This window comes from Erythranthe guttata, chromosome 10, assembly GCF_056151865.1.
Source record: "Erythranthe guttata isolate IM_541 chromosome 10, IM_541, whole genome shotgun sequence".
Classification (NCBI taxonomy): Eukaryota; Viridiplantae; Streptophyta; class Magnoliopsida; order Lamiales; family Phrymaceae; genus Erythranthe; species Erythranthe guttata.
In genome coordinates, this window is record NC_142542.1 from 3,254,168 (window position 1) to 3,375,671 (window position 121,504).

The 121,504-nt window shown below is 34.7% G+C and overlaps 13 protein-coding genes and 3 long non-coding RNA genes across 25 annotated transcripts; 8 read left to right on the forward strand and 8 right to left on the reverse strand.

Annotated features, from left to right (window-relative positions):
* Positions 1–4,193: 4,193 nt before the first annotated feature.
* On the reverse strand, positions 4,194–13,578 carry SBE2.2 (starch branching enzyme 2.2). 3 transcript variants are annotated; one of them, XM_012984666.2, is made up of 22 exons: positions 12,900–13,578; positions 12,266–12,414; positions 11,187–11,476; positions 10,822–10,920; positions 10,564–10,606; positions 10,301–10,360; positions 10,049–10,129; positions 9,795–9,911; positions 9,575–9,658; positions 8,928–9,049; positions 8,653–8,772; positions 7,854–7,983; positions 7,644–7,754; positions 7,383–7,511; positions 7,189–7,292; positions 6,749–6,893; positions 6,502–6,649; positions 5,817–5,917; positions 5,364–5,441; positions 5,010–5,165; positions 4,849–4,923; positions 4,194–4,745 (listed from the first exon to the last, which is right to left on the reverse strand). In XM_012984666.2, the coding sequence occupies exons 1-22, from the start codon at positions 13,036–13,038 to the stop codon at positions 4,620–4,622; spliced, it is 2,607 nt and encodes an 868-aa protein (XP_012840120.2). In that variant the 5' UTR covers positions 13,039–13,578; the 3' UTR covers positions 4,194–4,619. The 3 variants fall into 3 exon arrangements, with proteins under 3 accessions (XP_012840120.2, XP_088681054.1, XP_088681055.1); XM_088824928.1 differs by having other exon boundaries at positions 11,187–11,469; positions 12,262–12,414; positions 12,900–13,344; XM_088824929.1 differs by having other exon boundaries at positions 11,187–11,469; positions 12,900–13,220.
* A 13,928-nt stretch (positions 13,579–27,506) lies between these two features.
* LOC105960484 (dnaJ protein ERDJ2) lies at positions 27,507–32,090 on the forward strand. The gene is made up of 11 exons (XM_012984670.2): positions 27,507–27,665; positions 27,981–28,193; positions 28,302–28,397; positions 28,695–28,815; positions 28,937–29,043; positions 29,145–29,362; positions 29,786–29,963; positions 30,043–30,162; positions 30,675–30,761; positions 30,864–30,974; positions 31,213–32,090. The coding sequence occupies exons 2-11, from the start codon at positions 28,005–28,007 to the stop codon at positions 32,053–32,055; spliced, it is 2,070 nt and encodes a 689-aa protein (XP_012840124.1). The 5' UTR covers positions 27,507–27,665; positions 27,981–28,004; the 3' UTR covers positions 32,056–32,090.
* A 484-nt stretch (positions 32,091–32,574) lies between these two features.
* Positions 32,575–34,751, reverse strand: LOC105960485 (hypothetical protein). Its single transcript, XM_012984671.2, has 4 exons — positions 33,921–34,751; positions 33,298–33,365; positions 32,999–33,178; positions 32,575–32,892 (listed from the first exon to the last, which is right to left on the reverse strand). Exons 1-4 carry the CDS (start codon positions 34,654–34,656, stop codon positions 32,722–32,724), a joined length of 1,155 nt encoding a protein of 384 aa, XP_012840125.2. The 5' UTR covers positions 34,657–34,751; the 3' UTR covers positions 32,575–32,721.
* A 2,797-nt stretch (positions 34,752–37,548) lies between these two features.
* LOC148767291 (uncharacterized) lies at positions 37,549–40,542 on the reverse strand. The gene is made up of 3 exons (XM_088823925.1): positions 38,482–40,542; positions 38,354–38,373; positions 37,549–38,230 (listed from the first exon to the last, which is right to left on the reverse strand). The coding sequence occupies exons 1-3, from the start codon at positions 40,540–40,542 to the stop codon at positions 37,549–37,551; spliced, it is 2,763 nt and encodes a 920-aa protein (XP_088680051.1).
* A 940-nt stretch (positions 40,543–41,482) lies between these two features.
* On the reverse strand, positions 41,483–48,606 carry MRE11 (DNA repair and meiosis protein (Mre11)). Of its 2 annotated transcripts, none has more exons than XM_012984673.2 (23): positions 48,334–48,606; positions 48,068–48,110; positions 47,739–47,874; positions 47,284–47,441; positions 46,936–47,026; positions 46,415–46,534; positions 46,256–46,324; positions 46,086–46,177; positions 45,833–45,935; positions 45,647–45,754; positions 45,450–45,512; positions 45,313–45,384; positions 45,132–45,209; positions 44,951–45,013; positions 44,789–44,849; positions 44,604–44,686; positions 44,134–44,247; positions 43,893–43,970; positions 43,476–43,547; positions 43,113–43,369; positions 42,413–42,530; positions 42,114–42,317; positions 41,483–41,759 (listed from the first exon to the last, which is right to left on the reverse strand). In XM_012984673.2, exons 2-23 carry the CDS (start codon positions 48,076–48,078, stop codon positions 41,727–41,729), a joined length of 2,184 nt encoding a protein of 727 aa, XP_012840127.1. In that variant the 5' UTR covers positions 48,079–48,110; positions 48,334–48,606; the 3' UTR covers positions 41,483–41,726. The 2 variants fall into 2 exon arrangements, with proteins under 2 accessions (XP_012840127.1, XP_012840126.1); XM_012984672.2 differs by having other exon boundaries at positions 46,922–47,026; positions 48,334–48,474.
* A 2,326-nt stretch (positions 48,607–50,932) lies between these two features.
* On the reverse strand, positions 50,933–54,856 carry LOC105960487 (serine/threonine-protein kinase D6PKL1). Of its 4 annotated transcripts, XM_088823644.1 has the most exons (5): positions 54,581–54,816; positions 54,052–54,153; positions 53,807–53,861; positions 52,087–53,728; positions 50,933–51,887 (listed from the first exon to the last, which is right to left on the reverse strand). In XM_088823644.1, exons 4-5 carry the CDS (start codon positions 53,715–53,717, stop codon positions 51,047–51,049), a joined length of 2,472 nt encoding a protein of 823 aa, XP_088679770.1. In that variant the 5' UTR covers positions 53,718–53,728; positions 53,807–53,861; positions 54,052–54,153; positions 54,581–54,816; the 3' UTR covers positions 50,933–51,046. The 4 variants fall into 4 exon arrangements, with proteins under 4 accessions (XP_088679770.1, XP_088679769.1, XP_012840129.2 ...); XM_088823643.1 differs by having other exon boundaries at positions 52,087–53,861; positions 54,581–54,854; XM_012984675.2 differs by lacking the exon at positions 54,052–54,153.
* Positions 54,857–55,526: 670 nt separating this feature from the next.
* On the forward strand, positions 55,527–56,309 carry LOC148767292 (uncharacterized). The gene is made up of 2 exons (XR_016034004.1): positions 55,527–55,740; positions 56,054–56,309. It is a non-coding gene; the product is annotated as an uncharacterized LOC148767292 (long non-coding RNA).
* An 8,657-nt stretch (positions 56,310–64,966) lies between these two features.
* Positions 64,967–69,514, forward strand: LOC105960488 (monodehydroascorbate reductase). The gene is made up of 10 exons (XM_088824914.1): positions 64,967–65,379; positions 66,030–66,101; positions 66,971–67,022; positions 67,156–67,236; positions 67,374–67,492; positions 67,593–67,812; positions 67,928–68,046; positions 68,159–68,284; positions 68,714–68,854; positions 68,987–69,514. The coding sequence occupies exons 1-10, from the start codon at positions 65,329–65,331 to the stop codon at positions 69,308–69,310; spliced, it is 1,305 nt and encodes a 434-aa protein (XP_088681040.1). The 5' UTR covers positions 64,967–65,328; the 3' UTR covers positions 69,311–69,514.
* Positions 69,515–71,152: 1,638 nt separating this feature from the next.
* On the forward strand, positions 71,153–71,854 carry LOC148767293 (uncharacterized). Its single transcript, XM_088823928.1, has one exon. The coding sequence runs from the start codon at positions 71,153–71,155 to the stop codon at positions 71,852–71,854; it is 702 nt and encodes a 233-aa protein (XP_088680054.1).
* A 776-nt stretch (positions 71,855–72,630) lies between these two features.
* Positions 72,631–74,849, forward strand: LOC105960465 (large ribosomal subunit protein P2). 2 transcript variants are annotated; one of them, XM_012984640.2, is made up of 4 exons: positions 72,631–72,735; positions 72,874–72,966; positions 74,057–74,280; positions 74,549–74,849. In XM_012984640.2, exons 2-4 carry the CDS (start codon positions 72,879–72,881, stop codon positions 74,573–74,575), a joined length of 339 nt encoding a protein of 112 aa, XP_012840094.2. In that variant the 5' UTR covers positions 72,631–72,735; positions 72,874–72,878; the 3' UTR covers positions 74,576–74,849. The 2 variants fall into 2 exon arrangements, with proteins under 2 accessions (XP_012840094.2, XP_012840095.2); XM_012984641.2 differs by having other exon boundaries at positions 72,877–72,966.
* Positions 74,850–82,904: 8,055 nt separating this feature from the next.
* LOC148767294 (uncharacterized) lies at positions 82,905–84,642 on the reverse strand. 2 transcript variants are annotated; one of them, XR_016033824.1, is made up of 3 exons: positions 84,370–84,642; positions 83,884–83,980; positions 82,905–83,237 (listed from the first exon to the last, which is right to left on the reverse strand). It is a non-coding gene; the product is annotated as an uncharacterized LOC148767294 (long non-coding RNA). The 2 variants fall into 2 exon arrangements; XR_016033823.1 differs by lacking the exon at positions 84,370–84,642 and having other exon boundaries at positions 83,884–84,331.
* A 4,419-nt stretch (positions 84,643–89,061) lies between these two features.
* On the forward strand, positions 89,062–92,573 carry LOC105960489 (IQ domain-containing protein IQM3). The gene is made up of 9 exons (XM_012984677.2): positions 89,062–89,532; positions 89,754–89,868; positions 89,988–90,053; positions 90,200–90,288; positions 90,664–90,751; positions 90,856–91,002; positions 91,132–91,224; positions 91,353–91,454; positions 91,893–92,573. The coding sequence occupies exons 1-9, from the start codon at positions 89,264–89,266 to the stop codon at positions 92,388–92,390; spliced, it is 1,467 nt and encodes a 488-aa protein (XP_012840131.1). The 5' UTR covers positions 89,062–89,263; the 3' UTR covers positions 92,391–92,573.
* A 4,571-nt stretch (positions 92,574–97,144) lies between these two features.
* LOC148767295 (uncharacterized) lies at positions 97,145–98,486 on the forward strand. Its single transcript, XR_016033836.1, has 2 exons — positions 97,145–97,490; positions 98,177–98,486. It is a non-coding gene; the product is annotated as an uncharacterized LOC148767295 (long non-coding RNA).
* A 2,228-nt stretch (positions 98,487–100,714) lies between these two features.
* LOC105960458 (Basic-leucine zipper (bZIP) transcription factor family protein) lies at positions 100,715–103,060 on the forward strand. The gene is made up of 6 exons (XM_088824989.1): positions 100,715–100,975; positions 101,207–101,368; positions 101,455–101,532; positions 101,774–101,839; positions 101,937–102,002; positions 102,085–103,060. Exons 1-6 carry the CDS (start codon positions 100,763–100,765, stop codon positions 102,676–102,678), a joined length of 1,179 nt encoding a protein of 392 aa, XP_088681115.1. The 5' UTR covers positions 100,715–100,762; the 3' UTR covers positions 102,679–103,060.
* A 4,959-nt stretch (positions 103,061–108,019) lies between these two features.
* Positions 108,020–113,631, reverse strand: LOC105960491 (Transducin/WD40 repeat-like superfamily protein). Of its 2 annotated transcripts, XM_088824988.1 has the most exons (17): positions 113,315–113,459; positions 112,653–112,969; positions 112,459–112,582; positions 112,307–112,347; positions 112,110–112,203; positions 111,207–111,979; positions 110,721–110,798; positions 110,493–110,621; positions 110,108–110,180; positions 109,914–109,953; positions 109,709–109,781; positions 109,525–109,590; positions 109,333–109,407; positions 109,081–109,253; positions 108,937–108,983; positions 108,571–108,781; positions 108,020–108,472 (listed from the first exon to the last, which is right to left on the reverse strand). In XM_088824988.1, exons 2-17 carry the CDS (start codon positions 112,925–112,927, stop codon positions 108,240–108,242), a joined length of 2,505 nt encoding a protein of 834 aa, XP_088681114.1. In that variant the 5' UTR covers positions 112,928–112,969; positions 113,315–113,459; the 3' UTR covers positions 108,020–108,239. The 2 variants fall into 2 exon arrangements, with proteins under 2 accessions (XP_088681114.1, XP_012840132.2); XM_012984678.2 differs by lacking the exon at positions 110,721–110,798 and having other exon boundaries at positions 113,315–113,631.
* Positions 113,632–115,542: 1,911 nt separating this feature from the next.
* LOC105960492 (cytochrome P450 94C1) lies at positions 115,543–117,331 on the reverse strand. The gene has a single exon (XM_012984679.2). It carries the CDS (start codon positions 117,289–117,291, stop codon positions 115,774–115,776), a length of 1,518 nt encoding a protein of 505 aa, XP_012840133.2. The 5' UTR covers positions 117,292–117,331; the 3' UTR covers positions 115,543–115,773.
* Between the last annotated feature and the right edge of the window lie 4,173 nt (positions 117,332–121,504).

Consider the following 121,504-nt stretch of genomic DNA (forward strand, 5'->3'; position numbering starts at 1 on the left):
TATAAAAATCTGGCAGCAGCAAGATAGTGGCTTAGCTAAACTTTTGACAAAAAAAAAAAAAATTGAAAATAAAATAAAATAAGACAACCTTTACAATTTGGATTTCGAAGGAAGAATCTCCTTTTAACTAAGTTGATATATATACACTAATATAAATAAGTATTGTGACAGTATTTCTATACCACTTTTTCTTCTGTCTTTCCCTTTTTTCTCTATACTTTAATATTTAATTATACTAATATATTCGTTAGTTGGGATAGTTGGATCAACTTATACTTTATATATTCTAAAATGATATAATTATAAAGTTAATGGTGAGGCCCCCCATCTTATCACTTGAGTGCTCATCAATATTAAAAAAAATAATGCTGGCCAAAGGAATTCGCACTAACATATACAGATAGATTCGTCTCTTATATAATATCTTACAAACGACACGAAAAATTTAAATAATGTTAGGTTCAAGTAAGAAAATATTGACAAGAAAATCAAACTCATCGCGCAGAATTTGCCTAGTACATATTACACCTCCAGAATAATTTGAGGACAATTACCAAATAGTAGAATTAAGGGAAAATTATGGCAATCATTTGGGATAAGATTAAATTACGAAAAACTCCATTTTATTTGGATAATTACAACCATTCCCCTTAATTATATATTGTCTACCCCTCGTTCAGTAGATAAATGTGGCAGCATAAGGCTGATTGTGTAAGAGACAATACATAATTAATGAGGTGGTTGTAATTACCCAAACAAAATAAGTTTTTCGTAATATGATCTTATCTCAGGTGTGGTCGTATTTGCGGTACAATTAATTAGTGCACATATGACATATCAATATATTGTTTATTTTGTAGGAAAAATAAATAAATAATGGAAAGTGGAAGAATTTGAAATGTGAAATGAAATAGTAAAGGAAAATAATATCTGAAATGGTCAGTGCATTGGGATTGGTCCCTGCTTCCCCAAATGGAACCATCTTCTCTTCTCCATCCGGTTTTTGTTTTCTGTGTAATTAAAGTGACTATTCATCCACATATGTCCACAATCAATATTAACAATTTTTGTTTCTAGTTTCTACATTGAGTTGTACTATTCAACACATTAATGAAGCAAGAGATTCTAATTTTGTGCATGATTTTATATTTTTTTTTTATAAATTATTAATTAATTAACAAGTGTTTTCATCATTTTTTTTTAATAATGTAATTAAAATAATTTGTTACATGTGAGTTTTGTGTAAAGTCTTATTATATATAGGCCCAAAATATAAGGACCTACATTTAAGTAATGTGGTGCATAGTGAATCGGTTAGGTTTTGTTTCGGAGCCCCAATCTGCATTCATTTATGCCCGCTTGGTAATCGATAATATTCTTGTTGCTTACTAAACATGCGACGGTGAATTGATTGGAGATATTTGTCTCTAAATTTTCATATTGTGCATCTGGAGAGTTTAAATTCGTATCACGTACGTACCTATTCACATCAAGTTACATTACACGAATAAAATGCATAACAAGAGGGAAAATGGCTTTAAATTTGAGGCAACGTGGCTCAAAAATCCCTAGTGCGACAAAGTACGTAGTGGAGGAAAGTTGAAATAGGAGATGCGGTTTTATCGGTTGGGATTGAAACAATGGAGCTCATGTTCATTTGGAGAAGTAAAGAAGTGGGTTGAAAATATAAAGAAAAAGATTTTTATGCTCAAGAAAGGATGGAGATCCGAGTAAACGACAAGGAGACCATCGAGTTATTCCGGAAGCTTGATGATTTGTTCGACAAAGAGGAGATGATGTGGAGACAAATGGCCAAATTTCATTGGATTATATTAAAGTCATGCCAAAGCTTCGGCTAGGAAACAGAAAAAAAAAAAAAACACCATTGTGGGACTTAATAGATCATAAAATGAGTAAAAATAATTTATTAGATCATTATCCAAACACTTTACAGAAATAATTTTAAAAGTAAAACTTAATAACTTATCAATTTTTAAAATCAGTTATATATTAGATATAAGAGCTTATCAATTATTTAAAATAAACTTAGGTGGTGTTTGCAAATGCTTTTTGAAAGTGATTATGCGGTTTTTTTTTGCTCATAATCTGTTTTTAGGTGTTTGCAAAATCAACTTTTGCTTTTGCTTCTCTTAAAATAATCTGCTTTAAGCTATTTTTTTAAAAGCACCCATAACCCTGCTTTTTCAATTTTAGTTCATTTTACGAAATATTTGCAAACACCCCCAACTTTTAGAAATAAACACTTAAAACTAACTTAAATCACAATCACTAACTTCTGCTTTTAAATAATCATTTGCAAACACCACCTTAGCCAAACATGCTCATAATAGATGAATGAAGAAACTTCCACACAACAGTACAACAAAAGGTTGTTATTAATTTGATGACCAAATAACTAAGAATTAGGACCAATTCTATATCTAGACCAAGTAAACCTTAGACCAAGTAAACTTTAATCAGAGAAAAGGGGAGTACTGTAGTAGAACCTCGATAAATTCATATTTGATAAACTAATAACCTCGTTTAAATAATTTCTTCTGGTCCTGATTCGGTAAAAATCTATTAAATTATTAGTTCAATAATTTAATATTTCACTAAATTAATAAGATTTTGTTCGTCCAGACTCTATTAATTTATAGAGATTTATCTATAGATTATAAATGACATGAATATATTTGGCATTATATTTTCATCCACATGCATGTGGAATTATCCGAAAGATCCGAAGTAATTTTGATTAAGCTTTACTCAAAAAAAAAAAAAAAAATTGATTAAGCCACCAAAATTAATTAATTAATTAATTAATTAGTAATTAATTAGAAAAGCTGGTCAAAATATACAGCGGCCTGCATTATCCGACAATTATGATTCCTTAGTTCACCTATTTTAGGTTGTTTGTAGAAAACCATAATTAATTGGTTAAAGAGACATAAACAAAGTCCAAAGTCTATTATGATTTTGGATTATTTTTTTATTTGTCTTTTCCAATAAGACAATGGGATATTTACAATTATTTTTGGGCAAATTACAACCACCCTGAGGTATGGTCAATTTACGAAAAACCTCCTCTTGTTTGGATAATTATATCTACCCTTCTCAATTATGATTTTTTCTTACACCTCCACCCTTATGGTGTCAAATTCAACATAATCATCTAGATTTCGTGGAATGTGCTCTAGTTTGTACTCGTTTTGTGTACAATGTAATATTTAATGCACCAGAATCTGATATTTACAAGCCAAAAAACACATATCATGATCATCTTGCTTCAAAATGTGGAATTCGAATGGGATAAATCGGTTACAAAAGTGATAATATTCCATATAATCTAAAAGATTCCACTAAATTTGAAACCGCAAGGGTGGACGTGTAAACAAATTTATAGTTGAGGGAGGTGGTTATAATTACCCAAACAAAATGGGTGTTTTTGTAATTTGACCATACCTCAGGGGTGTGGTTGTAATTTACCCATTATTTTTACAAACATGGTACGTATTTCAAATGCCGGGGTCGGCGGTTGGTCAACTAGAAGACTAAATATACAATTTAAGGCAACACATTCGTATTCAATTCATTAAGAGCAACTCCAATGGGAGTATCAAATGGATTATCAAACCCATAAACTACCTTTTTGATATCCCAAAATTAAAAATTTCTACTCCAATGGGAGTATCAAAATGGGTAAGTATTTTGATAATCTACCTCTTCATAAGTAAAAATACATCCTGGAAATTGAGTTATCAAAAAATTAACCACCTAAACATCCAATCACAAAATGACACGTGGCAATTACAAATAAAATCAGTAAAAAACTTCCAATTGATTATTAATTTTGATAACAATGGTTGGAGTAGATGAATTGCAAATGAATATTAAAATATTATCTTAATTATCAAATGAATATTTGATATTTCAATTTTGATGTTTTGCATTGGAGTTGCTCTAATTAAGAAAATTCAAAATAGAGTCATAGAAATTTATCCAAAATAGGTTATGTAGAAATTCATCAATTTTTTAGTGTACTTCAATTCCATCCACAAACTAATTTAACTTCAATTTCCTGCCGGTCAATGTTCAAGGGGTGAAATGTAATTTAGCCGCATTTAAAATTACATTTCATCGGAGATTCAAACCCGGAACAAAGTGAACATGATGATGTATCCACAATAATGTTAAGGCCAAATAAGCAAAATCCATAATAAAAACGTCAGTGCAAAAACAATCCGGTCGGATTTAACATCGCACGTAACGAAGCAGTATATCTCCTGGATTAGTTATCTTATTTCAGAAAGAAAAAAAAAAATCCGTCACCAACCAGGATTAAGAGAATGTACACTAGGGAGAAAGAAAAAAAAAAAAAAAAAAAAAACGGGTCGTTCGACTTCCGTACACACAAGTATTGAAGCTTGCGGATATATTATAAACATGTACGGAATTTATGCTGATGCCATTAGCGATTCATATAACTACTTAACTGGTGGTTGCCTCCCTGCCTTTGCATCTTTTTTCGTCTCAGTTGCTTGCTTCTAGTAGGCTTTTTTGGTGGGGGCCACATAGGGCGGCGATAACTTGAATTGTGTCACCTAACATTAAACTTGTCAAACGTTAGGGCTAACTTGGACATCGATTGGTTCTGCTTCAACTTCTGCCAAGGCATAGACGACTGCTGTTCTAGAAGGTGCGTATATGTAAAACGAACGAGGCCTGTCGTCCTGCCACCCTTCCTGTTTTACATCATATTCAAGAAAATATCATATTTAATTTTTTTTAAATAATTTTGAAGTGTGACCAATAATTTATACTAAAATCGGAGGTAGATCATCTTACAGAGGTGAAATACTCGGCCTCGTGACTGATTCTACCGAAACCTCCGAATAATTTATCGTCCGAGTCCAAAGCAACCTGAAAAGTGTAGGATAGCATTGATTTTTCGACAAAGGAATACGTACAACCTTGAAAGAGGAAAAAATAACTTTTTCTCGACATACCTTGTATTTTCCGGGCTTTAAGCAGCCTACTCGATAATCTGAATAACTTTTACTCCAATGGAAATTGAAGACGAAGAGTAAGTTCCCCCTTTCAAATACGATCACCCTATCTGCTTCATCCTTCCTCGATATATACTGATGCTCTGATGTCATGAACTGCAAAAATATTTCCATTCTAGATTTTTTAACCGTAAAGCAGTAGAATAAAACAAGATCCTTCAACAATAATCTTAAAATAACATAGGAGGAACAATGCATATCAATAATCTTAAGCAATTATTAATGTTATTCCTGCGCTTAACGAAAAATAAATCACGTAATTAAGGCGAGAAATTGGTGCAAGAGAATACGTACGCCGTAGTTTTCTTCGAGATGTTGCATTGCTTGGTCAAATTCTTGCAGCCCGTGATATCTTAAATACTCTGCATCACCCTGGATATGCATCAAAACGTTAAATTGAAGACATTTGTATTTTCTTTTATCAATAATGTAATTTTTCGATTAGGATGCCGAAGCTACGAGCCAAAAACTAAAGCTAATAATTTCTTTTGAGAAATTATAACAAATTTTGTGAATGAAAGAAACAGATACGTAAAACCATTCTTGTAATATACAGTAAACAGTCTTCATTTTGTCTACAAACTCAAGTCCAATAAGAACTTTAAAAATAAGCCGAAGTGCCATTTCGTAATTTTTGAGGTGCTTAAAGAACTTTATCCAATCATCAGTTTCAAGCAAGGCAGGAAATTTGGCAAGGAATCTAAAAAACGTAAAATAATGATTTGCTTAATTGAGGGCATAACTTACCAAATCAAACCTACGCCTGCACTTGTCGTAACTGTTGCCATTTCCTGGAATGACTCTGCCATCGGGAAGATGTTGGTCGCCTCTCGGAAAATCTATCCACTCTGAAAGAAGAAAAAAAAAAAAAATTCCAAGGAAGGAGTTAATAAAAATTTCTTTGGATTTTAGAAAATAAAAAGGGTAAATTACAACCACTCCTGAGGTATGTTCAAATTACGAAAACCCCCTCATGTTTGGGTAATTACAACCACCCCTCAACTATAAATCTTCTTACATGTCCACCCTTGCGGTGTCAAATTTAGTGGAATCTTTTAGTTTATATGGAATATTCTCAACTGTATACCCATTTTATCCCATTCGAACTACACATTTTGAAGCACGATGATCATAAAGATGTGTTTTTTGGCTTGTATATATCAGATTGTGGTGTATCAGAAACTGCATTTTTACACAAAACAAGTACAAACTAGAAGATTATGTTGAATTTGACACAATAACGGTGGACGTGTAAGAAGATTTATAGTTGAGGGGAGTGATTGTAATTATCCTAACATGAGGGGGGTTTTTGGTAATTTGACTATACCTCAGGGGTGGTTGTAATTTACCCAAATAAAAATGATTTTCTCTCGTGTACACAAAATACGAATTCTTGCCAATAAAAAAAAAAGAAAAGGGTTCGTGTTTGTACCAGGATGTCCAAATTCATTTCCCATGAAATTCAGGTACCCTTCGCCACCTAATCCCATTGTAATAAGCCTAATCATCTTGTGTAACGCTATTCCACGGTCTATCAAAGGAGTCGATGGTCTATCCACAGCCATGAAGTCGTACATATCCTGAGAAAATAGATACAGACCATCTCATTTTCGAGAATTACTAATAGTACACGTATACTTTGTTCTGGCGTAATTTTTAAATAAAAAAGTATGTATCACCTTATCCATCAACCAGAATGCAATAGTTTTATCTCCAACGAGGGCTTGGTCATGACTTTCTGCATAGCAAACACATTTTTCCCGCCACCTTCTATTTGTAAGTGTGTGTATAATATCTCCCATGCTCCACTCTTCGTCCCTTTTCCTGCATTAAAATAATAATCCAGAAAAAAAGGAGATACCGAAATTTAAAATTTGATATTCTATAGTGAGTAATATCGTATTTGATCGAATCTAGAAGGCGAAGGGAGTTTGTATTGTATGTTTTTTCATGATTTTTGTTTCTCTGATCTCTGATTGTTTTATCCCAACTCCATGCGCAAAAAAAAAAGGAAATTAAGTAAAAGAAATATCCATTTTGTAGAATCGAAATCGCACTTTTTTTTCGTGATACTCTAATGAATAATAACTCGAAGAAGAATTTGAGAAGGGCAACATACTTGAGAGTTTCGATCCACTTATCAGCGATTGCCATGTGTAGACGGTAGTCGAATCCCATACCTCCATCTTGAAGAGGAATACAGAAAGCAGGCATACCACTGACCTGAAATTCAAAGAATAGAAACAAAGATTAAATGGAAATAAAATACGAAGCACGTAGTAAATTGTTTCGACATGATTCAGAGAAACTTACATCTTCCCCGATGGTTATGGCTTCGGGAAAGAGCCCGTGGATGAGATCATTAACCAGCATCAAATACGCTACAGCATCGACATCTGTCGCAAATCCAAAGTACTCGCTGTAGTTCCCTGTAAATGCCATCTTTTAAAAAAAGAAATATTTCTTAGTCGAGAATCAAGATCAATGAGTACAATGCATAGAAACAAAATATTCTTGAAAGTCAAAAATCAGAATAATCCTTATAAAAAGTGACGTCGTTTTTCCGTATAGTACCTGTAAACCGTGGTGAGTATACATCATTGACGTCACACCGTCAAATCTGAAACCGTCGAACTTGTACTCATCCAACCACCATCTCGCATTAGAGAGAAGAAACCTTAAAACCTAGAATTGAAGGCGTATGTTAGAAGCCGATTCTGGTGAGAAAATTGTAAGACATTCGCAACATATTCTTGTGACATTGTAAATCCAGACAGTACATACTTCCCACTGTCCGTAGTTGAAAAGACGAGAATCCCACATCCAGTGATAGCCCCGTGTGCCGGAGTGGAAGTAACAGCTATCAGTGCCATCAAACATGTTCAGTCCATCCAACGTATTGTTCGATGAATGGCTGCAGATATCGAGAGTTTCTCGATGTCAATGAAAGATAAAAGAATTTCTTGCAGAAGAACTATACAATGACGAAAAAAGCGAACACTAGTTTAATCAAGAACTATGACCTAAGATACATGACGGGTGCGGCCGTGCGGGTGCATTTGGACGGAAAGATTTGAGGGAGGAATTTCAAATTAATAATAAATCCGTAACAAACGAAGTTTTCTCTGAGATAAGCATAAATCTACTAAATATTATATAATCTATCAAATTATCTAACAAATGTAGTGTTGAAAAGATTTATGACCATGCATAACTTTATCCTTATGGTTGAAGAAAAAGATTTTCAACAAAATTTGCTAAGACAAATGCAGTAATGCACTGCATATCGAACCAAGAACGCAAAAACTCGGAACATGTGGAAACAAAATATTGTAAGAGAATATTTGCAGTTCAGCTAAATACAGGTTATTAGCGAGCGACAATGCTTGAAATTCACAGACCATTTACTGTTGCAAACCTAATTATGTTAGAATGTCAGAATCCAAGGTCCGTACAAAACTAAAAGATTCTGGAATTTAGAATTTGTATCGAAAATTAAAATGAGCTTCGTTGCTAATATACTAATGGAATAAAATGTTCGGATGTATAAATCATAAATACTGGTGTAAAAATCTTAATATACCTGTGCACGATATCCATGAGAACAACCAATCCCAACTCGTGAGCTTTATCTATTAAGGACTTGAGATCATCTGGAGTGCCAAAACGACTGCTTGGCGCAAAGAAATTTGTCACGTGGTAACTGACGCAAGCAAACAAAATATTTTGTCAAAAGCCAACATTTAAAAAAAAACATAAAAATCGGATAGGAGAAAGGACGGAATTCAGAGGACTTTGCAAGTACTAGTTTGACAATGACGAGGTAAACTAAGTATCGAATGGAGTGGGACCCGTTACCCGAAACTGGCATAGTATGAATGCTCCTGAATTGCCATTATTTGAACAGCATTATATCCAAGTTTCTTGATTCGAGGGAGCACTTCATCTCTGAAGTTGGCATATGTATTTATAACAGGCTCCTGCATCAAATGTCGGGAAAAAATATGACTCAGTTAAAAATACTGAATACCCAACATTTGGAACATCAGATCGAAATTTCTTTCTTTTTTCTTTTTTTTTTTTTTTTTTTTTTTGAGGAAAAAAATAAATTAGTTCGGAGATTGTCAGCAACTTCAGTTATATTGGCATGTGTTGATTTGAAGATCTTATTTTTTCCCTGCCAATTGAATTGACCAAATATCTATTTATACATAAAATAATAATTATATTTTCGGTTCATATTGTTCAATGTTGTTTTCCTATGCAAATTATTGGCATTTTCAGAATTTTTTTCACAAAATGAATCGAACATATCTAATTTATCCAGTTTTATCATCTGTTCAAGTTACGGCATTTTGTAGCTTTATTCAATATAGAGATTTACAAATTGAAACCACATGCATCAATGCTACATGAAATACAGGTAAAAATTATACATAAATGGTTTTGCATGTAAGAGAAACATAGAATTCCAATGTATTTCATAAGAGAGAATAGATACACACCGTGCTACTCATTCCAACGTGGCACTCATATATCCGGAGAGATTTCGGTTTGCTCGGACGAGGATGTTTAAAAACATATCTTTCCTGCAAATATATTACAAAAGAGTATCCTAAGCCAACATGAAGAGACGACAGGAAGTATACCTTGATAAATCTTCATCGTTTATCCAATAGTAATTAGTGGCCAGGCAAATACAACAAATAGAGAAAACTGCGGTACATCTACTGGAGGATCGTAATATATTCCATTATACGGAATTTCACCGGGAGCCTGCACAGAAAACTTGATCCAAGCTGGAATAGAGTCTTTGATACCAGATGGAGTATCCATACGAATCTACATTTAAAATATATAAGGAATTAATGATGGTGATTATTCGGTCATTATAAAAAAATTATAATATTTCTATACATTATAAGAAGTTATTCAATTTTTAACTAGTTACGAAAATTACTAGTTAAGAGAAATATTACCTTTACACGGGAACCATGGGGAATAGCTGGAGATCCGTCTGCATTGTTCGGTAGAAAGATCTCCCAAACACCAAATTCATTCTGTTAAAAAGCTCAGTGAGTTTAATTGTGTAACGGAAATAGATAGATAATATCGTAAACCAAAATGTAACGAGAAATAAAAAATAACAGGTTTAAGAAGAAAACGAATATTGCAAGATAAGGAAATTTTCTAGCAATACTAAGCATGAGGATAGAGAAAGAAAAGCTTACGCGAGTCATGACGTCAGCATTAGCATTCCAATTGTTGAAATCTCCAATAAGTGACGCCGACTGCGTTAGAATTGTAAAAAATAAAATTATTATAAAAACAACGAATTAAAGAAGAAAAAGGTGAAAAATATTATTAAAAAAAACAATTGTTTCGGAACAAATTAGAGTCGGCATGAGAACTATGTGCCTAAGATACTAATTTAGACGTCGTCTGCAGCATATATCCTTTTTATTAATATACGAAAACGATGAGCAGCAATAACCTTGGCTCCAGGTGCCCATTCCCTGTAAGTAATACCCGTTTCACTGCCAATACAAATTTAGAGAAACTTTTAGTATCGATATATCGTATGATTGATTTTCTTTAATCAAGAAATTCTATCGATAATCACATAATATGTGCTTCCTTTTTCAGAAAACAACTTCAAGAAAGATGTCACGTGAAATTTCATTTATGTGAGAGATGACTAAGAATCTTTAATGATGCTACGAAGATACCTACACAGAACCTAGATACATACCTGCGATTAAAACCAAGTTTCTCGTAACCACGAGAAAACACTTCCAATCCACCTTCATACTTGTCAATTGCGTCACGTAATTTTTTATACTGGCCGTACCTGTAAAAAAAAAACAAAAAGATGTCGTGATACAAACAAATAAATCAACTTCTAATTTATAAATGCAGCTCCAAAAATTGTTAAACACTGTCAGAAAGCTCGAACGACAAGTTCATAATTAGATTTAGGAGTGTCCTAACATGAATGGAGAAGAACACAGGGAAGCTTTAAGTTTCTAATAGTATATTATTATATGAACATAAAATTTCGAAAACCTAAAAATATATTCATTCATATTTCAGCAGAGTTGGTCCGGACAAGCTCACCGATAATCGAGATGTTCGCGGTAATTGGTCAAAAGTGTATCTATTTCGTATATTTTCTGACCGGCTCCAGGTGGAGGGATGACCCTTTCTTTGACCATTGAAGATTCGTCAGCTATTGTTTTAGATATCGAGTATGATTTTCCTTCAGTATTTAATCCAGCATCTTCATCTAGTAGTTGTACAGAGGCGGAATCTTTCCCTTTAATTGCTTCACCAGAAATTTGTTGCTCAATCAACTGTTCTTGTTCTTTAACGATCGGTCCATCTACACTTTCTAGATTACCTGATATCTAGGAAAAGAAATCACACGGGGAAAAGAAAATCAATGAAGAGAGAACAAACTGATGTTCTAAGTATTGGAGAATATAGACCAAATTGAAGTTAAGAATCCAGGTTATACGCATACAGTTAACACGTAAGGAGAATCCAAATAAAGCATAATAAATACTTGAATGGAATGGCTTCGCCTATCCTCCGTTAATATTCTTTATTAATGATCTTATATCATGTAAATGTTTATCACAGGAAAATGAAGTAAAATCATTCAACTTCGATGTACTAGATAATAAGTAGCAATGTCAGATTTACTTGAGCTCCGTTTTTTTTTTTTTTTTTTTTTTTTGCAGTATGTAGTATAATCTACACAGTCCATTTAGGCATCTACACTTAGTCTCAAACCTCAAGGTTAAAGAAGAAAATCACCTGCTACAAATCAATTATCAAAACCACCGACTCAAACCAATTTTCTCTCTTAAAGGTTATTTCTTGAATTACATATCTTTAAGTATGTTCTTGATAATTTGGAAATCTTGGTTTTCCAGGCTAAATAATGAAATCCCAGATTTCGAACAGGGGCAACGGGAAAATTAAATTATAGTAGCTCAAAGAAGCGCCTAAAAGTAAGTGCATACTTGAGTCAGTTTTTAGACCAAACCAACATTGCAAAACCGGAAATAGTGGTTGTGTTATTCTTTTCTATTCTCTTTTCCGAAAAAGAAAAAATCGGTTTACTAGTTTACTAGGCCCCAGTAGAATGCTATTGTATTCGGCTGGGGCAAAGGGATTTAAATCTGACATGCCTGTGAAGTGTCTGAAACTATCTCTAAATTCTCTGTCGGGGAAGAAGAGCCGTCACTCTCAGTGCCTGGAACAAGCACCTTCTCTGGTGCAGTTGCCATACTAGGTTGAAAGCCCGACTCGTAAGCCTTTCCACCTGAAAATATCATCCCTGCAAATAGCAAATAAGCACTAGATTTTAGCAAAATCTTTCTAAGAACAGTCAATTCGACAATCTAAATTTTCTGAATTGCATTTACTATTTTGAGAATCGCATTAGGCCCAATAATCTAGACACACACGGGCACCAACGCAGTGAGCTTCCCCCAAATTAAGTGAATGTTAGACCACATTTGACATTACTGAAGATCCTAAAATTGGGGGAAAAAATGACATGATCGAAGAAGATGATCCACCATAACACCATGAAGAAATTGAACTAAAATCGACGATCGACTGAATCATCCGCACTTGTATTCACTCCAGTCACTGTGTTATAAATACAATTTACCTCCAAAATCAAAACCCCCTAGCTTAATTTTCGATGCGAGAACAGATCAATTTCAACCCAAATTTCATTCAGGTAACAGAGTAATTGATGCCATTGAATAAAATGAAAAAAAAAAAAAAAAAACACACAATTTCGAATTCACTTACGCGAATGGAATTTGTTTTTGAGGAAAAAAGGAAGATGCGCGGCGCTCCTCCGATCGACATGGCCGAAACCGCAGCTTCCCACCTTGTACGCCGCCGATGGTACGGTGGGCAGCCGCACTCCAGATAGCGTATAAACCATTCCACTAAAAATAATTAAAATTTCCTGGCTTGTGAAAAGAAAGTGAAGAAGAAAAAAAAATAAAAAATTAATTGTTTGATTGTGACAGATCTGCGGCGAGCTCAAGGTGCCATGAAATCCGTGAAGAGGTTGGCGATAATGAGTGAGAGAGTGTGAGTGTCCAAGGAGAAGGAGCTACGTGTGATGGAATTGGAATTGGAATGGGTATTTTTGCATGGGAGATTGGGGTAGGTGGGGTCCACCAGTCGCACCATCATCGTCCGATCTTGGCGCGTGGGCCTCTCTCATCACATGGGCTTAAGCAATATCTCTTCCAAAATAACCCACACCCAAAATATATACGTGTGGTTGTTGATTCTTTGATTTTCTTTCTTTTTCTTGTGTTTTATCGTTTCCTTTTTAGTATCTCTCTGACCAAATCGCATATTCGTTTTTTTTAATCTTTTTTTTTTTAGTGGGAAATAAAATAAATACTTTTTTTTTTCTTGTTATTGGTTAAGCATTGAGATAAGATAATGTGGTTTGGTACAAAATTATATTATGTTGTATTAGGAGTGGTTTAAACAGGGATGATAATAGATAGGGTTTGTTGGGTCTTAGACCCGGAATCGAGCTGTTTTGGACGGGTTTGGTAAATTAAACGGTTCTTCTGGATTGGATAATGGGTTATATATATATTGATATGCCTAATTGGGTCAATCCAATGGGCTTACAATTTATTTACCTACGGGGTACGAGCCCAATATTGAAGACCACAATCACCGAAGCCCAATCACCTTCAAATAAGGTTCGGGCCCAACAATCTCATCTAAAGCTCTCATGTTTAGCTAATAACAAAGGTTTGAACTCATTACTCAAGGTACGTCCTATTAACGGAGTAATACTATCAACTGTATTCTCTGGACTATTTTCATTATCCGCACGTCTGACTTGAGCGTCGGAGGGGTTTCCGCCGGATCAACCCACGGCCTATTTCACGTGTTCTATGATCGCAGGTATCTCAAGGTCATCAAGCTCGTGAGCCAGTGATCCACTCTGCTCTTCCAGCTCATCCTACCTCAACTCACTAAGGTGGTCTAACTCTAGCATCATCATTTTGGCGCCGTCTGTGGGAAGGCAGACATAATCACGTAGCGCGCATGATGGCCTTAAGACATCTGCTCAGGGGAGTGTGACACTGCTAACAACCTCCCACCTCGTGGGGGCTCAGGTTTGCCACTTCCTCCTCCCCATGCTCGGGATCCACCACGAGACCCTCCTCGTGATGTCCCACTAGATCCTCAACTGGATCCACTTCTTCCCGCCCCTCGATCGGCTAGAGAACCAAATAGGCCATTCAACGTTAGCAAGAGTTATCGACTCCCTGGGGGTTTACAGTGCCCCCAAAATATTTCGTTCGCCAAGGGTTATCGACTCCCTAGGGGTTTACAGTGCCCCCGAAACATTTCGCTCGCCAAGGGTTATCGACTCCTTGGGGGCTTACCTCTGCCCCCAAATATTTCGTTCGCCAAGGTTTATCGACTCCCTGGGGGCTTACCTCTGCCCCCAAAATATTTCGTTCGCCAAGGGTTATCGACTCCCTGGGGGTTTACAGTGCCCCCAAAATATTTCGTTCGCCAAGCGTTATCGACTCCTTGGGGGTTTACAGTGCCCCCGAAACATTTCGTTCGCCAAGGGTTATCGACTCCCTGGAGGCCTACATCCACCCCCCTCAAACTGTTCAGATAACCAATGAGGACCTTCAGCGTATGATCGCCGAAACTTCAACAAAATCAACTTCTACTTGCTCCTCTAACGGTTCAGATAACCGATGAGGACCTTCAGCGTATGATCGCAGAAGTTTCAACAAAATCGACTTCTACTTGCATCTCTAACGGTTCAGATAACCGGTGAGGACCTTCAGCGTACGATCGCGGAAGCTTCAACTCGGGCCACTGAAGCAGTGGCACCATAAATCATCGCAAAGGAAGCGAACACTCCTATCGTGTGGCCCTACTTGGTCCTCAACATGATCAACTTCTCCTTGCTCCTCGAACGGTTCAAATAACCGAAGAGGACCTTCAGCGTATGATCGCAGAAGCTTCAACTCGTGCTGCCAGTGTCACTGAAGCAGTGGCACCATACATCGCTATAGTAGGAACCAACGCTTCTCCTCGCGAGGCCCCACTGGATCCTCAACAGGACCAACTTCTTGTTTCTCGAACGGTTCAGATAACCAAAAAGGACCTTCAGCGTATGATCACGGAAGATTCAACTCATGCTGCCACTGAAGCAGTGACACCATACATCGCCATAGCAGGAGTCAACGCCCCTCGTGCAGCTTCAGCCGTAACACAACCACCACTATAAGGTAACGCCCACCAAGCGAGTGTGTCGTATGCATCTACTTCGAACCTTCAAGTCCGAATACAACAACTCACTCATCGCGGAGAAGCGCGGACTGTGCAACATCGCCGAGAAGCACAAACTGCGCAACATCGCCCATGTTCACCTCGGAGAGCCAACGCCTCTCCCTTACGAGCTCCTCTTTCTAATGATGTCAAAGACACTTGGAGTTCTTCAAAACCATAATAGGGTTCGTGATCGCCTCACCTAAGATGAGAGCTATCCCACCTCAAGGTTTGACATCTCATCCAATTGGTTGGACATCTCATCTTAAGGGTGATACACCCTCTTACATTTCTACCCAAAAGAAACATTCCATCCTAAGAGTTTCGTATCTTCTCTCTACCCCAAGGATAAGAAATCTCCAAACGTGGTGGATATCAAAAAAAGAAAAAAAAAACGGGCACGATTCCCGAGGTAGCCACGGGCACGCTTCCCGAGGCAACCACGGGCACGCTTTCTGAGGCGCGCATCCAGCACGCTTCCCGAGGCGCGCACTCGACACTTTTTCCGAGGGGCGCGCGGGCACGCTTCCCGATGCAAAAAATTATGGGCACGTTTCACGAGGCGCACAGACAACACGTTTCCCGAGGCGCTAACATGCACGCTCCCCGAGGCAAAAATTCACGGGCACGCTTCCCGATGCGCGCACCCGGCACGTTTTTCGAGGCGCGTGCGGGCACGCTTCCCGAGACGCACGCCTGCACGCTTCTCGAGGCAAAAAAAAAGGGCACGATTCCTGAGGCAAAAAAATCGGGCACGATTTCCGAGGCAAAAAAGAAAATCACGGGCACGTTTCCCGCCCGAGGAAAAAAAAAAGAAGGAAAAGTTCAATAAAGCAACATGCTGCGTCACCATCACTCTCTCTCCATACATTAATACCGCACGCCTCCTGAGGAAGTCTCTATCAGCTCCTCACTCTCTCTCCCATGCATTCAATGCACGCACACCTCCCCATAAAATTCTTAACAGCTCCACACTCCCTCTCTCCGTGCACTACATGCGCGCGTGCCCCCATGTGCGCTAGTGCGCGCACGGACCCCAAGTGAGCGCGAACTCAGGCACATCTGCGTTCTACAATGCGTGCTGCCTCTCCTACCTCGTAGCGCGCGCATACCTGAGGTCGCACGCAACTCTCATTATTCTACCTCAAATCGCGTGAGGATTTTAACGCACTTTACTAAATCGCGCGAGAATTTCAGTGTGCTCCACCAAATCGCTTGATAATTTCACCTCGCTTAACCAAATTGCGCGAGCTCTTCAACGCGCCTACCAAATCGCGCTCGCTATCAAACTGATAAATAAAAAATATTATTTCTCCACGCCACGCCAACGATTAACGAAACACTACAGCACCGATCTACTCTCGACACGATCCGGTACCCTTTTCGACTTGGCTCCCACATCGTCTCGAGAGTGGGGGGCTTGCGAGACAACTCTCACGAGGAGCCAACTCGCTCGGAACTACAACCCGTAGCGAGAAAACTCCCACGAGGAGATAACTCGCTCCGTCATATAACCCGTTGCGAGGCAACTTCTACGAAACCACAGCGAAATAACTTCCACGAGGAGACCACTCGCTCCGTCCTATAACCCGTTGCGAGGCAACTCCCACGAGAAGCCAACTCCCTTGGGTCTACGAAACCACAGCGAGATAACTCCCACGAGGAGACCACTCGCTCCGTCCTATAACTCGTTGCGAGACAACTCCCTCGGTACTACTACCCACAGCCGAGACTACTCCCACGAGGAGCAAACTCGCTCGATCCTACAAACTCGTTGCGAGGCAAGTCCCACGAGGAGCCAACTCCCTCAGTACTACTACCTGTTGCGAGACAACTCCAACGAGGAGACAACTCGCTCAAATCAACCTCAATCCGCACGTTCCTCAGTCGCGCGTCATCCAATGCCCCAACAACTTCGCTGCCAGACAGTTCTCTCGAGGAGACAACTCGCTCACAATTCACTACACAATCACAAGCTCAAGTTAGCACGATTACAACCCTAGAAACACTTAGAGATATTATGGGAATCTATATAGCCTGGCCAGCTCGATTACTCAAATTTCCCTACTTTTCTTCGACGGGTCCTTCATTAAAACGTGGCCACGGTCCAAACATACTTACGACCCGCGAGGTCTAACAAGGGGCACGATCCCCATCAAAAAAAAAAAAAAATTCTTGAGAGCATGATCCACTCATCAAGTACATCACGCACAAGGCTATATGTAAACACATACAAGCAACGCGTCAAACCATTGACAACGTCAATAAATAACAACTCCCACGAGGAGATAACTCGATCCGCGCTACCACATCGTCGCGGGACAAAACCGACGACTCAAGTAACTTACATCGCGATAACTTGGTCGCGCTACGCGCCAACGCGCCTGCACGCCCCTCCGACACACGCTCCAATGCGTTTTCGCACACCATCAGGCCATACGCCAACAAGCGACTACTACAATTTTTACTCTCGGCACGATCTGTCATCCATTTCAACATGGCCCCCACATCGACTCGAGAGTAGGGGGCTTAATGATATACCTAATTGGGCCAACCCAATGGGCTTACAATTTATTTACCTACGGGGCTACGAGCCCAATATTGAAGACCACAATCACCGAGGCCCAATCACCTTCAAATAAGGTTTGGGCCCAACAATCTCATCTAAAGCTCTCATCTAAGCTATAAATAAATGTTTGAACTCATTCCTCAAGGTACGTCCTATTAACTGAGTAATACTATCAACTGTATTCTCTGGACTATTTCCACTATCTGCACGTCTGACTTGAGCGTTGGAGGGGTTTCCGCCGGATCAACCCCGGCCTAGTTCACGTGTTCTATGATCACAGGTATCTCAAGGTCATCAAGCTCGTGAGCCAGTGTTTCACTCTGCTCTTCCAGCTCATCTTGCCTCAACTCGCTAAGGTGATCTAACTCTAGCATCATATATATATATATATATATATATATATATATATATATATATATATATATATATATATATATTTATTAATTTCCGATTTAATTTATCAAAATTTTCAATTTACGTCGTGTCTATTCTCATTTACACCTTTTTCATTTCTTCAATTTTTTGAATCTAATTTCAAGATTCCTTAACAAGTCCTAGAATATATTTAAATTTATGATATTTTATTTCTTATTTTAATTTAAGTTTAAAGCATTTGCTTAAAATAGAATCACAGAACTTATACTATGACAATAATAATTTTGTTTAATATTTTAAAAGTAATTTTATTAATTTAGACTTTTTTTAACTTAGACAACATCTTCTTTGAAATTTATAATCTAAATTTGGAATCGGTCCTAATCACAAAAAAATAGTTTGCCATCTTTGAAATTTATAATCTAAATTTGGAATCGGCTCCAAATCACAAAAAAATAGTTTGCCATGTTGGGAAAATTGGTTAAAAATTGGGTCATGAACAATTTTTTATCAATGTTATTGTACGGTCTAATTAAGTATATAAATGAATTTTGGATTAGAACCAATTTTGTGGTGAATGAAAAATTACTAGTCCAAATATAAGGAAAGTGGGATTTTGAGTTATCCCATATTGGAAAAGTAGAGAAGTACTGAGCTGTATATATATATCAAAAATATTAGGTCATGGGCTTTTAACCCATTGGGCCCTTATTACTCGAAGCCCATCTCGATTCATCTGAATGGTCTGAATTGGTGCGGCCGAACCAATGCAAACCATTCGGCTCAACTCGAAATGGTGCAACCACTCCCAATTGGCTCAACTCGAAATGGTGCAACCATTCAAACAAAAGGTACCTTTGAAATGGTGCAACCATTCAAACAAATGTACCTTTTTGCTCCAAAGGACACTACTTTTCGAACCTTATAAATAGACCCTAACTTTCCCACAATTCCTCACTTCAATCCAAAAATAAGCCTACTGCATATTAAGCCTACCCTTCACAGATTCTCTCGAAAAGTTCTACACAAAGTACAGTTCGTCGTACTTGGGATTTGGAGTGCTCCTATTCCAAGCCTTGCCGTTGTATCTTGGGAGACGATTTCCATTTAATCTGTTAGCACCGTTGCGGGGAAATTTCGTCTTAAGGACAGAGTCAACTCGCCTCGGCAAATTTACGTTCATTGCAGATAATCTTTTCGTATTTTCACTAATTAATTTGTTCAACCAATTTACTAAATTCACTACCCGTTTTATGTATCGGGAACAACAATCTTAAGACGAAATTTTGTGATTTAGTAAATTGTGTTTTCTGCAGACGTTGGTAAACGGGATGGAGAAGAAGATAGTCTGTCAAAAATCAAGAAGTTACAAAATACAGTTGGAGAAAGTTCATTTTCGGACAGAACATGAAGTCCACAGTCCTGCCCCATTTCGAAGGTGTTAAAGTCCGAATATGGCAAATTAACATTTCACAAAAATTGTAGATAATCAAGTTAGATTTCCAGAACATGTTAAATCATCACAATCGGAGCTCGTACGAAGAAGTTATGACGAAAATACGAAAGGGTGGCAGAACTGCTGATGCACCTTTTCATATACAACCGTTCGTGACCAATGCGACTTGTCGCATATTAAATGCCTCACAAATGTCCAATGCACGAAATTTTGTTGAAAGAAGACTGAGTCGAAGAATAATGATTAGGTTTTATATTATTTTCGATCCATGAATATTATTTAATATTTTTTTTGTGGTTCCATTGTAGGTGCATTTTTACAGCACACCTATTCCGACTTCGAGGCTTATTTTGCTCATGATCTAATCCGAATCTCAGAAAACGTAAAACATAAAAGTTGTAGATAATTTTGTTGGCTATTCGGATCATATTGAATCAACATAATCAGACTTCAGACGAAAGAGATATGAATAAATCATTGAGCACTGCCATAATATTGACACGATTTGGTGCTACCCACAAAATCTTGAATTGACGAACATATAATTTATCGGGTACGCTTTTTAATTATAAGATATCTATTTGTGAAATGCTATATGATATAATGGTGGATTATTGCATGATAGTTTAATTTTCTATGTGGAAGCATGGTAAACCATATACAATATATATGCTTAATGGATATTCATTATGTTTGTGTATGTACATTTATAATAGAAATATTTTTATCCCAAATAAAATAAAGTGATAGCGTATGTGCTAATTATTTGAATAAGTTTATTATAAACCGCATGATAAGTGTTATACTAATGACATTTCTCATGAAAATGCAATATTTATCTGCATAAATTGCTTATAGTTTGATATGGGATTAACTTTCTCCCAATTTTCATTTGATATGGAACTGTCCGGTTGATTGATTTTCGAATATGTGAGTACGTGATCTTATTAACGTTTTTATTATTGTCATGATCGATTAGACTTGTCTCGTATATTAAGTATGAGTTACTTAGTAAGAGGAATATTATTATACATATTATTATTCGCGTAAGCCATACTAATTCCTTAGAATTGTGTTTTTGCATGGACATGCATTGATTACGTGCTATAGAATTTTTATCAATTCATTATGTTGGACATGAATTTATTTATGCCATGAAATATTATGTTCAAATTTGATGTTATTATATACTCGTGTGTATACTATGTATATGTTGATATAATATGCTTGATATATTGTTTCTTTCTATGATCAACTAGTATGAAAGACGTGCTCACATGTCAAATATTATGTTTATTATAATATTGATGTACATATGTTTTATATATATGAATCATACTACGGTTTAATTAAAAGCATGATTTGAAATAAAATAGAAAGAAAGAGAAGCTCAATTCATGAGAGCACATGAGTAGTTCATGTCTCAAGAACATAAAAGAAGATCGAGTCGTTGGGTTCGATTTGATTTGATATCACATTTGCAAAATAATGATCTACAATGTGAATGGATGAGATCGGATTTTGATTTTTCAAAGATCCGAAACAGTTGTTAACAACAATGGATGTTTTGTTGAAATAAAATTCGAGCAGTTTAATTAAGAGCTCGTTTTGTAGAATTAAATCGTTGGATTTGACTGAATTTTGAACAGCATGTTTAGGACATGCAATCCTAAATTATGAATGATTAAGATTAGAATTTATATATTCTAACTTTAATGTTGAATAGTGGAGATCAACCACCATTTGAAGAGATTAATATTCTCTTGTTTATTGACAAGATTTAAGTATCTTGACGAATTTTCTCTTTTGAGGAAAATGAAGAAATCTTACTATCTCATTTGTTGACAAGATTTAAGTATCTTGAGAAGATTTCTCTTTTTGTGATTTCTTGAAATACAATTTCTTTTGTAATTAAATCATATTGGTGATCCAATATATTTCTCTAATCAAAGAATAAATGTATTTTTCCTTATTGATAAATAAAAATAAGGATTTCAAAGCATTTAAATGCTATCTGAATGAAAGTTGGAAAATGCAACTTTGACAAATGAATTAAAAAATGAGTATTGAAACTCTTGAAAAATTTATGGATATCATAATGATAAATTCTAGAATACATACTCTAGAATTTGTGGGGAAAATTAGATATTCCGAGCTAACCACATTAATATTTAGAAATGTGGGGGTCTTTAGGCCCTAAACACATAAATTAGATACCCCGAGCTAACCACATTAATATTTAAAAAATGTGGGGGTCTTTAGGCCCTAACCAGTAATCACATTAATATTTAGAAATGTGGGGGTGTAAGGCCTAGTATAATTAAGTGGATAAATAATGATTGTGCACAAGATAGTCACTCTTGATGCAAATTGATTATATTGTGTTTTCTTGTAAAATAAGAAAATAAATAAGTTCGTAATAAAAGAACTTATAAATGTGTAAGTGGTAAATCATCAAAGTGATGAACAACCTAGTTAATATATGTGTGAGTGGTAAATCATCAAAGTGATGAACAACCAAGTTAATATATGTGTGAGTGGTAAATCATCAAAGTGATGAACAATCAAGATACAACAAGATGGCAAAGAATATCAATACGTTTGATTTTGATTTGATTTTATTAACTTATGAGTTATAAAATGAACGATGGACAATTGTCTTCTTTCAAGTAGTAAACTATTAAGGTTTAGATGGACTATTCAAAAGAAGAATTAAAATGGTGGTCCAATTAAGCTAAATTAAATAGCTATGGAAAATCTTGATTATTTATAACAAGATATTGAAACTCGTTAAGTGATTCTAAAGTAATATTTGATAAAATTGTGTTATCAAATAGTTCTCGTAATAACGAGTGTGACCAGTGTGTTTATATTAAAAGCACATGGAAGTGTATGTCCATAGACGACATTATAATCATGAGATAATGCTCATGATATTATTTTGAACGTTGAGAAAATATTGAAAATAAAAATAAAATTATGTTTGATGTCAAAAGACGAGGGTTTAGACGATGTAATCTTATAGGTTAAAGTCACTAAAACAAAGATAGTCTTATTGAAAGTCTCATGTTGAGACACTACTAGAAAATTGATCTAGTTGTCTAAAAAACCAAGTGTTTACCTTGCCAAAAATAATGATGAACAATGGTTCAATTACAAATATTTTTGGATAGCTTGGCAGCATAGAATTGCAAACTAGTAAATATGTAATTCCAAAATAAATAATCATTCAATGATATTATAAGGGTTCTTAGGTAATCTAAGTATCGCCTTTAAATGGATTACATTAAAGAAAATATCTTATTGTATTAGGAAAGTACATTGGATATTTGAGTCCACTAAGATTATGTATCTTGGAAATCCTCAAACAAAATTGAATAGCTCGATTCATGGACGAATTCGAATGTATAACTTGAGATAAGGTTAGAAAAGAAGTTGAATAAATTTCATAAAATTATTGGAGGATGTTCCGTGTTGGACTTAGTCGGTGTCTACAATTATGAATAAATTGTGATAACCAATCGGTTACGTTAAGGGCACAAACGACATGTATAATGGCAAGTATCGATACACTCGTACACATAAGACCATTAGGCAATTGATCTCAAAAGAAATAATATTGATTATGAAAATCAATGGTTTATAGCGGATCCGCGACTAAAAGTCAACTAAAGAGATCAAACATATTGCCTATCTAGGGGAATGGGATTAAAACCCATAAATTAAGGACAATCTTGGTGGTAACCCAACCATGCTGACTGGAGATCCCAAGAACTGGTTCAAAAGGGACAACTAAGCCAAGAAAGTTCAGTTGAGCACTAAGGAACTCATTCCCGCGAAAGATAATAGTGCTACCTGCAGAGAGGGTAAAGGATTAGCGAAAGCTTTTAATGATTCCAAAACCTTGTAACAAAAGGTGAGGTATTGGCAGGATACCTTTAATAGGAGATCACCTATGTAAGTGTATGAAGTGAGGGCCGCTTCAAAAGAATTGACAAACACTTATGAATCCAAGATGTGTGTCCATGGCCAAAACGGGCACAATCATGAGAACTAAGGAAATGTGAGAATAGTATTGTGTGGGTTGCATTGTCTTGGTTTACACGAACGACTGACAGTTCAAGACATCGCGTTCACTACTCAGCCTAGTAAATCCGATGTAACTCCACTACGGAAGGTTCAAAGCTATATGCTACCTATTCCGATGCAATACTATTCGTGGGAACTCTAGAGAGAATCGACACCCTCGTTTTCATTCATGTGGGGGATTGTTGGGAAAATTGGTTAAAAATTGAGTCATGAACAATTTTTTATCAATGTTATTGTACGGTCTAATTAAGTATATAAATGAATTTTGGATTAGAACCAATTTTGTGGTGAATGAAAAATTACTAGTCCAAATATAAGGAAAGTGGGATTTTGAGTTATCCCACATTGGAAAAGTAGAGAAGTACTGAGCTGTATATATATCAAAAACATTAGGTCATGGGCTTTTAACCCATTGGGCCCTTATTACTCGAAGCCCATCTCGATTCATCTGAATGGTCTGAATTGGTGCGGCCGAACCAATGCAAACCATTCGGCTCAACTCGAAATGGTGCAACCACTCCCAATTGGCTCAACTCGAAATAGTGCAACCATTCAAACAAAAGGTACCTTTGAAATGGTGCAACCATTCAAACAAATGTACCTTTTTGCTCCAAAGGACACTACTTTTCGAACCTTATAAATAGACCCTAACTTTCCCACAATTCCTCACTTCAATCCAAAAATAAGCCTACTGCATATTAAGCCTACCCTTCACAGATTCTCTCGAAAAGTTCTACACAAAGTACAGTTCGTCGTACTTGGGATTTGGAGTGCTCCTATTCCAAGCCTTGCCGTTGTATCTTGGGAGACGATTTCCATTTAATCCGTTAGCACCGTTGCGGGGAAATTTCGTCTTAAGGACAGAGTCAACTCGCCTCGGCAAATTTACGTTCATTGCAGATAATCTTTTCGTATTTTCACTAATTAATTTGTTCAACCAATTTACTAAATTCACTACCCGTTTTATGTATCGGGAACAACATGCCATCCCAGTTCACCTTATGTATCAAAGGTAATACTTGTATCGGCTCGTACAATTATTCACCTGGATAGTATTTAAGATCAGAATCGGAATAGAGAAATAGTAAACCTTCAACATGTCAAACTTAAATATGATAAGTAAATTAACCCATTACCATCAAAAATGGGAAGGAAGTGAAAGAATTCTTTATGTCCACTAGTTACACAACAAAGACGAGAAGGAAGTGAAAGAATTCTTTATGTCCACTAGTTAGACAACAAAGACGGGAAAGAAGTGAAAGAATTCTTTATGTCCGCTAGTTAGACATCGTCGTGAGTTTCATGATATTCACAACGTAAAATATTTGCATTTTTACCTCAAATGGATATACATTCATTTTTTTACATAGCATATTCTCTTCAATTAAATGTAATTTTGCGGGGCTTAATATTTGTACCGAGATCTCCCCGAGTGTTTGCAAGTGATCATAAGCTCAAAGCCGAAAGGAACGGTGAGACGTGCGAAAATCACACAAACAACAAAATATCGCTGCATGGAATTGATCTATCAAATAGCATGCGGCTCTTAGCCATGAGTTACGCTATTCGTTTACTCAAACTTCTTCCCTTGCAAATAACTTAAGTCAGTTAGATGAGTCAGAAATAAATAATATATCCATATTTATACAACTCCACCTCCGTAACAGACGGCATTGATCATCTTGATCTAATAACTAGGAGTTGTTTCTAGAACACTACAAAGATTTCCTATCAAACATATATAAAGGTGGATTCTAAAAATCCTTTTATAATTTTGTAAGGATTTCTACAAATCTATTATACACTTTAAAGTTTAATCTAATTTGGTCATCTTCCATTGAACTTGCTTGTTCGATCATACTTAGTCCCTTAGAACCATGGAAAAATGACAAATTGTTGGTCCAAAATAACTTGATGGTCGCACACATACTAGGAAAATAAGGCGCCGTTTGGTTGTCAAGATAAACCAAGATTAACTAAATAGTTGGACTTAATTTGATGTTTGGTATCCCAATAAATTGCCGGGTCGACCCACCAAAATTATGTAATTATGGTTTATCTTGCATTCTAGTGTGTTTTTTTTGTTGGACGTTGCAACCTCCAATAAAATAATTGGGTTTCATTAGACTATTTAATCTTATTTTGACTAATCTTATCTTACCAACCAAACGGAGCCTAAGAATACACATATATACAGTAATGGAGCCAACATATGATTACTGACGTCATGCTCCCACCAATTTTAAAGACATAATATTGTAAAATAGATTTTATGTTATCATTTGAATATTGTAATATTAACTCTCCTAAAAAGTATTAATAATTCAATTATCAATGAAATTTGAAATAAGTAATAGTAGAAACTATCAAATAATTTATTTTTTTACTATTTTGTTTTGTATCAAATAATTAATTTTCAAAAATGGAAAAGGTAAATTCGTGAATTGAACAAATGTGAGACCTTAGTATATAGTTTTAAATTCTTAGTACTAAATGTGATTTTTTAACAACATGATTAAGCATACTGATATTAATTGCATACTTATCTACGAAAAAGAAAATAGCATACTTCAACCTTTTCTTTTCTTCAAACCTGATTTACTTTGAATCTTGTCAATCTTAATTTACTATTTAGTTACATTGAATCTCTTGCCAACGGTAGCTAAGTTAAGTTTGTCACACATGATTAGCTTAATGTAGTTTACGGCGTATGGTTTGCAAGCTATTGTAAAAGAGTATAGGTATACATAGTGCACATATAAAGTTGATTGCGGCTTCCTTCATTGTAAAAAAAGGGGTGAGAACTTGTAGAAATAATATAATGTGTGGAGTGATTTTCAGCCAATTTTCCTTAAATAGTTAATATATTTCTACATGCTATATAATATATATAAATTTGTAATATGTTGCACATTATTTTAAGGGTAAAAAGTAATTTGCCCCCAAAACTTTGAGTCGTTAGAGCAATTCCAATAGGAGATATCAAAATTGAGCATTAAACATTCATTTGATGTTTGATATAATACTTTGATACTTTTTGAAAAAAAATTCACTACAACCACAAGTATCAAGTAGATTATCAAATTTTAAGTATATTAATAATTATATTTTTAAATGTCAAGTGTCAAATAGTGATAGGTTAATTTGGTGGTTATATTTCTGATACCTCATTTTCCCGGGAGTATTTTTGCATCTCGGGGTAGTTGAGTATCAAAATAATTCTCACTTTAATGCCTCCATTGGAGGAGGATTTTTTAATTTTAGAGTATCAAAGTGGTAATTTTTTAGTTTGATACTTCATTTAGTGCCTCTATTGGAGTTGCTCTTATGCACTCTGTCCCCTTAAAAATCAAAACAAAACAAAAAAAAAAAAACTTGCACGTTTTTATCTGAACCCCGTAATTCGCTGCACCGAAAAACAAATCGATTTCTTTCATAGGCCTATTGTCTTATGGCCTATTCTGCAATATGGGCCACGTGCTTGCTTTCAGTCCAATTTTCTATTCTGCAAGATGGGCCACGTGCTTTTGCTTTCAGTCCAATTTTCCTCTCCATCTTTTGAAATTTCTAAATATTGCAAATCCAATCCGTGTTGATATTTCTCAAATCAATTTCTTCATTCTTTCAAGATTCAGAAAAAAATAAAAATCTAGGGCTGATTATTTATTCAGCTTCACTCCGGTTTCCCCAATTTCTCCTGCAGCTCGGCTCAGTTTGCAGCACAACTCCGGCGAGTTTTTCCTGCCAGGTATCAATCACTCCGATTAACTGTTCATTTTTTCTTTCAATCAGGTAAATTGATCTGTTCTAATCCTCTATTCATTCCTTAATTGATCAATTCTTTGTCACCCGGTTCTGATTAATTTCATTTCCTTATCGATTTAGAAGCTATTATTTGATTGATGTGCCTGAAATGAGGAAATAAATATGTGGAAATGCGAACAGTTAATTTCATAAATTTCTGCTAAGAATCTAAAAAGTTTTGATTTTTTATTTTCATACTTTTGTTACTGATTTTAGAATGAAAATTAAATGAGATTTTCGGTGAATTCGACGATTGCAGCTTGAGAAGCTATAGAAGTTAGCTATGGCTGCATCATCTGAAGAGAACAGTGCGTTGTTTCCCATCTTTGTATTGACAATGATTTCACTGCCTCTAGTGCCGTATACTTTTGTCAATTTATACCTCACATTCAAAAAGAAGACCAAGAGTATATATTGTCATTGTTCGTCTTGCTTCCGCTCAGGGAAGTATCGGAAATCCATATTCAAACGAGTAAGTATCTATCTGTGTTTTTTGTAATCACGTTACTCGGTTCATTTTTTTGTATACTTTAGAGCTATAGCGCTCTCTAAATTCATCGGGTTTCTGTGAAAATTTCAGATTTCAAACTTTTCAACTTATAGTAACCTGACAGTAGTGTTGCTCTGGCTCGTCGTAGCGCTATTGGTTTTCTACATCAAGCATATCAACACTGAGGTATTTTCTCTTTTTATTATCTGTTCCATCGTCTGTGAGTTTGTAATTAATATATTTGGAATTAAAGTTCTTTTTGTAGCCAAAAAGTATGTCTCAATGTTTTCATACAATTTCTTTCATCTTCATGTTAATCATTTTAATTCCATATTACCTTTTGGTTCTGTTAGACGTTTTTATTGTCTTGGAAATTTTGTGTGCTATATTAGCTATGCCGAGATAAAATGTCAGTAATTCGTAAGCGAAGTTGTCAAGTATGACACAACGTGCAAAATCTAAATGTATATCATGATTTCGCAGGTTCAAATTTTTGAGCCATTCAGCATACTTGGATTAGAACCTGGAGTTTCAGATTCAGATATAAAGAAGGCATACAGGAGACTTTCCATTTTATACCATCCCGATAAAAATCCAGACCCAGGTTTGAAGGTGTTTGTTTAATGACTACATTTTGTTGCAATAGTTTTTCCTTCAAAACCAACATGACAACTGGTAGGGTTTTTGTTGCTGTTTCTTAATGATTCATAAATCTTTCTTTGCAGAGGCTCACAAGTACTTTATAGATTTTATCTCCAAGGCTTATCAGGCTCTAACCGATCCCGTATCACGTGAGAACTTTGAGAAATATGGCCATCCTGATGGCAGACAGGTAATTTTGATAAGGGATGATTTTCATTTAAATGCTCGTTTTTTTTACTGGTTTCAATGAAGAAAGTGAACCTATGTTTTTGTTTTTTCGAAATCGTGTAGGGCCTTCAAATGGGGATTGCTCTCCCTCAGTTCCTTCTGAACAGCGATGGAGCATCCGGTGGAATTATGCTACTTGGGATTGTAGGAGTTTGTATTCTTTTACCACTGACTATAGCTGTCATATACTTGTCAAGGTCGTCGAAATATACTGGCAATTATGTCATGCATCAGACGATGTATGCTTACTACCACTTTATGAAGCCTTCATTGGCTCCGAGGTATAGAAATGTTTTCTGCAGTCTGTATTCTGCCTATAATGTTTTCTATTCAAATTGCTTTCAATCTTGAGTTTTCATATCTTATTGTATTTGATAGAACATAGATATTAATATTGTACCATTTTGTTGAATGATAGAGAATATTATTTTCTTCTTCGTTATCAAGCAATTGATGCTCTATCGTATGGTCTGATATGGAACAAGGGCACTTTTGGAATATCCTTCCATGCTTCTGATGCAAAAAAAAATTAAAATTGCTATATAGTTGTCCACGAACATGCTCACTCACATTATTGATGCATCTTATATAATGTATTTTTCATTCCTTTACTTCGTCCTTTTTGTCTGTCGACTGGCTGTGACAATTCTGTACCAGACAATCTTCATTTGTGGTGTTATTAATATTGTTTTTTCATGGTACAGCAAGGTCATGGAAGTTTTCATTAGGGCGGCTGAATACATGGAAATTCCAGTTCGTCGAACTGATGAAGAATCTCTTCAGAAATTGTTTGTGTTGGTGAGGAGTGAGCTAAATTTGGACCTTAGAAACATCCGACAAGAACAAGCTAAGTTCTGGAAGCAGCATCCTGCTTTAGTAAAGGTGACCTATAATAGTTGTCGGGTTTGGGTGCTTCAATATACTTTTCCTTTTCTTAATTGTATCAGCTTTTCCTCTGCAGTCTGAATTATTGATGCAAGCACATCTCACCCGTGAAACCACAGCATTATCTCCAAATTTGCAGAGTGATTTCAAGAAAATGCTTGCCCTTGCACCCCGTCTTCTTGAAGAACTAATGAAGGTATTATTAGCTGGTCATATTTGTCGACTTTGATGCAGCTTTTTTTATGCCTCTATGTATGGTTATAATGAAGGAAGCAATCACTGGAATTTATAGTAAACTTAACTTTGTTTGGTACTTTATAAAGAAAACTATTTCAGATGGCTACCGCGGCCATAAAGGATTATAGAACAATCTCGCATTCGCTATTCTTAAATCATTTTGGTACTCATTTAATTGGTATCATGACCGTAAAGATTCCCGTGACCATGCTAATGTTTCATCCCTTTTCCGCTTATTACCATAAAATTTACTCGTCACCATTTTGAGTTATTCACGGAATAACTATTTATTCCACCGACAAATTTTCCTCAACTTTATAGTTGTACCGAGACAAGAAAAAACAGCTGGCCTTATGTAACGTTTATTGCTTTTTCACTGATGCTTCTTAACTTGCTGCTACAATTTCTTAATCAATTTTTGCATTGTATGGGGTTCTAGATGGTTATAAAGAAAATTTTCCTTCCATGCAGATGGCAATTATACCGCGCACCCAACAGGGGCACGGGTGGTTAAGACCTGCAATTGGAGTGATTGAGCTATCACAAAGTATAATCCAGGTATTCCAAGTTCCAAAGTAGTATAATTTATACTGACTGTGCATTGTGTTCCTACAGCTGTCATATAATATATACTGAAAGTAATGCTTGCTCTTAACGCAGGCTGTCCCCCTCAGTGCAAGAAAAGCAACTGGTGCATCAAGCGAAGGCTATGGTCCATTTCTCCAGCTGCCACACTTCAGTGAGTCGGTTGTCAAAAAGATTGCCAGAAAGGTTACTTTCTCTTTCCCTCTCCCCCTATATAAGTGTGTGTGTGTGTGTGTGTTCTGTGACAGCAATGTATTTGAAGTTGTTACCTAGGTTCAAATAGCAATTTACCTATCCATGGAGAGTATACTGCACATTCTGATTTACTTCACCAAGTGTTGATATCTTATTTTGAAATTAGTACAGGAATTATATCTATTTACGTTCATAAAATTCCCGACTCCTTATTTTTCTTTACGTACAGAAAGTGCGTTCATTCCAAGATCTCCGTGAAATGAACCAACAAGAGCGCGCGGAGCTATTAACCCAGGCCGCCGATTTTTCCGCCAACGAACTGCAAGATGTGGAGGTGGTTCTGGAGATGATGCCTTCAATTTCAATCGACATAACATGCGAAACGGAAGGTGAAGAGGGTATACAAGAGGGCGATATTGTAACAATGCAGGCTTGGATCACTCTCAACCGTCGAAACAACTTGATCCGCGCCCTCCCACACGCCCCCTTCTTCCCATACGAGAAGGAAGAGAATTTCTGGCTACTCCTTGCTGACTCATCATCGAACGATGTGTGGATGTCGCAAAAAGTCAACTTCATGGACGAGTCCACTGCCATAATCGCCGCCTCGAAAGCCATTCAAGAGCTTCTAGAAGGTTCCGGTGCTAGCCCGAAGGAGATTAACACAGCTGTCAAAGTAGCGGTGGATAAGGTGAAATCTGGTTCGAGGCTTGTGATGGGGAAATTTCAGGCCCCTAGTGAGGGAAATTACGGTCTGACCTCGTACTGCTTGTGCGATTCTTGGATCGGGTGCGATGCGAAGTCGAGTATTAAGTTTAAGGTTTTGAAACGAAGCAGGGCTGGTACGAGAAATATTACTGGTGTGGATGAAATCCCGTCTTTGGAGGAGGGAGGTGAAGAGGAGGATGATGAAGGTGGAGAAGAATACGATGATGATTACGAGAGTGAGTATAGTGAAGATGATGAGGATGTCAAGGGTAAAGATGTAAAATCAGCGGTTGCTAATGGATCTAATACGGGCCCTGCTGGAAATAGTTCGAGTTCTGATGGTTCGGAAAGTGATGAAAATTGATTTTTTTTCCTTTCTGTTGAAAGATGTAAAATCAGCGGTTGCTAATGGATCTAATACGGGCCCTGCTGGAAATAGTTCGAGTTCTGATGGTTCGGAAAGTGATGAAAATTGATTGTTATTTTTTTTTCTGTCGACTTTGGTTTACTCAGAAAAAAACTAGGTAAGAAAAGAGTTTATGTTTCTTGATATTTGCTGATTAGTTGGGAATATTCTCGGAGAGATTAAGTTGTATACTTGTTTAGGACCCGATTTGTTTCTGTCATACGAATTTTGTATGTTGTGGTTTAAAGGATTTTGGTAACTAATGTGGAAGGCAGAAAGTATTAGTAGCTGATAATTCAGTTGAGCTGTGAGATGTTGAAGCAGGTGATTATCGTTTGATTGCATCTTCGATTTATTGATTTTCATTTTCACATGTCGAATCGGGATATTTCAAGTTTCCTGTATAATCGGTTGTAAACAATTTTAAGCTTCTCAATTGATTCAAAATTAAGCTCGGATATATGGAACAACTCATGTGTCGAACTCGACTCCTGATTGATTTTAAAGTAGAACGCATTACCGCAGGCTTCAAAAAGTTTATTAGGCACAAACGAAAATGAACGAAAAAGGGAATTTCATTAGCTGATGTTGCAATAGCCTAAAGGTCTGGAAACACTTTCTAAACTAAGTTGCAAAATTATCAGTATCGAGCACCAATTTCTTCGATGGAAGAACAATAGCAGCCACCGGATTACTCTCAAGGCCACCGCCTCGATCGATTATCAATCTCAACTCTCCGACATGTACCTTTCCATGGTGACCACTCACCACAATCGTTGGAGTTTTAGCCAATTCCTATTAAAAAAAAAACAATTTTCACACAAACAAAAAAAATTGAAGAATTTTATTCAAAACCCCTTCGCCCGATTTTCAAGAAAAAAAAAGGCTAAAAAAGTGTCACCTCAGGTATGTTCCAAACGTTTTTTCTTCCGCTGAGAGGCTCGACCTTAGAAATCCTCGTGTCTTTGTTTTTAAGATAATTCAGTTGCTCTTCGACCCCTTTATCTTTCTCCAAACCAGCATGCACAGCAATCAGTTTACATTTTTGCAATCCATCTTTCGTTTCTATGCTGACCTCATCCTAGCAAATTTAAACAGTTCGGTTATTTTTCTTTTTTACCAGTCCATTGCATGCAAATGCCTCACAAACAAACGAGGGAAAATTTGAGAAAAGAACCGAGACAAGTAAGCTTAATTTACCTCTTCATGTACCCAAACCAAATCTCGGAGAAATTTCTTGTGCTCCTCAGGAACTGCTTTCATCAAATCTGTAAATATGTAGCAACTCGTCTCAGTACCATTTAGACCAACTCTTAACTCTAGCCAGGCTTTTAAACGAGATGGTCATCCAATATCATATCGAACAAACCCGAACAAAAAGGGTTGTGTGTTAAAATCAAACTACTACGTAATTTATCCAAAAGGTTCCACATACAATACAAGGCTTCGCTAAGATCAAACTACTACGTAAACTGAATAACGCTATTATACATAGATGACTCAATTAACAATTTTTAAACATCGCAGAGCCATGAATTTCAATCACTGAAAAGAAACTAATTTCAGCACAATCACTCGAAAAAAACAAGAAACCTACAACATGATCATAACCACCAACTCCAAGAACAAAAGAACTTCACACAACCTCAACCAAATCAAAGACTAAAAAACAATTCTTGAAAGAATATACACTAGAACCTCGATAAATTAATAACTTCGCTGTAATAATAATTTCTTATGCTCCCGACTCGGTAAAAACGTACTAAACTATTAGCTGCCCGAGGCTGAATTAATTAATTTATAGAGGTTTAACTATATATTACCGGGAGAGCCATGTGGGACCCCATAAGCTTCGAAAGTGGGACCGGCATCGTAAATCGAGCCCTTGTAATCGGTATTCTTGGCATGATTGAATCCACTCATTCTACCAGCCCACCTCCTCCCCTGCAAATGCATACCCTCATACCCCAAACCCTTATACCACCCTTCTCTCTCCTCATTCATCGCGTACTCCCTCCACGTGTCGGACAAATCTGAGCCGTCCGATGGTGTTGGTAGAACCCCCAAGAATGCGGCGAACGCCAGATCATGGTTGCCGCAGAGGAACACGTGAGATTGGTCGGGGTACTTCGAGGGCAGAGAGATCAAGAAGTCGATCACTTCGTCGGTGCGGGGCCCACGGTCGCAGTAATCGCCCAAGAAAACGACGAGGGCCGATCGGAAATCAGATGGGCCGACGGCGGTTTCGAGGTTGGCCCATAAATTTCGGAGCTTTGTGATGTAGCCGTGGATATCGCCGACGCAGATCACTAGCCTCGTGGGTTTTGCTTCGTCTTCTGCTTCCGCCATTTTTAGTTTCTTCTTGGTTTGTAGTGAGAGAAAGTGTGTGGGGTTTGGAGATTTGGTTGGTTTAATAAGTAGTAGTGATGAGTAGCGATCAGATGAAGAGGCGATGAAGATCAGTGGTCTGCAGTAGTCTGTTGGAATTATTATGGGATTTTTGTCTGAATCTGTGAGAAAGCTGTTGAAATTACATTTTGGAGCTAAAAAAACTCCCATTTCTATTCTTTTTTTACCGTTTCTAAAAAAGAATTAATAATAATAAATAAATAAATAAAAGAAGAAATCTTTTAATGAGTTAGTACTTCTCGAAACTTCAAGTTAATGAACAAGAATTGCAGCTTTCAAACTTCCAACTCCATGAAGAAATCTGGACCTACTACTTTTAAGTTTTAAGTAATCAAATTTTGTTATATTTATGTCGTGAAGATCGTTTTGATTCGTCGATTTTTTTTTTTTTTTTGGGAATTTAAAATAGGGCAAATTTCGCTTTGCATCCCTGAATTGTGGGTTGTGTCGTACCAAATACTCCCATACATTTTCTGGTCAAACCTACAGAACTGTAAAGATATTAGTTTTATAATATTTTTTTATGTAATTTAAATCTTACCCTCACCTTTAAATGTGAACTTTAGTTAGAAATATTTCGGTCTTAATAAAGAACACAAAGTCCCTACCTCCTTCGTTTTTTCCCAACATAACTCATGTTGTAAACAGTACTTGGATGACTATTTAAGCAATTGTATATCTTATTTTAATCTTTTATTAACTTGAGCATATTTTTTTTGTAAGTTTTAATGGCAGATATTTTTTGTTAATTAATTCATCATGGAGGTCTGTTTACGGAGTTTGAATGTGTTGGGGATTTGACTTACATTGATAGAGATGTTTATCATGATTTAATGTCCCATTTTGAGATATTTGGTTTAATTAAAAAAATTAAGTATCTAGTTACTAATGTGTTTTGGTTAGGATTGTCATATGAAATTGAACTCCTATGACAACTAGAGCCGGGCATTATAGGACAATTAAGAAGAAAAAATGAGCAAAAAATAACTAATTTCTAATGAAAAAATGAGGAAAAATAAAGGTAAAAAAAATGAGGCACATAAAAGCTTTGGACCCTTACACAATATATATAGCCAACATATGGTAAAAAGGTCAAAAAAATAAAGACAAATGCTATAATAACTGTTGGTAACAAGAAAGTCAACATGTGACATCAACATATTCAAACGGAATACTAACATGAGGGGATACTTGGTACATTTCGTAATTGAGGGGTGTATTTGCGACACACACCCCATAATTCAGGGGTGCAAAGTGAACTTTGCCCTTGAAAATATGTTAACGAATCACTCTCAATAAACAAATAAACTCTCGAATTAGTTACTGAATTTCGGCTGAAAGATTAATTCATTCAATATGCAAAATAGGGTTTACAGGTTGTGAAGGAAAATAAGAACAAACTTGGGGACAAAGGAACCAAAAACTCTACCTTATCTCTACTTTAACTAAGCTAGACTAGAGTACTGATAATGCTTGCCAACCCCTCAGGTTTGTCTGCCCATTTATAGCAATAAAACAACGGCTCTCTCTCCTTAGCTCAGAACACGCTGTGCATGTGATGTTGCCCATGCTGCTTCCCCGAAACGACGTCGTTTGACTCCCATCTCCTATTTAAAGAAAACGTAATAAAATTAAAAGCGTGGGCGCGTTTTAATAAGTTAAAACGACGCCGTTTTAAACATAATAAAAGAAAATTAAAAAACGGGTAATTCTGTTACACCACTCCTCCCTTTTCCCAAGCCATGACTCATGGCTTAAAATGAGGGAACTTCTTTCCTATCTCCGTAGCTTCTTCCCATGTAGCCTCAGCTTCTGGAAGATGTGCCCACTGAATCAACCACTGAACCACCGCTGTGTTGTTCCTCTTAATCATTCTTCTCCCCAGAATAGCTACTGGAACCAATAACATCTGACTATCTTCATCTAAAGGGGGCAAGTTTGTGGGGACTTGCCTGTGAGCTCCTACCTGTTTTTTTAACTGAGAAACGTGAAAAACAGGGTGTACCTTAGCTTCTGGTGGAAGTTGCAGTTCATAGGCTACTTCTCCAACTCTTCTGATAATAGGAAATGGACCACAATACTTCGGGGTCAGCTTCCACATGTGGCTTTTCCTAAGGCTTAGCTGCTTGAAGGGTTTCAACTTTAGGTAGACTGCATCTCCCACTTCAAAAGATCTCTCACCCCGGTTCTTGTTTGCATAGTATTTCATCCTCTCTTGAGCTTCCCTCAATAACTCCTTCAGTTTCTGTGATATCATCTGGTGTTCTTTCAACCAACTGTAAACTCCTTCTTTCTTTTTGATTAGATGGGGTCCATAACCCAGCTGTGGGGGAGGATATCCATAAAGAGCCTCAAATGGAGACATCTTAATTGTTGAATGAAAGGTAGTGTTGTACCTCCATTCTGCCAATGGAACCCAAGTACTCCATTTCTTTGGAAATTGTCCACACATGCATCTCAAATAGCTTTCTAGGCACTGATTTACCCTTTCTGTTTGCCCATCCGTCTGAGGGTGATGTGCAGTGCTAAGTTGCTGTTGTATCCCTAGAGATGACATCAACTCCTTCCAAAAGTTGCTAGTGAATATGGGTCTCTGTCTGACACTATGTAGCTAGGAAGCCCATGCAGTCTGTATACTTCTTCAATAAAGACTTGAGCTAGCTGTGAGGCACTAATGGGATGGCTTAGAGCTATAAAATGGCTGTATTTAGTGAACCTATCCACCACCACCCAAATCACTTCCTTTCCTTGAGACTTTGGTAATTTCACTATGAAATCCATGGTCACACAACTCCATGCTTGCTCAGGTATTGGAAGAGGCTGCAAATACCCTGGTATCTTCACATTTTCATGCTTACTGAGCTGACAGATGTGGCACTGCTTTGCCCAGTCTTTCACTTGTTGTTTGATCCCTGGCCACAGGAATGTAATTTGGATCTTCTGGTATGTGCTCTGGATTCCAGAATGCCCTCCCACACTAGAACTATGCATTTGTTCTATCAGTTTCTGCCTGATGTCAGTTGCTTTTCCTACAAAGATCTTTCATTTGTACCTGATCAACCCTTCCACATAGCTGTACTGTGACACATTCCATGGTCTGAGTGTGCTATTGACAATTATCTCTTGAGCCTCTGTGTCAGCATCATAGATTTGGATCACCTCTTGGACCCATAGGGGTTGGATTACAGTAAGCTGATTCAACTCCACTTCTCCTCCTCTTCTTGACAATGCATCTGCCACCCCATTCTCCTTCCCTTTCTTGTACTCAATAGTATAGTTGAAGCCTAATAGTTTGGCTAAGTATTTATGTTGTAGTGGAGTGGAAAGCTTTTGCTTCAGCAAGTACTTAAGACTCTTCTCATCTGTTCTTATTACAAAAGTGCCACAGATCAGGTAGGATTTCCATTTCTGCACAAATAGGAGTATTGCTAGGAACTCCTTCTCATAAATGGATAACTCTAAGCTCTTGGGACCTAGAGCTTTGCTTAAGTAAGCCAATGGATGTCCATTTTGCATCAAAACAGCCCCAATACCAGTATAGGAAGCATCAGTCTCTACTACAAACTTTTCCTTAAAGTTTGGCAGCTGTAGCACCGGAGTGGAAGTCATCACTTCCTTTAGTCTTTCAAAAGACAATTGAGCCTCTTTACTCCACTTGAATTGCCCCTTTTTAAGCAACTGAGTGAGTGGTTTGGCTATCTCTCCATACCCTCTCACAAACTTCCTATAATAACCAGTCAATCCCAAGAATCCCCTCAGTGCTTTAACTGATTGAGGATCTGGCCAATCTTTCACACTTTGTATTTTTGAGGGGTCAACTCATACTCCCTCCTCATTGATCACATACCCCAAGTACTCCACTTGTTTCTGCCCAAAGCTACATTTAGACAACTTTGCATATAAGTGGTGTTACTTCAGCAATTTACAAACCACTTTTAAATGCTCCAGATGTAACTCCATAGTTTTGTTGTATACCAGTATATCATCAAAGAAAACCAACACAAACTCCCTTAAGTGTTCTCTGAACACATCATTCATGAGTGATTGGAAGGTGGCAGGAGCATTGGTGAGCCCAAATGGCATTACCCTAAACTCATAGTGCCCAGAAGAAGTGACAAAAGCAGTCTTCTCAATATCATTTTCCTTCATTCTGATCTGGTGATATCCAGCTCTCAAATCTACTTTTGAGAATACTTTAGCTCCTCCTAGCTCATCCAACAAATCATCAATCAGTGGTATAGGATAACCATCCTTGATGGTCATAGCATTAAGCTTTCTATAATCCACACAAAACCTCCATGTTCCATCCTTCTTCTTCGCAAGTAGGACTGGTGATGCAAATGGACTGTTACTAGCTTGTATAATCCCAGTCCTCAGCATTTCTTTAATCATTTCCTCTATCTCTTTCCTTTGCATATAAGGGTATCTGTAAGGTTGTGATTTGAATGGGCTGGCTCCATCCTTGAGGGGTATGGTGTGTTCAGTTTTCCTCCAAGGTGGCAGTTCAGTGGGGGTCTGAAATATACCATCATACTGGCCCAGTAGCTTGGTTATTTCAGAAGGAGTTTCATCCTTGGGTAATGAGCCATCTCCTCCCTCTAAGATGAAGAAACACCCCATGTTCACTTCTTGATTCTGTAGCATTCCATCTAGTTCTTCTCCATTGATCATATTGAACTGGGATGTTAGAGCCATTCCTTGCAGTTTGATCTCCTTACCTCCTTGTCTCAAGGTGATACAATTCTCATTGTGATCAAATGAGACTGGCCCAAACTTCTTCATGAAATCCACCCCTAGAACTAGATCACATCCTCCTAATTCTAGTAAGGTGACCCCCAGACAGAAGTTGTAGCTCCCCATTTCCCACTGCAGATTGGGGCATACAGAGTCACATTCCACCTGTTGCTTACCAGCAACCTTCACTTTCATCCACTTAGTGTATACTCTTTCACAATTCATTTGAATGGCATATTTGGGGTCCAAGAAGCTATGAGATGCTCCTATATCTAACAGAATGGTGATTAACTTCCCTTTGCATTTTCCAACTACTTTAATGGTGGTGTGAGTTGATTGGCCAGTTATGGCTTGAAGGGATATTTGCATAATCTCCTCCACTACTTCTTCTAGTATTTCATCTTCTCCCTGCATCCCTTCCTCCGGATCTGCTTCATACTCAATGTAGAAGAACTTCTTACACTTGTGCCCAGGTGTAAATTTTTCATCACAATTGTAGCAAAGTCCTCTTCTCCTTCGTTCCTCCAGTTCCTGTTTATTCAACCTTTTTGGTAGCATTGCTCCTTTCTCAGGGTATTGAATCCTTAAGGGTTGTTCGGGCTGAGGTAACCTTGGAACCCTCTGATTGTTTGTTGCAATTCTCACTGAGCTTCTAATTTCCACCTTCAGCTGATCCACTATGTTCTCTTGCAGTTTGGCTTGAATGATGGCATGGGCAAGGGTCTGTGGTCTCATCATCTTGACCATATTCTTCAATTCTCCTTTTAATCCTTCTACGAAGCATTCCACATAATAGCTTTCTGGCAAGGTTCTATGCTTCCTTACCATAAAAGCCTTGAGTTGTTCAAACTTCAATCTGTACTCCTCTACATTAGTCTCCTGATGCAGTTTGTTAAACTCTGCCACCAGACTGACCCCTTCTTCCTCCATGAACCTCTCCAAAACCATGTTTGAGAAAGCTTCCCACCCTAGATACTCCATCCCTTCTATATAATCAGAGAACCAATCTTCCACTTTCCCTTCCAAATTCATCGATGCCAGATGCACCTTCTCCTCCTCACTCATAGGGTTTATCCTAAAATACCTGTGGCATCTCCTTAACCACGTTCTAGGGAACTGGCCATCAAACTTTGGAAAGTCGACCTTAACATTCCTCAAATCAGTATTTCTCAAAGGAATGTTAATATTACCTCCTTCCTGTGGCATTTGGTGAAATCCTGGTGGAACATTCTCTGGATTCCTCACTGGATTCTCTGAAGTGTTACCATGAGCCATAGGTTCCTTTCCTTTGCTCCCATTCATAGATCTGACCACTTCACTCATTAATTTCTGTATTATCTTCCATCCTCTGGCTGGTTTGAAGCCTATTTCTCTCCATCTCCTCCCTCAACCCTGCTAGATCTGCTTGCATCTTCATGTTGAAAGTCATTTGTTTATCCACGAACACCTCTGCTTCTGTCCTTGTATTATCACTTGATCCAGTTCTAACATGGCTCCTCGTCATCATGAATGAGAGGCAGATCCAGGAAAGACTGCTCTAGATACCAAATGTCACGAATCACTCTCAATAAACAAATAAACTCTCGAATTAGTTACTGAATTTCGGCTGAAAGATTAATTCATTCAATATGCAAAATAGGGTTTACAGGCTGTGAAGGAAAATAAGAACAAACTTGGGGACAAAGGAACCAAAAACTCTACCTTATCTCTACTTTAACTAAGCTAGACTAGAGTATTGATAATGTTTGCCAACCCCTCAGGTCTGTCTGCCCATTTATAGCAATAAAACAACGGCTCTCTCTCTTTAGCTCAGAACACGCTGTGCATGTGATGTTGCCCATGCTGCTTCCCCGAAACGACGTCGTTTGACTCCCCCCTCCCATTTAAAGAAAACGTAATAAAATTAAAAGCATGGGCGCGTTTTAATAAGTTAAAACGACGCCGTTTTAAACACAATAAAAGAAAATTAAAAAACGGGTAATTCTGTTACACCAGGCATAGAAACGATTCATATTCATCAAAAATGTTTTTCATCGATATTGTTTTTCTGTATTTGTAGGTCACATGATTTCGTTTATGCATCCATATTATACAGTTATATTCTCTTTTTCTACTTCTGAGTTTTTTCGTTAAATAGAATCAATTATAAGATGTTGATTTATTGTTGTTATTCATGTTCTTTTTTCTTTATTTATGTGTTTCATTACGAGTTATCGAAGTTTAATCTATGTAAAAGACGCTATAAAAACATATTTGTTCATTTGCAGGTTTCCGTGAATTTAAACTCGGATGAACTGTTTTGTCGAACCACAATACTTTTTTACTCGATTCCCGTAAACGTTTATCTAAATACGTTTAATTGCAATAAACCTTACCTAATTGATAGTAAACATAACCAAAATGTCAGTGAGCTTTCAAAAGCAACAGTTAACGAGCGCCCATTGTTGTATTACATAACCAAGGAGGAACGATACCTCAAACAGCACCTATTTTCTTAATGCTCCGTAATTTCTTGTCACCTACAAAGACATGTAATCACACTTCAAAACTTCAACATAAATGATGCACAATATATATATATATATATATATATATATATATATATATATATATATATATATATATATATATATACGAAATCGTTCAGATTCCTTGAGATGAGATGCTGCGCATATTTATATAAAAGATGCAATGGCGTAAAGAACTATGGGCAAAAAAAACAGGTGAAACTGAAAACGAATCCCTACTGTCGATTCTAAGATTAACAGGCAATGTAGATATACAGCATACTAGTTAGCTAAGAAACTTAAAAGTCGAAGTTAAATGATTAAAACAAAGGAGGGTAGTGCTATATTGAGAATAGAATCAATTACCCGAGGTTGAGATTTATTAAGTTTCTTCGCCATGTCATCATCTTCATCGTCATCATCTCTACTTGAGAGCAACCTATGAAGTGAAGAAGAAGAAGAACTATCTGTTTTCTTCCCCCTTTTAGAGGCTGTGGTAGAACCCCTACCCCTACCCCTTCCTCTTGGAGCAGCTCTTTTTCTGCTATTCCCGATAGTATCACCATCATCCTTGCGTACGAAACGTAAATAATGACTCAGCACATTTGTATAACAACAAATTACAGAGAGCAGAAAATGGCTTTGAATAAAAAATTAGTACATACTGAGCTCTCAGCAATGTCGTTAACGTCAAGTTTAGCAGTTTCGTCGTTTGAATCTGAATCCACTTCATCCTCGTCATCCAAACTCCGAAATGAAGCTGACGCAGCAGCTGACGCAGATCTACAGCGAGGAAAATAAAAAGTAAAGATATCAAATCAATGAGTGCTGAATGGTAATATAAGTTTTTCATGCTTCTCAGTGAACCCAGGAACTATATAATAGGGGGGAAAATGACAGCTAAATTCAAATACGGCAACAATATGAATTAGGCAAATAAGAGAATGAAAAAACAACATAAGCAAACATCCTAGCAAGATTCACATGTTATCAAGTAGCAAGAAAATCTTATTTTAAAATTATTTCCTATTAGATATCTTGAAATTCCTAAAGGAGTTCATTGTAAATTTTGGAATGTGTTTTCAGTATAAGTCGTGGCAATACAGTATGGGCTGCAGCAATTCCATTGAAGATTTTTTTTTACTAAACCTTCGTCTGAGATTTCTTTTCAAGCCCTATTCAGACGATGATATCTAAAAAAGATTCAAGGGAGCATTTCTGCCAAGAGAAGGGGCGGCACTAACAGAATAAGCATATAAAAAGAACGACACAGATTTGCCTGAATACCATCCAAAATAGATTTCTAATTGCATCAGCAAGAAATGTATTAAGAAGCAGCTTTGGTGAATTTACAATAAAGCCAACCTTTGTGAAGGGCGAAGACCCATAGTTGCTTCTAAAGTAGTCTGCTTTAATGTATCGGAACCCCTGCCTCTTCCTCTTCCCCTTCCTCTTCCTCTTCCGGTAGTCTTACCAGCTTCCGAACTATTACGAGGGGGCTTCGAAGACTGTGACTGTTTGCCCTTCTTGGTAGACATAGAGCCGGGGAATACAGTAGCATCCTCATCGTCACTGAACGAAGCAGCACTTCCAAGTCCTTGAGTACTTCTGCTTCTGACATTCTTTGAGAAAAAAACAATAAATACAACTCAAAACACATGTGTAGTGGAAGTATTTGGCTTACAAAAACAACTCGTTTACCGTCAGACTAGAATACAAAAAGGGTACCTCTGAGGCCTGGCCACTAAATGTGAACTGTTGAGCATCATTCGGCTTCAAGGTTCTTTCTTTGACACGCTCCTGCAAGCAAACACATTTATTATCATAACATCAATCTTCTTCAGACAATAGAAGACATAACTTTAAATGGGAAATGTCTTGGCCAGTGGAAGTCAAAAAGGAGTGGTCAGACTTCTTTTTTTGTCACGTGAGGAAGAGGGAGAGGAACGTAGTAGAACAGGCAGAAATAAACATTAACCGCAGGGACCAGGGTGTTCTTTGAACCCGTAAATTATTTGGTGGACAATAAAAATACTAAATTTGGGTCAGAGATCATTAAAACAAAACAAGGGAAACAGCACTGGTAAGAAGTCATTTACTGAACCAGAAGAAGGAAAGGAAGGACAAGGGAATTTTTTTTATTACCTCTAAGCACTCTCCAACTTTGACGATAATGTCTTCTTCTTCAAACTTTTGAACATCCGAATCCTGTGCAATTTTACTCTGTGATTGGGAAGAATTCAAATTATGAGAACACTGGCAGGATAATCTATAGATAAAATGGTTGGTGAGAAAACAGACAAACCAATGAAAGAAACAAATAAAGCGCCATCTGTGCAAGTATAAATTGAAAACCGTGAGTGAAAAGACACTGTAAATTACTTACGCGAGTTTCTTCGAGGTTGTATTGCAGACAGGAATAGAATGCCATCTTGTCATCCTTATTGACAAAATTGTGTAGTGCAACATCCAAATCATTGACGGGGAGTATCTCCATCTTCTGAAAATTTATAAAAAGTACTAGATTAGAACGATAAAAAAGTACACAACATTTAAACCAGTCAGAACTCTCCACTCCTAATGTTGCAATTTCATGAAACAATAAATATTTTCAACATTCACACATTTAATTGGGTGTAGGAACTCAGTCTACTCTTTACAAAAATGGTGGAACCACTTTTGGCAAATTGGAAAAATGTCTCGACTGAATTCAGGCATTGGCCAGTTTTCAAAATTAGAATAGGTGATTAAAACATATGTCGTTTTCATGGATTATGCTATAGAAGACCAAGATTTTTACCATGGGTTAGCAATAATCCTAAAACTGTTCAGAGAAGAAATGGTGGTGAACTATACCAGATTACTTTCAGCAACTAAAGCTTCTATGTTTGCCTGATTCAATTCTTCTGGTCGGAGGCGTTCACTGTCATCAATTTTACCTAGTACAAAACAAGTATTTATGTTGCGATCATTAAAGCACTTACGAAGAAAATACGAAAACCCAAAGTTGTACATGTGCTGATACTAATGATAACATTTACCTCCACTGCTATGTTTGTTAGATGCTTTAGAAAATATAAGAATATCCTGGGGATTCGCGACCTATATTTTGCAGTTTGTCATGAAAAGTGTCAGCCTTGATAACTTCTTTTATTTTTAATCACAGTGAGTGTCGGTGGAAGGAAAGTAAAAAGTTTCCATACCTTCCCCACATATTTTTGCCCGAACCTTTGCGGGTTTATTGTCATAAACCCAGAATAATCCACCTATTCAATTAGAAATAAATGAGTTAAATAAAATGCAAAAATTGACCACACCAAAACTAAGGAAAGAAGCAATGTCAGAAAACATAAAGAGGTAAGGAAAAGGAAATAGAAGATTCACCTTGATGCGAACTAAAGGAAGCTTGAGCTCTGAATTCTTGATAGCCTTTTGCTTGGCCCTTTCTATCAAATTTCTAACCTACAAAAATGGACAGTAAAATAGTTAATATAGAAAAAGGAAACGGTGATCATCATCGTCTATAATATATACAATTAAAAAAGAAAATGTGTAACAGCATTACCACTTTGTCCAAATGTTCAAGAATGGAATTCTGATCATTATGGTCTATATCAGGTTCATCCTTTAGCACTACCTACATGTACAGACTGTAAGTATTGATGTTTCTCCACTTAACGACATAAATAAAAATGAATCTACCTCCACATATTCAAAAGGCCTCACTGACTCAAGAGGTATTTTTGTCGGCCGATACTGATTACCCTGGTTGTTATGCAGTATCACAAATACAAATTAATTGATATTACTGAGAATTGAAAAGGGAAAAGGAAGAAAAATACAATAGTAGAAAACAAACAGAATGACTGATGAGAAGAAAGATTTGGCAAATCCCTAACCTTAATCTCTAAAAGGAGTACATGTTTTGGCTTTGATTCACCGTCAATCAGTGACGTTGCAACAGATGAACCAGGTTGAGTAATATGAAAACCCATGCCTGGAACTTCCTGTTAACCAAACAACAAACGATCAGATATACAACCAAAGAATGAAACATATAAAGATTTATTTAGGCAATTCAGAACCTGAGGATCGACAAGGCATTCATGCTCATGCCCCCAGACAACGAAGTCGAGAAATCGAGGCAGAAAATGTTCATTAATTGCATTTTTGGGATTCGTCTTCACTCTGAAACCGAAAAATGAAGATATCTTATAAATTTCCATAAATATCTGAACATTACACAAAAGATTGCGTGTGATTGTATAGTTAACAAACTCTTATATTGTTTATGTCATCATCTGTTCAGCTAAAACACAACTCGGATATCATGGTTACCTATTCTGGTGAAGTGTTAGTATATTGAACCAGTCCGAAACTTGACAACCTTCCTGGGCTTCGGGTCGCATCCACTGGACCGCATGAGGAGTCTAATGCTCATATAATAAGATAATAAGAACTCTATCAATGTGATTGTATCGATAACCAGAATCAGCCAGCTTCTATACCTGAAACATTCGATTCAGGCGTTCATCTCTGATATTCCCAAGGCCATAAAGAGCCACTGATGTTGATCCCTATAATACAGTATATTCACAAGTCCTTCAGTAAAAGACAGTTATGCTTCAACTAGATAAATTTTCGATAAAAGAGAGTGATGATGAAACCTTCTTTATAAGAATTGGGTAGAGAGTGATCTGCCCAACACCAGAACCTTCCAGAACCATTTTTCCAAAATAGTTGACAAGATTACACGCTGAAAGGATATCAACAGCAGAAAGATTGTCCTACAACAATTATCAACAAAATGCACAGGTAACTTTCTAAGATCATAGATTAAACTCTGTGAATCAGAAAATAAGCATACAAGAAAAAAAGAAAAACAAAAAATATGATCATATGAGCCAGATAACTTTCACTGTTACAATACACTTAGATTTTAGAGACGAAAACTAAAACATAACCATCACATTTAAATGGAAGAATCGGAATAGGCATCTGATTAGCTTTGTTAAATACATGAGCTGAAACATTTCTTCAGTTGCACTGAGGAAAAAATTCTGAAATCTGATTGATGCAGCTAACACTTTCGGGACATAGACTATTCATTTAGCAAGTGCCGATAAAATAGTGCCACAACAGTCATTATAGAGAAAAACAAGCACCGCATTTACCATAGAATTCATACCACTCCAGCAGGATCGTCGTGATTTCCATGGATGCTGAAAACTGGCAGCCCCACATTGAAATGAGGATCTTCATAATTTACATGGCCAAAGCTACATATAGAAAACAAAGCCAGGTCAAAACTTCAGTAACGACATATCAAAAGAGAAGAAAATGATGTTTAAAGATTTAACTTAGTTGCCAAAGCGAACAAAATAAACATGACATCTTAAATATGATACATTCTTTAATAGTTAGATCTTCAAAATAAGAAATATAGCGTAAAAGACAATTTCGTATATTTTTTTTTCACAAAAAGAAATATGTCAATCAAAATGAGGAGAAATACGCTCTCAAAGAGAGAGATTACGAGTTGGCAAAGTTCACTATTTGGTCGCTGACAACTTGGAATTGCACTGGCTTATCATTCAGACAGTGGCGGCGCAGTATCTCAATGGCTTTGACTAAGGTTGACCTTGAAGGCTTATTCTCATGAAATAAATCGCCTCCAAGAAGGACGAAATCCACCTAACATTCAAATAAAATCTTAGTTCAGTATACAACTAAATAATCAATCACAAGCACAACAAATTTTGGAGCAAAAGAGAGTGAGAGATGAAGTAGAAAGAAACAAAATCGGGAATAAGAATGCATAAAATAAAAAACTCATAAAACTTAATGCAATCCCTTCTATGTTTCTCTATATTCAACTGCACTCGATAAGTTTATGGATCCGACCTGTAATTTTCACTACGAACACACAAGAAAATAAACGCTCTGCAATTTAAGCAAAACCTAGAGGTGAAAAAGAAGAAGACTCTACACCTTCTTTTGCTCGGCAATCGAGCAAATCTCTTCAAATGCCTGAAACGAATCGTGCCGGCGAACTTCATCCTTCTCCATATAACCAAGATGACAATCCGTAGCTACTAATATCCGAAGCATGTCACCTTTATCTTCCCTGATAATTCAATTTATTAATTATAAACAAAAAACCATTTTCTTACATAGCCTGTCCAAATGGGAACCAGGTTCACCAAAATTAAAAATTGAACCCAGATGGAAATTAGTACTCAATTAAACTATCGAAAATATGCTAGGGTTGGACAACAATATGTAAATAAAATATCTTTTCTTCTAGAATTTTCATTTACCTTGCAGACATATCGTGTGTTTATGAGAATTTCGCCACTTATGCTGCACAACCAAAAAATAAAAAAAATAAAATAATCAACAATTAAAATTCTTCCATTTTGCACTCATGATTTCGAAAAATAAACACATTTAAGCAGTAATTCCTGAGATGAATTACAGTATAAAACCCTAGGCGTTAAGCTTTGCCGCAAAAAACACCTCGGTGAATAAATTGCATAGACTAAACGGAAGAAAAATTAAGGAAAATTAATCAATAATTACTTACATGAAAGGGAAAGGACTTTTAATTTGGTGAGGGATTGAAATGCGGAGGCGACGTTGACGGAGGAGCACGACGAGCTTAGAGCGGCACTCGCAGCTGCGGTGGCGGGGAATTTTTTAAAATATAAACAAAAAAACAAATTATATATATATTTTTACTTCCAAATATTATAAATGCCTACAAAATATAGTTTCGAGCAATGTTGTTAGAACCGGACTGAATCGGCCGATCGGGCCGGTTCGACCATGACCCGACAATAAAGCGGTCCACTCTGACATCTAAAATTAGAAAAATTGAAAACTGGGGTCAAATAAACAAAATCCGGTTCAATCGGGTAAAACCCGAGAACCGACGAGTCAGTCAAGGAACCTGGTTTTTTGCCAAAACGTCTCAAATCACCGCTGAGTTGGTTATTTGAGGCTAGATTTGAGCGAACCTTCACAGACTTAGTAGTGGGTGGCCGGATCTAGTCATGAGTGGTCGAAGGTTTGTCGGATATGATGACAGGTGATCGAATAGGGGTGGCCGATTGTCAGATTTGAAGAATAAAAAATGGAAAAATATAGAGTATAAGCAATAAAATATAGCAAAAAGTGATGTGAAGTAAATAAAAGTGAAAATAATAAGTGAGAGATTAAAAATACAAAGAAAATAATATTTTTAAAATATTAAAATTAAAAAAATAATGGCATATTAAAAAAAATAAAAAACCCGGTTGAACCAGTTCGACCCTATAAATCCATGACCCAAATGATCGTTCGTTTTTATAGCCGGTTCGGTTCTGAAAACATTGGTTTCGAGATGTTGTGAGAGTTAAAAGAATTCAATTTACTCTAATGTATAAATACCAAATTCAAATACGATTTTTTTCCGAAAGTGCTAATTTTGATTATGTATCTTCGATTTAGACCCTTAGGGCATCTGTAGTGCCACTCCCAATTTATTATTTTTGTCAGATTTTTTAAATATCGGGAGTAATTGATGATTTTAACTCCTCTAGTGCTTTTCTCTAGCCTCCTTAAATGTGCCATGTGGCATGAGACTCCCAATTGAAGTGCCCACATTTAATCCATGGTTGGGGAGTGTATGTGGAGCCCTTTTGATTATTTTAATGTATTTTTGGAATGTGTGTCAACCAAATCTGACTTTAATTATTTAATTTTTCTTTTTCTTTTTTTTCCTTTATGATAAGTAATAATTAAATCTAATAATTATTTAATTATTTTATAATTTTTAGAAATTACAAATTTAAATTTCATTAATTTTAATATTAATAGTAAAATAAATTTTATATTTAAATTCATTAATATGGTAAAAAAAACTTATATTTTAATTTTAATAATTCAATTTCACTATAATAATAGAAGAAATATTTATTTTACAATTAAATTTTAATTTCGTAAATATGTTAATTTTAATTTAGTTGATTGTTCCACATATGTCTCTCACATTCATCACTTTTATTATAAGAAATGTCAAAATAAATTTTCATGAAATTTAATTTTACTAAATTCGATCACAATATAAAATATAATACGAAGGTAAAACTTGGATTATTGAACAACAAATAGAGATCTTGAGCCGTATTAGAAAAAATAAAAACTAATTTTATAATGTCTTTTTCTTTAATCTATTAATGTCTAGAGTTGAAGGAATGTTCTAACAAGCTTGTTCAATTTACTACAATCTATTATGTATTTTTGTTAATTTTATTTCATTTATGTTTGTTGAATGTTTTGTATTATTTTATCGATATAATATGGATACAAACAAAATAAAATAATAATATTACAACGTAATAAAAATGGTGACTAATATTTAATTAATGTAATTTAATACGAAATTAATTTAATTAGATACAAAGAATCAAATTTAATTACAATTATATTTACTTCCTTAATATTTTATTATTATTTAAGATATTTGGACAAATTTTTAGGGAGTTTTAAATGTACCACTAGAGAAATTTTTTTTAGGGAGTGTTAAATGTGGGTCCTACTTTTAGGGAAATAGTAATTTGAGTAGGTGGCATATGGACCCCACTGTTTGGGGAGTGTTTTATTGGGGTTTCACTAGAGATGCCCTTAGTTGGTAGTTGCTAAAACCTTGAAAAGTCAGTTGGCAGGTATTATCTGACCAACTGACTTTCTATAGATATATCGATTTGATATAATTTTTCGTATAAAAAAAAGTGGTTAATAATACCTAACAATGATTTTTTAACTATCGAATCTTTTTTTCTTCAAAAGTGCTAATTATGATCTGATATATACCCCTAGATGGTATTTGCTAAAACCTTCAAAAATCGGGTGACAGATAATACCTGCGTTCGACTTTTACTTTTTGCATAAAAAAAAGTTGTTGATAATACCGACAACCGACTCATGTTTGCAACTGATAAAGTCGGTTGTTAATCACTATCGGAACCACAAAAATCGGTCTAATAATATTTTTTATTATTTTGGTCAAAACCCAATTGGTCGGGTCGGGTCGGTCCGGTCGATAATCAATTACGATCGACTCCTCACAACTCAAAATGTTAGTTAACAAATTACTTGAATCTTCACCAACATTTTTTTTCTATTAGCAAATTTGCACATAGTGAGAGGAAAATATTTATAAAGTTTAAATAACTTTGCCGCAACATTCTCAACAATACACATATTATTTCCCTTTCATCCAAATCACAATCTAGTCATCAAACTCAAATTTCCACTTAGAACAACTCAAACTCCAAATGTTCTCCATCAACACTACACTCCATAAACCCCTCTCCCTTCCCCTCGAGAGAGACGACGTTCGAGTTCACAACATCACACACCTCCGGAATCTGAGGTGGCACTGCACACCGAATCAAAGCCCAATTCAACCCCTCGAAAAACGGATGCCGTTTGATCTCAGCGGCCCCTGTTTCCACCCCCAACCTATTCTCCGGCTCCTTTACCAAAAGCCCCCTCATAAGATCCCTCGCCTCGAAACTCACAATCGGACCTTCCGGAAACTTCAGCCCTCTACAAACCACATTCGCCAACGTCTCCTCGTTTTCCGCCCCCTTGAACGGGGTCCTCCCATAAAGAAGCTCGTACAAAAACACCCCCAAAGTCCACCAGTCAACCGCACTCCCGTGCCCCTCCCCTTTAATAATCTCGGGGGCCAAATACTCGTGGGTCCCGACGAACGAGTTTGACCGGGCCTCTGTGGGCTCCGCCACAAGCTGCGGTAAAGATCGAGCTTTTGCCTTTGCTGCAGCTTCAGCTTTTAGCTTTTTGGCTCTTGAGGGGGCGAAGCAGGATACTTGACATGAGGGGCCATTGCAGAAGGGGTCGATGCAGTTGGATCCAGCACATGGGCCTGAAACCCTAGGTGGGTCCCACTTTCCGAGTGAAGAGGATTTGACCAGCATTGGGTTGACTGTGCATCTGAGGGAGAGGTCGAAATCTGTGAGCATGATGTGTCCGTCTTCGCGGACGAGTATGTTTTCGGGTTTGAGATCTCGGTACACAATTCCGAGCATGTGGAGATATTCGAGTGCAAGAAGTACCTCGGCAACGTAGAATCTGCAAGAAGAAAATAATAATGGGTAAAATTGGTATTAAAAAAAATTTGCCTTGAAATTCTGAGGGATGCTTAACATGGGAAACAATTAATAGCTGAGTTCAATATAGTATAAGGATAAAGTTAGAAAAATTTAAACTTTCTAGTGCCCAATGCAAGGGATAAAAAAACAGAATCAACGGGCCTTAAAAGATTCTTTACCTTGCCGCCTGTTCAGGGAAGCATCGGGCAAGCTGCTTCTGCCGGAGCACATGCAGATCTCCGCCAGGACAAAACTCCATCACTAAGCACGATAAATTATCAGACGTAAACTGAGCGTAAAGCGTTGGAAGAAACGGGTGGTCCAGCATTCTCAGAATCTCTCTCTCCGTGTGGGCCCTAGGCATCTTCTTCCTTCTCCCCAAGAACTCATTATCCATAACCTTTATTGCAAACGGGCAGTTTGTTCCGACAAGTTCAGCAAGATAGACTGTGCCTATATCTCCCGAGCCAAGTTTCTTCAGCAAATTGAAATGGTTTAACCCTACGAAACCATATTGCTTTCTTACGCAATTGATAGCGCCCCACCTTGTGTCTTTTGACATATGCGGTTTACTTCCACAGGTGGACCCACTTAAACTGCTATCCTCGCTTAGGCTAGTTGTTGTGCTACTGCTGAAATCGCAAATGCTGCTCTTTGAGCTTTGTGAAATATCCCCTTTTTCGGTGGACTTCAGATTCTCAATAGTTTTAACATGCGTCCCTTTATTCTCCCAACCAATAGGAATCGAGTCTGGTTTCTTTGTTCGACATTCATCACTAGCTTCGGTTGTGGTAACTGTAGCTGGAGAATCCTTACTCGTAACCGTTAATGAACACTGACACTTCTGGCAGATCATTTGTCCAGATTTTTTGAGATTATTAGCGTCGGTTGATTCCGGAACCTTCTTCGGTTTCCTTATGACAATATTCTTGTTTCTGATGACTGGTTTTATAGTACGCGAGGCAACTCTAGTAGGTTTTGAGTCTCTATTGCTTTTGACTGCACTGGATGATGAAGCTGTCTGTATTTTCGATTTCCGCCTCAGCTTAGGTACCTTGATTGGGGCAGAAATTTTCTTGTCTGGCTTCGATATGACATCATCACCATGAGAATTTTGACGAGGCAGAGCAGACACTTCAAAGTTTTGCTTTGCTTCCGAAGCATGTGTAATAACATTACATGCAGGAGAGGATTCTTTATCCGCAACTACAACGGATTCACTACTTTCAACCAGTGAAAGACCAGAATCACTAGACTTACATTCTACAGGCTTTACGTTTGGTTCAACAATATAATTAGGAGATGAACATGAACTATTGGTGGTGGAATCTTGAACGAACCTACTCGAATTTCCGGAAACTTCCGTTCTGCTTTCTCCACCTTCAACCACAACAGACCTGTACAACTTTTCAGACATCCTAGGAGATGCCGAAGGTGGCATGGACAGCCGTTTCAAGGCGGCAACCTCTGCCGCCTGAGAAATGCACAGCCCCCTTAACGCCTGCTTGAGAGAAATGGGGTCTGAAAATCTAGTCACCGGAGAGTGAGAACCGACGGCTCTCATTGGCTTCTTCGAAGCATTCCTCCACGAGTCTGAGAGATCGAGACTTTTGCATGCTCTCAGATTGACCGATTCAAAAAGCTTGTTGATATCGTCTTCGAGACTTTTGTTGTGTGGTTTCTTCAAAATGGGAGGTTTCTGTTCTCTGTCATGTGTTCTTAATTGACGAACTGATTGCGGTCGATTAATTGTGCTCGGATGGTCGTCCTTTGCCTCGACTATTTCACAGTTTCCTCGAGAAGAAGCCATTGCAACTTTTTCTATGCAATCAATTAAATGAGTTTAAACATCACTCTCAAGAAGCCTACAGGCATAAATATAGACCCTCCATTTCTTACAAGCTTTCACGAGCTCCTTCTCCTCGATTTAGTGGTCCAAATCTTGATCACCAGTCTGTATCAACAATAAGCGAACTATAAGTAATTTTTGGTGATAGTCATACCATACGGTTATCTATCACATTATTTATACTATGATACGCAAACAACTATAATTCAACAAGGGATATCCTGCTTTATCATCAAATTGATCAATTATAGAAACACTTTTTTGCGTCTATCAAAAAGAAACAATATAAATGCACCTTCCGATATGGATTACGGAATTTGTGAGCAAATTCCAGCTAATCATCTGATTATCATAAGAAATAACATTTTTCTTTGTCAAATTTATATATAATCTGCACCTGCATTTACAGATCACGGAGTTCGTAACGATAAACTTAATATTGAATTTTCTATAAGTAAAGCTCTATCTGTTTGTACAAAACCCAGTTGTATAAATTGATGAACAATCTAATTAACTAATTAATAAAAGAATAAATAATATCAACTGTGTGATCTTCCAGCAACTGTGAGAAACCCCAACATCCTGCTACATCACACGCATCAACTGATTATTGCAAAAATTAAAAAAATAAAATAAATAAATAAAGTAAAACCCAGCTACTTTGATCCATACGGGTGCGCAAAACTGCTATTTTTTGACAAATGAAATTTCATAAGGATTGCAGAGAGCATTTTCATACAAACAATTTCACAAACAGATGGTGGAAAAATTTCAACTACAGAGAGAGATCAACAAACAAAAAATGTGCTTAAAAACAACGATACCTGAAGCATTGAGAGATCTCGTGCTAATTACAACTTCATTTTACTTAGCTTCACACATTTCAAAACCCTAGAAAGAGAACAGTGTGCGTTTTGTTTTGATTCTCAGGGGGAGAGGGAGGCTAATCGGTGGACAAGGATGGGAGACTGTGGCGGAGGGAAGAGAGAGAAAGAGAGATGACAAAAACTCTACTGTCTCTCTCACTTCAATATTTCTTTCTCTCTCTAAAAATCTAAAAGACAGTTTTTTTTTAAATATTATTTTTTCTCTATTTCCGTGTTTTTTTTATTTTTTGCACAGGAAAATAATTTAAAAGGGTCCCACTGAAATGTGCTGGTGGGACCCACTTACATGTCTTTGGATTCGGATTTGGAGGCAATTAATTACATTTTTCCTAATTTACCAGCAGAGATCTGCCAACCCACAGTAGATAATGTAATTAATTTAGGTAGTAATCTTCCGTTGGAACGTTATATTTTTACATGTCTTTATGTAATTGATTTTTCTTTTTTTTACTTCATGTTTTAAATGTAATTGTTTTTTTGTAAAATGGAATATAAAGTGGTTTTGGTAATTAATAACATCATTTACCAAAGCTTATTAAACGGTTAAAAAGAGCTTATTAGTTTTTTGGGGAAATATGCAATACACCCCTTATTTAGAAAATATTTTGAACTAAACCCAATTGACTTTAAAGACTTTTCCCATAACCCACATTCCAATCTAAATTAGTGAGACCCCCCTTACCAGCCATGATAAGACTAAAGTGCCCCTATGTGTTAGATTTTTAATATAATACAATTTTATTTCTCCCTCAATTTCATTCTCTCGGTTCTCGCCACTCTCTCTTTCATTCTCTCGCTATTTCTCTCTTTTTACAGCTTTTTTTTTTCTTTTTTCTTTTTTTTTTTTTCCTTCTTCTTCACATCTGTAGACCGCCTCCACCGGAGTCACCCTTCAAACGCCGCCGCCGAAACCCGTTGCAGGAGGCCCTTCTCCGCCGATGTTGGAGATCGTCTCCCCCCTCGTCGAACACCACCACATCGACGCCTGGTACAATTGGCGGCGGCGCCTCCCCCACCTTGTCGCTGCCTCCGTCGGATTTCTATATGGAGATTTCCCTTCTCTCAACGCGGAATACCAATATATACTATATTAATTGGTAAATTTTATTTTTTATTTTTCTCGAATTAATTGTCGAACTAGCAATAGAATATGTCATGGATCTGGATTTTTAGTTCTATTATTTGTTTGTTATGAACGAATACATTGATTTTCAATTATTCTTGATTTTATTAATTTTTGTGTTATTCTACATATCCTGAATGTTTAGATCTGGAAAATCTATTGAATTACGAGATTAGGCGGTTGTGGTGCAATGTATTTTACAGAGTAGTCACGTTTGACAGAGTAGTCATGTTTAACAACTTAGTTATATTTTTTTTTTTTTTTGTGGTGCTGCATATGTTCAACAGTGTAGTCATATTTAACAGAGAAGATCAAACGGAAGATTAAGTGCAGTCGGTGCAACCGAGTTGGATACCGCAACAAAAAAACATGTTCGATGGCCATTGTTGAAGGATCACATTAGTTATTTTCGTTTTTTCATAGTCATTTTTTTTCTTTTTGCAATGTATTTTGCTGTTAATATTGCAAGTTTTTTCAAGTGCTGATTACTTGTAGTCACATTACGCAGTTGCTAGTCACATAATAGTCATATTCCCACTATCATGTTCAGTATGTTATACAAACTGTAGTCACATAATAGTCATATTCATGTTTCTACTGTCTGTTAATTATAATGTTTTACAAAGCACAGTCACATTCACATAGTAGTCATATTCTTACTGTTATATTAATAATTATGCTTCTACAATATGTTAATTACACTATTATACACAGCGTAGTCACATAATAGCAATATTCAACTATAGTCATATTCGGAGTTGTAAATCTGTCGAGAAAAAAAAATCAATTTTTTGTTTAAAAAAAATAAAAAAATATATTTTTTTATTAAAAAAATATTAAAAAATAATAAATAATAAAAAAGTGGCTATAAAATCCGAAAATAATACAAAAAAAAAATCCTATTTTTTGATTTGGTAGCAAATTTTTAGAAATTTGGAAGTAGATTTTTAGGAATTAGATTATTGTTATGGAAAGAGTGAAAAAGGGAATAATTGAGACTAATTATGTTAATTGACATAAGGGTAGAATTGGAAATACAAATTCTAGGGGTTATCACAAAGAAAGATTTAAGGGTTGGACATATCACCATTTATTATCTATATGAGGGGTTTATTGCTAATGACCCCTAGTTTTTTCACATTTATAAAGTGTTTGTTATTTTTTTATAAATATGTTAAAAAAAAAATATATGTTGTAAGAGAATAAATAAGATTTTTTTAAAAGCAGATGTATCCCACATTTTTATTTAAGATTTTATGGTGAGTAATGAATCAAAACTGCTTATAAGTTCATTTTCCAAACACTTTAAATTAATTAATTTGTAAAAATAAGACGTAAAATCTTATCAGCTATTTAAATTAAATTTAGCAAAACGAAACCACTCCAACATCTTTAATAATTCGGAGCCTACTTCTCCTTCTTTACTCTGTCATTTTCATTACAAAGTTTGGAGGTATTTAGGAAAATGATTTTGTCGGCAAACCTTCCCAATTAATCAATTGAGAGAGACAAAAAAAATTAAAAAAAAAGGGAACAATTGAGAGAGAATATAATATTTTTCAATTGAGAGAATATGATATTTTGAAAATATATGATTATTTTATTTTGTTCGTTTCATGAAAATTTTTATTGTCTAAAAAAGTAATATAGAGTGTAATTGTAATAAGAGAATCCTGATTATACATTAATATATTCAAAATATAGTTACATCGATCCATTAAATTGCGAATCACTCCCTATTGTAAGCATTAATTACCTAAACATCCATGTATTTGAAATTATAATCACCTATATGAGGTATGTAATCATCTAGTTTTTTCTTGGTAAAATATTTAAATTTCATGGAATTTTCTTTCTAAAATAATACTTACAAAATATTTTTTCCCCATATAAGTTTGTAAATATATATTCTCTCCTTTTTTAATTATCATACTATGAAAATTAGTAAATACAAGTTACTGCCCCTCACAAATTTGTTTTGACTTTCTTCATCTATTTTTTTATGGTAATTTTGATATAGCGTGTCGTACCGAATACCGAAATATTTAATATATATATTTATTTTTCTGTTTTAAAATCCTTTAAGATTACAATAAATTATAAAATACTTATCGATTGATAATTTTTTATATTATTTACAAATTAGCCTCTATTGAAAATCACTTTTTATTTTTAGAGATTATTGAAATTTGAATATTAAATTCAAAAATTAACTAGTTTAAATATTTTTTTAACCTTTTAAAAAAAATACATTTTCAAATTTACCGGTACTGAACCAAAAAACCAAAAGTAATTCGGTAAAAAACCTTATCGAACCTGATAGTTCGGTTCGATAAACGGTACACATTTTCGAAGTACCAAAATTTTGATAAATCGGAATTCCAGTATAGTTCGATAATGTTTTACCAAATGAACCCCCTACGTAGTTACTCAAAATTCTCTTGGCAATTAAATTATGGTCATGCGCAACTTACGAATAATTACTCGATAACAAATAATACTCGTCTAGTTCATATGTTACGAATTTAACCTAGAAAATATTAGCAAAACGATTCGAACTCAAGTCATATATCAATTAGAAACTATTGTAATATAATTTGTAAGTTCGTGTTGCATGTGATCGCCACTTGAACAAATAATTAGGGCATAGCCCTAATCAACACCTAATTACCAAAAAATCTTTCATGGGGCATATGTATATTTTTCTTCTAGTGGAAAACAGATCTCAACCGCTAATATTTATATATATAAAATATATGTAAGTACAAAATAATATGGGTGCACGTTTTACAACCATGATGAATCTCAAAATAAATTTAAAATCAATAAAACAAAATTTAGTTTCATTTGATATTTAGTAGGTACGGCCAACCCTAAGTTATAGTTAAATTATAAAAGAACTCTTCATGTTTAGATAATTACAGTCACGCCCCTCAATTATGTATTATTTTACGAAAATACCCCTGTAGAGGTAGATTTAGAATGTTAAATCGGTAAAACCGAACCGAAATTTCGGTAAGCCAACATTTCATATCGTTTACCGAACTGTATATACGATTTGGTTCGGTAAATAACCGAATTACATAAATTTTATGTAAAAATATTTAAAAGGAGAGGATGGTTGTATTTACTCAAACAAGAGGGGGGTTTTCATAAATTGGTCATACCTCAGGGGGTGGCCGTAATTTGCCCTATTTTGTAAATACGACACTTTATATTTTCAGACTTCAATCATTCCATGACACTTTATTTAAAAAATTGGGCAAATTACGTCCACCTCTTATGGTATGCTCAAATTACGAAAAAATCTCTTATATTTGGATAGTTACACTCCTCAACTATGTATTGTCTTATATGTCCACCCTTACAGTGTCAAATTTACCAACTAAAGAAGGAGATTTTCGTAACAAAATACATAATTGATGGGTGGTTGTAATTATCAAGATATGAGGATTTTTTTTCATAATTTCAACTTGTTATGCAGGGAGTGGCCATAAGTTACCTTGAAAAGTTAAAACCCAAGCACCCAATCTATTTTATTATCTCGAACAATTTTCCTTGTAAGTTTTGATGACAATATTTTATCGAAGACCACATTATGTATTACTCATTAACAGTATGAATTTATTGTATTTGGGGTCTATTACAAACGTGAAAACAACAAGTGAACTTGCATCCGTCGCATACGTGTAGCGTTAACTGACTCGAGCTGATTAACTTCTCAGCAGAAACCTAAAAGAAATGAGATTTCAGAGTAAAAAAACAAACTTGCATCTCGCTCGAATGCAACGACAATGAACTTGTGCCTATCGCAAATGCACATATTTCTAGTAATTGTGAAGCTTTTAAGGTTCAATTATTTGACCATATTTTTTTGTGTTTAATCCAACAAAATTCACCAAACAACTCTTCACTCTAACTAAATGATATACAGGATAATGTGTTGTATGGCAGAAACTTGTTTTATTTGATTTATTTATTTATTATTATTAATTTGTTTTTTATTAATGAAATGCTATTTGCGTTCACAAAATTGCTATTCGCGGTTTATAACAAAACGCCCCAAAACTTTTAAAAATATCCAAAAACCCCCCAAAACTGCAAATAGCAAAAAAAAAAAATCGAAAATTCGAAATCAAGCTTGAAGAAGGGTTGGGCTCCGATTTTTTGATGTAATTTCGACTCTTTTATGTGTAATATGCATTGGGTAGGTCGATTACGGAACCAATTTCATGTTAAAAAGCTCTACAAAATCGATTTGTAGGGCTTTCTTTTTTCGCAAAAAAATGTTCGAACGCCCAAGATGGGCGCCCAACTTGGGCGTTCGAACATTTAAACAAAAAATTTTTTTTTTTTTTTTTTTGCACTGGACGCTCAACTCGGGCGCCCAAATGCAGCTTGCACGCCCAACTTGGGCGTGTACTGCATGAATGGGCGCCCAAGTTGAGCTTCTACGCGTTTTGGCGGGGTTTTTGGATTTTTTTGGGAAGTTTTGGGGTTTTAGTGAAATAAAGTGTTTTTTTGGGGAGTTTTGTTATAAACCGCAAATAGCAATTTTCAAACCGGAAAAAACAAGTTTCGACATAATTTAATATCCTGTGTTCAGTACAACCACCATAAATTAATTACGTGCCTAATATTCAAATTATGCACCAATAATATCAAGCAAAACAAATAGGAGTGGAACAACACGTTACATATTTCATAATTGAACTAGCCTAGGTAACTATATTTACTATTTAGTCACATATCAAAAGTATAAAGAAACATAATTGTATTTGTCCCACAAAGGATGACTTAATGATTAGTGATTATTGGTCACAAACAATAGAGAAATTATAAATAGAATCGAAAAATCAATCAATTTGAAATAACGGTTAAAATTTCTCGTTTACCCCGAAAACATTATTTGTAAAATATTTTATTTCACATTGTATTCGATAACAACGAATTATTTATATATCCTAGAAGTTTTCTCAAAAAAAAAATGAAGAATTATTTATATATACTAGAAATTCGGTAGCTAGAACAATCCGAGTGTTTAATAATCATCGTTGGATTAGGAAGCTGCTTAACTTCATGATGATAACTTGTAATCAACTTTTAGAACCTCATCATATCTTAATGACTTTAATTTATTAAAATGAATAATTGATTGCTCGTGATTAGGAGTACTGCAGTCTCGTTAAAATAATTGCTTTACTTAATTAAATCTAGGTCATGCTTATAAATTGTAGAACAAGGACCACATGATTTTTTTATAACCGCAAGTTCGAGAAAACTTTGTTTGCTCTAACAACAATAATAATAACAATAAAAGAAAAAAATAGAAATAAATAAAAAGAGGTTCACTTTGAAGTTCGAAAGAGTGTCGAGCTGGGAAAAATCCATCATATATTATGATCGACTATTGTGTTTGAATTATGTAGATAAACAAAGTGAAGCAAAAATACACAGATTTGATTTTCCAAATGACTATTGTGCGTGAATGTGATTATGTGTGCGTATGTTAGTGTACGTGTGCATGCGTCACTTTGTATAGTGTGTGTGCGCAATTGTGTATGGAAGAGTTTTAGCGATGTCATCAGCCGGCAGTGGGTCGAGTGGAGCAGATCTGAAGAGTGCAACAAAACAAGTGGAGTAGTGAAGAAGACCTGAATAATATGTTTAGTAAAATGCCAAAATCTTATTATCCTGCGCTTTAAAAGAGTATTAGCGCCTAACGATGTTTAGCAAATTATCCCTTTAGAAAAACACTTTGTTCAATAGAAGCGATGTGATTATATGGAACATGATAGTATCGGATACGTGCTCACCCATTATGAATGTTTTGCTATCTATATGTTTATTTGATATAATATCAATTAAAATCGTTTTTATATTTTATTTTTATAATTTGTTCGTTTATAATAATTGATTATACAAAAATAAATTGTTCCACTTATTATTTTTATTTGGTTGTATAAAAGCATTATTATAAGAGATACCACATCAAACATTCTTGGCTTAGTCCATTATATGATCAACTAAATTTCTTAATTATATTTCATGCCAATAATAAATTACCTAACTCGCAACCAAATCATATATAAGTGCATTGAGTAAACTTGGGTAAATCTACACTTTCGTCTGCTTGCAAAACCTATATTCTCGTATAATAGCTTGCAAATCATACGAGATACATAAACCACATTAAGCTAACCATGTGTGACAAATTCGACCTAGTGACCGCTGTCAAGAAAATTCAAACTTGAATCAGTTGATACGAGTTCACTTGCTCCAACCGCTACCGCATGCCTTGTAAGAATCGATATTTATTTTAAATAAATATTATATTGGTACATACAAGAAAAGTTGACTTGTAGTATGATAAAAGCAAGTAAGATTTGTTCAAAAAAAAAAAAAAAAGCAAGTATTGGGCTAAACGTGGATGCAATGATTCTGCACGGGTCCAAATAACTTTTGGACTGCTAATAAAACTTATATATTCAACTGGTCCCCCTTTTAATGTGGTATATATATATATATATCAAATGAATATTATTATACTTTTGGAGCATCTACTATTAAAAAATTGCAAGTATTTGATTTTGAATTAGACCTATATAAAGAGAGTTTCCGGGGTAGGTATCGTGTTTTATATTACTAGGGTTTTTTTTTTTTATTTATTTTTTTTTTTTAATCAGAATTAAATATTACTAGTTGATAACGTCAATTGTCAAAAGTACAAGAAAACAATCACTTTCAGGCCTCATTTTATTTACCGGAAGGGGAATGGTTCCTTACTTCCACATATGTCTCAAGAAGACTTTAATTTAAAATACAACTAATGCATACTTGAATAAATAGTACAAATCTAAAGCCCCAATTAAGTGATTTAAAAAAAAAAAAAAAACGATTTTGCTTGATTCGGATTAATCAACTGGACATTAAGGGTGTTGGATATCGACGTTCCTGTTTTTTTTGATAACCCAGATGTCCGAGCTTCGCTCGACTAATTTTGGAAGTAGACGGTTTTCCCCCTGGTTCGCCTACCAGGTAAATACGGATGTTGCACACAACCTTTACACACTTGGAGCTGAATGCTCCTAGTTCAACTCTTCATGCTTCGTCGTTGTGCAATGTCCGTCGGGGTATATATACTACAATTTAAATATTTTCATGAAGGCAAAAGAACACCAAAAGTTGCATAAAATGAAGTTATTTGGTTCTATAGGGACAATGGGTTGCGTCCAATGGGCCTAGATTTAATTAAATGCAAAATATAGAGTTGATGAAAAGTAAATAAAAAAAAATGGCATGTTTAAGGTGGGCTTGCAGCCGGCAACTAAGCCATATAATTGACAACCCTCAATTGATGACATAACATAATGTATTTGACTTTTCCTTTATTTTTTTCTCTACCATTATTTCATGAAATTAAATTTTGAAATAGAAACTGCATGTTTATAGTTGAAAATCAAAAGCTACTCGATAGTTGATTTTGATAACGTTAGTTACAAGCTCGTCTGAGCTTGATTTGTTAGCATAACAAACCGAACTTAAATACATTTTGTTCGAAAAAATATTTAGTTTGGATCAAGATCGAGCTTGACTAGGAAAAAAGAAAGAAATATAAAAAGAAAATGCATAAAAAATCAAACTACTCGAGTTCGATTCGTGTTTGATTTGATTAAAGCTTGTTTGAGCTCAATTCTGTTGCTTATCAAATCAATTATCAACACAATTCATAAAACTTGATAAAAATTCAAACAAACTTGAACAACCATGTGTTCAGCTTGACTCGATCTCGTTTACATCCGCATGCAGATATTTTCTCAATTTTCCTTATTCCATTCATTTATTACCTCTAAAATATTTTCATTTTCCAAAAAAAATGTATAATTCCAACTCTTATATTCAAAACCTTTTTACGACTCATTTTTAGCAAAAACAAAGAACTTCAATTCGATGTTAGTAACAATTCGATTCGGTATTCGGTAAATATTTTTTGGAATCTCAGTATTCAGTACGGTATACGGTATAGATGCCCGGTATACTATACCATACCGTATACCGAAATATTTAATAAATATATTTTTTCTTTTATTTTAAATATTTTAAGGTTATAACAAATTATAAAACACATTTAGATTGATATTTTTTTCCATTATTTACAAATTAGCCTCTATTGATAATCATTTTTTGTCTTTAGAGCCGATTATTAATAGTTTAAATATATATTACTTTACATTTTTTTAAAAATATTAAAATATATTTTCGATGTTATCGGTACCAAACCGAAAAAACCGAATTAATTCGGTAAAAAGTTGTACTGAACCGAATAATTCAGTTCGGTAAACAATACAAATTTTTGATGTACCGGAATTTCGGTAAATTTCGATTAATCGAAATTGGTATTACAGAACGAACTCCCCTCGATCAATCTAGGAGGAGTAAAAGTAAGAGCTAGTAAGTAAATGCATTTATGGAATGTTCTAGATCTCCCAGTACTGTGTAAATCACCAATATTCGAAATCGCTAAATAGTCCAGTCCAAATAAGGAGGTAGAGAAGCTGCCAATTAAACAAATCTTGACTATACTATTCCAATTTTTTCCTGAATTGAAATTGATTGATATTTCCATTTTCCACTAAGCTTGCTGCTATTTTTATTATTATTAATGTCAAAGATCCTTTTCACACCTTGCATAATAACCAAGGGGCCCATTTTTCAATTTTATAGGCAGCAAATCATATCTTTGCTCCTCTAATCATCTCTAATTGCCGCTTTTTTCATTTATCCACATATTTATTTATATATTTTATTCAGAGCAAATTACGGCCACTCGAGTTATGGTCAAATTACGAAAATTTCCATTTTCATTTGGGTAATTACAGTCACACCTCAATTATGTATTATCTTACGAAAAAGCCCCTCCAGAGGTAAATTTAGGGATGTTAAATTGGTAAAACAAAACCGAAATTTCGGTACGCCAACATTTCATACCGTTTACGAACTGAATATGAGATTTGGTTAGGTAAAAAACTGAATTACATAAATTTTATGTAAAAAATATTTAAAAGGAGGGGTGACTGTAATTATCCAAATAAGAGTGATTTTTTCGTGATTCGGTCATTATCTCATGAGTTGTCGTAATTTGGCCTTTTATTTATATATTTTATATATGTATTTTCTTTTTTTTTTTAATGTCTAAACAAGCAGAAGGTAGAAGAAAAATTGGATAGGCAATTCATCATCCGCCCACCAGTCAACTACTGATATGGCAAAGAAGACCCAAAATACAGCTGACGTGGCGAATGCACGGTCAGCAGTTTGAACGGCAGATCTCGTGACACGTATACGGATCGGACTGGCTCTCTCAAACGGGGACTTAATCATCAACCAATCACAATCGAGCCACCCATCTCTAGACATATGTCTTCATGAATCTTCCCACATTTCTCACCTAAATCCCAAAGCTGAAAAAGTATATATATAATAGGCAATTGCGTCTCTCCGGCAGAATTATTATACTATTTTTTAAATCACATAGATTTCGATCGGTAACTGAGTTGATTCAATGGCAGAGAAGTCGTTCAAGTACGTGATCGTCGGTGGCGGCGTTTCTGCTGTGAGTATTCGATCAACTTTTTTTTTTTTTTTTTTTACCGCAACTTTTGAATGCTTTTGTTCTTTGTTTTATGTATCTGCTTCGCTGCTGTTCGTCTGTTTGATGATGTTTGATTTTGATTTGATTTGATTTGATTTCCATGAACTGTTACTTTCCGCGATGCTGAATTTTGTTTTAGATATTTTTTTTTATTTTCCGATGTGAAATGAAAATGTTTTCGGACGTTTGAACTACTGATTAATTTCCTGTCAATTGTCTGATTAGAGTATGCAATTTCAGTTTTACTTGGTTTTGGATGGTATTGAAGTGAGTGATTTCCAGATCTAGACCACATTTTTATATGTAAACGCCTTTTTCTAGAATGATATATGGAAAGCTTTGTGTTTACATACATGTATCGGTTTGAGAAATATTCGTCTAAGCTGTTTCTTTTTGTGTGTATTGGGTTTATGAATTCAAGGTCGGTTACGAATTGGAAATATCGATAAACGTTTACCCAATTGATCCAACTCCACTAGCCTACTTTGTGTTTGTTATTATGTCGGACTTAACTATAATGGTGCACATAGTAGACCGCAGCAATACAACTTGATTCATACGAGTGGATGTGATGTATGGTTTCTGATTTGAAATTTTATTTCTGCTCACAGGGATATGCTGCTCGAGAATTCGTCAAGCAGGGCGTCCAACCTGGTGAACTGGCTATCATTTCCAAAGAGGCGGTATGCACCTAAATTGATTTGCCAAGAACTGTTGATTTTCTTGATTTCTTCAAAATGAGTTTGTTAGTCGTTAAGCTGCTGCTTGAATAAGTTTCCCTAGGGCCATGGACATGGCAAAATATTGCTTCTATATGCTGTCAAACTTCTAAATTAACGATATGCTGGTCATACTCTAGATTCTTAAGCTATTCCGTGTTGTGAAATAAATCAAGCTAATAGTAACTCGACCTCTGTATTAACAGGGGCCTATTTACTCTGTTCTATTCCGAGAATTCTACCAAGCTATTCAAACACTTTACTAAATCCCGCGCATGTTTATATGCATCACTGTATATGTCTTCGCTATATTCATTTATTGTTATATTTGGATCATCACTTGGATCAAAAGCGACTTTTAATTCTACTTTCATTTGGCAATGGAAAACAAAAAAATTGTTGTGAAGGTCTTTTTTTTTGGGTTGCTTTATTACTTACTAGCTTCTGTTTGAACAACTCGTGGTAATTTATGCCTAGAGTTTGATTCGTCATAAGGGAATAAATCTTTAAATTGGCAATATTAAAATTCGGAAAATATTAATCCCTGAAAAGATAGATTCGTTAAACACCAGAGGCATTCTTCGCTTCTTAGACTTTGTTTTCTTGTGTTCGTGTATTAATTATCTGGTGTTAATATTTTTTGTTTCTGTGTTTTAGTGATTTTAGCTTTGCATCTTAGCTAATGTCTGAATTCTGCTTCGTACCCAAACGTCAGTATATCTATTCAGTATCGTTCATGCATGCCAGAGTATCCTGTTTTGTTGTATTAAAATGTTATTTTTTATCATCCTGGAAATAATGCAAACATGCTTAATGAATAATGATGGTCTCAGGTCGCTCCTTATGAACGTCCAGCACTTAGCAAGGCATACCTGTTTCCCGAGGGTGAGTTGGTTTACCTTTTTTCCTCTATTTTTATTTATTTATTAAGATTCCATTTATATCTTAAACTATATCCTATTTATTAGATACTTCTTCCAGCAAGCTGATTTTATCGTAAATTATATATTGTCTCTAGGAACTGCAAGGCTCCCAGGTTTCCATGTGTGTGTTGGAAGTGGAGGAGAGAGGCTCCTTCCTGAGTGGTATACAGAGAAAGGTAATATTTCTCAATCATTGTTGTGGATATAGCTGGAGACATTTGACGAACGTTGTGAAGGGTGCATTAGTTGAGAGGCTCTTCCTCACTTGGAGATTGAATGAACACTTATGTGTGCTTATCTTGATTATTTACAGGAATATCTTTGATTCTCAGCACTGAAATAGTCAAGGCAGATCTTCCTACAAAGACACTTATCAGTGCTGCTGGTGATACCTTCACGTACCAGATATTGATTATTGCAACTGGTTCTGCTGTTAAGTTTCATCTTCGATAAATTTTATAACAGTTTTAACTTTTGGTCTGGTTTTCATGTGGTGGACCATTGTTTCTGATGTATGTACTGCTTTGGCCAGGTTATTCAATTGACAGACTTTGGTGTGAAAGGTGCTGATGCCAAAAACATCTTTTATTTGAGAGAAATTGATGATGCCGATAAACTTGTTGAAGTAATTAAAGCAAAGTCGAACGGAAAGGCTGTAATTGTTGGTGGAGGATACATAGGTCTGGAACTTAGTGCAGCTTTGAGGGTCAATAATATTGATGTCAAGATGGTGTACCCTGAGCCTTGGTGCAGTAAGTCATTATTTTCCCCATTTTCCATTTCATAATTCGTTCCAATTAGTTGATATTGTTGTTGCTGGGGTAGTTTTGGCTGTCACCGATTTTTCTTAAATATATGATTTTACAGTGCCTAGGCTATTCACTGCTGGCATAGCTGCCTTCTATGAAAGTTACTATACAAACAAGGGCGTCGATATCATCAAGGGCACTGTAGCTGTCGGATTTGGTACAAACGAAAATGGGGAGGTGAGTTCTCAAGCACATTAATTAAACTTACCATATTTTCTTTTGATTAATTATATTTTTACAAACTTCATAGAGTAACTAACACGTGGACGTTTTTCTGTACATCTTTCAGGTTACCAATGTAAACCTTAAGGATGGCAGGGTACTAGAAGCAGATATTGTTGTTGTTGGTGTAGGTGGAAGGCCCCTCACAACTTTATTCAAGGGCCAAGTTGAAGAGGAAAAGGGTGGAATTAAGGTGTGTTACTTCATTCTAATGATTCTCTCTAACTAACTTGTTTACATACTGAATTTACTTTCACGATCAATGGTTTATTAGTGGTAATAAAAATTAGCACATGACAACAATGCTAACATGAAAGAATACTGTAGAAAATTAGTGCTTCTTGAAAGTTCTTTCTTGAATTTCAATTGTCTTTTTGGACCACTTCTATGTTATTAAAGCACATTACAAAATTTCACGACTTACAACTTAAAAAACAGTTTTATCTTCTGGGTGATTTTTTCTCCCATTTCTATGAGAGTGCACACTATGATTATCTTCACAAGGAAATTGTGTGTAAAAGTTATGTTCTCCAGGCATATCAAAGTTGCACTAGCGAGTGAGTGCAACTTTTTTCGATTATGCTTATCATGAATATGAATTTTTATGGTCTTTTGTTTGCAGACTGATGCATTCTTCAAGACAAGTCTTCCCGATGTGTATGCTGTCGGTGATGTTGCTACATTCCCTTTGAAATTGTTCAATGAAGTAAGAAGAGTCGAACATGTTGACCACGCACGCAAATCTGCTGAACAGGCTGTTAAGGTATATATCTGATGCTTCCATATGTGTAAATATCTTTCTTTTTTTCATCTCCACCAATTTATTTGCATTGACATAGATAATTCCAATTTGCTTAGCCATTCCAAATTCCAACGCATCTTTCAATTTATGCAGGCGATTTTCGCCAGTGAAAAAGGAACATCAATTGAAGAATATGACTACCTCCCGTACTTCTATTCCCGAGCATTTGACCTGTCATGGCAGTTCTACGGTGACAACGTCGGTGACACTGTTCTATTTGGTGACAGCAGCCCAACTTCCGCTACTCACAAGTTTGGATCTTATTGGATCAAAGACGGAAAAGTTGTTGGTGTATTTTTGGAGAGCGGTACCCCAGAAGAAAACAAAGCGATTGCTAAAGTTGCGAGGGTCCAGCCTCCGGTTGACAGCTTGGAAAGCCTAGCTGCAGAGGGTCTCGCATTCGCTAGCAAAATTTAAAATAATTATTTTTCTTGATATATATATTTAAATTTCAGATTTTTTTTCTTTTCTCCAGATTTGTGTGAAGTACCTACCCCTTATGTTGAGACATGAGTCATTGTGTTGTTTTTTCTTGGTAATAAACTGTTGTGTTTAGACGATGACTCCGTATTGGCATTGTGTTTGTTTTATGTAATGAAACGTGTCGCCCGTTGTTGAAAATGGTATGTGGCTTAATTCGAGATCCTTCGGTTTCTAGCATTGTTGAGCTCGGGAAGAAAAGATAAATAAAAAGATCTCTCTTGCATACTTTTTTCGAAAACTTACATATTTATTGTATGAGAGTATTGTTAGAGTAGGTGGCCAACAAGTTAACTTGTGGGTGTTGCCTTTCCATATTTACTTGTAAGCAATCTATTTTCGTTATTAATGAAATTCTATTTTTGTCAAACTGTATCTATTGTCTCAATTTATTATGCATAAATATAGAACTTATAGTTATTATTAAATTAATATGAATTGATCTAGGAGAATCATAAGATAATTCATGTAGTAAGATAACTATTAAACAAGTTCCTAGTCGATGGATTCCGCCAATAATTAGGATACTAGCATTTCTCGTTTGAGACTAACACTTAGTGTATGTGAGTTGAGTCTCATCAGCTACAATGTAGTGACATTGGCATACATAAGTGGGTGCTCATAGTCGATGGGTTCACTGAACTCCCTCGTCCTAGAAATTTCTAAGTGGTTCCCATTAATCGAGTAGAATTTTATGATTATAGTTGTACACCATCAGTTCTTAAATATAATATATCACTGCGACTTCATTAGAGGACCAACTGTGTTGTGACCTATTCCTGAGTCTCCTTGAAGACTGCTCCAAGAGCCAACATTCTCACAATTCGAAATCTAGTGGGAGTATGTACATTGTAGTTATGGATTTGACCGCTTGCTTAATTGCATGAATGTCCTATGTATTCTTCAAGTATATTGTCCAAGGAATCTCCGGCCGAAGTAGAAAGTGCAGTGATTAGAGAAAGGAGTTTCTCTAAGTCAAACATGAATGAACTTTATAGCTTTAGAACGATCACATAGTTATCGAATAATATTAGAGGCCTCAGTGAACCAATGCCTCTAGTTCGATTGAGACATATGTTTAGTCGAAGGGATCGTACTGTACGCAAATATAATTTAAGGTTCTTGCAGGCACTTCATTTGTATCTAAAGAATCATGACATGTAGTTGTTATGCGCCAATCATGATTATGATTCGTTGGGCGTTAGCCGATATTATCGATGATATAGATTAAAATATGTTTAATCTAAATTGTTACATTTGGGACGAGTCCGTAATTGACATGTAGTTGTTATGCGCCAATCATGATTATGATTCGTTGGGCGTTAGCCGATATTATCGATGATATAGATTAAAATATGTTTAATCTAAATTGTTACATTTGGGACGAGTCCGTAATTGAATAAAGAGTTATTCAAGTCACAAATAGTCGTGGGTCCAAGTCAAGTTTACACCTGAACCATTGAGGGTCACACTTCTTGTGGAGAAAATTCCTTAATAAGGTGAACTAAGATTAATTTGTTAATCTTAGCTTAATTGGAATTTAATATGATTAAATTAAAATTCGTAATAGTCGATTATGAATTGGAAGAAAAAGAGTAACGCAATTTTATCGATTTCAAGTGAACTTTCTGAGAATTTTCCTAATTTTGAAGGTACCACTGAAATAGAGGTTTCCGAAAATGGAAATTTAAGATATGCAATATGGTACTTGAATTGACGAGAAAATTATAATCATCACGAAAATATAATTGTTATAATTTTCGAGTTACCATTTGACCCATGCGGCCACAAAGTTCGATGTGGAATTGGATTAGTCATGCGAGGGCATGTCTCCAGCGGGACAAGTTCATCTTGGCACTTATAATTGCGTGGAAGGTCTGGGACGTAAGGAACAAATTAATGCATGGCGAAGAAGCTATGGAAGCAGAACATCTCATCAATTGGGGTCAATCTTTTCTTAACGAGTTCCAAAAGGCGATGGTCTTGGCTCCGGAAATTCAAACGAGGTACCTCTCAACGGTATGGAGTCCTCCTCCTGAGGGCTGCATTAAAATCAACGTCGACGCAGCTTTGCCGAAAGGGATGGGCTATTACTCAGTGGCTATGGTCGCACGTGATTGGCGAGGTGGATGTTGCAGATGGGCGGTTCGTCGATTTTCGGGGCAACCACAGCCGGTCGAATGCGAGGCGCATGCAGCTTTTGAGGCAATTTCTTGGGCAAGGACCATTGGCTGGAGCTCGATAATTATCGAAGGAGATTGCTTGCAGGTTATTTCTTCTCTCAAAGAAGGCGAGTCATCACTGTCGTCGTTCGGAGCTTATATCGATGAATGTTTGGCTATAACAGGTTCCTTTGTATTTTGCGAGTTCTCGTTTGTTAAGCGTAGTGGAAACCAATTGGCGCATATGTTCGCCACGACTATTGATTTAAGCTGTAGTGATGGAACTCACATTCCTCATAATTTGGCTGTTAATGCCTAATGGAATTTTCCTTTCCCCAAAAAAAAAAGAGTTACCATTTGACAAATATTAGGAACCTAACAAACAGTTATAAAAGGATTCCTAATTAGATGGGTTCTCTCGTTACTACATAAAGATTGAGGTATTTGATTCTAATTGAAAATTAAAATTAGACCTAACTAGAATTTATAAAATCTTATAAATAGAAGTGGTGGATAGAGAAAAGACAAGACACAACATATTACTTTCTCTCCTCATGTGAAGAAAGAATTTTCTTTCTTTCTCTCCATGGTATATAATCAAAATCTCGTTAATTAATTAATTACAATTATTTGCATGTAGATCCCCCAACAATTATATCTCCCTCCGTCATACTGTCGTACAAATGACACTTTTAAGAAGACAATTATTTTCCATCTCTAAAATATAATATTTTCAACACGAGCAATTTAATGACAAAATTATCTCATTAACTCTAAAATATACTGTCATTAATTTACACTACGTATTCAGATTCTTTTCTCCATTAATTAATTAATTAATTTTTAATGAGCTTGTACTAGAGGATAATTAAATTAATTATTTTTTTCTTTTTTGAGTTAGGATAATTAATTAATTTGACGCACTCTAAATTGATTTTATAATACATTTGTCGATATTAATTTATGGACTTTTTTGATCGGCCCAAATGCATAGATCAGCAAAATATCACGAGGCAATATGGATATAAACAAGAAAAGGAGGGGTAAAATTGGGAGATCAAATAAACGCCTAAAACCCTAGCCATACCCAGTAGGTTTCATCAACCTTTATATAACCCAACCCAACATCGCCCCAAATATTTCTCATTCTATTTTCAATTTTGAGTTTACCTCTTTCAACTCTGCGTTCAATCATTCACAGTAATCCCCCTTCCTCTCCGTTTCTTTCTCTCTCACCAAAAACACACACACACACTAATGCGTTTATACATATGTATATATACAGTTGTAAACTTTAATATATGCATGAATTAATCCTTTATTGTTTGCGTTTTTGAGCAGAGATGAAGATAATCGCTGCTTACTTGCTCGCCGTTCTCGGAGGAAACCCTAGCCCTTCCGCTGAAGATCTGAAGCATATCCTCTCCTCTGGTATTTGCCTCTTTAATTTTACCTTTGTTTCCTCGAATATTTGTAGCGCATTCCTCTTTTTGTGTGTGTTTGTGTGTGTGTGTGTTGTGTGTGTGTTTGTGTGTGTGTGTGTGTGTGTGTGTGTGTTGTGTGTGTGTTTGTGTGTGTGTGTGTGTGTGTGTGTGAAGTGCCTGAGTTATATTTTTTTGTTAGATTTATGGATTCTTCCTTCTTTTTGTAATTATGGAACGTAGTTTATTTTGTTTATTTTATTTTATTTTTTTGGTAAGATGGTGAAAATTACGGCAATGAACTTGATGCTGATGCAGTTCATGAAATTGTAATAGGTGTTATGATACATGTTGCGAATGCTATTCGATTTTTTTCTAATATCGTGTCGCGTTATTTGTTTATTCGATAATCTAGTTACTGTTTGTCTCGTGGCGGCGCTTGAAATGGTTTAGTGTTTTTGATCGATTCGATGTCGGTTTCGAGTTAATTATTTATAACTGTGGATGTTCCGTTGATTTCTGAATGATTTCCTCGACTACCTTTCCTGCGAATATTTATACAGCATGGTGTTTTCTCTTTGCAGTGCTTGATTTTTTTCATGACAGTGATCCCTTTTGTTAGGGATGTATAATTTCTTTTCGAATATGGAATGCCTTCTATTTTGTTTATTTTTAATCGGTAGGATAGTGAAATTACGGCAATATGCTTGATGCCGATGTAGTAAATGAATTTGAATTAGGTTTTATGACATAAGTTGCGAATGCGGTTTGAATCTTCTAATAATGGTATCATATTAAAGGTTCGTTCGATAATCTAGTTGCTGTTTGTCTTATGGGCAACACTTGAAATCGTTAAGCCTTTGTTAAATATGCAATTATCTGATGCCAGTGTCGCTTCTTTGTTTACGCCTTGCACTTTGCTTTGATAGATTCAGCTAATTATTTGAAACTGTAGAATGTTACGTCGTTTTCCGAACGATTTCCTCGACTATGTTATTGTGAACATCCATTGGCACACATGGAATATTGATTATAGCTCAACTGTCTGGAATTCTCTCCTTTGAATTCATGTATTTAATTTGTTTATATATGGCTTGCAGTTGGAGCTGAAGCTGATGATGATATGATAGCGATTCTTCTGGCACAAGTTAAGGACAAAGATATCACTGAGCTCATTGCAGCTGGCCGCGAGAAGTTGGCAACTGTTCCTAGCGGTGGTGCCACCATTGCTGTTGCTGCATCTGCAGACTCTGGTGGTGCCGCTCCTGCTGCAGATGAACCCAAGAAAGAGGAGAAAGTTGAGGAGAATGAGGAATCCGACGATGTAAGTTTTTTCCCGTTTATCGTATATCAATATAACGATCAAGTCCATTTCTGGTCAAATCTGCGTTCTCTTCCAAGTGCTCCGTTTTTTTGGTTTTGCTAAATAAATGTTCCTGCATATGGGATTGGGAAATATTGTCGTTATCAAAATGTGTACTCGATGCTATCTATATATATATGCATTTAGGGGTATAAAGATATTTACTGTTTTATTTTCTTATCGACTTGTTTTCGTTGGTCGTAACTATTTGGTTTTCCACTTGGTGCAGGAAATGTGCTTCAGCCTCTTCGACTAGACGGTGCTTCTGTGAACTCTGCGGCTTACGTACATAATTCCCAGATAGACGCTCTAATTTCTGTGCTTTGACTAGTTACTATTTTCTGTTCATTTTGTTTCTTGTCATTGCGCTCTTAACTCAGTAGACGAAAGTTTTAGCGATTAAAGACGCATTTCGATGTAGCCACGATGGATAGTTGGTTTATATCTTTTTATCGGTATGTATAAAAGTTTTTGTTACTATGACTGTTAACGACAATCTTGAGAGACGAAGTTACTTTTTCGCCAGTTGATTCGGGATTGTTAAAATCGTTTATATTTGTCCTCAACCGGTGGTTGAAGTTTGATTCGTTCAAATACACTATTAGTCCTCGTTTGGTAGACTTGATTGACCTTGATAATACTAATCAAGGATTTTTTTATTCAATTTTTTTTATTTATACACATTCACGTGTATGTATGCATGTGATTGTGGTTAAATCAAAGGTGTAAAATTATCTCCCCACAAATATCTATATATGTATATGTACACATTTAATGTAATGTGTATAATATAGTGTTGTTTCACTATCAGTAGAGTGTGGTGCAGTCGTTATCTTGCTAACTATTTTGGACCCTCCCCTTAATTATGTTGATGTGGTTGCACACTCATAATTCACAAGGTCTTAATCAAGAATAAAATATATTTTAACTATTCTTGGGTTAGGATATTTTTTAGGCTGCAGATATTTGCAAGACGAAAATTACTAAGTGCAAGACCTTACTTCATGCAAGACCAAAATATAAATAAATTTACTAAGATCAAGACTGGAAATTACAAATATAACCCCAATAATAATTTAGATATTATTAATTTAAATTAAGTTAATTGCTATTGCAAGACCAAAAAAAAAAATACAAAAAAAAAGAATAAAAAAAAAAGAAAAAAGAGAGGGAACTCACTCACCCAACAAAACACCAACATCTTCTTCACCCTCATTTTACACATTTTTTTCCACAAAAAAATCTTCCATATTCTCCAAAACCCTTATCACATAAAACCCTCAAATCTTACTAAAACTTGAAAAGAAGGACATTATGGATACACAAGACATAAATATGGAGGATTCTAAGGTCGAAGAACACAAAGAGGTAATAAATATTGTACTTTGTGATCGTTTTTCTCGTTTTTCGCACCTCATTTCACGTACAAAAAATTCGACATGTACAGGTCGAAATATCCGCTTTATATCGACACTACAGTGTCGAAAATTTCAAAATAATTCGACATTCATTAACTGTCGAATTATATTGAAATTATCGACATTCTGGTGTCGATATTAAGCGGATTTTTCGACGCTAGTGTGTCGAATTATCACTGTTACAATTGTGTAACCAATTTTCCGATTTTTCTTGCAGAGTTTTGTACCTAGCGCGTGTAGTGGAGCTAATCTTCTTCTTCCAATCTTCCCTCCTCGTTTTTCAATTGTGAATTCAATTTCTTTTTTCTTTTTTTTTTTTATTAATTTTTCTTTTTTAAATTGGTCTTGCAAAAGGAAATCAATAAAATAATTTTTTTTTATTTGTATTTTATTAAGGTTATTATAGTCTTTTTATACTGAATTTAATAAAAAAAAATAATTTGGTCTTGCCCTAAGTAATTTTCGTCTTGCAAATAGTCGCTGCCTATTTTTTATCTGCTCATTCACTCTTTTCTCTGTGACAAGATGTGACAAATGAAACGATAACACATCTTCGTCTATGTATGCTTAGTGGGTCTACGGTTGAAATTCGCTCCAGTGTAATATATAATCACCCAATTTTAGTTACATCAATGTGATTTTTGGTGATTTTTCAATCAGGTTGAAATTCGCTCAGTGTAAATAAGCAGGTGTAACATATAATTACCCAATTTTAATTACATCAATGTGAGTTTAACATCACGTGTTGTTCCACTAAACTAAGTGACAACATGGTTAAAACGATGATTTTGTAGATACTACACACGATGAAATACAACAGGTGATCTTAAACCATGTTTTTACACATAATAACACACATACTCATATGTATATGTACTTAGTATATTGTTATTTACATAGATCTATAGTTTAATCACCCAATGTATTTCATCTAACCTTAAAAATAGACTTTAAAAGATCAAGAAAACAAATAGATGAAGACAGAGATAGTTGGACCACTGCCACTAAAAAAAAAAAAAAAAAAAAAAAAAAAAAACCAGAAATTTTATTATATAATCACTGCCAAAAGACTTAGAAAAAATGTCCATCACTTGCAAGAAAGTTATACTGCTTATTTATATATATATCATGTAGGGTAATCTTTTAGTACAAAGAGAAAATAATAATAAGCTTGTTATAAACAGAGTTATACAGCTTTTTCTGTTTATCAAGTCTGATGATATGGCGAAGTTACAGATATATTGATTGTAATTAGTTAATTGCAAAACAGACTAAGACTTAATTTTAGTAATTGCGTAGACAAAAAAGTATTGCCAAAAAATTAAATATAGTTCATTACTGACATATCTACCATAGCTGGCATGCAAAAATAAAATTAAAAATAAAATAAGAGGACTTCAATTACAGACCATTGATGTGATGTAAGAACACACAGTTGGCTTCATTTTTCATACTATTCTTTATAGTAAAAATAAGTGTGATTTAGAATTTTCTTTTGACAAAGAACTAACCGTTTACTCGGATTTGTCTCATTTTATATGTCGTTTTCTGTTGTCGCGTACATATTAAAAAATTCAATAAATGTATATAGGTTCTAGCAAAAAATATAGGAAATCACTAAAACATTATTGTAATTCATTATTTTTCAGTTAATTAATTAAGAGTAATAAATAATAAAATTAAAATAGTACATGAATTAAAATAATAAAATATTTAAATGCTCCACTTGACCTCAAATAAATTTATATCAATGGGTAAAAACATCCCAATGTCTTTCCTACGTATTTTTTTTACTTGAATACAATTTTGTTTTAATTTACAAAAACATTATTTCAACTCTGATCACTTGGTATGAAACAGTGAAATATATTTTATATTATAATAAGTTCAATAAGTATTTTAATAATATTAAAGTAAATATCTTTGATTAAAGATCTCCATCTATCATATTTCGGTAGTATCTTTAACAAAGTATAGAACAATATTTAATATTGATTTTCTTTCGAGTAATTTATATCTTGTATATTTTGTTGTTTTAAACTTGCTGCTGTTGTTATTTTTTATAATTAAGGTGGCGGTTATATGCAATTCCATTTTTTTATTAGTTCAAAACCTCCAACATAAAAATACTAATTTATCCTTAATGAAATTTAAAATCAAATAAAAAACACAAAACATTAAAAAAAAAAAATCATTTCCTTTGTGCAAGACCAAATAAAATACATAAATCCACAAACACATCTTCCTTCTTTCACGACTTAAAAATCTCCTCCTTCTTCTCCTTCTTCTTCACAAATCCACCAAGAAATCCTACACACCAAAATTATCAAATACATACCAAACATTCACGATGGAACCAGAAAACAATGATATGGTGGTTTATGAGGGTGGAGAACACAATGAAGTATGTTTTAAACCGTTTATTTTTGCTTTTGGGTCGTTTGTTTTTTGTTGGGAAAAAAAATCGACGATACAAAAAATCGGTCTGCAAATACCGATTTTTGTTACTAAAGTCGGTAACCACATTCCGATTATTTTAATAAAAATCGGTACTTAAAAACCGATTTTTGTAGTACAAATCGGCATGACAACACCAATTTATTTTTGTATTATCGGTATTGTCATGCCCACTTGTACTACAAAAATCGGGTTTTAAGTACCGATTTTATTACATGTGTTTTTTTAAGACCGTTTTCTGATACTTTCGTGCAGCAACCTAGGGAATTGATGGAGGATTATTCAAATGAATTATCTACGAATAAATATTTGTGACACGGAAAGCTCTACTCGATTGGGTTAAAGGAGTTGGTAGACGCCACCGAATGGTGATAAACATTTTCGTTTCAAAAATTTAAAAAATATCAATTAACCAAATATATAATGTATTATTTAAAAAACAAAATCCGAAAAATATCGGTATCCGAAAACCGATTTTGTACTCAATAATCGACATTAGAACGCCGATTTTGACTTGTTAAGTCGACATTGTGTCGCCGATTTGGTTAACAAAAATCGGCATTATAACGCCGATTTTCGTGTACACAAATCGGTCTGGGTAAACCGATTTGGGAAACCAACGAAAAAAAATCAATTTCAATCTCAATTTTTTTTTTCAAAATCGGCCAAAGCACTGCAACCCAACAAGAAATAAGCATAGATTAATGTTCATTCATACATATTTATCAAGAATCGATGCTCGATTAATGTTTTCGAATTTACAAATAAAAGTTTAGTAAAAAGGACATCAATGCTCGATTAATGTTTTCGAATTTACAAACAAAAGTTTAGTAAAAAAGACTTACTTGTTGGTGGTGGTGCGGTGGTGGTAATGGTGCGGTGGGTGGGTCGCTGGTCATCGCCGGTGCGGTGGAAGTCTCGTTGGTCGGCGTCGCGGCGGTCTGGCGGCAGTCTTGATATTTTCTTTATGTTTTTTTTTTTTTTTTTTTTTTTTTAATTTTTGGTCTTGAACAAATTAAAAATAGGATTTATTTGTATTTGAGTATTATTTGTGGATAAGGGTATATATGTCATCTTTGGTCCTCATGTAATAAAATTGATTAATTTACGAGTTTGATCTAATAAACTTCTTTAATTAAACGTAAATAAATTAAAATAATATTATGAAATCATGGTATAAGTACTTTATAATAAATCTAAAAAATAAAATGGAAACCCCAAATTGCCTTGGAGAGATATAAATTAGATTGTCCTCACATTGTGATGCTGATATATTGTCGTCTAAAGTGTATATAGTCTTCGCCACAAATATATGAATATCTCAATAATACTCTTAATAAAAAAAAAAAAAAAAAAGAATTAACTGGCACTAAAAAAAACATTGATAAATACCACAATTAGAGAAACAAATAAATACATCCCAAAAGAAAGTTTATGGGAGTCAATTTATGTTTGTTTATGCAAGAGTAGGGCCGGTTTTAAGTATAGGCGAGAAAAGCGATCGCCTAGAGCCCTCGGTTTAAAAAAAAATTAGGGATCCCGACATAATTTTTAGTACTCTTTATACAAGTGCCACAGTATTAAATGATATTTAAAATATATTAATAACAATTTGAATAACTACAACTATTTTAAAACTATGTTATTTCACTTTGTTTAAATATTTGTTTAAATTTTTATACCTATTTTAGATCAATTTTAATTAGTTAAATATTGTGTTCTTTTATCAAAGTCTTATCTAATCATGATTTTTTTTTTAAATTCCAGCAATTTTTCATTATTTAACGATCTACATTGCCTTTCTCTAATTTCAACGAGTTTCGACAATTTAAAAATACGATATTTTATTTAATTATATTTAAACAAATAGTACATATATTTACTTGTTCAATAATATTTCCATGAGTACTTTCAACAAAACTTCGAGGCTATGCTTCAAACCCCGTAGATTTTTTATTTTATCCTCCTAAATTCATCAATATTTTAGTCATATTAACTCCAAAAATATATAATTCCTAATAATTTTTTTGGTCTAGTTGTGTATGTTAAAATGAATTATTGTGAACTTTATACAATATAGCCTCGTTTTTACAAATTTTTAAAACTCGGCAATTTCTTAGGAACGGGCTTGTGCAATAGTTTGCTCTTGTGCAAGTATTCTTTATAATAAACATTAAAGGGAATTTTACAAATAAGCCCATAAATGGTACTTATTCATAAATGAGTCTAGACAATAAACTTTTCTATAAAAAAATCCACACATGGTTCAGAGGTTTGTAAAAGACTAAAATAGTCTATCACATTTTAATATGCTCTAATTTCATCCTTTAATTTAATCTAACCTCAATTTGATCTCAAATTTCACAAATTATTCAATTTTGACCCAAAACACAATTTTATGGGCAATTTCGTCCGTCAACACCGTTGACCGCCGGTCTCCGGCGTTGACATTTTTTTTCTTTTTGAATTTTTTTCTTTAACATATTTTTTTTACCACCGCTTAAACAGTAATATTGCTGTGGTTGACACTAATATTAACAATATTACTGTTAAGCACAGTAAAATTAACTATACTACAGTTTAACAAAATAATATTGATGTATTACTCTCTAGCACAGTATTATTAACACAACAAAACTCATTATTATTGTGTAATAGAGTAATATTAACATGTTGACCATTCAACAAAGGTAAACATAATAAAAAGCCAAAAAAAATAATATTATTGTGGTTGACAGTAATATTACTGTAAAAACTGTAATATTACCGTCTACCACAGTAATATTATTGTGTTTATGGTGATATTACAATAACATACATTAATATTATTACGTTACTCCATCAATAACTCAAATAAAACAAAAAACCCAAAAAAAAAATAATATTGATGTGGTTGACAGTTATATTATTGTGTTTACAGTTATTTTACTGTCAACGACAATATTATAATTACGTCGACTTGTCAATAAATCAAACGAAATAAAAAAATAACCAAAAAAATAATAATATTGTCGTTGACTCTAATTGTATAGTCAGCGGCAGTACAATTACATAAATGTATTGTCAACGGCAATACAATTACATTAATGTACTGTCAGTGACAGTATAATTACGTTAATTTACTGTCAGTGACAATATAATTACTGTTAATGAATGACAGTACAATTATGGTAAATGTTTAACGGCGGGCGTAAAAAAAAAACACTAAAAAATTTCAACGTCGGAGACCGGCGGCGGCGGAAAAAACAGACCAGAAAAAAAATTTGGTTGTGATTATTTATTTGTATTGGGCTGAATTGAGTTTATTGACGTGTCTTTTAATTTGAATTCGTCACACATATAATATATTCATGAATTAACTTTGAAATGTACATTTTCGGTATTCTATTGCTTTCTATTATTATAGCTACACACACGTTTTCCGAACATCACTTGCAGTGTCGGAGTCATGATTTAGGGTTATTCACATAAAATACCACAATTTTAGTTAGAAAATATGAAGCTTAATTAAAATATCATAAATTACAACATACTATATCTAAAATATAGTATAAAATCTAATTAAAATATACTTTTTTTTTCACAATTGGACTATAGATGAAGTGTAGATTGACTAGATAAGATGCATTAGGTGAGCTTAGAATATTAAATAGACAATATATGACAAATGTCACGAGGATAGTATTAAATATTAATTAGATCAAGTGTTCAAACGTGGATTTATATAAGAATAATAAAATCTAATGAAATCATCCATTGATCTTTATCTTTATATATAAAAGAAATAAACGTTTGGCAAACCTGAATGTCATTTTCGTAAATTTATTTTTCGAGATCTTTTTAATTGTAAAAACATAATCCGTTATTTTTGACAAAAATCGTGTGTGTTGGTAGTTAATCTTTTTTCTTTTGGTAATTTTCCATGGCCTATGCTATTACTGAAATTTAAATTTCACGACTAAATATTTTATTATTTCTTGTATTTAAATAATACTAAAAAATAGATGGTGGAAAATAATTAAAAATATAAAGAAGACCGACGAATGTATACATATAAAACCTTCACATTCTAAGCACGACTTGACTAGCTTGGGACAAATTAAAGTGGGGTCCTAATTAGTAGTTACAACTTACATCTCAATATTTATTTAATTTGCAATTCGATCCAAATTTCTTAATCTTATTTGAGAATCTAAAACTCATCTCAATTCATTAATTCTTAGTCTCAAGTTTTTTTTTTTTTTAGTAAAAAATAAAATTTATCAAGCATAGAAAGCCAATTCGTGAGGAAGATGTAATCCTTCAATACAGTTCAAGCTAACATTCGTGGCAATCATATGTGTCAACTGATTTTCGCTATGCTTAACAAAAAAAAAATCGCAACAATAAAAGTATTCGCTTCATTAAGCACTCCAAAATATAAGCACCACACGATGAAAGCGAACTTTCACTTACTATGGAAGTTATTCTCGGCTCTTATAAAAAAATCCGTTACGACTTTGATATGATTATATATATATATATATATATATATATATATATATATATATATATATATATATATATATATATATATATATATATATATATATATATATATATATATATATACTAGGGGTGGAGCTCCGCGCAAGGCGCCGAGCTGGTGCCCGATCGATTAAACCATACAACAATAAAATCATTACATTGCAGATAAAACAAAGAGAAAAATGGAAAAACAACAACAAGCAATGGTGAAGATCTTATTCCTTTATAGTCCATAGAAACAAATTTAGAGAAACTACAGATTCAGCATGAGCCTCAAGAAATGTAGTCTGCAGATAAGAAATTGTTATTTTGTACCGCTCTTCTTCAAATCTTACAAAATGCAACTATATATGCAAACTCTTTTCCAGATAACACAAAATATTTCTAAATATTATGTTTAGAGGAATGTATTAAAGCTTACAGTTTCTAGCAACGATGATGTAACACCTCCCTCCACCGATTCTCATATTTGCCTGAACAGGGGGGGCACCAAAGCCAATGGACGAATCATGAGGTCTGAAAAGAATTGAGGCAAAATATTTAAGTTCTCGTATAGGAAAATAATAAAATTCTGAGGATAGAAATTTACACCTCAAATAGTCAATGCTCCATAATCAGTTGCTACCATCATCGGCAATCATAGTTGTTTCCGTATAAAATCAAGGAAATATTCCCCAAAACAAATTAGAATGAACCTTTCATTACAAAAAGTTTGCTCCATCGAAGCCCGAAGAAAGAAAAAATGAATGCTAATATAAAACACTACACATTCTCTTGAGAAGATCTCGAAATTCCTTTTCAGCACATAGAAGAAAACAATAAAAAAAAAATTATTTTTTTCCGAAAAATCAGCCTCACGGAAATGAATCCCAAATCTCAAATCATAATTACTACTACCTTAAAATATATTTGTCACGATCTTGTTTCAATCAAAATTATCTACAAGTTGCACATAGCTGACCTATTCCAAAGCCCTTGAACAAGTTGTTATTTTCTTTAATTAAGAGAGAATAACTTAATTAAGAGAGAAGTTAAGAAGGCTGACAACACAAGTAAAAAAGTCACTCACAACTACACTAACTTATGTAGTAAATTAGTTACAAGTAAGTATACTAACAAATAATCATAAAATGACACAAATAAATAAATAAAACTGTCATACCTGATCATAAAAGTAACCATAGAGTTGTAAAATGTAAGGACATCGAAGATGGCTCTGTATTTCAACCTCACGAGTCTTGTCGAAGTTGATGTTCAACCTAGGAGTGTTTCAGCTGGCTTTACTGCCACAATGTGTTTATTGTGCTCTTAAAAAGGAAATTACATTTTAGCTTCCATTTATTGAACAAATATCAAACAATCATTAATCAGGAGAAGCAAATTCCGATAGGAGCCCATATAAAAACAACAAAATAATTGACCCCGAATCAAAAACCAATAAAAACCCCGTCAATATTGACCACCAAAAACATAGGGATGAAATTGAAAATATCAACCGAATTAAAATGCTAAATATAGTGGAAAAAATACAATCCCACAAAGGACAGATTCTAATGTAGAGGAATTGGAAAGGGAAATTTTGGGGAGCGGTGGAAAGCGCCACGCACAGACGACGGCCCCGGGTGAGGAACGACGGGCAGATTCTCACCTGAAGCGGCGAGCTCTTTTCGGTCGGAGATCGGCGGGGTGGTATGGAAGCTTTAAGAGAGAGGCGTTCGCGGCTTCGTCGGTGGGAGGTGTTGGGTGCGTCGTTTCTCTAGACGAGAAGGCTGGGCGAAAGAAGGGGGGGTGGAGAGAGAAAAAATAATAAAAAAATATGGTGCGGACGTCATGTTGCGTCACAAACCGACTATGGGCCCCCACAACTGAGTACCGTCCACAATTTAAGAAAGTGGAAAAGGAAAATTGGGCCAGTTACTTTTGGACATAAAATACACAAAACGACGTCGTTTTAGTATTAAATGGGCCAAAAAAAAAGAGAAAAAAAAAGGCCCAGAAGCTGGAGAAGCCATACATTCTTATATAGAGTAATATATAATATATATATATATATATATATATAATTTCATTTAACCCTTTTTTTGTCCTTCATGTACCTCAGAAGTACTAATACTATGGTGGTGTTTGCAAATAATTATGTAAAAGCAGAAGTTAGTGATTGTGATTTAAGTTAGTTTTAAGTGTTTATTTTGTAAAAGTTGGGGGTGTTTGCAAATATTACAGAAAATGAACTTAAATAGAAAAAACAGGGTTATGAGTGCTTTTAAAAAAATAGCTTAAAGCAGATTATTTTAAGAGAAGCAAAAGCAAAAGTTGATTTTGCAAACACCTGAAAACAGATTATGAGCAAAAGAAACCGCATAATCACTTTTAAAAAGCATTCGCAAACACCACTTACATCATTTACTTAATCTCTAAATCATCATTACACCTTAAATTATAGTGATTTAGTTTAGTCTCCCACCCTGGTCAAACTCTATATCACCATATCCCTAAATCCTATATTTTTAGCAAATTTTTTGGTGAAGAAATTTTCATCTCCCACCCGTCCACCATTTTACCAGTTTTTCCACCAAATCCTATTTTTTCTATCAAATATAGAAGTGAAGATAGGATTTGGTGTAATTAACACCATTTTATAATTAGCATATACAATGAAAGTCGTGTCCCTTATTATAATTTGACAAAAAGAAATGTAATATAATTGTTTTACATACAAAAGAGCAAATTATTTTGCTGTAATATTGATTTTCTTATATTTCTTCCTTACAAAAAATATTTTCAGAAAAAAAATTTTTATTTAATGTGTTTAAAGACGTTTTTCCCAAGTGAAAATCGCTGAGGAAATGATTTACACACTCCTTTTCTTTTCCATTATAAATTATAAACAAGTTGGTCAATTTAAACCAGCCATTATAAAAAAGACTAATTGGAAAAGGAATTGAATGGGACCATCAACTTATTTATTATGTCGAATTAAATTGAGAAAATAAACTAAAAAACGAAAAAGAAAAAGAAGACACTGAATCAATCAATTCAAGTTGATTAAGTCAAAATAGACTGCTTACTTGGTCAATATTTTGACAGTATTAGTCAACTCTATGATTTCCTCCGTCTTTTAATTTTATAATAAAAGTTACTCCCTCCGTCCAAAAGGATGTTAATGCAACTCTACAAATTATCAGGAGATGAATGTAATTGTGCAAAAGTAAAGGGATTTTTTCGTAAATAGATCCTACAATTATTGTGAAAATTCCCAAAATATCCATCATTTAACTTGGTCTACATTTACTATCCATCAACCCATGATTGTTAAAGCTGCAAATCGAGTTGAAAATTATTTTATCAAATATACAATCTTAAATCATAATAAATTGTAAATCGTGAAGATTAAATATTTTATTCAAACACTATAAATATAATTTATAATATATATGCATATTTAACAGTAGGGGTCTTTACAAATAAGCACATCAATGGATATTTATTCATAAATAGATTCAGACAAAAAACTCCTTTACCAATAAGTCCATACATGATTCAGATTTTTGTAAAGGACTAAAATAATCCCTCATACTTTAACATGCTCCAATTTCATCCTTAACTTTATTTAAGATGACCCCAAATTTCACAAGTTATTCAATTTTGACCCAAAACTTTTTTTTTTCAAAAACTTTTTTGTTCCCGCCGGATTCCGGCGTTGACTTTTCAATTTTTTTTATTAATTTTTTTTTTCTTACGGACTTTTCCGCCGGTTTCCGGCGTTGACAGGCGGTCAACGCCGGTCTCCAGCGTTGATTTTTTCGAAACTTTTTTTTTCTTTCTTTCTGTAACTTTTTTTTTCCGTTTAAACAACAATATTGCTGTGATTGACAGTAATATTAACTATATTACTGTTAAACACAGTCAAATTAAACTAAACTACGGTTTAACACAGTAATATTGCTATATTAATCTCTAACACAGTAATATTAACACAACAAAACTCATTATTATTGTGTAATAGAGTAATATTACTATGTTGACCGTTCAACAAATGTAAACATAATAACAAACGAAAAGAATTAATACTACTGTCACTGATAGTAATATTACTATAACAACAGTAATATTACCGTCAACCACAGTAATATTACAATAATAGACAGTAATATTATTATGTTTCTCCGTGAATAACTCAAACAAACAAAAAATCCAAACAAAATAATAATATTGATGTGGTTGACAGCAATATTACTATAACAACAGTAATATTACCGTCAACCACAGTAATATTATTGTGTTTACAGTAATATTACAATAATAAACAATAATATTATTACGTTACTCCGTGAATAACTCAAACAAAACAAAAAACCCAAAAAAATAATAATATTGATGTTGTTGACAGTAATATTATTGTGTTTACAGTTATTTTATTGTCAACGACAGTAATATAATTACGTTGACTTGTCAACAAATCAAACAAAAAAAAAACAAAAAAAAATAATATTACATTAATTTACTGTCAACGGCAGCACAATTAAATAAATGTATTGTCAGCGACAGTACAATTACGTTAATTTACTGTCATTGACAGTATATTTTCGTTAATTTATTGTCAGTGACGGCACAATTACGGTAAACGTTTTGCGGCGGACGTAAAAAAAACACAAAAAAAAACTTAAAAAAACAATAAAAAAAAGTCAACGCCGGAGATCGGCGGCAAAAAAAAATTGAAAAAAAAAATTTGGGTCAAATTGAATAATTTGTGAAATTTGGTGTCAAATTGAGATTAAATTAAGTTAAATGATGAAATTGGAGCATATTAAAGTATGCTCCAAAAAAAAGTCAAAATTGAATTTTTGTGGTCAAAATTGGATTTTTGTGGACAAAATTGAGTAAATTGGGGTTACAATTAAGAATTGAGTATAAATGGTTGATGGTAATATTGGGATATACATGAGTGTTACCTTTATTTATAATAAATATTAAAATGATGAGCTTATTGGTGAAAGAGATATAACCCCTAAACCTATAATAATAAACATGATTGGGTGGGAACTTATGCACAAAAACCCCTTAATAGTATACCGACTTAAATTGATGTCATATAGTAAAATTTTCTATTCCAAATTCATCTACTTTTAGTGAAATGTCATAAATATAAGAATTTAGTAAATTTTGAATCGTAGAAATTGATGTATCTATGTGATTGATATTATACCTTTACCTTCTTTAAGATTTGATTTCATATAGTTAATCTTCGAAAATTAATCGATGAATCGATTTTCTTGAACAGAGAGTCATCTTAATAAACTAACATGGAGATTTTTGTTATATTAAATTGTTATACAATTCTTTTTATACTTGAATAAAGCTTTCGGGATAAAGTTAATATACTGAAGGTCTCGTTTGGCTGCCAAGATAAGTCATGATTAACTAAATAGTTGAACTTAATTTGATGTTTGGTATCCCAATAAATTGCTCGGTCGTTCCGCCAAAATTATATAATCATGGTTTATCTTGTTTTATCTTGGCTTATCTTGCCTTTTAGTGAATTTTTTTTATTGGACGTCGCGAGCTATGATAAAATAATTGAGTTTCATTAATATATTTTATCTTATTTTGACTAATCTTATCTTGTCAACCAAATGGAGCTGATTGGTGTATTTGATAGTAATATTAAGTAAAATAAACTTAAGTACATCAAACAACATAAGACAAAAAACATAAGAAAAATAATTGATTTTATAGTAATCAAATAGTGGTTAAATGGAAGCACTCTAGCAATCAGTGTGGTGGTTCATAGTTGCAAATTTGTTTATTTATTTTTGGGTTGGTATTCATTAAATAAATCAAGCTGCGGTGATAATGTTAGATATTGTTTAGTTATTTAAGTATGAACACACACACAAATACATTTCAAATCAATAATTTATATTTGATACTTAAGAATATAATTAACAAAAAGTTGTTAAATAACTAAACTATTGCACTTTCTCGTTTGCACCCTCACGAGATTATAATTTATTGGACAAATTTGACTTGAAAAAACGTTGCCAATGGGAAACATACAGTATGCATCCCTTGTGTTTGCACCGATTTTGTATTTGGTTCTTTATATTTACAAAAAAACACATTTCGTTCCTCATATTTTAAAAATTAAACAATTTTAGTCATTTACGTGAATTTTCCGTTAGTACTAATGAAATCAAGTGTGTGTTCATTATTGCCTTAACTGACGAACTATAAGGGACTAAATGTGTTTTTTTATGAACATGGAGGACCAAATGTGGAATCACGAGGGGTGAAAATTGTAATTATTCCGGATTTGAATTCAAAGCATTCATTGGACCAGTAAAAACGCGCGTGCTAAGACTTCCAAATTGTCGCGAGTGAGAGGAAACAATAATAAATAAGATGATACATACAGGTAGGCTCACCGGGAAAATCCACTAATGCATACAAAACCCCTCATCATCCCGTCTTCACTTTCTCTCTCTAAAACTCACTGAATCTGCTTCCATTTTTATTTTTTTTACCGAACTTCTGATTCTCCAATGGAGGTCGAGTCTCACATCCTCTCCAATTTCGATCTCAAAAATTCCCTCAGTGCTACCGCCTTTTCGTTTTCCGAAATATCCGGATCTTCAGAGGAGGCTCCGCCGCTGCCGAAAGAGACTGATCAAACGGCGCGTAAATTGAACGACGCCGCTGCTCCTCCGGCGAGATGCACGTCCACTGCGGCGATGAAACTTCAGAAGGTTTATCGGAGCTATCGTACTCGGCGCATGTTAGCCGACACCGCCGTGGTGGCTGAAGAACTCTGGTAATTAATTTTTTCTTGCCATTTTTTTTTTATGTTTAATGACGACAAAATCACGATTTTTTGTTTACATTATCTTTTTTGATGCACTTAATTTTACCGATTCACAAACATGCAGGAAATATTTAATTAGGAAAAGTGTAATTAATTGTTTTTGCCTTTATTATAATCTCCTCTCTCTGTTAATTTTGGTGATTTTTGTTTTTACTGGTGAATTATTGGAGGTGGCAAGCGCTAGATTTTGCTCGTCTAAATCACAGTACAATCTCGTTTTTCAACTACTCGAAGCCGGAATCAGCTGCTTCGCGGTGGAACCGTGTCCGATTGAATGCTTCTAAGGTAAAACCCACAAATTCAAGTTTATACCAATAATTACACAATAAAGTGAAATTGAGTTGTATTGGCTGATTGTGTTTATTTTATTAAAAAAATTAAAATTAAAAATATTATGTGGACAGGTGGGCAAGGGCCTGTCTAAAGATGCCAAGGCACAAAAGTTGGCTTTCCAACACTGGATTGAAGCTGTAAGAAATTGCATATCTTTATTACTTTTGATTATTAGTTGTTGGAAATTGGGCATTTGATTATTGTAATATACTTAATTTTTGAGATGTATTTTAAATTTTTAATTACCATGTTTGTTTGCTGGGAATTTGAAATCGGACTGTAGATCGACCCGAGGCACCGTTACGGGCACAGCTTACATCTTTATTACGAGGAGTGGTGTCAAGCCAGTTCCGGTCAACCCTTCTTCTACTGGTCAGAATCATATTTTTTTCCCTACTATTGTGCTTTGAACCAGTTTCTTGAGGTGGTCAAACATGTTGACTATGTCGAATCAATAGAGAGTCGTCGTCCATCATTTTGGTCAAATATGTTGACTATTTCGAATCACTCGGCACGAGCATTTGAAAAAAAATTAAAAAATCGTACACTAATAAGATTAGATAAGTGCTAAGTTTGTAGCTCATTTGAAAGAATTAAGAGGAAGTGATTGGTGATTTTTTTTTAATTAATTTACAATTTGCTGTAATGATTTAGATCTTGTTGGAGAAAATTTTGTAATTAATTAACAATTTGCTGTAATGTGAAGCTAGAAAACAAATTAAGACTTCGGGACTAAATTTTTTGCAGGCTGGATCTTGGAGATGGCAAAGAGGTTGATCTCAAAGAGTGCCCGAGGGCAAAGCTTCGTAAACAATGCATCAAGTATCTTGGACCAGTATGTATCGATACAACTTCCATTATATAGTGGTACAATTGTTCGATTCTATTTTGAAATGGAGTATATAATTGATTTTTATTTTTCATATTTGATCTTGTCAGAAAGAGAGAGAACACTACGAATTTGTGGTTGTTGGCGGCAAAATTTTGCGTAAATTAACCGGGGAACCTCTTGATACAAACAAAGGATCAGCTGGATCGAAATGGATTTTTGTCATGAGCACTTCTAACAGACTCTACAGTGGGGAGGTATGAAGCTCTTTTTTCGATTAAGTAGAAATAATACATACGTGTTTGATGTATCTATATATCTCTTTCTATCTCCTATTTCCCAAAAAAATGATTCTTTGAAAAACCGTACTTCTAATTTACCCGCAGAAAAAGAAAGGATTGTTCCATCATTCCAGCTTTCTTGCCGGAGGGGCTACTCTAGCTGCTGGAAGGCTCGTAGCAGATGACGGAGTGCTTAAGGTACTGTCGATGATATTACCATTATTTATTTATTTTTTTTTCATTTAAATTTTATGATTTCGTTACGAAAGAATTTTAGAATTGTCTGTTGATTTTTTACTTGATGCGATTTGTATGTTTTTTTCCAGTCTATCTCTGCCTATAGTGGACACTATAAGCCAACTGATGACAGTCTTGACACCTTCAAATTATTTCTACAAGAAAATGGAGTCAACCTCGATCAAGTTGAGGTATGCCTTTAAGTTCGGGTTACTGCTTTTACTGATTTCCATATTTCCGATTTTCTTGTTTGGAAAGGACTTGGAATACATATTAGATCCTGATTTTAGAAAATTACACTTATAATATCAATAATATTACTAAAGAAGTTAGAGATTCCACATTCCAATTCGATTTATTTATTTATTTTGGAACTAGTTTTCTCATTCCAATTTCCGATCTTTGTTTTTTTAGAACGGATTTGGAATTAGTTTTTCACTTCCAAAAAGAAGGGGAATTTTTCCAAAAGTGCTAATTCCGATCCGATTCGTTCGATTTCCGCCACTAGTGAAAATGCATGAATTGTTAGTCCATGATTTTTTTCTTCCGCATGTTTGCTTGTTTTTTTTTATTTTTTTTATTTTTCTCTTTTAATCATGTGTATTGACTGTTTGTTTTTTATTTTCCAGATACAAAAGGCGAAAGACGACTACGACAACAGCGAAAGCGGGAACTTGTCAGTAGAAGAGGCAATCTCCGAAGTTTCCCCCCTACCAGATTCGATTCCAAATGAAGAAGAAGCAGATAGCCATCTTCTAGAAGCTTCCAAACCCGCAACTAAAATCGAGTACAGAAGAACTCTCTCCGGTGGTCTCCAAAGCCCTAAATCAGACGTTCCGAAAACGTCCATACTGCAAAGAATCAACTCAAAGAAGGCCGCAAAATCATACCAATTGGGCGATCAACTTTCGTCTAAATGGTCAACAGGTGCAGGCCCAAGAATCGGTTGTATAGCAGACTACCCACTGGAATTGAGGTTTCAGGCACTGGAATTTACTAATCTCTCCCCACGATCATTTCTTCGTCCGCCATTGTTTACTCCTAGGAAACTTGCTGCTCTTGTGTCGCCCTCTTCTCATCCATCAAATGTGGGCAATTATGACGACACAGAAGCTCACGATCTTTAAAATATGCGATTTCTGCAGTTTAGTGAGAGGTAATTATTGGCTAGTGGTTGCTTTGGATGAATACAAAAAAATTCAAACACCATATTGTTTAAAAATTGCATTGAAGTTTGTTATGTTGAGCGTTGAATTATATGAGACTTGATTTTTTAGAATTTAATAAAATCGAGGTTGTTTCTTGTTGAATTGCTTTTCTAATCTGAGTAGCTTATGATTGCAGGCAATTGAGTTTCTTTCTTGTTTACTTTTTTTTATTTTTTTTATTTAACATATTTGAAATACTATATATGAAAAATAAAACTAGCCCTATGAATGCAGTAAAATACTTTAGGTGTCCATTGTTTAAATCAATTCTAGCAATCTATTGTTGTTGATGTGCATAATAGAGATATACATCTGGAATATTAAATTGTGTAAATTGTTTATGATTTAAGTTAGTTTTGCCAATGTTCTGTTATCATTCAGTACATAAAGAAATGATTTAAGCTGGTCCAGTAAGAGCATCTCCAATGGAGAGCCCCTCCCTCTCCCCCTCCCCCGACCTCTACCTACGTTGTTTCCAACCGATCGATCTTTTATTATTTTTTTTGAAACCCCCACTCTCATCGTAATAATAATAATAATAAGGGATTTTTATGCAAAAGTCCCCAACCAAGCATGTTTATTATTCTAGGTTTAGGGGACATATCTCTTTTACCAATAAACCCATCCCTTTAATATTTATTATAACTAAAGGAAACATTCATGTATATCCCAATATTACCCTCAACCATTTATACCCAATTCTTAATTGTAATCCAAATTAATCAATTTTGTCCATAAAAGTTCAATTTTGACCACAAAAATTCAATTTTGACTTTTTTTTGGAGTATAATTTAATATGCTCCAATTTCATCCTTAACTTAATTTAATCTCAATTTGACCCCAAATTTCACAAATTATTAAATTTTGACCCAAAATTTTTTTTTTTCAAAAACTTTTTTTTTGCCGCCGGATTCCGGCGGTCAACGCCGGTCTCCGGCGTTGACTTTTTTAATTTTTTTTTTTTTTTTTTTTTTTTTTTTCTTTCTTCCGGATTTTTTCGCCGGTTTCCAGCGTTGACCGGCGGTCAACGCCGGTCTCCGGCGTTGACTTTTTTTTTTTCTTTTTTTTTTTTTTTTTTTTTTTGCTTTTTTCTTTTTTTTTTTTTTTTTTTCTTTTCTTTTCTTCAGGATTTTTTCGCCGGTTTCCGGCGGTCTCTTTTTTTAGTGTTTTTTTAAGTTTTTTGTTTTGTTTTGTTTGGTTTGTTTTGTTTTTCCACGTCCGCCGCTAAACGTTGACCGTAATTGTGCTGCCACTGACAGTAAATTAACGTAATTATACTGTCAATGATAGTTAATTAACGTAATTGTACTGCCGTTGACATTACATTTATGTAATTGTGTTGCCGTTGACAGTAAATTAATGCAATATTATATTTTTTTATTTATTATTATTTTTTTTTATTTTTTTTTGATTTGTTGACAAGTTAACGTAATTATATTACTGTCGTTGACAGTAAAATAACTGTAAACACAATAATATTACTGTCAACAACATCAATATTATTATTTTTTTGTGGTGTTTGTATTAATATTACTGTCTATTATTGTAATATTACTGTAAACACAATAATATTACTGTGGTTGACGGTAATATTACTGTTTGTTATAGTAATATTCATGTCAACCACATCAATATTATTCTTTTGTTTGGATATTTTGTTTGTTTGAGTTATTCACGGAGTAACGTAATAATATTACTGTCTACTATTGTAATATTACTGTTGCTATAATAATATTACTGTCACTCACAGTAATATTAATTCTTTTGGTTTTTTTTATTTTGTTTACATTTGTTGAACGGACAACATAGTAATATTACTTTATTATACAATAATAATGAATTTTGTTGTGTTAATATTAATGTGCTAGAGATTAATATAGCAATATCACTGTGTTAAACTATAGTTTCGTTATTTTTACTGTGTTTAACAGTAATATAGTTAATATTACTGTCATTCAAAGCAATATTGTTGTTTAAACGGAAAAAAAAGTTACAGAAAAAAAAAATTAAAAATAAAATAAAATAAAAAAAATAAAAAAAAGTCAACGCCGGAGACCGGTGTTTACCGCCGGTCAACGCCGGAATCCGGAAAAAAAATCCGGAAGAAAAAAAAAAAAATAAAAAAAAAAAAAAATAATAAAATAAAAAAATTAAAAGTCAACGCCGGAGACCGGCGTTGACCGCCGGAATCCGGAAAAAAAAAATCCGGAAAAAAAAAAAAAAAAAAAAAAAAAAAAGTCAACGCCGGAATCCGGCGGAAAAAAAAAGTTTTTGAAAAAAAAAAATTTGTGAAAAAAAAAAGTTTTGGGTCAAAATTGAATAATTTATGAAATTTGGGGTCAAATTGAAGTTAAATTAAGTTAAGGATGAAATTGGAGCATATAAAAGTAAGAGGGGTTATTTTAGTCCTTTACATAAATCTGGACCATGTGTGGACTTATTGGTAAAGGAGAATATTGTCTGGATCTCTATATGAATAAGTTCCCACTGATGGGCTTATTTGTAATATGCCCTAATAATAATAATAATAATAATAATAATAATAATAATAATAATAATAATAATAATAATAATAATAATAATAATAATAATAATAATAATAATAATAATAATAATAATAATTATTATTATTATTATTATTATTATTATTATTATTATTATTATTATTATTATTATTATTATTATTATTATTATTATTATTATTATTATTATTATTATTATTATTATTATTATTATTATTATTATTATTATTATTATTATTATTATTATTATTATTAAAAACTAATAATTAATAATAATTATTACTAATTAAAAAATATAGAATTAGTAATACAAAAGATATAATTCAAACGAAAATAATAAAATAAAAGAAAAAGAAATAAAAGCAAAAATATTAAAAGTCTTTATTTACAAATTAAGTTTTTGATTTTATTGAAATTATGTGATATCAAATTATGTAACTAAATAATTGAAATAAAATAAAATAATGATATAATATAAAAAATAAATACAAATGAAAAGGAAAATTAAAAAAATATAAAATTAACAAGTAAAAAAGAGAAAAGAAAAAGAAAAAAAAAAGAGCGTGTATCACACGCTCTCTTCCAGTGAGCTTGAAGGGGGCAGCTCAAGGGATTCTTCCCTCTCCCGCTCCCCACACCTACCCACCCTAGACCCACACCCCCTTGACCCACCTCCATTGGAGGTGGTTTTACCACCCCACCCCAGCCCATACCCATCTCCATTGGAGATGGTGTAAGTAGGGGTTTAGGGGTGTGAATTAGGGGTGAGAACGGCTCGAGCTGAGCTTGGCTCTTTTGGCCAGCTCGAGCTCGAGCACATTTAATTTTTTATTTATTTATTTATTGAAATCATTTAATTTTTTATTAAAAATTATTTATAGGAAAAAAATATATATAAAATAAATAATGAACTCTAGTTATATATTTTTTTAATTTTTTTATTATTATTATTATATTTTATATTATTATGAATTATTTAAGTAATATAGATTTGTTTCTATTTAAATACTAGAAATATTTATTATTATAGACTATTTACTATTTAGTTAATAATAATAATAATAATAATAATAATAATAATAATAATAATAATAATAATAATAATAATAATAATAATAATAATAATAATAATAATAATAATAATAATAATAAAATTAAAAAAAGAAAAAGAAAAAAAAAAGAAGACAACTCGCGAGCTGTCGAACAACTAAATTTGGGCTCGAGCTCGAGCTCGTCTGAAGCTCGAGTTAGAGCCTTTGTCGAGCCGGCTCGTCGAGTTCGCGAGCCGGCTCGGCTCGTTTACCACCCCTAGTGTGAACTAGTCAAAAGCTCGAGCCGAGCTTCATAGATTTTTTGGAGTTGGAGCTCAAATCGAATTTGACGAGCTAGAGCTTTATTTTATGAGGTCAAGAGTTGAGCATAGGGGTGTAAATGAACCGAGCCGGCTCGACAAAAGTTCGAACTCGAACTCGAACTCGAATTTTTCGAGCTCGAGCTTTCTGATGAGTCGAGCCCGAGCTCATTTTTAGTTGTTCGTAAGCTCGCGAGCCGGCTCGTGAGCTCGGTGAGCCAGCTTGACAAAAGTTCGAACTCGAACTCGAATTTTTCGAGGTCGAGTTTAATGATGAGTCGAGCCGAACTCATTTTTAGTTGTTCGTGAGCTCGCGAGCCGGCTCGAAGTAACTGAATATTGCGGAACAAAGAGAGTATTATCTATATAAAACTTACTTTTCAATATGAAGCAAGCTCAGGAACTATCGAACAGTAAAAGATGAGCTCATAATAATACTCAAGCTCATGAACTTGAGCTCGAAGTTCGAAGTTTTGTCGAGCCAGCTCTAACTCATTTGCATTTTGTTAAATAAAATAGTAGGATTGTAGGAGCCAATACAATTGAATACTACTAACCAATAAAATAGTACTTGTCCTAAGAAAAAAAAAAAGATGATTTTATCTACATATATAACTACAAATCAGGACGACATAATACCAAAAAAAAAAATCAACAATTTTAATTTTTTAATGGTGGAATCAATACAAAGGAACGCAACATTTTATCTGACTAAATATTTATTTACTGAATAATAGATTAATCCAATTAAAAAAAGGGATTATTTCACAAACACCCCTCACTAGCCTTCTCCAATTACAAGGAGTCCAAAAAAAAAACTTATTTTTATGATAAATCCAAAATATTTTTAATTAATGAAAATTAATATAGTTTCACAATTATACCCTTTTTTTCTACATAATCTTTTATTTAATATTAATTTATAATTTCCATCCACACTATCAAACCCTAAGTTCTCGTTTTAATTTCTATTTCTCCCAGCCATCTTCTCTATCTATCGCCACTGCCCCTTCTCTTCATTCTCCATTGCAGCCAGCGCCCTTTCCTCTCTCTCCACCGCTCACCGTGCGTCCGCCGCCGCCGCCGCTCCTCCTCTTTTCTTTCTCTACTTCCGTTGTCTCCCCTCTCTCTTCTCTCCACTGTCCCGTAAGATCTCCTTCCCTCTCTTCTTTTTTCTTTGTTCCAGGTAGCGTGAGTTTGGTTTTGGGCGCTCGATCCTCCGTGTTGTATTGCGTCGCCGAAGCCGTCCGCAGCGTTTCTGATACGCCCCCAATTTTCTTTCTCAATATTTCTTTGATTTGAGCAATTTCAATTTTCTTAATTTTGTTTGAGTATTTACTTACCTGCAAAAAAATCCAGCAAGAGTCTCACCCTTTTTCTTTCTTATTTTATGAAAAAAATTTATGATACACCTGATGCTTGGACCAGGCTCGTTTTTAAGAATGGCTCAGTGCTTTCTTTGCAGCCAATTCAATTGCTTCAGTGGCCACACCACGTCATTCTTCAATAACACAGTTTTTTGTAGTTTTCTTTTTCCTTTTTCCTTTTTTTTTTCATATAAAAATATTGTTTTGTACAATATGATTATATATATTGTTATTTTTAATATTGCACCTTGGATAATTTTTCTTGTATAAAATTTTGGCATTGGGACTATCCATGACAAGCTTCATAAATTAGTCATATTGGTGCTATATTTGCATAAATCTCTTGAAACAGAAAATTAATGAGGAAACAACAATTATGATTAAAAAGAAGACACGATGGTGTGACAACAAGGTTTGGTTTTGAAAATTGGTTTTCATTTGCTAATTTTTTTTTTTCTTATTCAGATTGATATAGCCACCCTTGTCGGCCTTGTTGGTGGTGGTGTATTGACTTGCACTTTTTCATGGACGTAGTAGTGGTTTATGTTTCAAACAGTGGATTTTCGAAGAGTGGATTTACGAATAGTGGATTTACGAAGAGTGAATTTACATTTATTTTTGTTTGTTATATAGTTGTTTATACGAAGTGGTTTTCATAATGCCAGACTTTGTCTTTGATAAATTTATAGTGATTTTCAACAATTTTATAGTGGTTTTTAATAACTTTTGTACATATATTTATATAATTGTATATACAGAGTGGTTTTTATGTTGACATAGTTGTTATACAGAGTGGTTTTCAAGTTTACATAGTTGTTATACAGAGTGGTTTTCAAGTTTACATAGTTGTTATACAGAGTGGTTTTCATGTTAAATAACTGTTATACGTAGCGATTTTCATGTTTATATAGCTGTTTATACAGAGTGGTTTTCATGTTTATATAGAGTGGTTTTTATTTAAAAAAATTGGAAAGGAAAAAAAAAACCATTTTAAAAAAAAATAAGAAAAAATAAAAACCATGAAAAAACAAAAATAAAAATAAAACTATTTTTTTAATTTAAAATAAAAAACATGAAAAAATATAAATAAGAAAAAAAAAACAATTTAAAACAAAAAACCAAAAAAAAAAATAAAAAAAAAATAAGAACGTCTTCAACCGTGCTGTGGGGCATTGAAGAGGGGCGGGTGGTTTTCTGCAATCTGATCTTGGGATTGATTTGGGTATTGATTTATTTTTGGGAGGGATTTGGTATTAATTTACCATAATATTTAGTTTAATAATTATACTAATAAGTGGGGGTATATATGGGTTTTCAAGTCCAATGGATTTATCTCAAATACCATTAATTAATTATGGATTTATCAAGAATAAAAAACCCAATGGAGGGTGTTTGGCATATTCCCCCTTAAAAAAATCGAATTTAAATCATATATATATGTGGTCAGGCAAGTTACGGCATGATAGTGACGTGGCAGAATAGAACAGTAGTTGTAAAAATAAAGAATAAGAAAAAAGACATGCCCACGTGACAATAGACAGTGGGGTCCGGACGACCAAACTTGACCATATCCATTGCATTTCCAATTGCTTATCAAGTGGGACCCACTCACTCAACTTTAAAAAGCCTTGTCTACGAGACTACGACGTAGCCAATTATCACTAGCTTTACATTATCGTATTTTACGATATATAGTAATAAATATTCTTTTTTTTTTTTTTTTTACGTTTGTGGCCCACTTTTCTCCAACTCGTCACTACGTATAGTCGATGTGGTCAATTTCCAATTACTTTATGTCATCGATGGTGATTTTTTTTTTCTTTTTTAATATATATATATATATATATATATATATATATATATATATATATATATATATATACCAGTTAAAAAAGATAATTACTAAAATTACCCCCAAAAAAAATCTGAATCTGAACAGATTACTTAGGCAATGTTTGGAACCATTTCCATTTTGTTTTCATTGTTTCCCCAAAACAAAATGAAATTTATTACACTTTTCAAATCATTTTCTCAAAACAATTTCAAAAGTTTCTCTCTCCTTCAGACATGATGTGACTGCTACAGTAAAATAATGTGACTGCTACAGTAAAAAATGTCTTCACTAAAAACAAATAAACATCACTTCATCTTTCAATTTTTTTCTTCAAAAATATCTTTTTCTAACACATTTAAACATGATTTGACTTCTACAGTGTATTTTGTCTCCTTCCAAAATACAAACAAACATTACTTTCATTCTCAAATTATTCCCCCAAAACATATTTCATCAAAATGAAATCAAAATAAGATCCAAAACGCTTCCAAACATTGCCTTAACTTCAATTCTATCTCATAATATTTCCCAAGGAAATCGGAATTTTAGAAATTGCAATGAAAAAAAAAAATTACTCTAAACCGATTTTTTTTTTTCGATCATCAGAAATTTCATTTTTGTTCAAGTATAGTGTAAAATGGATAATAACATTAATATCGTAACGTTTCTTCTGGAGAAATATGTAATATTTTTGAAATTAAAATCAGATCGAAAATTAGAATTCCATGCGGATTCAAATTTCATTTAAAAAAAAAATAGAAAAAATGAAAAATATCGTCTAAAAATTGATTTTTTTTAATTAAAAAAAAGAAAAAGAAAAAATGTTTTAGTTTACATCCTTCATCAAATTGTTGCAGTGGCTTCTATTTTATAATTGGTATTCATGCAAAACCTTTTTTTTTTTATTTTTTTTTTAATTAATTTTAAATTTTAGCCCTACAAAAACAAAAATTATGATGTATCCCAAAATAGTCACCCAATAACTCGACACCTCCAAAATCGGCCTCAAACTCGTAGCCAACCAAATTACTCACGTCACGTGCGCTCTCGGCCCGCACGTGCCGAAGCGACACGTGGCAACTCCGCACAGCTGGACTCGCACTTTCTGAGAGGTGTCTCCTTTATTGTCCCGATTCTTAATTATTTTCATGCCTCTAAATTCCAGAGTCCCGAGCGAGTCTCCCATCCTTTTTTTGTTTTTTATCACGGCGGAAATAATGGAACGCGGGAAGGCGGCGGCGGCGGCGGAGGAAGAGCGGGAGGATGACCTCATGGAGACGTGTGAGGAAGTCGGCGGCGGCGGCGAGATGGTGGCTTGCGAGCTTGAGGCGGCGGCAGCTCTGGCGGGGTTGGCTAGGCATAGGAGTTCCGCGTTGCCCGGCGGCGCTGTCGGTTCCGGCGAGATGGAGAGTCAATTTCCGCCTGCAACGGTGGGCACTAGCTTCCACCCACACAACCCTAAGTTTTTTTTTTTTTTTTTTTTTTTTTTTTTTTCAAGTAGTTGAATATAGTTGCCCTTTATGAAGTAGATAAGGCGGCACTTTCTCCAATAAAAAATGTTGTCTTAATAAAGATTATGAGAATGGAGTTGATTATGATGCATAATTGCAATTATCCAGTAGTAATTAATTAATTAATTTAATTAATTGTGTATGTATCAGGATGAGTCAGTAGCTACTCAAAACATTGGTGATAGTTATGTATCTTCTACAAGTGCAATTTCAGTTTCTGAAAGGACTGATCGGAAAATAGTCGAAAATACGGCCAGCCAGTTGTGCAGCACAAGCTGTCAATCGACCAAGTTACGGCCGAAACTAACCGAGGTACAAACTTTAATTTTCCGATTTATCTATCGAACTTATGCTTTCAATTTCATTTCGGAAACTTAATTATAGTGTCTCTGTTGCAGGCTGAGAAGCAAGCTCGGAAGCTTCATCGTGTATTGGCAAACAGAGAGTCCGCCAGGCAGACAATTCGTCGCCGGCAGGTATATATTAAATTGTTACTCAATTAGTTAATAGTGTGACTTCATGCTTAATATTCAATCCAATTCAGTTAACACGCCGCCGTGATTGCGAGCGTTTATCGCAATTTTGATTTCTCCGCATTTTTAAAATATGAAAATGCGGTTACTAGTGAGTAGTAACACTTGTTTAATTTATTATATTCGGTGTTCGTTTTTATTGCCACTTCCAACTATCAGGATATTGTGGTTACTTTTATACCAGGCTTTGTATTTCGAGTTGTCCGGTAAAGCAGCCTACTTGTTTGAAGAGAACGAGAGCTTGAAGAAGGTATATTCCATTTCTTGATTTAGTACTCGTTTATCATTTAAATATATAAAATAAAATTACTAAACTCGCTCTCTGTTCAACAAATTGTGAAAAATAGGAAAAAGAGGTGGCGGTAAAACAGTACGATTCTTTAAAAGACCGAAACGAAGTTCTTAAAGCAGAGGTAATATTCATCACCTCGGCAAAATAATCCGTTTTTTTTTTTCTTTTCTACTGAAATATATTCATTCGTTTTGCATTTGCAGCTGGCTAAACTAAAGAAGGCTGAACAACTGTGGGGCCCGGAAGAAGATCCGAACACATCATCATCGTCCAGGCCCGATGAAACTTCTTCCGCAAATTCCATCTATTTACATAATCGCCCTTCATTAGTTTCTTGCTTTTGGCCCTCCCTTTTCCCATCTTCCGATATTTTACAATCCCAATGCGGGCCCCATCTTTCCTACGATACAAGTTCGTCGCAAGGACAAGAAAACCCAATGGGGGCTCCTGTATTGCTATTCCCAGTACCCTTTTTGCTACCCTTCCAAACTCCCAACGAAGGAAAAAACACCGAAAATCAAAGCAATATTTGTTCTTGTTCGGTGGCTCGTCCCAATGAAGAAAACAATAGCAATAACAATAACAATAGCCAGGTGGACGATACTTCAAACGCAAATGACGTTCCTGCCCCCGAGAGTGCGACGCATGTCGGTTCGGCGGAGGAGAATCGAGAGCCGGTTGTTAGCCCTCGTGAAGACTCGGACGATGCTCTTGCTGCGACTATTGCCCGGAGGAGGAGGAAGGAATTGATGAAGATGAAAAATAAACATTGCTATCAAAAACAACATACACGGTAACTAAAGCCCCCCTTATGGTTTGAAGAATTTTTTTGTAGTATTCGCATAACACGAAATTAGGATGACGACAGTTTTGAAGTAATCGAGGAAGATAAAATCGAGATAGGAGTAATAAAATTTGGAATATGTCTAGATGTAATGTTGATATATATAGTGTTAGTTCACTCAGGGCATGAGTTGTGGTAGGAACGAAAAGTTGAAGAGTATTAGTTGGTAGTGATAGTTTGTATACATTTTCGATCAGCTTTATTTGTTTTTTTTTTTTTTTGCACGAGTTCCTCGTTTTCCCGCTTGTTTTCTCGTGTTATGTTTTTTATTAGAGAATGTAAGAATGGTTTTCGAACGAGATTTGTGCTTCAAATTTTATTCTTGCGGTTGTTAATATTGCATATCGACACCGATAAAATCGAGACCCTCACATGTATGTATGCATTTTGTATTTTGAAGTTTTGTACGTAGAGAATATTTTGAATGGGTATGCTAAGATTCAAACACGTGATATTTTATTTGATCTGACTTAGAAAAATTGGTCAGAAAATTGTAGACGTGAATTTAATGTTTTCATTTAAATTATTCAATAAGTTATTTGAACTCTATATATTGAACTAAATTTTAGTTGGTTCTACATCAAATACTCATCGGGGTAAAAAATGGAACAGATTACATCATACTTAACACTTTTGGAAAAGAAAAAAATAATCAATTTTTTCAAAAGTGAAAAATTAATTCAAATTGGAAAAAATTACTTGCCGAATTTTCTCTTCTAAAGAAAAAAATTACTATTTCAAGATAACAGCATCAAATCAAGAGAACTATAATTAACATTCTCTTAAGTCTGCACCAAAACACATAACTAACTATTTATTGCAAAAAAAAAAGAAAGAAATAATCGCAAAGTTAACGAATAACAAATTCAACATGATGTTTCTTTGCCTTGGTTCTCGCACATTTTTCCATGTACGAGCGACTGAATCTGTTGTAGGAATATTCGATCCACGGATCAATTATTATTTTCTCAAGCACAATGCAATTCTTCAATATGCATTCGACTAATGCATCGTCACATGTGCGACCGTAATAGCCACAAAACTCAAACACTTTAAGATGCTCGTGCCGACACCATATATCATCATCATTGTCATCATCATCATAGACTCGTCTAGGCATTCTTACTGCAAAACCATCGAACCCTCTACTCTGCGCACGTGACTAAATCATACAAGTACCGTATTTTATTTTATGTTTGCTGTTTACACATAAGTTGATATAATCAAAACCGAAAACGAAAGAAACGTGCAAAAGAGAAAATTGACTAACCTTTAAAACAAATTCCTCCAAATTAGGAGATATCCTTATCAAAAAAGCGAGTCTACTTAAACTTTCATCATCGAATGAATAATGTTCAACTACCAATTTCTTCAATCCAGTCATCTCGGCGAATTTGCAGAGCTCGTCCGTTTTTTTTCGTATATCATGACAGCTCACCAGCATTATGTGAAGAGTCTCCAATCGCGAAATGCAGCAAGAAAATACGGAGAGCAAACTTTTCAGAGAGACATTGTTATCGTTACAAGTGATGGATACATCAACTAGCGTTGGAATATTCTCGAGCGAAACTCCCTCAAAATCCATAATTGTAAGCGAAGTAAGGCTCGGGGCGGCTACTTTAAGCGATTTCAAAAATGGGCAACGGACTATCTCCAAGTGTTTTAACACGAGGGAGGAGCCACAAACTTCGAGCTTTGATAATTTCCGTGCGGAATGGACAATCAATTGTTCGAGCAGAGGGCAGTTACGTAAAAAGAACTCGATAGCTCCGCCGCTGAGATCAACGCTTTTAAAAGACAATGCTTTGAGGGACTTAAAGTCGGAAAGCGTACTCGTCGGTGGGGCGAATAAGTACCCCTCGGAGAAAACGATTGGTATTTATAAAATAAATACAAAAGTCCAACTCCAACCTCTGGACGTGTTTCGAAAAGGCGAATTCGAGCCACCGAGTGATGGAATTACTGTTTGATTTGCTTAAAGGGAAACTGATTCTGAATTGTTTTAAGGTGGGGGATTTGTGCGATGAGATAACAGAGTCCACCCATTTCAAATACTTTGTGAGCACATCACTACCGATTAACTCGCTCCGTCGGCCAGGGTCGAAATCGAGAGAGGGAATGTGTTTCCACAAGTTTATCCAACGGTACGAAAGAACACTAGTACGGCCTGCTTCCTTTAGCGATAGCAAAGAAAAAATGCCGACGAGAACATCGTCGGGCAAACGACTTATTATCCGATCGTTATCATCGTCGGTTACAAAACTTCTCGTAGTACACTGTCAGTCAAACAAGTTAATTAATACTACATTAGAACTACTCAACAATAATGGAATAAGAGGAAAAGTTGCAACCATTGAATGAATCCATGACCGTTATCGAGAAATTTGGGGCTCTAGGCGAGTTTTAAGAATTTGTAAAAATTGGCCTCTATTTGTATTATACAGTGTACACATTAATTCATTTTTGTATTAGTAGTTAAGAATATGACTAAAATACTGACGACGTTAAGGTAAATCAAAAGTTTACGAGATTTGGGGCTGAATCCCGATTTTTTTTAGGGGTTATTTTACATACCGCCCTAGCCACCAAATAAACTAGAGATAAACCCAAGCCCAAATCATCCTTTGACATACCCCCTGGGGAAGCGAAAGTACTATACTACCCTTATGTGCAATTTTCGGCCAAACTGCATTTAGCATTTATGGTCCTGCATTTATCATTTTCGCTGATTTATTTATTATTATTATTATTATTATTATTTTTTATTAATCTGTTTGTTAAATATATATATATATATTTATTTTTTTTTATTTTTTTTGAATTAAAAAAAATATTTTTTTTTTATTTTTATTTTTTTAATTTTCAAAACAATATGTTTACAGTACTGAAAATAACTACATGTAACTATAGTACCTATAGTAATTCATAGTTATGTTCGTTTTTCCCCATATTTTTAGTGGATCAATTGTACGTATACACACACGAATACTTACTTATACAAAATAAATTCATAAAACCCCAACAAAAATTTACAAATTTAAATATTTTTATTATAAATCACATCAGAACCAATAAAATACAAATCGAAAATACATAAATATACGCATATGTAACTACATGTAACTACATGTTACTATAGTACTGTATAGTAATGTATACAATCTGTTGAACAGATCTGATGTAACTTAAAAAAACAAAAAATTGACACCTTCAAGGAAAGGATCAATGGCCTTCATTAAGCTGCAATTGCAAACTCAAAACAAAAATAAATTACTTTAGTGCAAATCAACAAATTTGAATAAAAACATCAAAACACTCAAAAATTACCAAACATTAAGAGATCGAGAGATAGAGAGAGAGTTTATTGCTGAGAAATGCAAAAAAATATAGAAATAAATCTGAAAAAAAAAAAATTAACGAAATTACCATCAAGATATAGATCCCTACGAGAGGAATCCAACGGTGGATGACCCGTCAAATTTCGACGGGTGGAACACAAAATAAAGCTCCGGCAAGACCACCGTCCTTGAATGAAAAAAAAATTGCAGAAACAGATCCGCGCTCGAAACTAAATGAAATCACCACCAAAAGAAAGAGCTCGACGAGAGGAATCCAACAGTAGTTAAACCATCGAATTCCGACCACCGGAGAGAGAATTATGGCTCCGGGAAGAAATTTCGCCGGTGAGAGGTTTGTAGAGGCGGGATTTTGAATCTGGGAGAAGAAGAGAGAGACCGTGAGTGGCTAGGGTTAAAACTGATTTTAGAAGGGTATTATAGGAACTTCAGGGTATCCCAGGGGGGTTATGTCAAAATATTTTCGAAATGAGGGGGGTTTCACCTAGAGTGTAATCCACTTGGTAGTTAGTTTTATATAATTTGAAAATGAGGGGGGTCTACAAAATAATCATTTTTTTTAAATGATCATAGAAATATTATTGAACAAGTGAATATATGTAACATTTGTTTAAATATAATAAAATAAACTATTATATATTTCAACTTGCCGAAACTCTTTGAAGTTAGAGATAGACAATGTAGATTATTAAAAAAATGCAAAGATTGCTGGAATTGTTTTTATTTTTTATTTTTTATTTTTTTTAATCTTGAAATAGATAAAAAGTTGATAGAATAACTCAATATCTAACTAATCTAAGACATTTCAATCACATCAAATGCAAAAATAAGTGTAGGCATTTCCAACAAATACTTAAACTATGTAAGATAAAATATTTATGAATTTTCAAATTGTTGAACTATTAATTTATATATTTTAAATATCTTTAGTATTAATATTAAATATTATTTGGGGGCCCCTAATTTTTTTTCTAAAATTAGGGACCTGAAGCGACCATTTCTCTCGCCTAATTGGCTCTAACCGAATATTCTACTAAGAAAATCTCTTGTTTGCATACTCTTCTTAGTTCTACTTCTCCACTCTTAATTGTACTAACTTTTTGCTGATTTTATCCAAAGGAAATATTAGAAACTAACTTATAAATAAATAAATAATTATGTCGCACATATGTGGTCTTTTATATGGCCCATTATGAAGAAAACAAAAACAAAGTTGGGCGTAGTTTAGGGGTTGAAATTGGATGGAAATTAGCACTTTCGATTTCCAAGTTTTTGCAAAAGTGCAAAATTAATTTCAAAATAAATTAGCAAAAATGAGAAATTGAAATTTCATAAACTGGAACAAAAAAAAGTTGTTCTCCACTTATAATATATAACGCGCACAAATCGAAATATCGGACACTTTTGAAGTGATTATACTTGATTGAGATTTTAGAAAAAAAATGTCCTTGAAATTGTGAGACCAAAAGTTGACATACTATACAAACTAGTAGAAAAATATACCAAAAATTATCTTGTTTGGTGTAAGTAATTAATTAAGTCAAAATATTAATGAATGAGATTTTGTATACAAAAGGCGAGTACATCCTTGGTCCCAGTGCGTACAACCAAAATGCATAATTAATTCAAATTCTTCATTTATAGCAAATTTATTATTGAAATTGTGTTTGATAAGAACGGACTTAACAACATATACCGAATCCAATACATTGCGAGTGACCCGCATATTTTGGAAAATTGTCATACAAAATAAGTAACCCATTACAAAAACAATGTCAAACGAAATGTTTAATGAAATAAAATTATTTTACAATAAATTACCTTCATAAATAATCTTTAGTGAAGCATATAAGTAATATACAATAAACATTGTCATTAAATATTAGTTTTCTATAATCACCTTCATATTCACTTAAAAACTTCATGTTAGAAAATATATTGCTAGTAAAATTAATTACTTGATTCCAACTTGACGAACATTTTAATGCCACCTCTACTCTTAATATACAGTATTCGTAAATATAGATACTATATTAGATATTAACTTACTTGAATAAAATTGACTGTATTTTCTAAAATTATCTAAAAAGCCTAACACAAATAAATATTCATACTGGTACAACACTATAGTACAACAGAAGCATAACTAACCCTACGACTATTGGAGAAGAGACGAATCGATCTGTTGACAGCGTAGCAAACCAGCAGCTCCTCCGTAGCACAGCCAATTCTCACTGCCTTTATTCGCATTCCATCTCACTCTATGAATGGCCACGTTTTTCCCGGGAAAAACTTCTCTTTTGTTGTCATTTTTCAACTGATCCTTGTTTGTTTCTTTCGATTTAGGTTCCTGTTTCTTTGTTTCTTCAAGATCGCCTCGCCAACATATAGCTGCCATTAAAAAAAAAAAAAAGAAAAGAAAAACTCGAACATGTTTTTAAGAGAGAATGAAATTTGCATAAATCAAATATGTGGGTCACGAAAATTACCAAGCGGCTGCTCGTTATTTATCTGTTCCTTGAATTTTTTCTCTAGGTCTTTTGCTCCGCCAGACCGTTTCATGCCCGGGTATCTTCTAGAGTGAGAAGTACTAGTCGATGGAGTTGCTACAATAAGGGCATCTTCCTCCTCCAACAGTGATCCGCAGAGCAAGTGGGTTCTACGGTTTCGCGAAGGGTCCTTCACCGATCTGGCTGTTGGCTGCTCAAAAGTAAAAACGACAAGCGCCTAAAGTTAGCAGGTGAAACTTCTGGAAGGTTCTCGATCAATATACAAATATAACTATATAAGATGCCATTCAACGTGTCCCTTTCGCATTTAGAAGGGCAACAAAAATCCCGTTTTAAAATGTTCACCTGGAAGCAAAGGGTTGTTCCTGCCTCACCACAATATGCAACCACGCCTAGCAAGTGAAATCAAATTGATCAGTTACTTTATCACACGTTTTAGTGAAAAAAGAAAACGAAACTAGAAATATATATATATATTAAGTTCCAAACCTGTCAGCGGAGAAGCTTGAACATTCCATATTGAGAACGGGGAACAGTCGAAACTGTGGAAACCCTGCTTTGTTGCTGCAGCAACACATTTGCCAGTAATTGGAATATCAGAGGCTGTGTTCTCTAGACGGTGAAACCACAGTGTTCCGTCATCGACGGAACCAAAGACACATCTGCAGGTACAATTTAATGACAAATTTGAGTGTGCTCAAATGGAGATGGAATTCGTCTCGTGAATGATTAAACCTATACCTTGGATCACGCAGCCAAGACAAACCGTAAGTGACCCCCTGCATAGCATGGTCCCACAATGGACGGAACGGATCACTGGGATTTAAAAAAGAAAATTTAAGAAAAATTAATATTGTCTAGAATCATAAAATAGAACTCCTGACAAGTGTCCTTATCTGCAGGGGTGTTCATGTAAGTATATAATATGCACACCGTATGTCCCAAAATTTGAAGCCTTTATGACCCGCAGTGACAATTACATTTGCACTCTCGAGATCGCTGCAAATATTAAGCAAAGATAAATTATAAATTATCCGAAAAACTAATAGAACATGTATAAACTATAAATGAATAAACGGGTTAGATGCGGAAAACTAATCCATGTAGTCTTACTGACGTTTGATTAGGTGCCCATGCCAGTGTTCTAATAGGACCGGTGTCTGAACTGAAGGAAAGCAAAGGTCTCGTGTCTGAAGAAAAATAAACATAAGGAAACTGCTTTGGGAAACAAATTTCGTACAGAATCACTGTCTTTCTTCCGTATGCAAAATGGATGAAAATACGTATCAAGGTGAAATGATTTTTTTCTTATTCCGCGCTACCTGTTAATGAATCGGTAGCCGAAAACTTCCATAAAGCCACCTGTATTTACAGAAGTAAGAAACGGGTTACAAGCCAACGGAGAATCTCAAAGAGAATTGATTTTAACAAAAAGTATTTAGAAAGTTCTCATCTTTATAAATTTAAATGCATATGTTTATACATAAAAAGAAAAATATATAAAACTGAACATTACCACTCCATCATGACATCCAGCTACAATCGTATCATAGGGAGCCGACACAGACCACTCCAATGTTAGAGGAATACTGCGATTAAAAGAGTGACAAGAGACGAGTCAGGCATAAAAAGCAAGTACATACTGAAGTAGTATACTCGTATAGTACGTACATTTATCATCGCCATATAAAAAAAACAGAGTCAAATTAAAATGCAGCATACTGCAACGCCGAGGCTTCATCATGTCATCGGCAATATATATTCACTGCCTTGATAGTACAATATGAACAACAAAATAACATCCTTTACGAAAAACAACTCTTCCATGCGAACGAAAAATTACGATAAGAGTTTGAAGCACTCAACAAACGAACTTAGAAATGTACTTAGTGCAAAACTACCTTTGCCTATCACCACACTTCAGCTTCGAACATCTGAATACCGGTTTCAATTTGATGAAGCGAGGATCAATTCGCTCCTGAGAAGCAGGATACACGAGTTTCACCGCATGGGGAAGAGGGACCTCCCACCTGCACATCATATTTACAATTTAGCCATGATAAATTTATAAGAAATACATCAAACGATATTTTCACTTAAATATTGGGAATGATGCAGACAAAAGAGACTTATAAATTTGTGCTATGACGAGAGCTAGTACCCTAGTCTGGCTGTATCCCATTCTTTTAGCATGGCCAGTCATAGGCCTGCATAAAGAAGGTCATTTATGTTAGTTCTACAACCTACATAAAAATTGCTCGATTTTCTTGCCAGATGGCCGTATATATACATAAAGGCGGAAGAACAAGATCGTGCAAACAACCCAGATAAATATGTTAAAATATCTTGTTTGTTTTAAATTTACTAGGAGTAGGTATATAATATTTGTTGCTTAAAAAGTAGGCATATATGATAGACGAATTTCTGACATAATGTACGAATGTTCTACATTGTTCTACATTGAGTTTTGAGACATCTTCATTGACATGCTGCCGTAATTAGTTCAGATACATAACTAGGTGAATTATAAACTGAAGTTTCATAATTGGTGATTCTTACGGTACCGTGAAGAAAAATAAAATAAAAATATATAACTGCAAGTGAGGATATCTTACACTTCTAGTGCACCATTCCCAAGCAAGACAGCAAGATAACCCATTATATTCCTCGAAGCAGGGCCATGAACATCGACCGGCCGCCACTTTAAATCCCATGCAACCTTTCCATTGTGAGCTAAACATAGCATCATTCTAGGCAATTCAACATCCACGGGAATCGAATTCTTAAAAGTATTAGCATCACAAGATCCAACGTTCTTATGAGGGCTCGTGGAATCTAAACCGAAGCTCGTTGCAGATACTAGTGGATTCACAAGGGCAGATTCTCTCTGTTCACATTGTCTGGGAATAGACGAACCATTACTGTGGACCTGGGCTCCTTTTTGCGACTTTGATTTATTTCCTCCGCCTTTAGGACCATCCAACAACAATGCATTTGCATGTTCCGTTTTTTGGCTACAATCATTAGGCGAGCCCGTAGGGTATTCAATGGCGAGAGACTCTGCAAATTGAGGATCAGTATCCATCTTCTTTACAGTATCGTTAATCGGAGTTTTTCTTGGTCGCCCTCTTGGCCTATCAATCTTCTCGACAGTATCGGTAATGGGTTTCTTTCTTGGTCTCCCTCTTGGCTTTGGTACTTTATTCGGATCGTTGACTGTTGCCAGTTCTTGGGAAATCGGTTTTGGCTTTTTTGTCCCTTTCGAAGCCGCATCTTCTTTTACGTATAGAGTTAACAAACACCATATCTGGATTGCACCTCTGCCAGTTAAAGGGGCACCGATCTTGTGATGTGAAGATTCGGGCGGATGAGCAGCCACAGCGACAAACTGCAGAGTCAATTTCAAGAAAAGTAGAATGCAGTTTAATAATCAATATTAGTCACCCCAATAAGCAATTTCGACGAGGCCACGCTCAAAAGATGGGATAGCAAACACGAGAGAACCAAGTGACAATTACCTCGGACTTGATATGATTCTCCGTATTGCAATCAACTGTAGGACACCAGTCTAACGCCCAAACTGCACCGCCGACATGCATTACAAAGTCTTTGCTGAAACAATAAAATTTCAATTATAAGTAACCGAATATATTAAATTTACAAGGAAAAACATATCGTAACATATCTCATATGCCCATCTCAAGATTGAACCTACCTGGATTCAGTATCAGATTCGTCGCCATTTCGTGTCTCCTTCTGCAGTACCCAAACCGGTAAATTAAATCAAGTAATTCACTCGAAAAGTTTTCGAAACAATGATACATTCTACCTAAAAAGGAAAAAAAAGAAAATTGGACTGCAAAATACCTTCGGAACAGATGCAGATGAAAATTGGTGCAAGGTAGCCCCACCAATTACATCTTTCTCCTTGGAACTATATTGGCAAGCAAACCTCACAATTCGCGGGCCATAATTAAAATCCCTCCACTCCCTGCAACCATCATTCCACACATAAAATTAATACAACAAAAAATAAAAATAAATTAGAATTACTCGGCTACCTCAAGAAAGTTATAGAATTGGAGATCCGTTTAATGTCGGCTTGGTCGGGAGGGTCGAGTGTTTCGGGGTGTGAACAGAGTTTGGCTACTTTGTCAACGTAGTTGAAGTGATTCTCGACAGAGTATTCGAATTCAGAAACTGCGATTTCCGGTGGACCATCGGCGGGCGGCAATTGGGCAGGGTTCTCGTTGATTGTTTTTCTCTTTCGATTAAATGATTGGGAAATGGGAGCGTCGGTGTTGAACTCCACATCTCCTTCGTCCTCTTCTTCCATGGGAGGGGGTTCAACTCAATCAAGAATAACGCTGAAGGAAACCTAAAAGAAACAAACAAATAGACAATGAGTTAACTGAAGACTAGAATACAAAAACTTAATTGAAAAAATGTATTAACATTTAAACTAATAGATAATCGCACTACATTCCCTTCGTATGAATTCAACTCCAACTGCCTATCAACTACCATTTTAATTCAATCAACCACCAATGTAAGAAAGTTATATTAACACTAATCAACTTTATAATATCTAGGATTTGATTTCATCAGAAAATCACTCTTGATTGGGAAAAAAAATTCACAGGAAGTAGTTCCTAATCGGCAATTACCAATTAACAGACAAAAATTGAAACAGAATGGGAGAGAAAACGAGAGTAAGAGTCACCAAATAAACAGAAATTGATCGTTGTGGCGCACGTGGTGGTGGCTGGTCGTCGCGCCGCCGGTAATGGCGGGGGATTCTGGTACTCTCGTCTTTCACGGAATACGACAATAATCGTTGTGAGTTTTTTGAGAGACAAATCGTTTTTAAGTTAGGGTTTTATTTTTCTTTAATTAAGCTACTAGCATTTTCCCCACGTATCGCACCGGATATTATTTAAATAGTCACAAAAATTAATCAATTTCATACATAATAAGGAAATTTAATAATGTGGTATTATTCGTATTGAATTTCTAGTTTTATCTTTTAAGATTTGATATAATATTGATGAAAAATAGGAGATTAATAATTGTTGAAAATTATAGTTAGAAATTAGTAGAGGAAAAAATATTAAAAATAAATAATTATATAAGTAGCAATAAGGTAGGAAGATATAAGATACTCCATCTGTTCCACAATAACCGTCTCTTTTCTAAATTTTTTTTGTTCCATATTATCTGTCACTTTACATTTCCAATACTGCATTAATTGTGTAATTATCATTTTTACCCTTATTAACTATCTCCAACACTCTCTCACATTAAGTATTGGCAAGGGCATTTTAGTATAAGAACATATATTTTTCTAAAATTAAGCAACATTTATTGAGATCCTTAATCCTTGTGCACAAGCTAAAAACGACAATTATATAGGAACGGAGGGAGTATAAGATAAGATGCGGTTCTATTTCCCCCCTTTCTATTTTTTTTTAATATATTAATCAACTATTAAATTAATCAATTAAAATTAAAGTTGATTAATGAAATTTGAAATTAACTTATAAGATCATAACTAATTGATGTAATGACTATTAAAATTATTTTGGTTATTGTATGAACTACTAAAATCATAGTTAATTAATAAAATCACATATATAATTCATGCAAAAAAAAAATTAAATCAGAAATTAGCCAAAAGCTTCTTCATGAATCATGATTCATCTCTAAATTCTACATTACAGTTTTCACTAATACGAGCTAGGACAGTTAAAAAAACAAAAATACTAACAAATTTACTTGTCTCTCTCTGCATACCGTTTAACGTAGAAGATCGTCGCCTGGGGAGACGACGCTCCGAAGTTGCCGGTTGCTTGCCTTTAGCAACGGAGGTGGACGAGTCAACTTGTTGCTTCTTGCATGTCATAGTGATGGAGTGATTGGTAGATGAGTATGGTAAGAATATAAGCAAAATGATCTGATCTGCAAATTTGTTCCGGCAATTCACCAAACACTTTGTGTGCAAGCTTTAAATATCATTTGCAATTACACAATTAACTTCAAATGAAAATTAAATTATTAAACACGTGCCCATTTAAAATTTGAGTGAGAAGTATCATTTTTTGAAATTTAGACAGTGGATAGTATACGTGTTCGTATCCAAAGTGACTTAGCCTAATATTTGTTCAGAAATTTATTTAATAATTCATTTATAATTACACAACAGAAAAATAATTAAACATACACCTGCAAAGTACATACCTATTTCTAATGATTAATACATGAAGAAAAACACATAAATTATGTGTCGATCAATAGTGAACACAACTACGAGGAATGTTAGTATGTCGGGCTTCCAATAGCATAGTCGAGTTTGAGGTTAGTGCTTGCGCATTCCAACGATTACAGCGACGCATGCATACATCGGACTACAACCAATTCTAGCTTATCGGGAGGCGATCAGTATGTGTGATGACTCGAACAACTATTCAAGATTATTAGAATTTCTAAATACGATATCACCCATCGACTCCCCTCCATTATGAGCGTTTGCAAGAAACCGCGATTGTACACGATTCACGCGTATTGTCTCAAAATGTAGTTTCTTTTAATGGAAATGACCTCTTCCTCCTCAAAAAAATCACGAGAGACCTCGCTCGTGATATATATGCTTTCTAAAAAGTTTTAGCATGTGTAAAAAAGAAAAGAAAAAAACAACAATTCTTCGCCCACGTGTATGTAATAATATCATGAACATAGGAATATTAATCAAACAGACCAAAGGGTACAAAAATATTAATCTTTGAAAGAGATCAATCACATGCATGTACGAACAAATCTAAGCAAATCTATTTCTAGACAATTGCTAACTATTTCACACACATTTCCATGTGATCATATATATTTACATAATCACACACACCCGTCTGTATGTGTGCTTAGTGTATAGTTATTTCATTAATTATACAGTTTAAATTCACCAAGTATAAATAATCAGATATAACATCTTACTTCCATATATATGAATACAGACCAGATAATCATGTACATACATGCATATATTTACATAATAATACATGTAAAATTCAAAATCAACTAGTGGTAAATGACCCCATTAATTAATTTACTTGAGGAGGATCGAATTCACAGTATATATAATATTAGTTCTTGTTGAATTATTTTGAGCTTCTTTAATATATAAATTATTTACGGTTGGATCCGAGCTCGAACAAGAACCTGCAGGCCGTGGCGAAAAGTGGCGGTTAGCCCCGGCGAGAATCTTGGAATATTCTCGTCGGCCAATTCGAGACGGAACCTTCGCAGAAGTGAAATCGCGACGGTTTTGATTTCGACAAGAGCGACTTCTCTCCCCAAACAGACCCTAATCCCGGCTTGAAAAACCGGGTATTTAAAAGGGTTTTGATCATGAAAGAAAACTCCATCTTTATTAAGCCATCTTTCCGGCTTGAAATCCAAGCAATCGGCCCCCCAAATCTCCTCCATTCTGCCCATTGCGTAGGGGTGGTAAGTAACCCTAGTTCCCTTCTTCACGAAGGTGCCGTCCGGCAAAACATCGTCGTTCGAGCAGAACTTGGAGTTGAACTGGATCGGTGGGTATAGTCTCATGCTCTCGTGCACCGCTGCATGCAGGTAGTGGAGCTCTCTTAGTTGTTCGTAGCTTGCGGGCCGGTTTTCGTTGTGGGGCCCGATTACTCTCTCCGCCTCGAGAAGAATCGCCGCCTCTACTTTTGCGTGGCCCGCCACCAGCATGAAGAAACTCGTGAGGGCGGAGGCCACCGTGTCACGGCCGGCTAAAAGGAAGCTGACGATGATGTCACGGAGATAAGTTTCGTCGGCGACGCTGGCCATGAATCTCGACATGAGATCTTTTTTTTGATCGGAGGATTTGAAATCCGCCGATCGCCGCCGCTGTGAGATGAACTCTCCGGCCAACACATGGACGGTCCCGATCGCCCGCCGGAGTTTCCTCTCGCTGCCGACGTTGAGCAGACGTTTGACCTTCCAGATGATCGGGGAGGCGGACATGGCCCTCTCCGCCGAAAGCTCCGACGCCGAATCGAAGGCGGCGGCGAATTGCGATAACGGTAGCGACAGGTGGTTGTCGAAGATATCCGGGTCCAACCCGAACGAGAATCTGCAGATACTGAAAAACGAGAACCTCCGAAAAACATCCTGCAAATCCAGCGCTCCATTTCCGCCGGCGGCGGCTGCGGATTCCATAACCGGCAGCAAGTAGCGGCGGATTTCTTGATTCGCCACGTCAGACGAGTAGGCCCGGATAGAGACCCGACCCAGTTCAAGACTGGCAATTCTTCTTTGGAACCTCCAGGAATCGCCGTCGGAGTTGAAGATTCCCCGGCCCAAGAAATCGCCGAGGATTGCGGAGAAGGGTTTCCCTTTAGGGTAATTGTCGAACCGGGTTTTGAGCATGTGCTCCACGTTTTCCGGATTGGCGGTGATCGTGTTGTTGAGAGCGTGGATGTGGATGGTGCGCGTGGGGGAGTTTCTGAGGAGGTGCGTGTACCAATCGCAGAGGTTCGGGAATCGGACGCGCCAACTAGATTCAATGTATGCTTTGCAGATTCCACAGTTGCAGCAGCACCAGTATTTTCTCAACCGGATAATTAGCAATATAATTATAATAATTAAAGAAAATAATAAGAGAATAAAAGACTGAAGCCAATTAGAAGATGCAGACTCCATGGATGAAAAAAGATGGAACAAATTAATTAAAGGGGGAGTGAATTTAATCCAAATGAGCAAAGATATATATACGAAACAAAAATAAAATAAAATATCTGGTGGGCCCTTGTTTGTTTCTATATTTTCATTTAGTGCATGTTCACACACACTCAATAAACTAATAATTTTATAATAGTTGAAGGCCCTACTTTCTAAATAATTGAATTGAGTAATAATTAAAAAATGAAGGAATTGAAAGGAGAATATTAGGCATGTGATCATATACTATTTTTATTTTTATTTTGGATGAGAAAAGTGATCATATATATACTAATTGGCAAGTGTTATAAAAGATGCATAAAGTAGTTGAGTTCAGTACGTAGCTCATGCCAACATATAAAAAAGATTAATTCTTGCTTACACCAACAATAGTGTTATTGGCAGGATTATTGCACTATTTGATCTGAAGACAAATGTTTCGTAACCGTTGATCGGAATTTGATGGTTGAACGACTCTTTACTAGTAGAAAAATGTTTTTTTAGTACGATTTTTTTTTGCTGTGGTAAAACGGTGTAACAAAAGGTACATTTTAATACGAGACAATTTTGGAGTCGTAGTGAATGCTAGGATTTACTGTAGCAAACAAATTATTTGCTACGGCGATTTACCGTAGCAAAGTTTTTTTCACGCAATGTATATGCTACATGGCAAATTCGTAGCAAAAAGTATTTTTACTACGAATTCGGTACCTTCTTTGTACGATTAATGGTCGTAATAAAAATCCATTTTTCTACTAGTGGTTGGATTTTTCTCATCGTGATCTTTTTTTTAACTGTCTATTTACATTTTCAGGCCATGTGGTTGTGGAGTTATGATTTTTTTCGTGCGCGCATATGGGTGCTTCTAAGCGCCGTTTCTCCCTCATCGGTGATCGGAATCTGATGGTTCTATTAGAGTATATTATATTATAATAACTCTTGTAATATTAGGATTCTATTATGATTCGATTACCTATATATATTAGTTAAAATTTAGTTACCTAGTCAAACTATATTAATTATTTCTCTATATATTCAATGTAAATCAACCCATAACACAATAGGGGTTTCTATTATATTACGTATTATTATTTCTCTCTTTCTCATATTCTATTCTTTCTATAGGTTCTACCATTGTTAGATTCATCTCATCGTACTCCTTTTTTTACTATTTCTAATTGTGGAGTTTGGATTTTCTAACGTTTGGTGATTAAGGGGTACTGTTGGGCGAACGGAGGACGGTGGTGTTGTTGTGATTGGATTTGGCGTTGGAGGCAGGGGTGTGAATTCAAATTGGGGTGGGAGTTGGCTGGATCAACCTAGAGCTCTTTAATGCCGCTAGGGTTTGGTCTGCGGCTAGAGTTTGGTAGGGGAAACTAGGTTTTTGGAATGATTATAATTGTCGGCTCAAGAGGTTGGCTCACTAGGGTTCAAAAGGTGTTCGACGGTGTTGTGAATCAAGAGGTCGGCTCGCTAGGGTTCAAAAGGGCGGATCTAGAATTTCAGAATGACTATACTTGTCTACCAATGACTACAAGTGACTACGGGGATGACTACAAGTGAATATGTGCAGAGTGTGTTGTGAAGTTGGATTTAAAATTTAGATGACTACAAATGACTATTGGGTCACTATGAGTGATTACAGTCGACTTTATATTCTGCATTTATCGACAAAAAATCAAATACAAAAATCAAAATTATGTAAATTAATTTTTTTTAAATGCTATTTTTTCTATGTAATTTTCAATATTATGTAAAGGTTTTTGTAATAGTACAAAAAAGTCTACAATGAAAACGAAAACATATTTTTCATTATAATAAAAGAAAAAAAGTATAAAATAATAATTCATCCAAAATGATAAAAACATGAGCAAAATGCAAAAATCATGTGAGAAGTTACTAGGGGAATATATATTCGAATTTTGTGTGAAAATGACAGTTTTGGAATAAATTTTACAAAACTCATATACTTAATTGGTAAAATAAAATCCGTCTAAGCACCGCCACCGCCACCGCCACCGCCACCGCCACCGCCATGCCACCGTAATTACTTCTACAACCACCACGTACGTTAGATCTAAATGTTTTGGTGGTGAAGAAAGTTCCCTATAAAATGCAACTTCTTATGTAGACCATATGAAATTATTCAACTTGACGTCTCATTAATTATACGTACATTATGTTGGAACATACATAACTTATGATATATACATCATTTATATATATGCATGGACCATGGATTTCATTACAATTGATAACCTTAATTATTTGACCCTTCAAATTAAATTAGATATTTGTTGCTCAACTTTTGCTGGCCCTATAATAACTAGGGCATATTTCTAACCACGGTTATCATATCGGAAAACATCGTGTATCGTTTTCCTCCACAGATCGGATCATATAGTAAGATATTTGATTAACTATTAAAAATAGTACAAAATATATATCATATAACAATAATACAATAAACATGTAAAAATTAATTTTTTTAATGTGAAACCATTCATTTAAAATAAATCTAAATTGAAGTTTCAATATTAAATTATTAACTAGGACAAAAGTCGTAGTTCTTAGAAATGCTAGTGTCGGTTTTATTACTTTGGGGTCTTAAGATATAGGTCCCTAGTGATAAAACTAATTAGAACTAAATGACAAGCTCAACTAAACATTTGCTTCACATCCTTTATAAAATTTATTCCGAAAATGCCCTTTCACTCATCTTTATTTTTTCAATTTTCACTCTAACATTTTCTACATTATTATAAACCGTTTTTTTCCCTTATTTTTTATATTTTATTGGAAACTACGGGAAACAAAATTGTTAAAATAATTCAGCAAATTTTAAAAAATACTATGGTGCACTATGATATACTATGGTGTACTATAATTTTTACACTATTATTAAAAAACAAATCCTACATGATATTGAAAATTACGAAAAAAAATATTTTTCGTTTTTGTTAATTCAAGCTACATATATTTTAATTTTTTTTTTTAAATTTATTTGTTGTCAATATTGTAGTATACCATATAGACTATGGTATACTACAATGTACTATAGTCTACTACGGTGTACTGTCAAACCCTAGCACCCAACAACACCCAATCTCGTCAACCCTAGTCGTAAACACAGCAGCCGTCGCCGCCGACCTTCATGGAGAGAGAGAGAGACCTGCGGCCTTCATGGAGAGAGAGAGAGAGACCGGCTGCCTTCATGGAGAGAGAGAGAGAGAGAGAGAGAGAGAGAGAGAGAGAGAGAGAGAGAGAGAGAGAGAGAGAGAGAGAGAGAGAGAGAGAGAGAGAGAGAGAGAGAGAGAGAGAGAGAGAGAGAGAGAGAGGTGGGGGAGAAACGAGAAAATCAGAATAGGTGAGGGTTGTTGAGCGGCGTGAGATAGAGGGGAGGGGAAGAGAGAGAAAGAATGATTTTTATTAGGTATTGTAAGGGTATTTTTGGATTAAATAAAAAATAAAGGATGTGTCTCAATTTTTATTTTAAAATAAGGGTGTAGTTAAAATGTTTTATTTGAGATTGTCACTCATATCTAATTAGGTTTGGTTTGAGGGGTGTGAGGCATATTACCCCTATTATCTTTGCTAATCATATAAATTGATTTTGATTTATGCGTGTTGGAAAAAAATGTTGGTTTTAATTAGAAAAACAATAAAATTTATATGAAACTTTTTTTTTGCTTAAAATATGCTAAAAATTGCACAAATCACCACAAATATCCTGAAAATCGCACAAACCACCCTTAATTGTCAATATGACCCCTCAAGTGGAGAAGTCTTGCACTTGAAATATTTTAAATGGGTGGCTGTGGAATTGTTGAATAACTATCTCAACCAAAAATTTAAAGTTTTAGTAAAATATATCATTTAATATTAGTATTTCAAATAGAAACAGTCAACATTGCGTGCTGGCTATATATATATACATATAACCGACATTTTTAATTTGGGTAGTACAATGTAATGGTGGGCCAAATATATACTATGCCATTTAGTACGTGAGGTTTTTATTCATCGACAACAAATATTCTATAAATCTTTGAAACATACATGTAATAAATATATGTATTCATGTAAGTCCACTATACTTTATATATATGGAAACGTGGGATATCCTAATTTTGAAAATATATAGGGATATATTTTATGAATTTTTCTTCCCTAATAAAAAACCTAAATTTTAATC

Coding starts and splice junctions, on each gene's coding strand:
- SBE2.2 (XM_012984666.2), bottom strand. CDS start 13,038: ATGGTTTATACGCTATCTGGAGTGCGGCTGCCCACCGTACCATCGGCG. Junction 9,050..9,574: donor ACGTTGGAATGAGTAGCACG/GTGTGTATCTAT, acceptor CATTTGATGCAG/GAGCCTGTTATAAATACATA. Junction 5,166..5,363: donor ATCTCGAAGAAAACTACGGC/GTACGTATTCTC, acceptor ATATTTTTGCAG/TTCATGACATCAGAGCATCA.
- LOC105960484 (XM_012984670.2), top strand. CDS start 28,005: ATGGCTGCATCATCTGAAGAGAACAGTGCGTTGTTTCCCATCTTTGTA. Junction 28,398..28,694: donor TCAAGCATATCAACACTGAG/GTATTTTCTCTT, acceptor ATGATTTCGCAG/GTTCAAATTTTTGAGCCATT. Junction 30,762..30,863: donor TATCACAAAGTATAATCCAG/GTATTCCAAGTT, acceptor CTCTTAACGCAG/GCTGTCCCCCTCAGTGCAAG.
- LOC105960485 (XM_012984671.2), bottom strand. CDS start 34,656: ATGGGAGTTTTTTTAGCTCCAAAATGTAATTTCAACAGCTTTCTCACA. Junction 33,366..33,920: donor GGTCCCACATGGCTCTCCCG/GTAATATATAGT, acceptor ACATATTTACAG/ATTTGATGAAAGCAGTTCCT. Junction 32,893..32,998: donor ACGTTTGGAACATACCTGAG/GTGACACTTTTT, acceptor TTTTTTTAATAG/GAATTGGCTAAAACTCCAAC.
- LOC148767291 (XM_088823925.1), bottom strand. CDS start 40,542: ATGAATGGGAGCAAAGGAAAGGAACCTATGGCTCATGGTAACACTTCA. Junction 38,374..38,481: donor TTTTCTTTGATGATATACTG/GTATACAACAAA, acceptor AGCTTTGGGCAG/AAACAAGTGGAGTACTTGGG. Junction 38,231..38,353: donor AAACAAGTGGAGTACTTGGG/GTATGTGATCAA, acceptor TGGTTATTATAG/GAAGTTTGTGAGAGGGTATG.
- MRE11 (XM_012984673.2), bottom strand. Junction 44,687..44,788: donor TAACAAACATAGCAGTGGAG/GTAAATGTTATC, acceptor GTTTTGTACTAG/GTAAAATTGATGACAGTGAA. Junction 41,760..42,113: donor TTAATAAATCTCAACCTCGG/GTAATTGATTCT, acceptor ATGTCTTTGTAG/GTGACAAGAAATTACGGAGC.
- LOC105960487 (XM_088823642.1), bottom strand. CDS start 53,717: ATGGCTTCTTCTCGAGGAAACTGTGAAATAGTCGAGGCAAAGGACGAC. Junction 51,888..52,086: donor TTCCCTGAACAGGCGGCAAG/GTAAAGAATCTT, acceptor TTCTTCTTGCAG/ATTCTACGTTGCCGAGGTAC.
- LOC105960488 (XM_088824914.1), top strand. CDS start 65,329: ATGGCAGAGAAGTCGTTCAAGTACGTGATCGTCGGTGGCGGCGTTTCT. Junction 67,023..67,155: donor GGCATACCTGTTTCCCGAGG/GTGAGTTGGTTT, acceptor TATTGTCTCTAG/GAACTGCAAGGCTCCCAGGT. Junction 67,813..67,927: donor GTACCCTGAGCCTTGGTGCA/GTAAGTCATTAT, acceptor ATGATTTTACAG/TGCCTAGGCTATTCACTGCT.
- LOC148767293 (XM_088823928.1), top strand. CDS start 71,153: ATGCGGCCACAAAGTTCGATGTGGAATTGGATTAGTCATGCGAGGGCA.
- LOC105960465 (XM_012984640.2), top strand. CDS start 72,879: ATGAAGATAATCGCTGCTTACTTGCTCGCCGTTCTCGGAGGAAACCCT. Junction 72,967..74,056: donor GAAGCATATCCTCTCCTCTG/GTATTTGCCTCT, acceptor TATGGCTTGCAG/TTGGAGCTGAAGCTGATGAT. Junction 74,281..74,548: donor AGAATGAGGAATCCGACGAT/GTAAGTTTTTTC, acceptor CACTTGGTGCAG/GAAATGTGCTTCAGCCTCTT.
- LOC105960489 (XM_012984677.2), top strand. CDS start 89,264: ATGGAGGTCGAGTCTCACATCCTCTCCAATTTCGATCTCAAAAATTCC. Junction 89,533..89,753: donor GTGGTGGCTGAAGAACTCTG/GTAATTAATTTT, acceptor GAATTATTGGAG/GTGGCAAGCGCTAGATTTTG. Junction 89,869..89,987: donor TCCGATTGAATGCTTCTAAG/GTAAAACCCACA, acceptor TTATGTGGACAG/GTGGGCAAGGGCCTGTCTAA.
- LOC105960458 (XM_088824989.1), top strand. CDS start 100,763: ATGGAACGCGGGAAGGCGGCGGCGGCGGCGGAGGAAGAGCGGGAGGAT. Junction 101,840..101,936: donor AGAACGAGAGCTTGAAGAAG/GTATATTCCATT, acceptor TGTGAAAAATAG/GAAAAAGAGGTGGCGGTAAA. Junction 102,003..102,084: donor ACGAAGTTCTTAAAGCAGAG/GTAATATTCATC, acceptor TTGCATTTGCAG/CTGGCTAAACTAAAGAAGGC.
- LOC105960491 (XM_088824988.1), bottom strand. CDS start 112,927: ATGGAAGAAGAGGACGAAGGAGATGTGGAGTTCAACACCGACGCTCCC. Junction 111,980..112,109: donor AGAATCATATCAAGTCCGAG/GTAATTGTCACT, acceptor TTGACTCTGCAG/TTTGTCGCTGTGGCTGCTCA. Junction 109,954..110,107: donor CTGGATGTCATGATGGAGTG/GTAATGTTCAGT, acceptor CTGTAAATACAG/GTGGCTTTATGGAAGTTTTC.
- LOC105960492 (XM_012984679.2), bottom strand. CDS start 117,291: ATGGAGTCTGCATCTTCTAATTGGCTTCAGTCTTTTATTCTCTTATTA.